This window comes from Salvelinus sp. IW2-2015, linkage group LG27 (assembly GCF_002910315.2).
Source record: "Salvelinus sp. IW2-2015 linkage group LG27, ASM291031v2, whole genome shotgun sequence".
Lineage (NCBI taxonomy): Eukaryota > Metazoa > Chordata > Actinopteri > Salmoniformes > Salmonidae > Salvelinus > Salvelinus sp. IW2-2015.
Genome location: NC_036867.1, coordinates 20,881,611 through 21,010,687, shown reverse-complemented (window position 1 = coordinate 21,010,687; position 129,077 = coordinate 20,881,611). Strand labels below are relative to the sequence as shown.

The 129,077-nt window shown below is 42.4% G+C and overlaps 1 protein-coding gene and 2 long non-coding RNA genes across 3 annotated transcripts; 2 read left to right on the top strand and 1 right to left on the bottom strand.

Moving 5' to 3' along the window:
- The first annotated feature begins 21,945 nt into the window (after positions 1–21,945).
- On the top strand, positions 21,946–115,820 carry LOC111953906 (cadherin-6-like). Its single transcript, XM_023973395.2, has 12 exons — positions 21,946–22,199; positions 71,457–71,901; positions 96,967–97,261; positions 99,088–99,207; positions 100,362–100,529; positions 102,629–102,816; positions 106,624–106,877; positions 108,300–108,436; positions 111,044–111,165; positions 111,346–111,463; positions 111,747–111,998; positions 112,435–115,820. The coding sequence occupies exons 2-12, from the start codon at positions 71,656–71,658 to the stop codon at positions 112,947–112,949; spliced, it is 2,415 nt and encodes an 804-aa protein (XP_023829163.2). The 5' UTR covers positions 21,946–22,199; positions 71,457–71,655; the 3' UTR covers positions 112,950–115,820.
- LOC139023103 (uncharacterized) lies at positions 84,323–86,037 on the top strand. Its single transcript, XR_011474251.1, has 5 exons — positions 84,323–84,587; positions 84,678–84,729; positions 84,842–84,948; positions 85,380–85,452; positions 85,664–86,037. It is a non-coding gene; the product is annotated as an uncharacterized lncRNA (long non-coding RNA).
- LOC139023144 (uncharacterized) lies at positions 86,404–87,505 on the bottom strand. Its single transcript, XR_011474294.1, has 2 exons — positions 87,158–87,505; positions 86,404–87,119 (listed from the first exon to the last, which is right to left on the bottom strand). It is a non-coding gene; the product is annotated as an uncharacterized lncRNA (long non-coding RNA).
- Positions 115,821–129,077: the final 13,257 nt, after the last annotated feature.

The window sequence follows — 129,077 nt, the reverse complement described above, 5'->3', positions numbered from 1 at the left end:
TAACTCAGATGTAAGCTCAGATGGTAGGCAATTATGGTCACAGTTCTGGAAACGTTAGGACACTAAAGAGGCCTTTCTACTGACTCTGGAAAACCACCAAAAGAAAATGCCAGCCTCATCTGCATTAACGTGCTGCAAGGAGGCATGAGGACTGCAGATGTGGCCAGGGCAATAACTTGCAATGTCCAGATTGCCAATGTCTGTACTGTGAGACCCTAAGACAGGAGACAGGATGACAGCTGATCGTTCTTTCAGTGGCAGACCACGTGTAACAACACCGTGCACCTGCACCTGCAGACCGTCATGGTCTTGGCGGTGTGTCATAGCATGCATCGGACTGAGCTTGTTGTCATTGGCAGGCAATCTCAATTGCTGTGCGTTACAGGGGAACGTCATCCTCCTCCCTGATGTGGTACCCTTCCTGCAGGCTCATCCTGACATGACCCTCCAAGCATAACAATGCCACCAGCCATGCGTTTGCTCTCTGTGCGTGATTTCCTGCACAAGGCAAGGATGTCAGTGTTCTGCCATGGCCAGCGAAGAGCCCGGATCTCAATTCCCATTGAGCATGTCTGGGACCTGTTGGATCGTAGGGTGAGGGCATAGGGCAAGACTGCTGCAAATACAGTGGGGCAAAAAAGTATTTAGGTCAGCCACCAATTGTGCAAAGTTCTCCCACTTAAAAAGATGAGAGGAGGCCTGTAATTTTTCTCATAGGTACACTTCAAAACTATGACAGACAAAATGGAGAAAAAAAAATCCAGAAAACTCACATTGTAGGATTTTTAATGAATTTATTTGCAAATTATGGTGGAAAATAAGTATTTGGTCACCTACAAACAAGCAAGATTTCTGGCTCTCACAGACCTGTAACTCTTTCTTATGAGAGCTCCTCTGTCCTCCACTCGTTACCTGTATAATGGCACCTGTTTTGAAACTTGTTATCAGTATAAAATGACACCTGTCCACAACCTCAAAACAGTCACACTCCAAACCCCACTATGGCAAAGACCAAAGAGCTGTCAAAGCACACCAGAAACAAAAATGTAGACCTGCACCAGGCTGGAAGACTGAATCTGCATAGGTAACAGCTTGTTTGAAGAAATCAACTGTGGGAGCAATTATTAGGAAATGGAAGACATACAAGACAACTGATAATCTCCCTCGATCTGGGGCTCCACGCAAGATCTCACCCCGTGGGGTCAAAATGATCACAAGAACGGTGAGCAAAAATCCCAGAACCACACGGGGGGACCTAGTGAATGACCTGCAGTGAGAGCTGGGACAAAGTAACAAAGCTTACCATCAGTACACCACTACGCCGCCAGGGACTCAAATCCTGCAGTGCCAGACGTGTCCCCCTGCTTAAGCCAGTACATGTCCAGGCCCGTCTGAAGTTTGTTAGAGAGCATTTGGATGATCCAGAAGAAGATTGGGAGAATGTTCATATGGTCAGATGAAACCAAAATAGAACGTTTTGGTAAAGACTCAACTCGTCGTGTTTTGGAGGACAAAAATGCTGAGTTGCATCCAAAGAACACCATACCTACTGTGAAGCATGGGGGTGGAAAATCATGCTTTGGGGCTGTTTCTTGCAAAGAGACCAGGAGGACTGATCCGTGTAAAGGAAAGAATGAATGGGGGACATGTATCGTGAGATTTTGAGTGAAACCTCCTTCCATCAGCAAGGGCATTGAAGATGAAACGTGGCTGGCTCTTTCAGCATGAACAATGATCCCAAACACACCGCCCGGGCAACGAAGGAGTGGCTTCGTAAGAAGTATTTCAAGTCCTGGAGTGGCCTAGCCAGTCTCCAGATCTCAACCCCATAGAAAATCTTTGGAGGGAGTTGAAAGTCCGTGTTGCCCAGCAACAGCCCCAAACATCACTGCTCTAGAGGAGATCTGCATGGAGGAATGGGCCAAATACCAGCAACAGTGTGTGAAAACCTTGTGAAGACTTACAGAAAACGTTTGACCTCTGTCATTGCCAACAAGGGTATATAACAAAGTATTGAGATAACCATTTGTTATTGGACCAAATACTATTTTCACCATAATTTGCAAATAAATTCATTAAAAATCCTACAATGTGATTTTCTGGATTTTTTTCTCTCATTTTGTCTGTCATAGTTGAAGTGTACCTATGATGGAAAATTACAGGCCTCTCTCATCTTTTTAAGTGGGAGAACTTGCACAATTGGTGGCTGACTAAATACTTTTTTTGCCACCGCTGTATATGCATACTTGATCTGTGCAAACATGAGTGAAGTGCGGTGGGGTCTCCTTGAAGAGAGAAGTTTATCCATCTCAGTAAAGCCTCAAACATAAATGGTCCGCATCGCTGAAATGGACTACTTTTACGTGAATTAATGAGGAGGCGGAACAGACCTCAATTCAAACTGTTGTTAGAAAATACAACCGGATAGAAAATAATTTGAAATTGAACAAGTTCAAACACAGCTTATAGATAATTAGCAGGCAGCGCGTGTTAACTGTCTGTTGCGTAATAATCACATTTTGGAACAGTGAGTGCATTCTGACATCACGTGCAATAAAACAACTCACGCTGGGGCGACCACTAGAGATATTTGGAACTCACATGTGAAAAGGTTACAGTCACCATTGGCCTCATTGTGAAATCCCTGGCTGGTTTCCTTCCTCTCGGCAACTGAGTTAGGAGGGATTCTGTGTCTTTGTAGTGACTGGGTATATTGATACACCATCCAAAGTGTCAATAATAACTTTCCAATGCTTAACGGGTTAAGCAAACATATACTCCTGAACCTATTTAGGCTTGCCATAACGAAGGGGTTGAATACTTATTGACTCAAGACATTTCAACTTAGAATTCTTCATTAGTTTGTAAAAAATTCAAAAAACATAATTCCACTTTGACATTATGGGGTAATTGTGTGTTGGCCATTGACCACAACGTGTCAATTTTAATCCATTTTAAACTCAGGCTGTAACACAAAACAAATTGGAAAAGGGTCTGTACATTTCATTTTTACGGCACTACTACTACTTTATCCTTCAAATTGTACAGGATTCTCACTAATGGGTGCAACAAAATATACTTACAAGGGACGCCTTAAATATGTTAATGAGGCAGTGATTATTTCTCCTCCCAAAATATTTCTCCACAATGCACCATCATTTACTGTATGCTGCAGTTAATACTGTATATGGCAAAACCGCGAATACAGTACATTATTGTTGAATTTTGTCACGTTCTGACCTTAGTTCCTTTTTATGTCTTTATTTTTAGTTTGGTCAGGGCGTGAGTTGGGGTGGGCATTCTATGTTGTTTTTCTATGTTTTGTTCTATACGTTATATTTCTATGTGTTTGGCCTAGTATGGTTCTCAATCAGAGGCAGGTATCGATCGTTGTCTCTGATTGAGAATCATACTTAGGTAGCCTGTTTTCCCACTATGGGTTGTGGTAGTTGTTTTCCGTTTTAGTGTTTTCACCATTCGGGACTTTTTCTGTTTTCATTTTGATTCTCTTGTTCTTTTTGTATTTTGTATTCATTCTCATTAAAAGTTATTATGGATACGTACCACGCTGCATTTTGGTCCTCCTTCTCCTTCGACCAACGAAAGCCGTTACAATGGTATTAAATAAAAACAGCAATTGCTATAGTGAATATTTAATTATATATAATTACAAACCTCACTCCCCCCTATCTGAATTATCAAACTGCAGCCTCATTCTCCACTATAACACCCGTGCCAATCACATTCTGTTTAAAGGTCACAAAGTACACACATCCCTGGGTCGCTCCTCTTTTCAGTTCGCTGCAGCTATCGACTTGAACGGAGCTGCAACAAACACTCAAACTGGACAGTTTTTATCTCAATCTCTTCATTCAAAGACTCAATCATGGACACTCTTACTGACAGTTGTGGCTGCTTTTGTATGATGAATTGTTGTCTCTACCTTCTTGACCTTTGTGCTGTTGACTTTGCCCAATAATGTTTGCACCATGTTTTTGTGCTGCTACCAGTTTGTGTTCCTACCATTGCTGTGTTGTCATGTTTTGCTGCCTTATGTTGTTTTCTTAGCTCTCTCTTTATGTGGTGTTGTGTCTCTCTTGTTGTGATGTGTGTTTTGTCCTATATTTATATTGTATGTATTTATTTATTTTTATTAACCCAGGCCCCTTCCCCGCAGGAGGCCTTTTGGTAGGCCGTCATTGTAAAATAAGAATTTGTTCTTAACTGACTTGCCTAGTTAAATAAAGGTTAAATAAAAATAAATAAAATATTTTATAGCATAACAGCTGATATTTGGTTGTTTTACATGACTTGCACTTTCGGCCTTAATGAAAGGCTTCTAAAGACTTCAAGGCAAAACAGGTCAAAAGGACATGGCAAAACACTCAACTATTAAAGTTTTGAGACTTGTCACTCTGATCTGTCCCCTATATTTAATTGTTAGGGGAAGCCCTACCACATAAGGGTGCAACAAATATTGCCTCCTACAAGACATACATCAAAATAGGTTGACAAAAGAGAAACAAACAATATCATTCACCCACTAGTGTTCAAAATATTTTTGGCACTCACAAAAATGTGGTGTGGTACTATTCTGAATTAGAGAAAATTACTGGCAAGGAAGGCCACTGCTCCAAAACCGCCACAAAATCAAAAACTACAGTTTTGCAACTGCACATGGGGACAAAGATCGTCGTCTTTTGGAGAAATGTCTTGCTCTGATGAAAAACAAAAATAAACTGTTTTACCATAATGAACCATCGTTATGTTTGGAGGAAAAAGGAGGATGCTTGCAAGCTGAAGAACACCATCCCCAACCTGGCTTTGCTTGCAGGAGGGGACTGGTGCACTTTCACAAAATAGATGGCTTCATGAGGGAGGGAAAAGTTATGTGGATATATTGAAGCAACATCTCAAGACATCAGTCAGGAAGTATAAAGCTTGGTCGTAAATGAGTCTTTCCAAATGGACAATGACTCCAAGCATACTTCCAAAGTTGTGGGAAAATGGGCTTAAGGACAACAAAGTCAAGGTATTGGATTGGCCATCACAAAAGCCCTGACCTCAATCCTATAGACAATTTGTGGCAGAACTGAAAAAACGTGTGCGAGCAAGGAGGCCTACAAAACCTGAACTTCAGTATACACCAGCTCTGTCAGGAGAAATGGGCCTTAACTTATTGTGGGAAAGCTTGTGTAAGGCTACCCGAAACGTTTGACCCCAAGTTAAACAATTTAAAGGCAATGCTACCAAATACTAATTGAGTGCATGTAAACTTCTGACCCGCTGGGATGTGATGAAAGAAATAAAAGCTGAAATAAATAATTATCTCTAGTATTATTCTGACATTTCACATTCCTAAAATAAAGTGGTGATCCTAACTAAGACAGGGATTTTTTTACTAGGATAAATTCAGGAATTGTGAAAACCATACTGGGTATGGTTATATCGTATTGGTCGCAGACTAAGTGTATGTATGTATGTATGTATGTATGTATGTATGTATGTATGTATGTATGTATGTATGTATGTATGTATGTATGTATGTATGTATGTATGTATGTATGTATGTTATGTATGGTATGTATGTATGTATGTATGTATGTATGTATGTATGTATGTATGTATGTATGGAGCATAATGTATTTTCAGTTTTATTCACATTTTCAATTACTGGTGACAAAGCTATTTGCCAGCTGTATGTGGCGCCATGTTTGTTGACATTAAACAATGCATTCTGGGTGTCATGTAATCTGCCAGACCAAAGGTGTTATAATGACTTGAAGGAATGGTTCACTCATCTTTCAAGTAATCTTCCAGAAGTGAATGAAGGGAAGTGGATGATCGTAGACGACACACCCCCTTCACCATGCATACTATAAACAGACCAAACTCATCTTGCCTCCTCTTATTATCTTCGGTTGATGCAAAAAAAACAAGCATGGCGGCAAGCACAAACTACCCATCGTCTGATTACTTTCGATTTATAGAAAGTGTTTTACTCAATTATTTCGATCAATGGTGAACTCACCCGTGATGTGATTAATTATAAATTGTAATTGCTATTAGCTATTCATATTGTAGTTTCTGTCAGCCGAGAGTTATAAAAATATGACCGATTATGTTACTTCAATCTTTCCTCAGTTGGCACTAGGACAAATGTAGCCTACATTTTCCGGTTTGGATGATTGTGTTATGCTGTAGCTACTTCTGTGAATGTCTGAACATTGCATCCAAAAATAAGCTGCTCACATTCTGGACATAACTTTATAAGGACTGTGTTTGTGTAAATAGTTTCTGAAAAAAGTGTGGCCAGCTCAAATGATGACTGTTTTGTCATTCGAAACTGGCCGTTCTAAATAAGCGTTCTAGTCACACCGGTTTGATCGTACACTACAGGGACCACTGTTGAATGATCACACCCATGTGTTGGTATGTGTGAAAAGGTTAAAACAGTTACTGAGGTACATGGCTGGTTGTGATAGCAGAAACCTGAGCATGGGTCAACAACATTGTAGTTAATCCACCATACTAACCTAATTGACAGAGTGAAAAGAAGGAAACCTGTACAGAATAAAAACATTCCAAAACATGCGTCCTGTTTGCAACTAAAGTAATACTGCAAAAAAACTGCAAATGAATTTACTTTTGTTCCTGAATACAACATGTATTGGGGCAAATCTAATGCAACCAGTGGCGGCTGCTGAGGGGAGGATGGCTCATAATAATGGCTGTAACGGATCAAATGGAATGGCATCAAACACATGGAAATCATGTGTATTATGTAATTGATACCATTCCACCTATTCCACTCCAGCCATTAACTTCTTCTTAATAGGGGGCGCTGTTTTCACTTTGGGAAAAAATCGTGCCCAAATTAAATGGCCTCGTACTCTGTTCTAGATCATACAATATGCATATTATTATTACTATTGGATAGAAAACACTCTGAAGTTTCTAGAACTGTTTGAATTATATCTGTGAGTAAAACAGAACTCATTTGGCAGCAAACTTCCAGACAGGAAGTGAAAATTCTGAAAATGGGGCTCTGTGTCAGGGCCTGCCTATTCAACTGGCTTATATTTATGGATCTGTATGCACTTCATACGCCTTCCACTAGATGTCAACGGGCAGTAGAAGGTTGAATGGGGTGTCTAGCTTGATGTGAGGCCGAATGAGAGCTTTTGGAGTGACAGGTCCGCTCTTTTGTCAGTTTTCAACTGCGCACAGGGGAACTCCACATTGTCTTCTGAAATGCGTTACGTATACACGACGAAATGCTCCGTCTCTGATTTTATTGGATACATATGTGAAAAACATCATAAAGTAGGATTTTCAACCGAGTTTGACCCCTTTATTCGACTTTTGGAATTTTTCGTTCCAGGCGCAACGATTTCTTGGACATGTGCCCTCCACATGGCTAGCCAAAGTTGCTAATTCGACAGAAGAAATGGACATTCTAAAACCAAACAACGATTTATTCTGGAACTAGGACTCCTTGCACAACATTCTGATGGAAGATCATCAAAAGTAAGAGAATATGTATGATGTTATTTCGTATTTTTGTGTTTTATGTTGGCTCCAACAAGGCGGAGAATTGTAGGGCGCTGTCTCACAATATTGCATGCTGTATGTTGTACTAAAGTTATTTTTAAAAATCTAACACAGCGGTTGCATTAAGAACCAGTGTATCTTTCATTTGCTGTACAACATGTATTTTTTAGTAAAGTTTATGATGAGTTCTTTGGTTAGATTAGGTGACTGTCCAAAATATCTCCGGACAATTTGGTGCATTGTGGCTACGTATTCACAATGTAAAACCAAGATTTGCAGCTCTAAATATGCACATTTTTGAACAAAACATAAATGTATTGTATAACATGATGTTATAAGACTGTCATCTGATGAAGTTGTCCAAAGGTTAGTGATGAATTTTATCTCTATTTCTGGGTTTTGTGAAAGCTATGTTGGCGGTGAATAAATGGCGTTGTGTGTTTGGCTATTGTGGTGAGCTAATATAAATATATATTGTGTTTTTGCTGTAAAACACTTTAAAAATCGTAAATGATGGCTGGATTCACAAGATGTTTATCTTTCATTTGCTGTACACCATGTATTTTTCATAAATGTTTTATGATGAGTATTTTAGTATTTCACGTTGCTCTCTGTAATTATTCTGGCTGTTTTGGTGCTATTTGTGATGGTGGCTGCAATGTAAAACTACGATTTATACCTCAAATATGCACATTTTCGAACAAAACATAAATGTATTGTATAACATGATGTTATAAGACTGTCATCTGATGAAGTTGTTCAAGGTTAGTGATTAATTTTATCTCTATTTGTGGGTTTTGTGAAAGCTACCTATGCGGTGGAAACATGGTGAAAACATGGCGTTGTGTGTTTGGCTATTGTGGTGAGCTAATATAAATACATATTGTGTTTTCGCTGTAAAACATTTTAAAAATCGTAAATGATGGCTGGATTCACAAGATGTTTATCTTTCATTTGCTGTATTGGACTTGTGATTTCATGAAATTATATTATATGATATCCCTGTCGCGTTAGGCTAGGCTATACTAGTCAGCTTTTTTGATGAGGAGGATCCCGGATCCGGGAGAGAGAAGCGGTAGAGGTTTTAACATGAGCCCGTCCTCCCCAATTAAGGTGCCACTAACCTCTTGTGAATGCGACACATTACTGAGTACCACGAGTACCACTCTCCATATTTTCAAGCATAGTGGTGGCTGAATCATGTTATGGGTATGCTTTTAATCGAAAAAGACTGGAGTTTTTCAGGATCAAAAAGAAACGGAATGAAGCTAAGCACAGGTAAACATCCTAGAGGAAATATTGGTTCAGTCTGCTTTCCACCTGACACTGGGAGATTAATTCACCTTTCAGCAGTACAAAAACCTAAAACACAAGGCCAAATCTACACTGGATTTTCTTACTAAAAATACAGCAAATATTCCTACTTAAAAATCTATGGCAAGACCTGAAAATGGTTGTCTAGAAATGATCAACAACAAATTTGAAAGATCTTGAAAAATGTTGAAAATATATAGGGCAAATGTTGTATAATCCAGGTGTGCAAAGCTCTTAGAGACTTACCCAGAAAGACTCACAGCTGTGATCGCTGCCAAAGGTACTTCTACAAAGTATTTACTCAGGGCTGTGAATACTTATGTAAAATCGATATTTCTGTATTTAATTTTCAATAAATTTGCAAACATTTCGAAAAATATGTCATTATGGGGTATTGCGTGTTGACGGGTGAGAAAATATATTTAACAATTTTGAAATCAGGCTGAAACTCAACAAAATGTGGAATAAGTCAAGCGGTATTAATACTTTCTGAAGGCAGAGTATATAGGGAATGGATCAGAGAGGTAGCGGGTCATAAACGTTTTAAATGTTGAATAGTTACCCATGTCCATTTGATCTGTTTTGCCCTGTAATCATGGCCAGTTTGTAAGCTTTTGTTTAGGCCTCTTGAAATGTAAGTAATATAAAAACACCTAGTATTCAATAGTATGCTGTAAAATGCAAAGCCAACCTGATTGATCCAACTCTTTGTAATTAAAGTAAAATACTGAAGAAAAAAATGTCTCAGTTCAATAATCCCTTTTACTGTATTGTACTGTGTTTCATTGCTGTGGCATCTAGTTACCGTGCTTATCTCTGTATTGGAACTATCCAGAGATGGTCTGAGGTATTGGAACTATCCAGATATGTTTTTTTTTATCAACCTTGGTTTAATGCACTGATTGTAAGTTGCTAAGCACAAGAGTGTCTGCTAAATTACGTAAATGTAAATATAAATGTAAAAATGGAAAACTTGCTAAGGACACTGGGTAATATGTAACTGTATGGGTAATTTCAGTTATCAGTGGTGTGTATTTATTGATGCCAATGGAAGCCAGGCTTCCCCAAAACATTTAGCAAGAATACAAATTTAAAAAATACAGTCATTTACCTTTCATCTCTCTGTGTTTCATAATTTTCCTTCAATTCGCAAGAGGCTGAATAAATCTCACCAGAGAAAGTATCCGAGCCAACGGAACAGCGCCCATATGTCTCTGTATGTCTATCTGATGATGTCTGGTCAAAAAGAGTATGACATTGTTTCCCCTCATAGCATTAAATGCAAGGGAAGTCAGCGAGCATTTGGCCTCCATTGATAATTTTTTAAATAAAATAATAGTCAACCAGCGTTGAGCTAAACTGAGTGAGCTCAACTGTGAATGGTCCTGGCGCACCAAAAAAATCTATTTGGGTCTGGCTTCATTCCAATCACATCGCATCGAGAGCATATGTCATTGACAGAATCTCGTTGTGCATCTCATTGCGTCATTGTCCTCTGGTGGCTAGCTAGCTAAAGTGGGCCCTTTCCTAAATTAGCCATTGATATAGATAGGGATTTGGACTTGTGGTTTTACTTACTTCTCCATACTGGCCAATGATTATAATGGTGATTATGATCCATCCATACATTCATACATTGTCAAGTCATTGTCACCTGTCATTGAGGGCAGGTGGGGCAGACCCACATTTGTAGGGGTCTTGCCTGTTTTGCTTGTTATTTTGGCGTTAATACGTGTTACATATCAGTTTGCAAACAATGTAAAAAATGTATAAACATTGAGTTAATAAAACCGCATACAAACATGGTCTCTTTTTTGCTTTCTTGAGTAAGCCAGCTGCAAAATGCAGGTGTTCCAGCCTCTGCTTTCTGTGGTGGTGGGGCTAGCCAGCATAAAATATAGAGCATTGCCCCTGATTGGCACAGTTTTCTGTCACTCATGGGACAGTACGTTACCCCAAATGTTAAGTTTAGAGTTTGAACATTTTTGCCCGTAGAGTTATATTAGAAGTGCCCATCCAAATAGGCTCAAGGTCATTGGCGACAGATAGAATGACATCAAATCACGTTATATCTACAGTAGCTTTGATTGGACTGATCATGTCAACATGTTACTTTCAAAGTCTTAGCTAGCAGTCATTCTCATAAATCAAGTTGACAATCTACTGGCAAATCCTTTTTAATCCTTGTCATTTGAAGAGAAATAATGAAGATAAACTATAGATGAAACATATTGGTGCTCATCATAAAGATTACACAACAAGTTGGAAATCGCAAATTCAACAATGAGTCATTTAGAAGGAATCAGTGGCTAACTGCAAGCAGTACAAAGACATCAGTAACAGTAGCCTGCTATTCAATCGAGTGGCTGTGTGTTTTTGTCCCCGAGGACTCACCATAAATCCAGAGAATGACAGACTTTGATGACAAAGTTTGATGACAAAACCGCCGCGCCATCTTTATGTTTAAGTGAAAACATCAGAAGCCAAGGTGAGTCCAAAAATGTATTGCATGCTGCTGCATAAATTATGTAATATGCAAGGGAGCTATGTATACTGTAGCTGAGAAAATAATACTAAGTGTATGTTGTGAGTAAGCTGTTAGTAGCCCATGTGCCTCACCCTAATAATTTGGTCTATATTCACCAACGCGGTATTGTAAACACATCATTCGTGGCCGGTGTGTGCTTGTTTGCCTATGAACTGTTTTAGAGAGATGTAATCATTGAATATTGTAAGAGCTTTCATTGTCTGCTTATATGTAAGAACAGCCCATGTTCTGAATTCTGTCACTGTACATCACATATAAGTGCTGAACAAATAGTTATATAAGACTACGTGGCGGCAGGTAGCACTTAACCCACTGTTCCCCGGGAGCCGAAGACGTGGATGTCGATTAAGGCAGCCCCCCCGCAGCTCTCTTATTCAGATTTCAGTTGAACGCATTCAGTTGTACAACCGACTAGGTATCCCCCTTCCCCTTCCCCTTTCCTTCTCGCTCATTAATGTCTTAATCGAAATTAAGGATTGCCTCTTACCCGCTTGTCGTCCTCTTATGCAATAGTTTGTACATCTCAATTGTCAGTAGAAAGCACATTTGTTTAAGCAAGTCAGCCATATCAGCTATGTTTTTTTTAAAGGCAGTAAATGAGGCTGAATGAACTGTAGTAGTGTTAAGGCGTTGTTGGGACAGCTTTATGTAGGCCCTAACAGTTTGTGGGCACCGTTTGTCACCGTTATAGTGCAATTAATGTATTGTTTAGTGTTGTGTAGTGGCTTTGCTGGCATGCATCCCACATTTTCTTTTTTCTTTGTTTGCCCCACCAAGATGTACATGCTAAAATCGCCACTGATTGTGCCCCTGGCCTGAGAGGATTGATGTTCAATATGTAGCTAGATATAGAAGGCTAATGTTAAGTAGCTAAGAGTTGCCCATGAAAGGAAGTTAGGCTTGCAAGCAAGCATTTTAGCCAGGTTGCCTAGGACAACAAAAAATGAAAGTGTGTACTGTATCCCAGAGTGATAGACCCTTTCATCAAATTCAAAGAGAGGAGGATGGCATTGGCATGTTTTTCTACTTGCATGAACGCACATGCATACACGCACACACACAAAGAAATCAGAACCATGGACGGCCACATCATACTGTATTTCGCTTAGGTTGATTGGACTAAATAGTTTTTGGTATTGTTTAGTTGTCACTGTATTAGACTAAGTATAGGTGATTTGATGATGTTGAAATATTGAAGATGAAATGGTGCAGGAATAGTCGAGGCAGCTCCTGTTTTCTTTTAAACTTGCAGTAACTCTCTGTGGTTCTAAATCAATAGTTGTTTAGTGGGCCGAATATGTCGGAAACGTTGACTTGTTTGACCGTGCTGTAGATCATGTAACTGTTTGTTACATGCAATATGCTTTGTGGACTTCACCGGATAGAGGTTGCTCTCCGGTTTTGTGATGAAACAAAGGTTTGGTTGAATGTATCCTGCCACTGTGTCTTCTTATTGTCTCGGCCGTGGGCCTGTATATCACGGTCACAAAGCATATGAACTAACAGGTTATAGAGCAAACAACGCAATTATCACAACACAGGTTGTAATATGGCTTTTTTTTCTGGCTTGGCTTCCCCAGTCATTTTACAGACGCACCACTACTGATTTAAGTGTACATTAGATTACAGTAAAACAAAATGTACCGTAAAATTGCTCACCATTGAATTGATCACAGTAGCTGTACTGTAAAAATAAATTAGAGTAATTTACTGGCCAATTGCTGCCAGTAAGTTCCCTGTACATTTTACAGGAAATGTTTTACAGTGTGTGTGTGTGTGTGTGCATAGGTGTGTGTGTGTGTGTGTGATGTGTGTGAATAGTATCCTATTTACATCTTAATAAATGCACAATTCTATTGTATACACAGTCTCTATCAATGCTCCCACTGTACTTTCTGCTAATCTGAACACCAATCTAAATGCATTTAGTATTTCTTTATCTGAACATTTAGGATTTTCACCTAATCAGGAGGTGTTTTGCTGGCCACAGCTATTTTAACACCGGGGCAAAGAGTGGTCCAGTCAGCTTGGTCAGCATTCCAGTGAAATGTGCATCAAAAGGCACCTTATTCCCTATAGTGCACTACTTTTGACCTGAGACTTATGGTTTCTGGTCAAAAGTAGTGCACTACATACGGAATAGGGATGCAACCCATATTTGGGACAAGGGGTCATGATATAGGCTGAAATGTGAAAACACTTTGCCATAAATCAACTGAGGTCACAAGATGGTCACGGGATAATTTGAAAAGCTTTATTACTGATCTTCGATTCCAAAGATGATTTAAGCACATTGCTTGTAACTCATTCTTAGCTCTAACAAATAGCTACATTTCAATATTCATTCAAACCAGATATAGGCATAATTCACTATTTTGTCCTTATATATATATTTGTTTTCTTTTTATCACGAAAAAGCATTTAAACGTCAGCTAAATGTATGCAGAAGATGCAACATTGCGACAGTGAGATGATTTATACCATAGTTTCCCCACCAGCCAAATCCAAAACATTTGCTGTTTTATTTCCCCATAGAATTGTAAAACTAGTTGATAAAAAGTTATCTTTGCTTCACAGAGCAACAGGGTATCTGATATTTTCTAAAAGGAACTATGATATCCCAGATATGGCTCTTTTTGGTGCCTGACTCCCCTGTGCTCTCTTATTCATGTTCATGTTGTGCCACTTGTCACGCCCTGACCTTAGAGAGCCTTTTTTATGTCTCTATTTGGTTTGGTCAGGGTGTGATTTGGGTGGGCATTCTATGTTCTTTATTTCTATGATTTGTGTTTCTATGTTTTGGCCGGGTATGGTTCTCAATCAGGGACAGCTGTCTATCGTTGTCTCTGATTGGGAATCATACTTAGGCAGCATGTTTTGCCACCTTAGGTTGTGGGATGTTGTTTTTGTTAGCTCTGTTAGCCTCAAGACGTTACGTTCGTTGTTCTTTTGTTGTTTTTGTTTGGTGTTAATTTTTTTAAATAAAGAAGCATGAACACGTACCACGCTGCACCTTGGTTTTCTTCCGACGAGCGTTACACCACTACCATTGATAGTGAACACTGGTGTGTTTGTGGACTATGGTGTTATGATGTATGTAAGGACACACTTATAGATGGTAGTTTTTTTTCTTCACGTTTGGTGAAGAGAGAGAGAGAGTGAGAGACAGATACCCTTTCATAAACATACAAAGATTCGACTAATTTACCATGCCTGCTTCTTTTTACCTGCGTTTAGGTATGTCTGAAAGGGGTAGGAGGTTAAAAACATGGCAATTAAAAGCCACTTAAAGACCTAGTCTTGATGCATGTATTTTCACAGACCCTGTAACCAAAATACAGGTCTGTGTGAATGGTTCTCTGCTGTTTTTCCTGTAAATTCATTAACACTACCATTGTTTAACACCTCCTTCATTTGAAATACAAACAGTCCCCATGGTTTAACAACACCTTCCACCCATCCCCATTTCCCAGTTAACCACTTATATGTATTAACCGTGTACATATTTACAGGTAATATATTACGTCTTCTGTCTGAAATGGCTAAGAGAGAAAAGGAAAAAGAGAAAGAAAGTGAGAGAGAGAGACAGAGAGACAAACAGGCCCAACCCCCACTATTACACCCGCCCAAGCCCCATAGTGCAACATAAGATGTATGTATCAGATGCTCAACATGCTCTGCTCACACCTACTGTGATGGTCCGGGCGTAAATCACACAAAAACAATACTAGACACTATGGAACACAAAGCTTTTACTATCTCATCCTGGAATATACAAAGTCTGAGGTAATCTGCTTTTGGACTAAAGAGCGGAAACCAAGACATCGTCAAAGAACTTGGAAATATAGACATTGTCATCCTACAAGAAACATGGTTTAAAGGATACATTGTTTGCCCTCTAGGTTACAGCGAGCTGGTAGTCCCATCCACCAAACTACCATGTGTGAAACAGGGAAGAGACTCAGGGGGTATGCTAATTTGATATAGAGCAGACCTAACCCTTTCTATTAAAAGTCGAAACAGGAACATTTTACATTTGGCCAGAAATTAATAAGGAAATTATCTAAATGTGTGCTACCTATATCCCCCCAATAGAATCCCCATACTTTAATGATGACAGCTTCTCCATCCTAGGGGGGGGGGGGGATCAACAATTTCCAAGCTCAGGGACAATTACTAATCTGTGGCGACCTAAATGCCAGACCTGGACCCAGAAAACCTGAGCCTACGCCTTCACTATAGTGACTCACTAAAACAATACAGAAATACTCCATGGAAAAAGAAGGAACAGCACGTCGTAAATAAGCTCAATGTAATTGAATAATCAATAGAATCTAACCACTTCTGGGAAAATTGGAAAACTCTAAACAAACGACAACATAAAGAGTTATCTATCCAAAAAGGAGATGTATGGATAAACCACTTCTCTAATCTTTATGGCTCTATAACAAAGAACAAACAGCAAAAACATATATCGTTGAAGTCTGAAGTATACATACTGTCACGCCCTGACCTTAGAGATCCTTTTTATGTCTCTATTTTGGTTTGGCTAGGGCGTGAGTTGGGGTGGGCATTCTATGTTTTGCATTCTATGTGTTGTATTTCTTTGTTGTTTGGCCGGGTGTGGTTCTCAATCAGAGGCAGCTGTCTATCGTTGTCTCTGATTGAGAACCATACTTAGGTAGCTCTTGCCCACATGGGTTTTGTGGGTAGTTGTTTTATGTTTTGTGTCTGCACCAGACAGAACTGTTTCGCTTTCGTTCTCCTGTTTGTTGTTTTTGTTCAGTTTGGTTTTTGGATTAAATTATGAATACTTTAAATGCTGCACCTTGGTCCACTCTTCCTTCAGCCCACAACGATCATTACAGAACTACCCACCACCAAAGGACCAAGCAGCGGGGTAAGGAGGACTGGACATGGGAGGACATCCTGGACGGCAAAGGATCCTACACGTGGGAGGAGATCCTGGCTGGAAAAGATCGCCTGCCATGGGAGCAGGTCGAAGCAGCAAGGAAGGCAGAGGCAGCTAGGAAAAGGGCCAGGGATTACATGGGAACAAGACTGGCACTAAAGACCGGGAGGCCACTCCCCCGCCAAATTTTTTGGGGGGGGGAGGCACACAGGGAGGCACACGGGGAGGCACACGGGGAGGCACACGGGGAGATTGGCTGAGCCAGGTTGGAGACTCCCCGTGCTTACCGTGGCGGGCGTCGTACTGGTCAGGCACTGTGTTATGCAGTGGAGCGCACGGTGTCTCCAGTACGTGTTCTTAGCCCAGTGCGCTATATCCCAGCTCCTCGCATTGGCCGGGCGAGAGTGGGCATCGAGCCAGGACGGAGTGTGCCAGCCCTGCTCTCCAGACCTCCAGGACGTCTCTACGGCCCAGGATATCCTGCGCCGGCTCTGCGCACTGTGTCTCCAGTGCGTCTGCACAGCCCAGTGCGTCCTGTGCCTGCACCCCGTACGTGCCGGGCCAAAGTCACCATCCAACCAGGACGGGTTGTGCAGGCTCTTAGCTCGAGACCTCCAGTGCGCCTCCACGGCCCAGTGTATCCGGTGCCTTGGCCAAGGAAGAGGCCTCCTGCATGTCTCCTTAGCCTGGTGAGTCCTGTGCCTGTGCTAAGCCCTAACCCTCCAGCATGTCTCCCCAGCCCGGTGAGTCCTGTGCCTTCTCCCAGAGCCAGGCCTCCTGTGTGTCTCCCCACTCCAGTGATGATCCATGGCACAAAGCCTCCAGTGATGATCCATGGCAAGAAGCCTCCACTGATGATCCATGGCACGAAGCTTCCAGTGATGATCCATGCCAAGAAGCCTCCAGTGATGATCCATGGCAAGAAGCCTCCAGTGGTGATCCATGGCACGAAGCCTCCAGTGGTGATCAATGGCACGAAGCCTCCAGTGATGATCCATGGCAAGAAGCCTCCAGTGGTGATCCATGGCACGAAGCCTCCAGGGGTGAGACATGGCACGGAGCCACCAGAGACACCCTCCTGTCCGGAGCCGCCAGAGATGCCCTTCTGTCCGGAGCCGCCAGAGACGCCCTCCTGTCCGGAGCCGCCAGAGACGCCCTCCTGTCCGGAGCCGCCAGAGACGCCCTCCTGTCCGGCGCCACCAGAGTCTCCCACCTGTCTGCCGCCGCCAGAGTCCCCCTCCTGCCGTACTTTTTGGAGAAATGTCCTCTCGACTGATGAAACAAAAATAGAACCGGCCATAATGACCATCGTTATGTTTGGAGGAAAAAGGGGGAGGCTTGCAAGCTGAAGAATACCAAAGTCAAGGTATTGGAGTGGCAATCACAAAGCCCTGACCTCAATCCTATAGCAAATTTGTGGGCAGAACTGAAAAAGCGTGTGCGAGCAAGGAGGCCTACAAACCTGACTCAGTTACACCAGCTCTGTCAGGAGAAATGGGCCAAAATTCACCCAACTTATTGTGGGAAGCTTGTGGAAGGCTACCTGAAACATTTGACCCAAGTTAAACATTTTAAAGGCAATGCTACTAAATACTAATTGAGTGTATGTAAACTTCTGACCCACTGGGAATGTGATGAAAGAAATAAAAGCTGAAATAAATTATTCTCTCTACTACTATTCTGATATTTCACATTCTTAAAATAAAGTGATGATCCTAACTGACCTAAGACAGGTAATTCTTACCAGGATTAAATGTCAGGAATTGTGAAACTGAGTTAAAATGTAGTTGGCTAAGGCGTATGTAATCTTCCGACTTCAACTGTACATGATCAAATACAAATATTAAAATCAACTATTAAAGACCAGAACCTACTGGATTCTCCAAATACATTGAATGAACTACAGGACAAAATACAAACCCTCCAACCCAAAAGGCCTGTGGGGTTGAAGGTATCATAAATGAAGTGATAAAATATACAGACCACAAATTCCATTTGGCTATATTTAAACTCTTTAACATCATCCTCAGCTCTGGCATCTTCCCCAATATTTGGAACCAAGGACTAATTTGACCACAATAACTAACAGGGGATATGCGTCAATAGCAATCTTGGGAAAATCCTCTGAATTATCATTAACTGCAGACTCTTACATTTCCTCAGTGAAAATAATTTACTGAGAAAAAGTCAAATTGGCTTTTTACCTAATTACCATATGACACCCATGCATATACCCTGCACACCCTAATTGACAAACAAACAAACAAAAACAAAGGCAAAGTTTTCTGGTGCTTTGTTGTTTTCAAAAAAGCATTAGACTCAATTTGGCATGCTATACAAATTGATGGAAAGTCGTGTTGGGGGAAAAACATACAACATTATAAAATCCATGTACACAAACAACAAGTGTGCGGTTAAAATTGGCAAAAAATACCTACAGAGAAATGAACCTGGAGAAGAACCCCCTAAGCAATCTGGTCGTGGGGCTCTGTTCACACACACAAACAGACCCCACAGAGCCCCAGGACAGCAACACAATTAGACACAACCAAATCATGAGATAACAAGAAGATAATTGCTTGACACATTAACAAAATTAACAAAAAAACATAGCAAACTAGAATGCTATTTGGCCCTAAACAGAGAGTACACAGTGACAGAATACCTGACCACTGTGACTGACCCAAACTTAAGGAAAGCTTTCACTATGTCCAGACTCAGTGAGCATAGCCTTGCTATTGAGAAAGGCCGCTGAAGGCAGACCTGGCTCTCAAGAGAAGACACTGCACACTGCACACACACTGCACACTGCCCTCAAAATGAGGTGCAAACTGAGCTGCACTTCCTAACCTCCTGCCAAATCTATGACAATATTAGAGACAGATATTTCCCTCAGATTACACAGACCAACAATTTTTTTTGAAAACAAATATAATATTTTGATAAACTCATATCTATTGGGTGAAATACCACATTGTGCAATCACAGCAGCAAGATGTGTGACCTGTTGCCACAAGAAAAGGGCAACCAGTGAAGCAAAAAACCCATTGTAAATACAACCTATAGGTATGTTTAATTATTTTCCCTTTAACTATTTGCACATCATTACAACACTGTACTGTATATAGACATACTATGACATTTGAATTGTCTAACTTTCTTGAGTGTAATGTTTACTGTTAATGTTTTACTGTTTTATTTCACTTTTGTTTAATATCTATTTCAATTGCTTTGGCAATGTAAAGATATGTTTCCCATGCCAAGAAAGCCCCTTAAATTGAAATTGAGAAAGAGAGAGACAAAGAGAAAGAGAGAGACAAAGAGAAAGAGAGACAAAGAGAAAGAGAGAGAGAAAGAGAGAGAGAGAGAGAGAGAGAGAGAGAGAGGGAGAAAGACAATGAGAAAGAGGAGAGAATAGGAGAGAGTAAGAGAGAGAGACCATGCAGCCGTGAAACAAGTCATTATTCAACGTTCCTCCATGCCTGTGGCGCTGATGTCTCTCCTACAGGAAAAGGGGGGCCAAACAGGCCCCCATTAACATCAACGGGGCTGTAGTGGAGCGGGTCGAGAGTTTCAAGTTCCTTGGTGTCCACATCACCAACGAACTATCATGGTCCAAACATACCAAAACAGTCGTGAAGAGTGCACGACAAAACCTTTTCCCCCTCAGGAGACTGAAAGGATTTGGCATGGTTCCCCAGATCCTCAAAAGGTTCTACAGCTACACCATCGAGAGCATCCTGACCGGTTGCATCACCGCCTGGTATGGCAACTGCTCGGCATCTGACCGTAAGGCGCTACAGAGGGTAGTACATCACTGGGGCCTAGCTTTCTGCTATCCAGGACCCACATAATAGGCGGTGTCAGAAGAAAACCCAGAATATTGTCAGAGACTCCAGTCACCCAAGTTATAGACTATTATCTCTGCTACCGCACGGCAAGCGGTACCGGAGCGTCAAGTCTAGGACCAAAAGTCTCCTCAACAGCTTCTATCCCCAAGCCATTAGACTGCTGAGCAATTCATAAAAATCACCACCGGACAATTTACATTGACCCCCCCCCTTTTACTTTGCTGCTACTCGCTGTTTGTTTGTTACCTATGCATAGTCACTTCGCCCCCACCTGTACATAGCCTCGTTATTATTATTCTTATCGTGTAACTTTTTATTAATACTTTTTATTTTAGCCTACTTGGTAAATATGTTCTTCTTCTTGAACTGCTCTGTTGGTTAAGGGCTTGTAAGTAAGCATTTCACAGTAAAGTCTACACTTGTTGTATTCGGGGCGTGTGGCAAATAAAGTTTGATTTGATTTGAAGATGGTGTTAAAACCGTCCCCTAGGGGCAACAGTGAGCGCTATTACCTTGAAGTAGGTTTCGGTATTGCTAGGGCGTTGTGGACTGGGACTTATGGTGCCAAAAGTTGAATGTGGAATCCAGCGATAGAAAGTTATTTAAGCCTATCTAAAATCTTAACCCTTACCTTAACCATTCGGAGTTAATGCCTAAACTTAACCTGAAACACACATTTGGTTTAGAAGAATTTCGAAATGGGACTTTTCTGAAACATGGATAAACTTCTAATTCTGACTTGAGACTGTAAGAGTTAGTTGAGACCAAGACCAAAACAGAATTCATAAATAGTCACAAAACCAATATTGAGGCTATCCAGGCCCATTCAGTAGGTATGATTTGGTCAAGAGCCACAGTTAGTCATTGTCAATCAGTGGCTGATCTTTTAATAGAACATGCCAGATGTAGAAATCCCTCTGGCTCAGTGAATAGCTACAGTTTGATGCTTGGTTGGGAGGACAGCTCCAAAGTGAAAGCTTGGGAGAGTTCCAGGAATCAAACTCATGCAACTAACACCCTGGGGAGGGAACAACTCTTGTAGGCCTGCTGTTTGTCACAATTTATAAAGAACTCCCCATAGTTCAGTAAATAAAAATTTGAAACCACAAACTAAATAATTTACATATTTTGCCCACTATAGATTTTGTTATGTGTATTTAGAGGAAAACAATATTATTGCCACACTATGTAATTCAAGTTTTCTATATTATCCACACTTCAAGGTTAACATTTGAATAGTTACAAAAAAGGCATGCAAACAGTAGCCTACCTTATTCTCACATGCTAAATAGGCCTATCCTACTGGTCACAGATGTCAGTTCATCTAGTTTAGACTTGTCAACTAACATGAACTCAACATGAAATGAAATAAAAAATGTCACCGTGTCACTGGATTTAGGTTCAGAGTTGGGTGACGAAAAGAGAAATGCCCTAACATTGATGACTTTTTGCAAATCCAATTACTTTCCCACGTTGATTCAACGTCATCACATATATTTTTGGAGGTTGAAGTTCCATGGAAACAACGTGGATTCACCAGGTTTTGTCCAGTGGGATACGTCAATATATTTGGACATTTCTTTATTAGGCCTATATTATTTGCTAGCACATAGATGTTAGTAGTCTTACTTTCAGGCTGAGGTTTTCAAATTGAGCTGACAATAATATATAATTTCTCTCCATCCCTCCGTTGAAGTAGCCTACATCAGTCCGTTCAAACGTGCCTCCACAGCGCGGCAAGCTGTTCATTATTTCTGTCGGACGATTTCTCCCCCTGCCCTGTATCAGGGACTTGTGAATGACAGCCAATCGGAGGCTGTGCCCTTTCCTTCAGCCTCCCTGACATACACACAGAGAAGTGATGCTGCCTACGCGAAAAAGCTCAACGCAGTTGAGGTACAGCCTTGAAGCTCTTTTGGAACCGCTGCAGTGAAGGAAAGGATACACTTCGCTCTCATCTCACCAACTACCCCTTCGCTGTCGTAGGATTTCTCCAACTGAATAAGAACTCCGGTGGCAGGTGAGTGAAACGATCAAATCAACTTTATATATATATATCGATGTGAACATATTTTCAGCTTTGTGCTTTGTGGCCAAATGAAAGGTTGTCCCGATATATAAGGCTACTGTTTGAAAACTGCCGAGTCAAGTGCTATTGCGACCTAGAGGTTAGGGTATTGGTGTAATTTATTGACCGTTGTGCATGAATTGATTTCCAGGTAGCATTATACGTTATGTGTTCAATAGTTGATTCATAAATAAGGGTAAGTCTAGGCGACTTAACTTTAGCCTACATCGCTGGAAGTTGCTTGGAATATCACTCGATGTGTAATGCATTATGCCGCATTCACGTAACCAGCCAGAACTATGAAACTCGGAAATATTCGACTTGCTAACTGGTTGAACGCGGCACGTGTAGCCTATAACTAGTTAGCAAGTCGGACATTTCCGAGTTTCCTAGTTTTTGACTACCACATAAACGCGGCATTAGACATAACGGACCACTGCGTCAACTTTAGGCTTTCGTTTATTATAGGGCCACGATGTTGAATAATGTATTTTGGAAAATATGATTTGACTCCTTCAGATCAGATGTACAGTAGGCTGCAGTAGCACTGTGATGGCACCACATGGCAACACATCGTGGAGAGTATCACACGGAGGGAGCTCCACCTTATATCTCCTTAATATAATGACTGAATAATAATGACTTAATATAATGACTGAATATTTTTTATGTAATATTCATTGTTTGTTGGTGCTATATGAAATGTTCTCATTCCTCTTAATTCTTCCCCACTGGCTATGCTACGGATATCGATGCAGGTAGCCTAAAGGCTACAGTAGAGTAGGCTACATGCGTTGATGAAAATATGAAATTGTTTCTCTCTGTACAGTTGGCTGGTGTAGCCTGAAGCGCACGGGCCAGACCATGATTTGAATAGGCTCCTGGAGATGCCTGGATTTTTCCAAGTATGCCTCCTCAAGTGCGCCCTCAGTCATATTACATTAAGTCTTAACGGTTGAGGCTTTTACAGTATTAATTTGGACTAGGTACCTTCGGGAAGGCCTGTAGGCTATGCAATTCCTCAAGATCTTTGCATTCTCATCAGCCTTTTGGGGGCCTTAAGCAAGATTTGGTTGGGGGGGCCCCCACTTCGCTGCAATTTGTTTTGCCATGGGCAGAGAGAAAATAATTGCAAGTTTTACAGCTAATTTCCTGCATTTCTACCCATTTTGTCACGGGGTGGAGTAAGATGTTTGCAGTATTAAAGCAAATTTCCTGCAATTCTGCACATTTCGTAATGACATCTGAGTGAGAATGACTAACAAAATCAATGGTGACCCCTGGAAGTCAGGGCACCTGTTCAAGTGCCCTATATGCCCGGTCGGTATTCGGACGTGATTACTACAAGTTTAGATAGCTGGCTAGACTAATTACCAATCCAACAATTGTTAGTTGGCATGACTAATTGAGTGACTGACATAACAAGATAAAACTTTGCTTTGTATATGTATGTATGCCAAAAAATGTATGGGGGATTGGAAGTGATGCAGGTAATTACATTGATGGAAGCTAGCTACAATCTATCTGCAATGTTAAAGCTGATCCACAACCTGAAAAAAAAAAATATATACGTTTGAGACCCAGACTGAGCCCCCCCCCCCCCTCCCCATACGGTCAGGGGCCCTAAATGTATGTCGCCTATGCCTGGAACCTTAATAACTTGAATTGCTTGCATGAGTTTGATTGAGCTGTATTCTTTGGGTTGGTTAGGCCTACCTTATGCACCTTGCTTGGACAATATGGCAGTTGATTCTTTCCTAGTGGTTTTCTTTTGTTTGGTGCCATTTAGCCTATATCACAAACTTGACTCTTAACAGGCCCTTTGCTCTGTACGCCTTAGCTTGTACAGCATACTTCATGTTTCATGCTTCAGTTATGAAAAATATTGCACTTAATAAAGGGATTAGATTAGAAACTACATTCTCAGGTTGTGGGAACGTCAGGTGAGCGCTATTGGGTGTTGTCTAGATGGATTACAGTTTATGTCAACATTGACTTTTCGTTGCTGGTTAGGAGAATTAACATAGCAGGTTAGGATAATTCGATTAAAGCTAGGAAAATTTTTAGGGTTAGCTAAAATTTGACATCAATTTGGCATAAACTGAATCCCTTCTAGACATGACCATGCTGTTGGTCATGCGCACTGCATTGTGGGAATCTGCCTATTCCTCAAAACTTTTGGAGAAAAAAAAGCCCCATTTAGGCATACCTCACTGTGACCACAAAATACACAAAGATTTAAAAAAAGAACCACTGTTAAATTAAAGTTGATATTTAAAAGTAATTAATTATTCAAACATCCATATTTTGTGTTTTAATGCTTGATAAAGTTATCCGGGCCTTCCTCTAGCCTCCAGATTGCTTCATGTTGGTTATATTGCTCTAGCTCTCTAAAGCCTGCAGTGATATGCCTGGAGGAGGCCAAGAAGTTGTTAGGGGGAGTTGACTAAGTCGACTACCAGGGGAATATGCTGCAAGAATATCACCCTCTCTCACACATTCAAATGAGCAGATCATGTACAACAGTACATGCTTAAAAAAAAAGATTGTATGCTGTTGACAGAGACTTGTGCAATGGGTAGCTCATGCATTGCATTAAGATGTTGGCTTTGGAAATAAAATAAGTTTTACATTGACACTTGCAAGGAGTTGTGTTATAGGCCTAATGCTGATATGTTTTTCATAATTCACCCATCTGCATTTGAAAATTACTTATCACCATTTTGTTTGCATAAGACAGACGACAGCAGTTTGGTACTGTCAAATAACTTACTAGTGTGACGAGACCAAGGATTTTGCAACAGAACAGATTTCATGGCTCAGTTTTTACATACATTTTGGTTTGAAGTTGGAAGATGAAAGAGAGAGAGTAGCATAAGATCTGTGTCTGATCAAAGACACACAGCAAACATGTCAGGGACTGAATATTTATAGCCTCTGAAAATAGACATTCCTCTGTGTGTGTGCCCATGTGCATGGATGTGTGTGTACTGTGTGTGTGGTGTATGTCCGTGTGTGAACATGTGTGTGATTATGTGTCCGAGTGCGCGCGCATGGGTGTGTGGTGTATGTGAGAGGGGGGGGGGGGGTAAAGGAATAGACATATCATGGGATTTGTTTTGACAGGTAAGGGAATAGAAATATCAAAACCATTATTCTTCAAGGCCTTGAAATGAATGCTTTGGAGTCAACATTTCATCAATCCATTTTTTAAAATCAACTATCTAGTATATCCACGGTAATTTGTGTCATCAGTTTAGGGCAAATCCAAAGGCTGGATGTTGTTATGAGGTGATGCTGATTACCTGTGTTCTCAATCTGCTCGTTCTCTGTCTCTGTCTCTGTCTCTGTCTCTGTCTCTGTCTCTGTCTCTGTCTCTGTCTCTGTCGGTCTCTCTCTTCTCTCTCTCTCTCTCTCTCTCCTCTCTCTCTCTCTCTCTCTCTCTCTCTCTCTCTTCTCTCCTCTTCTCTCTTCTTCTCTCTCTCTCTCTCTCTGTGTCGCTCTCTCTGGTCTTTTCTGTCTCTCTCTGTCTCTCTCTGTCTCTGCTTCTCTCTCTCTTTCTCTCTCTCTTTCTCTCTCCTGTCTTCACTATCTCTCATCTCTTGAGTGTTAGTGTGATGATGATGACATCACAGGATGTGGGTAAACCCGATGGCCGTGCTGTCTGTGATGACCAATGACCCACTGCTGATTACATTATGTCCGCTCCAGATGGACAGCGTCATTTTGATGTGTCCTGCTCCAGAATCATAATATTGAACCTTTCAAGTCCTCAGTCCTCCAAGCAGCAGCATCTGGTCTTAATGAAATCACATCCCCATGCCCAGTGACTATCTGTACCACTTCACAGTGACACACAAAACTAATTGCGTTCTTTCTGTGTTTGTGTGCGCGCGTGTGCTCATGCGTGTACGTGTCTCTGTGTGTGTGTGCACATGCGTATGTTTTGATGTATTAGTAGTCAGTCACAGAATACCTTGGGGCACCTTGATTTCTTCTGTGCGTTAGTGAAGGTCCTATATACTGTATGTTGTGATTATCATGGCTATGGGTGTATTGAAAGAAAGGGTATGGAGGTTGAAAATTGTTCATTTGGATATTCCTGGGTTTAACTCAAATGGGTGATGTACTCACTAGAATGTTTGAAGAATTGCCTTTCGTATTTTGCCCATACAAAAAAACATGCCCCCTTCTGGACAGAAGAGATATGGAAACTATATGACAGGTGTTTATGACAGGTGTTTATGACTGCTGATGTGTCATCACCAAAACGAAGCATTTTGAAGTTTCTTTGAGAACAATTCCAACTTGGTAACTATGTTCTAATGGTGTATCTTCATTCAGAAAGGTATGGTCAGAACATTTTGTAACTGAACACAAGCAAAATAACAGTTAAGATGTGGTGCTGACATCCCAAACATTTGAGACGTCTGTATTTTGGTTATCCTCAGTGTTTGTGGAGGTCAGTGTTCTTTACCCCTGGAAGGTCAGTAACTGTGGTCCTACGTCTCATTCACCGTAACTACAGAAGACTGTGAGGTAATGATGGTTTCGGGTAAAACCACAGAAAGACCATTTTTCTGACAGGGGGTTTTAGTAAAAGGGGATTTTTGTACAAATTTTGTCCACTGGCCAAAATAATAGCACCATTCTACAGTAGAATCTGCTCAAATCGGTTAAAAGGGGACATTTTCTGTGTTTTTTGTGTGTCATTAAATACACTGTAGGAGAAGGTCACCGACACCTGATTTCTTAGTTGTTAATTATCTCAGTAATAACTTTAGTAACAACATAGTAACAACATAGTAGTTACATAGGTATTACTATGTAATTACATGGTAATAGGGTTTAGCGATATCAGTTATTATACAATTAGAACAAGGACTGTAATTACAGATCCACTTGCTGATGGTTATTCCATTGCTAATGTTATTACACATTTTCTTGTTCCACGATGTAATTAATGTGTTGTAATAACACGTATAAAAGTCAACTGTGAGTTAACATGTTTATAACGGCCAATAAATTGTGACCTCGTTACATGTAACCACACAGTGCCGCTACCATCAAATCCCCCACTTAATCCCAGGGTTGATTCCATCTTGAGCTAATGATGGAAATAGGCTGGTAACAACAATTACATACACACCAGGGTTGGGGTCAATTCCATTTCAATTCCAGTCGATTCAGGAAGTACACTGAAATTCCTATTCCACTTAATTTCAATGCTTTTAAAATGAATTGGAATTTCGTTTACTTTCTGAATTGGGTGGAATTGAAACCCTGACACACACACACACACACACACACACACACACACACACACACACACACACACACACACACACACACACACACACACACACACACACACACACACACACACACACACCAGAGACAGCGCGAAGCAAAAGGTATAAGGTTCTCAACACGCTTCTCAGCACAATTTAACAAGATATATTAGTCACCCAGGAGGCAGCAAAAAGCCAGCCGTCCATAGTGCTCAGCAGACTGGGCTCTGACTGGGGAAGAGAGATAGTGATTTACCACAAAGCCCTGTAGACCATGGCACCATTTCAGAGGCTGGGAAGTCACATGGCTGAGGCATGGCCGTGAAAGGCCACACATACAGTAGCTAGTTACCTCTTTTTATTTTTTCTTAGGGATAAAGGCTTGGAAAGAGTTGGAATTAGAGAAAGGGGCATTTACGGTGGCTAAAATGCAGGTTTTAGCTAAATTGTTGTGTTTGGACTGTGCTGTGAGCTGTAAGGTACGAAAAGATAAACAACTCCACCTTATATAAACTTAGATTGGGTGCTGAATCCTCGTGCTGTGCATAGTCCAAACAACAAAAATAGGACAGCACTCCGGTGAATAAACTGAAATGAACGTATTTGTATTAACGCACAAACTTTTTAGAGTATGAGCCCTTCTTCAGCGTGCATAGGAGGCAATGGCAATCAATGTTATGACAAAGCAGGCCACAGACAGGTGGCCATTATTATAGATTCACAAAGTCAGTATTGATCCAATCAAGAGATGAAATGGAGACTTTTCTATGACGCATCATGTGTGTTCCCTCAGCAGTACTATAGTATGTGTCTAATCTGTGCTGTGAGCTATAAGGTGTGGACAGATACTGTTAGTGAAGACACTCACACAGCAGCACACATTCACACACACTCAGATCCTACCTCGCGTCCAGCCGCTTCACTCTGTCTGGTTATAAGGATTCCTGGCAGTAAACAACCCAGGGGCTTGACTCCAATACTACAGACAGGGCACGTCCCAAATTGAACCTTATTCCCAATATAGTGCACTACTTTTGACCAGGGCCCATAGGGATCTGGTCGACAGTAGTGCACTATGTAGGGAATAAGGTGCCGTTTGGGACGAAGGCACAGACTGCACTAAGTGGCTTGAGGATGTTAAACAGTGTCTGGGGGGCAGAACAGAACAAAACATGACAGTCAGTTAATAAGTGTTGAGAAGAAGACCAAGTGGAGGCCAGACCACAGACAACAATGTCTGTCTGACTCAACATACTGTACTGTACAGGAGGATCTGACTGGTGTTAGAGAGAAAAGGAAGGGATCCTATTGACTGTTGGATAAGAATGGGGCAATAAGAAGAGATCACAGATCCAAGCAGAAGACGAGGGGTATTAGTGGCTAGCTTTGATACATAGACAAGGAATGGGGCTTTGTGTGTTTGTGTCTGACTCGCTAGAGCAGGGACTGTGGGAGAGGAGAGGAGAGAGGGATCTAGCTAAATAGGGTGATAATGACACATGCTTACTCCTGCAGGGCCTGCCATTGTTCTGTCAGCCCAGCAGAGAACTGTCAACTACAGAGAACGCTAAGACCAAGGAAGATGTGTGTGTGATAGACTGTTTGTCTGTCAGTGTGTGTGTGAATGTGTGTGTGTGTGTGTGTGTATGTACTGTAGGTGTATATACTGTAAGTTGGCAGCAGAGGGGGAGTGATATGATTTCCACACCCTTAATAGTCTTCAGAAGTAATTATGCAGGTTATTGCATATGACTTGTAACACGTCGGCTCAGTGAATGTTCACAGTGTGACAGGCTGTCCTTGTGAATTAGCCTAGGGGCTGTGCTTCTGTCCTGCTGCTGGCCAAAACCCTCCTCTTACACCCAGCCCATTCAGGCAGGCAGGCAATCATTATTTTATTATTTTTCTCTCTCTCTACACTCACACACACACTTTTTAGTAGCACAGTCACACGAATCTGCATGATAAAATGTTTCACATGAAGTATGTAAACATTTCTCATTTATTTCCCAAGGCAAAACTGGTTAGCATCCTATCTCGACTGAACTATCAAATACTGGAGGGAAGAAATGGTTCTAAAACACCGGTCCAAGATTTGACCGATCAGATAGGGGAGGAGTCAAGGTTAGAATGACTGTCAGTTGTCAGAAAGTAGAATATTATTTCCAAGCAAAGCTCTCTCGCTCTCTCTCCCTCTCTCGTTCATAGCATTCTAGGGTCTCTGAAGAAGCATAAATTGTATGGTTCTTTAAAGAACCTCCAGGACCAGAATTGAATAGGGTTAGCGTTTCAAGCCTTATTTGCATATTTCCCAGGGTGCCTTTCAAGTAGTGATGGGAAACAGAGGCTTTCTGAACCCTTTGGGGCTTTCACCAAATTGTGCCAAAAAACGGTTAATTACTCAGAGCTTTTTAACCGACAGCACATTCGTGACTTTTATCACATTTCAGGAGAAGACCCAGACGTAGACAGTGTCGAAGTAACAAACGTTTATTACTAGAACAGGGGGCAGGCAAAACGACAGGTCAAGGGCAGGCAGAGGTCAGTAATCCAGATCAGAGTCCATAAGGTACAGAACGGCAGGCAGTCTCGGGGTCAGGGCAGGCAGAGGTCAATAATCCAGAGTGGTGTGTCAAGGTACAGAACAGCAAGCAGGCTCAGGGTCAGGGTGGGCAGAATGGTCAAAACCGGAAAAACTAGAAAACAGGAACTACAGTTAACAACATACAAACAGAGAACACAGGTATAATACACTGGGGAAAATGGGGAAGATGGGCGACACCTGGAGGGGTTGGGTCATAATCCTGTTGAAAAGCAAATGATTGGTTCCATTAAGCGCAAACCAGATGGGATGGTGTATCGCTGCAGAATACTGTGGTAGCCATGCTGGTTAAGTGTGCCTTAAATTTTAAATAAATCACTGACATTGTCACCAGCAAACCAACCCCACACCATCCACCTGTCTAATGTCCATTGCTCGTGTTTCTTGGCCCAAGCAAGACTCTTCATCTTATTGGTGTCCTTTAGTCGTGTTTTCTTTGCAGCAATTACACCATGAATGCCTGATTGACGCAGTCTCCTCTGAACTGTTGATGTTGAGATGTGTCTGTAACTTGAACTCTGTGAAACATTTATTTGGGCTGCAATTTCTGAGGTGCAGTTAACTCTAATGAACTTATCTTCTGCAGCAGAGGTGACTCTGGGTCTTCCTTTCCTGTGGCGGTCCTCATGAGAGCCAGTTTCATCATAGCGCTTGATGGTTTTTCCGCATTGATTGACCTTCAATTCTTAAAGCAATGATGGACTGTCGTTTCTCTTTGCTTCTTTGAGCTGTTCTTGCCATAATATGGACTTGGTCTCTTACCATATAGGGCTATCTTCTGTATAATCTTCTATATAAACTGTGCATCCAGAGTATTATTTAGGATGCTGGATAAATAAAACCAATTATTTGAACAACAATGGCAAGATAGTGTGGTTTTTCAAAAAAATATTTTTTTTTAACCATAGCCAGGGTGTGATCATGTGCCTATGTTGGTGTCTGATCTTAAAGTGCCATGCCTACCCTGCTGAGCTACCATTCAGGTGCTATACACTGAAAAAAATCTAAGTAAATTGGTAAATAAGGTGTCCCAAAGAGGTCGGATTTTGCAACTTTGCATCGAAGAAAGCATCTGCACCATGGCAAAATTAGTGGGAACTCACATTTTGCAACACACGTTTAGAAAAAGCACATGATCAAACGAAGCATTAGACGTTCTTCATCACGTGGTAATGGTACTTTGAAACTATCCGTCTATGCTTTGAAACGAGTAACCTAGTTTTTTAAAAACGATTTATTTTGCAAAAGACAGTAGCTCCATTGCATGATTTTAGATGTTAAATGAAAAAAACTGAACAGCCTATGCTTTTTGAAACTCATAATTTCAACGATTTACAAAACAAATGTCATCTTTTTGTGTATTTTATCCTGTGCCTCGACAAGATTAGAGTCACTGCTCTACAGGCTGAGCCAACTGTCAGGTGATAACTAGAGAAGAATATCTGGACTTAAGTCAAATCAAATTGTATTAGTCACATGCGCCGAATACAACAGGTGTAGACCTGCTTACTTACGAGCCCCTAACAAACAATGCAGTTTAAAAAAATATGGACAGGAATAAGAAATTAAAGTAACAAGTAATTAAAGAGCAGCAGTAAAATTACTATAGCGAAGCTATATACAGGGTAGTACAGGTACAGAGTCAATGTGCAGGGGCACCGGTTTGTTGAGGTAATATGTTCATGAAGGTAGAGTTATTAAAGGGACTATGCATAAATGATAACAACAGAGAGTAGCAACGGTGTAAAAGGGGGGGCAATGCAAATAGTCTGGATAGCCATTTGATTAGGTGTGCAGAAGTCTTATGGCTTGGGGGTAGAAGCTGTTTAGAAGCCTCTTGGACCTAGACTTGGCGCTCCGGTACTGCTTGCCGTGCGCTAGCAGAGAGAACAGTCTGTGACTAGGGTGGCTGAAGTCTTTGACAATTTTTAGGGCCTTCCTCTGACACCGCCTTGTATAGACGTCCTGGATGGCAGGAAGCTTGGCCCCAGTGATGTACTGGGCCATTCGCACTACCCTCTGTAGTGCTTTGCGGTCGGAGGCCGAGCAGTTGCCATACCAGGCAGTGATGCAACCAGTCAGGATGCTCTCGATGGTGCAGCTGTAGAACCTTTTGAGGATCTGAGGACCCATGCCGAATCTTTTCAGTCTCCTGAGGGGGAATAGGTTTTGTCGTGCCCTCTTTACGACTGTCTTGGTGTGCTTGGACCATGTTAGTTTTTTGGTGATGTGGACATCAAGGAACTTGAAGCTCTCAACCAGCTCCACTGCAGCCCCGTTGATGAGAATGGGTACGTGCTTGGTCCTCTTTTTCCTGTAGTCCACAATCATCTCCTTTGACTTGATCATGTTGAGGGAGAGGTTGTTGTCCTGGCACCACACTGCCAGTTCTCTGACCTCCTCCCTATAGGCTGTCTCATTGTTGTCGGTGATCAGGCCTACCGCTGTTGTGTCATCGGCAAAGTTAACGATGGTGTTGGAGTCGTGCCTGGCCGTGCAGTCATGAGTGAACAGGAAGTACAGGAGGGGACTGAGCACGCACCCCTGAGGATCCCCTGTGTTGAGGATCAGTATGGCGGATGTGTTGTTACCTACCCTTACCACCTGGGGGCGGTCCTTCAGGAAGTCCAGGATCCAGTTGCAGAGGGAGGTGTTTAGTCCCAGGGTCCTTTGCTTATTGATGAGCTTTGAGGGCACTATGGGTTTGAACGCTGAGCTGTAGTCAATGAATAGCATTCTCACATACAGTAGGTGTTCCTTTTATCCAGGTTTGAAAGGGCAGTGTAGAGAGCAATAGAGATTACATCATCTGTGGATCTGTTGGGGCGGTATGCGAATTGAACTGGGTCTAGGGTTTCTGGGATAATGGTGTTGATGTGAGCCATGACCAGCCTTTCAAAGCACTTCATTGCTACAGACGTGTGTGCTATGGGTCGGTAGTCATTTAGGCAGGTTACCTTAGTGTTCTTGGGCATAGGCACTATGGTGGTCTGCTTAAAATATGTTGGTATTACAGACTCGGACAGGGAGAGTTTGAACATTTCAGTGAAGACACTTGCCAGTCTGTAAGTAGAGTCCAGCAGAAGTCGACGTTTTGGAAGCCAAAGCTTTGTACGTCATTTATCATGTGATAACTACTTTTCAAGTTTGCTTTGGGTTTGAATTCAACTTTTTCAACTCACTTTTACATATTAGCAAAACACTTTGGATCCATATTTTAATAAATACCATTAACAACTACTACAGCTGTTTAATTTACAATCACTGTTTGAGAAAGAAAGATATCTAAATAGGCTCTTTCAATTCGATACTAGTGTGCTATGATAGATGTGTCTGCTGTGCAGCTCTACTCCCTGAGCTGTCTTTCCACCTGCTTAAAAGGTGAAATATCAAGATAAAACAAAAAGCTTACAACAGAGGTCGGCGCTCTCACTTCCGAGTTCCAACACCTGCTTCAAACGTCATCATCATGTGGTATCGACCTGCTTTCGAACGTCATCATCGTGCGGTATTGTTACTTTGATACAAGCATCGCTACGTTGTGTCGAATCAGTAGTGCTTGGGAAACTACATCAGATCATCGGAGCTCCGGTATCAATCGTCCCATCACTACTTTCAAGTGAATTACCAGTACCATCCATGACTGTGTTTGCTAGTGACAGAGACATGGTTTATACATTCATTCATTTTCAGTCCTGTGGCCTTCACCAAATGAGATCCTAAGAAAATATGTTGTCATTAAAATGTTATTATTTTAGACAATACAATACATATTTCTTTTGAGGGCTAGTACGCTCTCGTTGGTTGGCCCTCGCTTCATACTCGTCGCCAAACCCACTGGCTACAGGTTATCTACAAGTCTCTGCTAGGTAAAGCCCCGCCTTATCTCAGCTCGCTGGTCACCATAGCAGCACCCACTCGTAGCACGCGCTCCAGCAGGTATATCTCAATGGTCACCCCCAAAGCAAATTCCTCCTTTGGTCGTCTTTCCTTACAGTTCTCTGCTGCCAATGAATGGAACGAACTGCAAAAATCTCTGAAGCTGGAAACACTTATCTCCCTCACTAGCTTTAAGCACCAGCTGTCAGAGCAGCTCACAGATTACTGCACCTGTACATAGCCTATCTATAATCTAGCCCAAACAACTACCTCTTCCCATACTGTATTTATTTATTTATTTTGCTCCTTTGCACCCCATTATTTCTATTTCTACTTTGCACATTCTTCTACTGCAAATCTACCATTCCAGTGTTTTACTTGCTATATTGTATTTACCTCGCCACCATGGCCTTTTTTTGCCTTTACCTCCCTTATCTCACCTCATTTGCTCACATTGTATATAGACTTATTTTTCTACTGTATTATTAACTGTATGTTTTGTTTATTCCATGTGTTACTCTGTGTTGTTGTATGTGTCGAATTGCTATGCTTTATCTTGGCCAGGTCGCAGTTGYAAATGAGAACTTGTTCTCAACTAGCCTACTAGGTTAAATAAAGGTTAAATAAAAAAATTAAAAATAAAGAAATTATCCTAATACAGTGGCCTGAAATGCTAGCTTGCAATGCATAATGCTAGCTTGTAAAGTGATGAGTAAATCCAACATTTACATTTTTATTCACCCGCCACCTGCATTCAAAATGACTAAGACATGAGACTACCTTAATTAAAACCTCTTAAATGTAAAAGGCAAAATGTAGATTTCCGCCTAAATAGACATACCCAAAAGTAACTGCTATTCATGTGTAATTACATGATTCTGACATGCAACAACTTTGTATATTTGGAAAAAAGACATCTGGTAGATTATGAGGAAAATATCAGAAGATAGATAGGAGTTACATAGTTCAGAATACACAAGATCAAGCACACACAAAATAACCGTTTTTGTATTTATTTTTTATTTTGAAAAGCATCTTTCATTGACAAACTATAAGTGAATTATTGATGACTAGAGCTGGAAACAGAACATGTGAACAATATCAGAGAAAAAAATGGGATTGATAGACCTAAGAACTAGAAATGGGCAGATGTTTTAGTAAGTGGTGTCAGGTGTGGTCACGGGACGTTTCCAAATGTCCCTAAACCTCTCCAAAGTGGCATATGTCTGTAAATTAGATCATTTCAGTGCTATTACATATTTGCAATCCCTAAATGCTACTTGTTCAGTATAAAAACACTCAAACATAGTGGTGGTGTTATGGGGTATCCAGGGTACATTCAAGTGTCCTTTCAATCTCTCCAAAATGTCCAAATGTGGTAATTGCATAGTTTTTGAACACTGGATGTGCCTAAAAGTTATTGTTAACTATAAAAACTAAATTTCTACAACACCAACCTCTCTCAAACATTGTGGTGGTGTTGGGGGACATACAGGGGATATGGATGCCTGCAGCGTGTAAGCAGGCAACATCATATTTTTGATGCGCAAAGATATAGTCACTCGGTGGACATTCGATGTTGCTATTAAGTCATACACCATTAAGCCTACATGACAATAAGCTAGATTTGTTCCTACCAACCTAAAGATTAATTTGATACCCTCCATGTAGCTATAGCTCAAATACAGACCAAATTGAAGCTTACCTTGTAAGATGTTTGCTGTTTGGTGAAAATGTTGTGTGGTCTGGTCTAATGATCAATAACGGTAGCTTCACAACGCTAACTGGAATGTAGGTAGCAGCCATCTTGAAACACGGGTCATCGGCTCGGCCTGCCATTATAAATGTGCATGCCCATATATGGTAGTAAGTCATACCAAATATTTGAAGGCACCGGTCAATAGCCAAGATACTCAGCTTTTGCAGAAAGGGACTACAGTTCTCATACCAGACTGAATTGAATAAAAACAATCAAATATGTGGACTTTACATCTAAACAACCATTTCAGTAACGGGTACAATACGTCCAAGTAACAGATTGGAATAGTTCAGAAAAAAATGTATGTTATTTATATTGGAGTAGAATAAGATTAATTAATCAATGAATATTCATGCAAAAACATAGATATTGAAACAAACAATAAATAAAAAATCTACATGCAAAAGACCATGCTGGTAAATATGATAACTCTGGTTATGAACACCAACTCTGAGGTTAGTTTACACCACTGAGTGTCTATTTAACTATTTACAGTGTTTAAAAAAAATCAACACTAGAAGTGTTACACTGACAAATCAACACTAGTTAACACTGTCCAATTTGCTGTGTGCTATGAAAGGGACACATTTTCAGGCTCCCATGCATTTCAATAACCTTTCAGAAGTCTGAAGAGCTGTAGATGCCACGTCAAGAACCCCACACTTAACTCAAAGGTTCTTTATCAGGCAGGAGTACTCAAAGGAGTACCCATAAGAGCTGAGGAAGAACCATTTAAGAAACTATCCCCCAGCTAATGGGGATCCTAATAAAATACCCAAAATACCAAATCAAGTTAGAGTAGCTAGCTCAACATTTCTCAAATTCTGTTCTGGGGACCCTAAGGGTTACACATTTTTGTTTTTGCCCTAGCACTACACAGCTGATTCAAATAATCAAAGCTTGATGATTAGTTAATTATTTGAATCGGTTATGTAGTGCTAGGGCAAAAACCGAATCGTGCAATGATTGAGATCCCCAGGACCGAGTTTGGGAGACGCTGAGTGAGCTTGTCTAACTATCTGAGCTGGCATGCCTGCTGGAAAAGGTTGGTAGACTTTAGAAAAGCAAGCAATAACTACATTTCCTTTCAATCCTTTACTCAGATTTTAGCAGAGATGCAGAGAAATATATTTTGTTTCTTAAAAAAAAAGAACCACCAGACAGGAGGATACAGAGGTATGCTTAGATATGCAGAAAATAGACATATTTTTAAAACAAAATTAAGCATGATTATTGCTCTAGAAATAGCTGTTTCAGGTGTTTGAAAAATCTCAAATGTTCAGCCGAGTTGCATAGGATGTGGGGGGGCGGCAACCGGACCACCCCCCCATCCATGCTCACATACTTTGTGCCCCCCTCAGATTTCTGATGTGCATGACTCCTCTGACTGGGAATAATCTCTCATGATAATCTTAACCTTTTCTACAGTGGTCCCTGTAGCCTACGATCAAACCGGTGTGATTAGTACGTTTATTTAGAACGTCCAGTTTCGAATGATGCAACAATCAGCATTTGAGCTGGTCACACTGTTTTTTCAGGAATGTTTTGCACAAACACAGTCCTTACAAAGTTATGTCTAGAATGTGAGCAGTTTATTTTTGAATGCAATGTTCAGACATTCACAGAAGTAGCTACAGCATAACACAATCATCCAAACCGGAAAATGTAGGCCACATTTGTCCAAGTGCTAACTGAGGAAAGATTGACATAACAGAAGTGGTCATATTTTTATAACTCTCGGCTGACAGAAACTACAATATGAATTAGCTAATAGCAATTACAATTTATAATTAATCACATCACGGGTGAGCTCACCATTGATCGAAATACTTGAGTAAAACACTTTCTAGAAATCGAAAGTGATCCGACGTTGGGTAGTTTTTGCGCGCCGCCATGCTTGTTTTTTTCGCATCAACCAAAGATAATAAGAGGAGACAAGATGAGTTTGGTCTGTTTATAGTATGCATGGTGAAGGGGGTGTGTTGTCTACGATCATCCACTTCCCTTCATTCACTTCCGGAAGTTTACCCGAAATATGAGTGAACCGTTCCTTCATCTCATTATCTTTGGTCTGGCAGATTACGTGACACACATCATAGGTGTATGTTACACACATCATAGGTGTCCATTACAATATATGCAATAATTGGAATGCATTATTTGTCACCAGTAATTGAAAACATGTGAATAAAACTAAATACATTATGCTCCATACATACATACATACATACATACATACATACATACATACATACATACATACATACATACATACATACATACATACATACATACATACATACATACATACATACTATACTGTATGCGGCTACAGTAGAAACGACAACACGATATACAGAAAATAAGGAACTTCCTTTGATAGGAACGCACACATGTCCAAAGTTATTATGTGTAAGGAAAACAACAAGGAAGGCAAAGCGAAGCGAGCGCCAGCAAGAAACCGTTCAAATTCTTGCAAGTCTGCGCAAATATATGCATACTTGATCTGCGCAAACATGAGTGAGTTCTCCTGGAAGAGAGAAGTTTATCCGGCTAAGTAAAGCCTCGAACAGAAATTGTCCACAACGTTGAAATGGGCTACTTCTGTGTGAATTAATGAGGAGGCGGAACAGACCTCAATTCAAACTATTGTTAGAAAATACAACTTGATAGAAAATAATTCGAAATTTACAAGTTAAAAAACAGCCTATAGATAATTAGCAGGCAGCACGTATTAACTGTCCTGTTGTGTAATAATCACATTTTGGAACAGTGAGTGCATTCTGACAACTCACACTGGGGGCGACCGTTAGACATATTTGGAACTCGTGTGAAAAGGTTAATCGATCGCTGTCCACAGTCACTTTGACCACAAACAAAGCGAACCTTGCTCCTTTTTTCGGATCAGAGCACATTTGGCGTTTCATCGATTTGAAGTGTTTCTTCTAACTGTTAGATACTGAATTAACCTCATAATATGGACACTAACAATAGTTTGTGAGAATGAGAGACTGTAAACAGCGTACATGTAATCCCAGATGTGGCCCTACAAGCTTGTTGGAATGGTACAATACAAGCTGTCTAGAGAGTGACAGTCAGAAAATGAACATGTACTAATAATGTAACAATACCACAGTGTATACATAGGCCTATCGGTGGGGCCAGGGGCTGGGGTCCCTTCTGTATTTCACATGTCCTCAGTCAGCCCCGTTGTGAAAAGGTCACCCTTTGAGACCCAAAACAGCTGAACACAGTGCCGTGACACACTTAACTGACAGGTGGATTTGTATGGGCTGTTAAGGCCTCCAATTACTTTCTGACGTGTCTGCCCATCAAAGAGAAAGAGAGCAAGGACCTGTCAGAGAGGTTGGTGTGTGTGTGTGTGTGTGGTGTGTGTGTGTGTGTGTGTGTGTGGTGTGTGTGTGTTGTGTGTGTGTGTGTGTGTGTGTGTGTGTGTGTGTTGTGTGTGTGTGTGTGTGTGTGTGTGGTGTGTGTGTGTGTGTGTGTGTGTGGTGTGTGTGTGTGTGTGTTTAACTACATTTGTGGGAACCAGAAGTCCCCACAAGAATAGTAAACAAACAAGGTCAAATGTTATTTCTAGGGGGTTTAGGGTTCTGGTTAGAAGTAGTGTTAGGATTAGGTTTATGGTTAGTTTTAGGGTTAGCATTAAGGTTAGATTTCTGGGTTAAGGTTAGGGTTAAGGTACTCATTAGGGTTAGGTTTAGGGTGAGGTTAGGGAAAATAGGATTTTGAATGGGACTGAATTGTGTGTCCCCACAATGTTAGTTGTACAAGACTGTGTGTGCGTGTGCATGCTTAAAAGTCCACGAACCCCTGTCATTGTGGAGGGGCTGCAGGGTACTCGTCATTAATTGAGTTTGATCTAATGAAGGCGATGCCAAATGAGAGTTATTGTTAGCCCCGAGGACAAAACAAAGCTGAATTTGATGTAAGATGCTTGGGGAATTTCTTTGAAATGGAAAAATTGTATTAAACATTCCATTTGTATTAATCATATTGTGCTTGTTATTAGTAGCTATGGTGTGCTACTCCTACTAGCAGCAGAAACAGCAGTTTAAGGCTATTTCCCACATGATAACCTTTTCCCTATGTCAAAGGTAGTGTACTATATAGGGAATAGGGTGCCACTTGGGACATAGACAAGCAGTGGTAAGGGACAACTCAAGCAGGACTCTCCAACCCTGATCCTGGAGAGCTACCCTCCTGTAGGTTTTCGATCCAACCCCAGTTAAAACTGACCTGATTAAATTTATGAACCAGCAAATGTTTTTAATTATGTGCACTAGATTAGGGCTGGAGCAAAAACCTACAGGACAGTAGCTCTCCAGGAACAGGGTTGGATAGTCATGCTGAAAAGGCATTAGAATAACCAGAAGCTAATTGTATGTGGCTTAGGCCCTTAGTCAAAAGTAGTTCACTATATAGGGCAGTGTTTCTCAACCCTGGTCCTTGAGTACCCCCAACAGTACACATTTTTATTGTAAACCTGGACAAGCACACCTGATTCAAGTTGTCAACTAATAATCAAGCACTCAATGAGTTGAATGAAGTGTGTTTGTCCAGTGCTACAACAAAAATGTGTACTGTTGGGGGTACTCAAGGACCAGGGTTGGGAAACACTGATATAGGGAATAGGGTGCCATTTGGTACGCGGACTAAGTGAATCCAACAGTCGGGTATATTGTTAATTATAATGTTTAGACCTCTGTTCCCGTGGGATGTCGTCAGTCATTCATGCTCTTCACCAGCAGATTAAATGAATCATCCTCTTAATTCAATCAAATGGCCGACACTCACAGCTCAGCCTCTCTAAGTGGCTTTAAGAGAGCTGGAGGTTACATCCCAAATAGCACCCTATTCCCTTTGTAGTGCACTACTTTTGACCAGAGCTACTTTTTGGGCCATGGACAAAAGTAGTGCACTACTTTTGACCAGAGCTACTTTTGGGCCATGGACAAAAGTAGTGCACTACACAGGGACTAGGGTGCCATTTGGGATGGAGAGGAGACTATGTTTGAGGGTGTGTATGGCCCGTCACAACAGAGCTAAAGAGCTAGACTTTTTTCTGTCTGGAGAGAATGAGAACTACTCCAAGTGGTCAGGGATTGGATTCACAGAGTCAGGTGTAGTAGTTATTCACGACTCGCTTATCCGACACTACAAACACACAACTTCAAACCTGGCCTTATTCATGGGCTTGCCTCAGACTACACTACATACACACCAATTCAAAGTCAGAACTTGAATTCTATCAGATGCAGAGTTGCAGACCAGTTGTAGAAATGCAATGCAGTCCATCCATATCTCGTAGACCTCCGCTTCAGCTGCCCGGGGTGGCAGGTAGCCTAGTGGTTAGAGCGTTGGGTCAGTAGTCATAAGGTTGCTGGATTGAATCTCCGAGCAGACAAGGAAAAATAATCAGTCTTTCTACCCGTGAACAAGGCAGTTAACCCACTGTTCCCTGGTAGGCTGTCATTGTAAATCAGAATTAGTTCTTAACTGTCTTGCCTAGTTAAATAAAAAGTATATATATTGGAGGCAGGGGAAGCATCTGTCAACCTGTTGCATATGGGAGTCAAGCAGGATGTGCTGCTTGATTCAAACTCAGCATCCACTTCTGCCATCTCTATCTGATGAATTCATGATGTCCTAGGTCTCTAAATTGACCATCCTCCCCTCCACACACACAAACAAACAAACTGGCATCTGCCAGTTTCCGGGCAGTTTCCGTCAGTTTCCGGGCGGCAGAGTGTATGACTGTAGAATAAACTTAAGCCTCCGATGCCCTCTGTCTGTCAATTCACGGAGGGCACTCTTTCTCTTCTTGAACAGTGAAATGGACAACACTCCAAAGATAATCTTCAATATTTACCCACACATTTTTTAAGAACAATCTGTGAGTTAGTATGTAGTCTATGATCTCACATTCTCACTCTGCAGGCAGCTTAGCTCAATGAAACCAACGTACGTCTATGCTCACTGACATAGGGCTAAAAGTGGCAGTGAAATATGTCTCAGGACATTTTGAATCTCTGTTTTCATGGCTGCTGTCATTTCCACGCCTCTCCCTGCTCACCCCTGTCGAGGTGCTGAGTAGAATGAGTGGTGGCAGGGTGCTGTATCCCAAATGGCACCATATTCCCTATATAGTGCACCCCTGTTGACCAGGACCCAGGTCAAAAGTAGTGCACTATATAGGGAATAAGGTGCCATTTGGAACACACCCAGGGTGTACTGTACTGTATGGCTGTACTGATATAGCTGGTTTATGGACTATAGAGCACTGTCCCCCCAGCTTTGTCCTAATGGAGGATTCAGCTCATAAAACAGCATCATGATTTGCAATAAGCAGAGTTAGGGAGAGTAATGAGTGGAAATCAACTGAGCATTTTTTTTTTATCTGACGTTTGCGGCCCTCCCAGCCTGCCTGTCCCCCTCTACTCCTATGTCTTCCTCTCCTCCTCCCTGCCGGCTCACCCTCCTACCGGCCCGGCTCCCCTCTTCCCGGCCGGCTCACCCTCCTCCGGGCTGGCTCCCCTTCTCCCTCTGTAATGGAGATCCTGGTGCTCCCTAATAAAGCTAGGAGTGAGCTGCGGTGTTAGTAAACATAACCTGTAATCATTCAGCCAGGTCCCAGTTCCAGCAACGTACCTCTCCTCATGTGTGACTTCGACTAGCCATATCCAGGAAAACAAAAGCTGACTGGAAGTGGGCAGTTGGGGATTTTACTTGGGGATGAATACAAATAGTTTGATCCAAGTATGGGGGAGGGGGTATTTGTTGGGCCTACTGATGAATACAGCTTTGTTGTCAGCTATTCTCAGAAGTTCAGAAAAGTTGCTTCTGTCGTTGGCTGTGCATGGACTACAGCAGGGAATGTATTGGTTACGAACAGGCATTGTAAAGGGCAAGACAGGGCCTTAGAGCTAACAGCAGCAGGATCCGCCTCACGCTGCCATTTTATAGATAGAGTCATCATCGTCACAGTGTAGAAATGGAGTGGCCAATAATGTGGATTAGAAGCAATCATCAAAAAGAAAAGGGTCAGATACTTTTAGAGTGGAAATGCTTGGCCTGGGAGTCGTGTTAAAATATCCATTCCTCGCCTTGTGACATTGATCGAAAAGCAAAAAGGCTATAAAGTAGGGTATTCGTTTTTTAATGCAGTGGGGTCTTTCATTCTGAGACTAAGGCTAGGGTAAAAAAGAGAACACTTGTGTGAGTGAGTGACTGAGTGAGTGAGTGAGTGAATGAGTGAGTGTGTATCTGTTGACCTCATATACAAAGAAATGACGGCGAGGGATAATGAAAGAAAGTGGCCTACATTTTCGATATCGGTTTGCCCCTCAAGTTCATGAGGGAGATTGGTTGCCTGTAGTCCACCCATGACATTGGGCTGAATGATTTTCCTCATCTAGCTGTTTAAAACCAGGTTGCCTCCTATGCCTCTTTAATGTGGTATTGATTGTTTATCTGAAATAACACCGTGCTGGAGCTGTGTTGGTGGCAATAGGGGTTGGGTAGAGGATGGATAGGGCAGTGGGGGAGAAAGGCTGGGTGGTAAAGTTATGATGGATAATCAGACACGCTTTACAGACCGGTTGTGATCCTGTATTTTATTACAAGTTCCACCCTACCAGTACAGTACATTAATGGCCCAAGTCTTAAATAGATAGAACCTGAGTTTGAAATGTTAGAAATGTGGCTCATGTTCGATAAGGCATCCTCAAATTCATATTAAATCTTATGCCCTAGTCTAGTGGCTGCCTGTTGGCTTTGCCTGGTGCCAAGGGCTTGTGTCCACCATCCACCCCTCTCTGCACCCTCTCTTCTCTGCCCATGGCCCCTGTGTCTCCAGCCCATATGGTCAGATACAGTGTATCACAGTGACCTGTGGCTGGCGTTGTTGTTCAGCCAGACCCCTGAAGTGCCTGGTAATTAAACATGCACTGGAAGTCACCCCGCTCACTAGGAGAGGTGAGTATTATTAAATAGTGTGTGTGTGTGTTTAGGGTGGTAGGGGTCCTGTATACTGTTTAGGCATGCAATCTATTGGGGTGTGCGTGCGTGCAGGCGGGGGGTTCTTTCATTAGGGTGTATAAAAAACAACACATTCAAAGCACTTAATTTCAATGATTAGACAACCCAAGCCATAGGAATAACGTATTGCCGAAAGTCACCATGGGTCACTGTTAGGGTCAACAGAGGTTACGCCAGGCCACATCTCTAAGGAATTCACGGACAGAGTGGTTAGAAATGAAAGAGGCAAATTCCACCAAGCCATTCATTGGAGCCAGTGGTGTAAAGTAGTTAATTAAAAATACTTGAAAGTATTACTTAAGTAGTTTTTTTTAGGTATCTGTACTTTACTATTTATATTTTTTGCCAACTTTTACTTTTACTTCACTACATTCCTAAAGAAATTATGTACTTTTTACTCCATACATTTTCCCTGACCCCCAAAAGTACTTGTTACATTTTGACAGGAAAATGTCCAATTCACACACTTATCAAGAGAACATCCCTGATCATCACTACTGCCTGTGTTCTGGTGGACTCACTAAACACAAAATGCTTCGTTTGTAAAATATATCTGAGCGTTGGAGTGTGCCCCTGGCTATCTTTCCCCCCAAAATTACTCTGCTGTCTGGTTTGCTTCGTATTTGGAATTTGAAATGGTTTATACTTTTACTTTTACTTTTGATACTTAAGTATATTTAAAACCAAATACTTTTAGACTTTTACTCAAGTAGGATTTTACTGGGTGACTTTCACATTTACTTGACTCGTGTTCTATTAAGGTATCTTTAAGTGTGACAATTGAGTACCTTTTCCCACCACTGATTGAAGCACAATCAAAACTGCGATAAATTGATTGCTGCTGTAGGATAACCACTATTACTTTCTGAATGGAAGCATGGTAATCACATGTTTCTTTAGGACAAGGACATATACCCATATCTTTACAATGTTCAAATTTTATAAAGTAAACAAGACGCCTTTACAAAGTGCATGTATGACTCAACCCTCTGACTCAACTGCATGTGTGACTGAAACATCAATCATGTAAAAGCAGCAGTTTTCCTGGGAGCTTCCAAGAAAATACATAATTTTTCTCCGGACGGCGGAAGAGGAGGAAGAAGAAGCGCTTCTAATTTATATGTGTAATGTCTTCTGTTTTAGCTCCATGAATGATGTAGTGTTGTGTGACAATTAGGTCTGTAGAGTGGTTGCTCCACTAAAAGTTTTTTTGATTATGCTGCAGGACTTAGAGGTCATTTGTGGTTTAGTGCGGTACTCTTCGTCACTACTTCATTGCTCCAGACCAGCGCAAGGGGGAGTTAGAGCACTGATTATGCTTTTGGGTCCTACTGTGTCTCTAACTGACAATGAATGGACGATGGAAACTGTAGTACTGTAGCCCACTCCCGGCAGGTCACATTGTACAGCGGTGCAAGCTGTGTTGCTACCAGATGGTGGTTCAATACCCGTGCCGGCCTTAGCTGGAAGACCTATAACATGACTGTAGGTCTTTGGTTATTCTCACAGATATATTATTAACCGTGTTATTAGCAGGACACAATATATGTTGGTCAATTTGGTCATGGCTCCCGAGTGGCGCACAATGGGATTGCCTTCCAGTTCTCCAGCTGTATTCACTGAAACAGAGGTGGGCGCACCTCAGAGGGGGATAATGGCGCTGACCGGGGAAACATTCCCGCTGTTCTTAGTGCCAGTCTGCAAGTTCAACCTTAAACAATGTAACTAAAAATGTCCCTTAGATATGAATTCGGAGGGCAGATATTATTAAATATTAAAGCATTGGACCTCTCACCAAAGGTGTCACTCAAAAGTTATTCTTAAAATACGAACTGGATTTAACAAAAAATGACATGAAAAGCACACATTTGTAAATCCCAAACTCGAAAAGTAATTGGAAACATAGATACAAATGATTTGTGACATTGTGGTTACAATAAAGAATGTAAACAAGATGTAAACAAGCTGTGTTTTTATTTACAGTAATGATGGTCAGCTGGTGGCATTTTGAAAACAGGTTTTCATACAATTGCAGCCCGATTAGCAGGACTCTTTACAGTCCGGCTACTGTAGTTGTGAACATCCCCCTACCTGCAAAAAATGACATTGCGACCGAAAGAGAACAGACGAAATTGACATAATTTTCATCAAGCCAGCTTCTTTCTGTGGTGCTACCCATTCCAGGGTTAGGACCGTAACCACGAGAGGACATAGAAATGAGCCGGAGCTGAGAGGATTGCCAAAACTAAAGGTATTTTGGCTTCAGTGCATTTTCTTAAATAAAACAATTATATAGCCTAATAACATTGATAATTAAATAAAGGTTAAATAAAAATAAAAATGATTGTGTAATAAAAACGGGAATGTGTTTTTGCAAAGCATACGAACATGCCGACAACCATCCGTGGAGAACAGTGGACAAAGGGCTGGACAATGGGCCGCACCGAAAAAATGCATGGTTGCCAAGAAAGCGGTAAGTTTTGCAATATTCTTAAAATGTGTACGCAACATTTGTGTGTTGGAGTCACTTTTAATTCTTAATTGATCTACCGTTTTTATCATAGGCCACTGTAATCGATGGGGGCTCAGGGCGGTACCATTCTATTCATCTGATGAAGGTGCACATGGATCAGATTAAAACTTTGAAGACTGAGATTGAGTCATTGAAGGCAGACCCGCAGAAAGAGAAACATTAACGGATGGCAGAGATACGGGCGACAGCTAATGCATTGGTCCAGAGCCAGGTGGCATTGGCGGAGAGACAAGCAGAGGATGACATGTTGAAGAGTGCGAGGAACGAGATGGAGTCACAATCCATGCCAGGCACACCTGTGAGCTCTGGAACTCCACCTCCGACAGGCAGAGTCAACATACCTGGCGGTTCATCAGGGCGTCGGTTCACCCTGACATTTCCATTCATCTTCTGACAACAGAACTTGACCAACTGCTCACCAGGCACAGCAAGGGCCGTCTGGACCGTTATGCTGTTCTGTATTAACCTAATAAACAAATGCAGGTGGCATATATCTTCAAAATGCTTTAAATGCTTTATTATCCAAATGTAAAAGCATATACTGTACAGTACTGTATTTCTTCATCAGCATCTTTATGCTTTCGTTAATAAAATAATGATTAAAATACTCTTTCAAAATGCCGATGCTTATTTAGTTATGGATCCATTATGAATTACTATGGGAATAAATATCACCGAATTATAGAAATATTGGAGCAAAGTTGTCTAATGAAGGTTAACAAATTGTTGCTTTCTGGAAAAAACTCATTCAAACACACAAGGTCACATTGTACAGCGCTATTAGCAGGGCTACAGTTTAAGTCGGAAGTTGACATACACTTAGGTTGGAGTCATTAACTTGTTTTTCAACCACTTCCTAAATTTCTTATTAACAAACTATAGTTTTGGCAAGTCGGATAGGACATCTACTTTGTGCATGACACAAGTCATTTTCCAACAATTGTTTACAGACAGATTATTTCACTTATAATTCACTGTATCACAATTCCAGTGGGTCAGAAGTTTACATACACTAAGTTGACTGTGCCTTTAAACAGCTTGGAAAATTCCAGAAAATGATGTCATGGCTTTAGAAGCTTCTGATAGGCTAATTGACATAATTTGAGTCAATTGGAGGTGTACCTGTGGATGTATTTCAAGGCCTAACTTCAAACTCTGTGCCTCTTTGCTTGACATCATGGGAAAATCAAAAGAAATCAGCCAAGACCTCATGAAAAGAATTGTAGACCTCCACAAGTCTGGTTCATCCTCAGGAACAATTTCCAAACGCCTGAAGGTACCACGTTCATCTGTACAAACAATAGTATGCACGTATAAACACCATGGGACCACGCAGCTGTCATACCGCTCAGGAAGGAGATGCATTTTGTCTCCTAGAGATGAACGTACTTTGGTGCGAAAGTGCAAATGAATCCCTGAACAACAGCAAAGGACCTTGTGAAGATGCTGGAGGAAACAGGTACAAAAGTATCTATATCCACAGTAAAACGAGTCCTATATCGACATAACCTGAAAGGCCACTCAGCAAGGAAGAAGCCACTGCTCCAAAACCGTCATAAAAAAACGTTTGCAACTGCACATGGGGATACTTTTTGGAGAAATGTCCTCTGGTCTGATGAAACATAAATATAACTATTTGGCCATAATGACCATCGTTATGTTTGGAGGAAAAAGGGGGATACTTGCAAGCCGAAGAACACCATCCCAACGATGAAGCACGGAGGTGGCAGCATCATGTTGTTGGGGTGCTTTGCTGCAGGAGGGACTGGTGCACTTCACAAAATAGATGGCTTCATGAGGAAGGAAAATTGTGTGGTTATATTGAAGCAACATCTTAAGGCATCAGTCAGGAAGTTGAAGCTTGGTCGCAAATGGGTCTTCCAAATGGACATTGACTCCAAGCATACGTCCAAAGTTGTGGGAAAATTACTTAAGGACAACAAAGTCAAGGTATTAGAGTGGCCATCACAAAGCCCAGACCTCAATCCTATAGCAAATTTGTGGGTAGAACTGAAAAAGCGTGTGCGAGCAAGGAGGCCTACAAACCTGACTCAGTTACACCAGCTCTGTCAGGAGGAATGGGCCAAAATTCACCCAATTTATTGTGGGAAGATTGTGGAATGCTACCCAAAATGTTTGACCCAAGTTAAACAATTTAAAGGCAATGCTACCAAATACTTATTTAGTGTTTGTAAATTTCTGACCCACTGGGAATGTGATGAAATAAATAAAAGCTGAAATAAATAATTCACTCTTCAATTATTCTAACATTTGACATTCTTAAAATGAAATGGTTACCCTAACTGACCTAAAACAGGGAATGTTTACTAGGATAAATGTCAGGAGTTGTGAAAAACTGAGTTTAAATGTATTTGGCTACGGTGTATATAAACTTCTGACTTCAACTGTATATTTTGGGCTTTATGTGCGGCGCTACAATTGGCCCAGCGTTTCTCTCTCTTTAAAAACAGATATAAATGTTTTGGCCTTTGCAAATATTATTTTGGACTTCATTCAGATTACTCACTTTCGTTTTTTTGAAAACAAAATAAGCTCGAAAACATTGTTATTTGCACTGCATGTACAATTATTAGGCAAATTGTATTCCTCAGGATACATTTTATTGTTCGAACAAACACAATGCTCTCAGTCAATCCAAAATGTTATTGAACCTCAAACCTGAATGTTTAACAAAGGAAAAGTGAGTTTTGTCTTTCTCAGGGGGATATATCAGTGTGCACAATTATTAGTCAATAATTAGTGTGCAGAATTATTAGGCAACTAAATTACAAAATAATTTCTCCCAACTCACTTATTTATTCCACATTTTTAGAGTAAGTGTAACAAATAAGTAACACAAAATGACAATTAAATGACGTTTTTGGCCTTTCAAAAATATTTTGTGACCAATATAGCCACCCTTCTTTTCAATGACTGCCATGAGCCTTCCATCCATGGAGTCTGTCAGTTTCTTGATCTGTTCACGATCAACTTTTGCTGAAGCAGCAACCACAGCCTCCCAAATGCTGTTCAAAGAGTTGTATTATATTCCCTCACTGTAAATCTCACATTTGAGAATGGCCCACAAGTTCTCAATAGGATTTATGTCAGGTGAGGAAGGGGGCCAGGTCATTATTCAGGCATCTTTGAGGCCCTTGCTGGCTAGCCAAGCAGTGGAGTACTTGGATGCATGTGATGGAGCATTGTCCTGCATAAAGATCATGGCCTTCTTGAATGCTGAGGATTTCTTCCTATACCACTCCTTAAAGAAAGTATCGTGCAGAAACTGGCAGTAGGTTTGAGAGTTGAGTTTCAGTCCATCTTCAACACGAAAAGGTCCAACTACCTCATCCTTAATGATAGCAGCCCATACCAGTACCCCTCCTCCTCCTTGCTGGCGCCTGACTCGAAGTGGTGCCCAGTGTCCATTACTGATCCAGCCACGGGCCCATCCATCTGGACCATCAAGATTCACTCTCATTTCATCTGTCCATAAAACCTTTGAAAAATCTGTCTTCAGGTATTTCTTTGCCCAATCTTGACGCTTCAACTTGTGAATCTTATTCAGTGGTGGTCGTGTTTCAGCCTTCTTGACCTTGGCCATGTCTCTGAACACTTGACACCTTGTACTTCTGAACACTCCAGGTAGGTTGCAGTTCTGGAATATGATGGCACTGAAGGGTAATGGGTTCCTGGTAGATTGACGTTTAATTCTTCTCAAGTCTTTTGCAGTTAATTTGCGCCTTTTCTTCCCCATGCGTTCTTTTCGCCCCTGTTGATTATTCGCAACAAAATGTTTGATTGTCCGGTGGTCACGCCTCAATAGTTTAGCTATTTCAAGTGTTGCATCCGTCTGAAAGGAATTTTACAATTTTTGACTTTTCAGTGTCTGTTAAATCTATTTTTTGGCCCATTTTACCTGAAGTAATGAAGCTGCCTAATAATTATGCACACCTTGATAAAAGGTGTTATTCACTTTCGCCACACCCTCCCTCATTACACAAATACATATCACCTGAAAATGATTAAATCCAATAAGCATTCAAGTTTATATGGTTTGGAAAATGTGCATAGCAATAATGATAAGGTCAGAATACTCACTTGCCTAATAATTGTGCACGCAGTGTATTATCAAGTAGATGGCACAGTCATATACAGTGCCTTGCAAAAGTATTCATCCCCCTTGGTGTTTTTCCTATTTTGTTGCATTACAACCTGTAATTTAAATAGATTTTTATTTGGATTTCATGTAATGAACATACACAAAATAGTCCAAATTGGTGAAGTGATTATTTATATATATATATATATATATATATATATATATATATATATATATATATATATATATATATATATATAAAAATCTAATGTAAAAAAGTTTCCAAAAATTTAAATAAAAGAAAACTGAAAAGTGGTGCATGCATATGTATTCACCCCCTTTGCTATGGAGCCCCTAAATACAATCTGGTGCAACCAATTACCTTCAGAGGTCATATAAAAAGTCCACCTGTGTGCAATCTAAGTGTCACATGATCTGTCACATGATCTCAGTATATATACACCTGTTTTGAAAGCCCCCAGAGTCTGCAACACCACTAAGCAAGGGGCACCACCAAGCACAATGGAGACCAAGGAGCTTTCCAAACAGGTCAGTTGACAAAGTTGTGGAGAAGTACAGATCAGGGTTGGGTTATAAAGACAGACCAGGCAAGGAGAGCATTAATCAGAGAGGCAACAATGATACCAAAGATAATCCTGAAGGAGCTGCAAAGCGCCACAGCGGAGATTGGAGTATATGTCCATAGGACCACTTTAAGCCGTACACTCCACAGAGCTGGGCTTTACGGAAGAGTGGCCAGAAGAAAAAAAATTGCTTAAAGAAAAAAATAATCAAACACATTTGGTGTTCGCCAAAAGGCATGTGGGAGACTCCCCAAACATATCGAAGAAGGTACTCTGGTCAGATGAGACTAAAATGTAGCTTTTTGGCCATCAAGGAAAATGCTATTTCTGGTGCAAACCCAACACCTCTCATCACCCCGAGAATATCATCGGCAGGGACTGGGAAACTGGTCAGAATTGAAGGAATGATGGATGGCGCTAAATACAGGGAAATTCTTGAGGGAAACCTGTTTCAGTCTTCCAGAGATTTGAGACTGGGACGGAGGTTCACCTTCCAGCAGGACAATGACCCAAAGCATACTGCTAAAGCAACACTCAAGTGGTACAAGGGGAAACATTTAAATGTCTTGGAATGGCCTAGTCAAAGCCCAGATCTCAATCCAATTGATAATCTGTGGTATGATTTAAAGATTGCTGTACACCAGCGGAACCCATCCTACTTGAAATGGCTGGAGCAGTTTTGCCTTGAAGAATGGGCAAAAATCCCTTTTTTGTCTTATTTCTTGTTTGTTTCACAATAAAAAATATGTTGCATCTTCAAAGTGGTAAGCATGTTGTGTAAATCAAATGATACAACCCTCCCAAAAATCTATTTTAGTTCCAGATTGTAAGGAAACAAAATAGGAAAAATGACAATGGGGGTGAATACTTTCGCAAGCCACTGTAGCCCAGCACCTACATAAAGCTGAGTGACTCACTCATTCATGGCTTTGGATCAAAATAAATAAGTACCAATATTCTTTCTGATAGTCTTTAATAAAGAAATGTTTTGGTTATCCTGACCTGGACACCATGTACGGTATTATAATAGCCCATTATGGGCTATTAGCAGGGCAATATACCTTTACCAACACCTCTCGGTATTTTGAAACTTTGTGGATGGGGGCTCCCGAGTGGATGGGTTTGATACCCGTGCCGGCCGCCACTCAAGTGGCGGCTTTTGGTTTTAATTTAGAATCCTCCAATCCTCTATATGTAAATATTGGCGGAGAGAAACGTCATATCTTTCGATGTACTGTAGGCGACATGAGCCTCACTAGTGTTGAGTAATGTGCTGCTAAAAGTGGTGTAGGTCTTATTTATTTAAAGAGCATATAGAAGTTAGAAGCAATAGGATTTGAAGCAGTAGCCTACAACAATTTTTGCACCGTTTCGTGCTGCTCTGAGACAAGCATGGGGACTGGTCTTGATAAATAAATTTGATTTTTATTTTCAATGAATCTCCATTTGGGTATTGGTTAGACTACAATTATACAATTAGGGTGTAGAAATGTTATGCTCTTATTGTAACCTTTCTTTCACTTGGCAAATCAGTTAAGAACAAATTCTTATTTACAAGGACAGCCTACTCCTTCCTCCCTGTCGGGGGAATTGAACCCCGGTCTCCCGCGTGCCCGCACGACACTGGGATTCTTTAGCTAAATAGCTCAGTACTGTAGCCTACTCCCTACTGTCAATTTGTACAGCGCCACATGTTCTGTTCCGTCCTAACGGAAACCCAGAGGGTTTTTCCTTTTTCTTGGAATAGAAACACCATAATATTAAGCAAATTAATTAAGCAACATTTCTGTCCCATATACTATGTTCTTACAAAAAAAAAAAAAAAAATCTCTAGTACAGCCAGTAATGAAGGCTATCAAATGCTTCTCAAAGATGCCTTCTGGTGGTCAAACTAGCACTAACTAGCATTAATGGTAACAGTGGTTGGCACTTAAATAACGTGTCATAGAATTCTGCGGCACCATGCAAGCTGTGCCTCAGTACGCTGCAACTTTTAAAGGATGAACCACTGTAGCTGACCTGCTGTTTACAGCGTCAATAGACGCTTGAATGAAGATGCGTTTTTACAAAGGTCCCCCTGTTTGTAATTGTCACCACCAGGCTAGAAAGAGGAAGAGAGGGAAATGAAACTAACTAAACGTGGGAATGCAACGGCCGCTCTGATTTTCAATTCACAGCACGCTGTTTGACCTTTGTGTTGCTGAATCAACGCGTCCGCTTCTAAATTGCACCATTCATTTTAAAAAGTAAGGATTTGTTAGCAGTCGATCTAATCTCCAGGTACATTATTAAAGCAGAACAAACAAAACAATGAATAATGGATAATAACAACACCTTTTTTAATTACATTTGCTTTGAGTGTGTTTATTTCTGTATTGATATATTTGGGGTGTTTTTCCTGTGGACTGTGTATTGGGATAATTGTTGAGAGAATACACTTTCACACTTGACTACACATGGCAGGCACACACACTCGGCACACATACACACACTTGGCACACACAAACACACGCACGCACACGCACATACACACTTGGCACACACTCACAGGTCATTTGCATAGGAATAGAGACTCCCATACAGTACCCATCACTGAAGCACAATGGGCAGGCAGGAAATGAGTAATGAGTAAGGCAGGGGAACCAGTCGAACCCCCCGCTGAGTTCTCTCCTCCTTCTCTGTTGTAAACAACCAAAATGCATCCTAAACGGCAAGCTATTCCCAACATAGTGCACTACCTTCGACCAATCCCTATGGGCACTGGTCAAAGTAGTGCACTATGTAGGGAATAGGAAAATATTTTGAATGCAGCCTGAATGCCAAACCTCAGAGGTCGATGTCCGAGCCCGTGCGGAAATCGGTGATGCCATCACGTTTTATTACATAAAATACTGTGCGTATACACTATTGACTTCCTGTTTCTTGCATGTGCTACGTCGCAATTCATTGAATCTGCCGATGTGCAGCCATTCACCCATGCAGTAGAGCGGCACTTCCCAGTTTCTCCACCGAAAAGTTACTTATCACAAAAATGTCTGCCAAGTCCGAACGGTTTGAGCAAGAATCTATTTGGACCCCACTATCGAGAGTTTAGACTCACGAACACGGACATTTCGGCTTCAAGGGACTCGTCTGAAGGTAACACATTACCGGGATGTAAAAATGATTGGAAGTGAATTGGGCATTTCCACATCAAAGGTATACGGTATAAATACATACATTTTGAGCTTTCTTATATCTCTCAGATATAGTACAGACACTTCAAAACATACCCCCTTTTGATTTCCTTTTTGACTATCTGTGCTAGCTAAGGAGAAAAGAACAAACAAACTAGGATAAAATGATTCACAGAGACAACAGAGAATGATGGGGGGGTGGGGGAGACAGAGAGAGAGGACCCTCTTCCCTAACCACTATGTCACTCCACTATAGTAAACAGGAACACCACTAGCTAACACAGGGGCATGTTCACAGGGCCATCCACTATATAAACAGAGAGAGAGAGTAATGAAAAGAAAGAAAGATAAAAAATACTTCAGATCAAAGAACAGAATGTTGAGAAAGCCGGTATAGTAGTAACCCCATTTGAACAAACACAACCTGAGCTAAAGAGGCTAGGGCAACAGAAAGATTGGTGGAAAGAAAGGGTTACACCAGTAGCCTATGTCTGCGGTATCTAAACTGGGCCATACATGCGGTGATGACAAGTGTTGTGAATGTGAGCAGTGGTGGCGGTGGTGGCTTAAGAGCACCTGCTTGGGTTGAGTGATGGGGTCGTCTCTGAATGATAGCGGGGCTGGATATAACGAGAAACGGAATGTGTCCCAAATGGCACACTATTCCCTATATAGTGCGCTACTTTTGACCAGGGCCCTTAGGGTCTAGTGAAAAGTAGTGCACTATATAGGGAATAGGGTGTCATTAGGGATGCACACAGGGAAATGGACCAGTCACATTGACTTGGCCCAGATCTTATGATTTATCAGTTTTTTTGGTAAGCATTTGGGCAGCCAGGCAAGGTAATGGTGTTTGCATTGAGCTCTGGAGTGATACACGTGGATGTATTGTTGAGGGAACATCCCCTGAATATTGGCATGGATGGTTCGGACTAACACACCCCCGCCCTCTGACAAGGATGGTACAGGTTAATTTGTTTGTTTTGTGTTATTATGCGAATAGTGCATTGGTTGAAATTGACATGCAGTTATTCAGGGCATGATCGAAGAATGCATCGTCCTTATTGGTTATAAATGTCATCATTTATAGGCTTTCTTTGGTTAATGCCCTGGGTATTACCTCTGCTATCCTGAGAGCGGGTGGATGCAGATGGAGAAATGTTAGCAAGGAGTAATGTTGTCTCTGTCAAGTTATACAATCAACCATCATATTCGAAATGCACTTCTGCATACCTGCTCCCTTCCATTAACCTGGTTCAGTTAGAGCCGAAACTGAACGAGTGTGCTCGCATACTCCATTAAAAGGCCTAGAAAAAAGCGGCAATAGTACTGTTTGTCCATTTTGAGATACCGTTGCCAGTTTAAGCTTCCTCAAAGTCCAGATTAATCTAAAATAACTAAAGAAATCTGTCATTCATTTTTACATTTTTGCCGAGGACATCTTAGTTGCACAATTTTACATATAACTAATATGCTTGGTACAGTATTTCTCAATTAAAAAATGTGCATGAAAACGAGGCGTCTCTCATTGAATGACAACAGACATTATTGAAGAATCCCTACTGTTGACCAATCACAGACGAAGGGGCGAAGACTTCAGCTCCGAACTTCGGCTTGCCTCCATAAAACATTTTGTGTGCCCGAACAGCTGAAAAAACCATCACCGAAGTCCAAAACTAACTAAAACGTCACAAAACGTCATCATAATATATGCACAAACTCTTCTGAACTGTTTCGGCTGGGAAGCATGTTGACGCCTTTAGGAGATGTGACTAAGGTGTGATTATGGTTCAGCCTTAAGGGGACCATAAGAGAATAAACAGGTTCTACTAATTAACCTTAACAACCTAAGCAAAGCCAAAAAAAAGAGTACAAACAAGGGAAGGACCCTCAGGCTTTCTGTGGAGAGAAAGTGTGTACATGTACACACTTTGTAAAGGAGAATTACTGCTCTGTAAAAGGGGGACTACTGTGTATGCTACATGCCGCCACATACTTCTCAACATCCTCCAGTTTCTTTGCTGAATTCTCTTTAATTAAAGTAAGGCGGCAATAAATATATTTTCAAGACAAAGACTAGACAGACACTCCCAGTTGAGCCAAAGATCAGGTTTTCTGAATGAGAATCTAGAAAGTCCTATGTTTCTTCTGTTAGTAGGAGGAGGCGAGGAGATTGCTGAAACAAGAACAGCCAGCCAAACAGTCTTTACCCAACGGTTTGGCTCATTACTAAAAACCTTGTGACAGAGTAGTGTCCCGTCCAGGTGGTGTACATGTACATCACACTGCAGAAACAAGTGATAGGCTCTTGCCCTATGGGCCGTTCTGGCTCGTACTACGCTACTTACTTTACATCCTTGTGACTTGAGGACAAGGAAATCTAAACCCTACCCAGTAGCCCATCCGTTGGGTTTCCATGCTCCCACAGATATATGAACAGAAACTGAAAGAAAGACACACAAAAAAGTAAAGAGCTATATTTGGGTCGGCTGCTCTATTCCCAATGCACCAAGTGGGATTTAGTGATACATTTAGCCAAGAAGAGGGGCTAGAGAATAATAGCATGGAGAGCGATACTGTGAGGGAGTGACTCTCTCGGTCTGTGTCCGTGTTTGCGTCCCAAATGTCACCATATTCCCTATGTAGTGCACTACTTTTGACCAGTGCCCTGGTCAAAAGTAGTGCACTACATATGAAATAGGGTGCCATTTGGGATGTAGCACATGTCCTCTTAATAAAATAAGTTCAGAGCGTGACAACATTGTGTCAAGGGAAAGGGAAAGAAGGGAAACTGTGAAACAACCTGTCGCTGACAGTGACACACATTAGCAGCCTTTAAGGGCCTCTTCTTTGGTTTGTACCAGGGCAATGTACCTACCCCCCCCCCCCCACACTTGCCCGTGGCTGACATTCTCCTATCTCACTTTTAATTGCCCCCCCCTGAGGGCATCTTCTGGGTTGCCGTGGAAGCCTGGGTTGCCGTGGCTCAATGGGTGCGATAGGGTACTGCCTCTCTGGGTCGCTCATCTTCTCTCGTTAGGAGGCTAAAGAAACAAAGAGAGAGAGAGAGAGAAAGATAGAGGAGAGAGAGACACAGAGAGAGGAGAGAAGGGGAGAGAGAGAGCGGGAGGGAGAGAAGGAGGGAGAGAGATCGACACAGAGGGAGATATAGAGACAGAGAGAGAGAAAGAGGGTACGAGGAAGAAGAGAGAAAACAAGAGGAGGATGAGTAGTACTGCTGTTCATAGGTCCGTTTTGCCTGCATGGCTCCAGACTATACACGAAATGCCCCTGAAGCCATTTAGTGTAGTTACATATAAAACACGAGAAAAGCTATAAGTCTGCTACATCCAATATGAAGGATACGTTTGTGTGTCTCACTGTGTCCCTGTCTTTATCTATGAGTCCCTGTGTTCGGTACGAGCAATAGATACATTTAATAGCTAATTGTTATGAGTTGAAATGTTATTTCATGCAACTCTATGAGCCTAGATTCCTTGGGCCCACTCTCCAAATTGCCGTCAGACACATTCATCTTGCTAACCCTGCACGGAACACAATGCAGAAGTATTATAGCCACATGTAGTGACTCCAGATAATTGGTGACAGGCAATTTAAAGCATTTTTTTATGGTTGCAATTAAATGGCACAAAAAATGGATGCAAGGAGAAAGAGGGAGTAGAGGCAGAAAATCAAGCAGTGTCAGGGTTGTTGTAAACACTTTCTCTTAACTGTGAGGATATAATTGCGTTGTCATGTTCTATTACACAGGTTCATTATGACGCTGACACTTACTGGGGCTGGGTACCAAAGAAACAGAAAGAGGAGAGCTTCTCAACACACACACACACACACACACACACACACACACACACACACACACACACACACACACACACACACACACACACACACACACACACACCAACACCCACACAACACACACACACACACACACACACACCACACACACACCACACGCGCGCACACAACCACACACACACACACACACAGAGTCACGTACACACCGATACACACAGATGTAGAGAAAACTAAGCTCTGGATTTAACTGACTTACTGCTACTGGTCCACTGTTGATGGAGAATTAAGGGGTCAGAGAGCTGTGGCAGTGTCACCATATTCCTTACATAGTGCACTACTATTGTATCCTCCCAATTTAATGTAGTGCACTGCATACACTCTTAAAAATAAAGGTGCAAGTAGGAACCGCGTTAGGTTCTTGAGAGCGATGCCTTAGGGGAACCATTTTAGGGTCTCTGAAGAAACATAAATGTGATGGTTCTTTGAAGAACCATACAGAAATCCAAATCCAGAAGTAGTTCTGCCCTCCAGGACCGAAGTTGAACAGCCCTGATGTAAGGTTTTAAGCCTTATTTGCATCTTTTTTTGAGTTACCAGTACCACCCATAAGGCCTTCTTTAGAGGGCTGAGTATTACCCTAATACAGTGGCCTGAAAATCAAGGTTTACAGGCCATATCAAGCCTGCAAGTCACATTATGCTGGTTTGCAAAGTGATGTGTAAGTCATATTCTAATCCAGCCAGAGAGGGCATATCCAACATTTTAATTCACCCACAACCTGCTTTCAGAATGACGGCCAGGGTTGGGAACACTAAGATATGAGACTAACTTCAACATCCAAACTGGAACAACCATTTCAGTAACAAGTGCAATATGTCCAAGTAACAGATTTGAATAGTTTGTAAAAATTTTATTTATATTTTATTAGCATGAGATACCTTAATCATTCAATGTAAATACAACAATTTTGATATTGAAACATTTTACACTAGTTAACACTGGCCATAGCTGTGTGCTATGAAAGAGATACATCTGAAGGCTTCTACATTCCAAGAACCTTTTAGAATTCTGAAGAACCGTAGATGCCACATGAAGAACCCCAAACTTAACTCAAAGGTTCTTTATTGGGCAAGAGTTCTCCCATGGAACCTTAAGAGCTGAGGAAAAACAATTTAAGAACCTTTATTTTTTTGTAGGGAATAGGGTGCCATTTGGGACAACATAGATTCCAGGGCATGACAAAATGTGATCAGCGGTGCGAGCGCTCCTCAGGGACAGCAGGCAGGGCCTTTTCATACAGTCAGTCAAGCATTAGCTTCCAGCCTTCCACAGTGCCATTATAAAGAAATATATTGAAAGGACTGACTGTCTGCCTACCACCAGAGCAGAGCAGTATGTGCGCTTGCTTGCGTGCATGCGCGTGTGTGTGCGTGTGTTGAGAAGCTGAAGACTGGAGGTATTAGAAGGCTCTGAGAAGCAACCCCGGAGACCGCATGGTATTTCCAACCACACTGCTGAGTCCTATAGCAAATCAATAGCTCCCAGTCCCCCACGCTCCCTCACCATGGTCAATTAAGGAAATTCATAAAGTCAAGCGTGTGAGGACTTGGGAAATAGAAGAGAGGAAGTAAAAGAGCAAAAAATACTTTTAGCTCAAAATGTATTTGAACCAGAGCTATCCACGTGAGAGTTACTAAGAGAGAGAATGTGAGTGGGCTGTGGGTTCGGGTACTCTATGGATCCGTCCCAAATGGCACGCTATTTCCTACATAGTGCACTACTTTTGAAAAGAGCCCTATTGGTTGACTATGGGAGCTCGTCAAAGGGAACGCACTCTATTTGAGACAGGCCGTCACTCTCACCTGCTTCGTCGGCCCAGAGAGAGCCTGTTGTGACCTATGGGTTCTTATTCGCCCTGCTGAGGCATGCAAAGGACACATTCAAAGTGACTAGCATCGCAAGCGGTCTGGAAATCCCCCCACGATAATGCATATCAGCTGAAGCGCATGCAGCAGGCATAGAGGAGAGGAGCTTTGGCATGGGGTATAATAAACTGCAAGGCATGGGGGAAAAGAGAAAGGAGGACCTAACCTCTCAGCTTTTCCCATTTGCGTTTTTGCCTCATAAGGGGAAAGCAGGGTTGAAAGCAGGTAGGGAGGGAGGGCAGGGAGAGAGGCCTTGGCTTGGATGGCTAAAAGGATAGAGAGAAGACAGGTTGGGTAATGGATGGGCTAGACACACACAAACTCACCCACACACACAGCTCCTCTCTTCACTGTCCTGCTGACGCTGCTCTGACAGGATGTTTCTACCTCTCCTTCACTCCCTCCATCTCTCTCTTTCTCTCCATCCTCTCGAGCTCTCCCTACCAGTCCCTGACCCACCCTCTCCCCCTTTCAACAATTGCCTCTACCTCTTTCTCCCTCTCTCTCTTTCTCCATCTCTCTCTCTGCCCAACCTACCCTGGCCCTCCCTCTCTCTCCACCTGAGCCTCTCCCGCCATCTCTCCCCCTCTCAATGTGTCTCGACCGGTCTGTCTCTCCCTCTATTTCTCTAGCTCAATCTCTCCCCACTTTCTGCATGCAGTTCAAAGCTCATAATTCAGCAGAATGGCCAGAGATGTTGTCCTTTATGTCCTGTGCGAAAAGTAGAGCTGCCATACAGCGTTCTGCATCCCTCTATCTGAGCTGAGCATGTGTGTGTGTGTCCCTAATGCACCCTATTCCCTATATAGTGCACTACTTTTAACCAGTAAAAGTATGGGTCCTGGTCAAAAGTTGTGCACTAGGATGTCATTTGGGACGTAGTCTGTGTGTGATAGTGACGGTGGTGCTGCTAGTCCCCAATGCGCCCACTGATAACCCAACGCCCAGACCCCAGCAGTGCCACATCATTGGCCTGGATAGCACCCAGACAGGAATAATGAGCATAGAATAAGAAGTCATGCCCTTCTTCATCTCTCCATCTTGTTCCATTTTCTCCCCCATGTTTGTCTAACCATGCCTTCATATATATATATATATATATATATATATATATATATATATATATATACAGTGGGGAGAACAAGTATTTGATACACTGACGATATTTTGCAGGTTTTCCACTTACACAAGCATGTAGAGGTCTGTAATTTGTATCATAGGTACACTTTCAACTGTGAGAGACAGAATCTAAAACAAAAAATCCAGAAAATCACATTGTATGATTTGTAAGTAATTAATTTGCATTTTATTGCATGACATAAGTATTTGATACATCAGAAAAGCAGAACTTAATATTTGGTACAGAAACCTTTGTTTGCAATTACAGAGATCATACCGTTTCCTGTAGTTCTTGACCGGGTTTGCCACACACTGCAGCAGGGATTTTGGCCCACTCCTCCATACAGACCTTCTCCAGATCCTTCAGGTTTCGGGGCTGTCGCTGGGCAATACGGACTTTCAGCTCCCTCCAAAGATTTTCTATTGGGTTCAGGTCTGAGACTGGCTTAGGCCACTCCAGGACCTTGAGATGCTTCTTACGGAGCCACTCCTTAGTTGCCCTGGCTGTGTCTTTCAGGTCGTTGTCATGCTGGAAGACCCAGCCACGACCCATCTTCAATGCTCTTACTGAGGGAAGGAGGTTGTTGGCCAAGATCTCGTGATACATGGCCCCATCCTCCTCCCTCAATACGGTGCAGTCATCCTGTCCCCTTTGCAGAAAAGCATCCCCAAAAATGATGTTTCCCCACTCCATGCTTCACGGTTGGGATGGTGTTCTTTGGGGTTGTACTCATCCTTCTTCTTCCTCCAAACATGGCGAGTGGAGTTTAGACCAAAAAGCTCTATTTTTGTCTCATCAGACCACATGACCTTCTCCCATTCCTCCTCTGGATCATCCAGATGGTCATTGGCAAACTTCAGACGGGCCTGGACATGCGCTGGCTTGAGCCAGGGGGACCTTGCGTGCGCTGCAGGATTTTAATCCATGACGGCGTAGTGTGTTACTAATGGTTTTCTTTGAGACTGTGGTCCCAGCTCTCTTTCAGGTCATGACCAGGTACTGCCGTGTAGTTTTGAGCTGATCCCTCACCTTCCTCATGATCATTGATGCCCCACGAGTGAGATCTTGCATGGAGCCCCAGGCCGAGGGTGATTGAACCGTCATCTTGAACTTCTTCCATTTTCTAATAATTGCGCCAACAAGTTGTTGCCTTCTCACCAAGCTGCTTGCCTATTGTCCTGTAGCCCATCCCAGCCTTGTGCAGGTCTACAATTTTATCCCTGATGTCCTTACACAGCTCTCTGGTCTTGGCCATTGTGGAGAGGTTGGAGTCTGTTTGATTGAGTGTGGTGACAGGTGTCTTTATACAGGTAACGAGTTCAAACAGGTGCAGTTAATACAGGTAATGAGTGGAGAACAGGAGGGCTTCTTAAAGAAACCTAACAGGTCTGTGAGAGCCGGAATTCTTCTGGTTGGTAGGTGTCAAATACTTATGTCATGCAATAAAATGGCAAATTAATTACTTAAAAATCATACAATGTAATTTTCTGGATTTTTTTTGTAATTTCTGGATCCGTTTCTCACAGTTGAAGTGTACCTATGATAAAATTACAGACCTCTACATTTTGTAAGTAGGAAAACCTGCAAATCGGCAGTGTATCAAATACTTTTCTCCCCACCTGTATAGAGAGAGAGAGTGAGAGAGGAGAGAGAGAGAGAGAGAGAGAGAGAGAGAGAGAGAGAGAGAGAGGAGAGGAGAGAGAGAAGAGAGAGAGAGAGAGAGAGAGAGAGAGAGAGAGAGAGAGAGAGAGAGAGAGAGAGAGAGACACTATGTGGCACTATGCTCTGTGCTTTCATTGTGTGGTTTGCAAACAACCATTTTGCTTAGTATCTTTACAATGATCTGAAGGTAATAAACTCAGATTGACATTGCTCATGGTCTCCATTGACAGCCTGCTTGCTCTGATAACATAGTGTGACCAAACAGATTGTTTCAAGAGATACAAGCTGAACATGTAGACCTATTAGTCTATTAAAAGTTTATTCAGTTTAATATACATACAGTACCAGTCAAACGTTTAAACACACCTACTCATTCAAGGGTTTTCTTTATTCTTACTATTTTCTACAATGTATAATAATAGTGAAGAAAACCCGATGTACATGTAGCCCTTTGTAGCCGTGTCAATGTGTGGATGGAGAAGTAGACTCATTATGTCGAGTCATATTCCTTTAAAGGGGCAATCTGCAATCTAATTTCTGAGAGAGAAAGAGAGAGAGAGAGAGAGAGGGGTAACAGCATTCACTCCCCAATATGACCCCCTAGACAAAACTACAACAAAACAACAATAAATGTGTCACAACTCCTGCAGCTCTGTTGCATGCTGGGTCTGTGCATAGTCAATGGTAGGCTTCTAGTGGACTCCTATGGTAGGTACACCTACAGCTCATCCCTTAGCAGTAGTACTGTAGATTCCTTTATCACTGACCTCAACCCAGAGTCTCTCAGAGCGTTCACGTTCACAGTCAGCTCATTGACACCCCTATCAGATCACAGCAAAATTACAGTCTACTTGAACAGAGCAATACTCAGTCATAAGTCATCAAAGCCAATGGAACTGCATCATTTTAAGAAATGCTATAGATGGAAGGAAAGTAATGTAGAAAACAATTGGGGAACAACAAATTCAATCCCTTTTAGACAACTTCCTGGATAAAACTTTCACTGAAATAGTGAAGGTGTAAACTTGGCAGTAAAAACAGTATATTTGAGTTTTCAGCTTCCCTATCAAATCTAAAAAATGTAAAGCAGACAAGCTAAGAAAATTAACAACAATGACAAATGGTTTGATGAAGAATGCCAAAAAAAATAAAAAATTATTGAGAAACCTAAAAAACATTGAGATTCAGAAAACCTGAGCCTATGCCTTCACTATGGTGAATCACTAAAACAATACAGAAATACACAAAGGAAAAATAAGGAACAGCATGTCAGAAATAAGCTCAATGTAACTGAAGCATCCATAGTCTAACCACTTCTGGGAAAATTGGAACACTAAACAAACAACAACAGACTTATCTATCCAAAATGGATAAACCACTTCTCCAGTCTTTTTGACTCTATAACAAAGAACAAACAGCAAAACATATACATGATCAATTACAAATCTTAGAATCAGCTATTAAAAACTACCAGAACCCACTGGATTCTCTAATTACACTGAATGAACTACAGGACAAAATACAAACCTGATAAATGATAACATCTTGTGTGTTACAAGATGGTGCCGACAGAGAAGGTTGCCTCACTTCTAGTCCTAAGGAAACTTTGCAGTATTTAGTTTTTTATGTATTATTTCTTACATTGTTAGCCCAGAAAATCTTAAGTGTTATTACATACAGCTGGGAAGAACTATTGGATACCAGAGCGAGGTCAACTTACCAGCACTACTACCAGGAATACGACTTTCCCGAATCAGATCCTTTGTCCGAACCACCCAGGGCATTTCAACTGATTCCAGAGGCTGACCCAAACAACACCACCGGAGAAGAGGTAGACGGAGTTGTCTTCTGGTCAGACTTCGGAGGCGCGAACACCACCCACCGCTTCCGAGTATATTACTCGCTAATGTCCAGTCTCTAGATAACAAGGTAGACAAAATTAGGGCAAGCTTTGCTTTCCAGATGGACATCAGTGATTGTAACATACTCTGTTTCACGGAAACATGGCTCTYTCGGGATATGCTGTCGGAGTCGGTACAGCCACCTGGATTCTTTGTGCGTCGTGCCGACAGGAATAAACATCTCTCCGGGAAGAAGAAGGTGCCGGGACTGTGTTTCATGATTAACGACTCATGGTGTAATTGTAACAACATACAGGAACTCAAGTAATTTTTGTTCACCTGACCTAGAATTCCTCACAATCAAATGCTGACCGTATTATCTCCCAAGGGAATTCTCCTCGGTTATTGTCACAGCCGTGTATATCCCCCCTCAAGCTGATACCACGACAGCCCTCAAAGAACTTCACTGGACTTTATGCAAACTGGAAACCATATAACCCGAGGCTGCATTTATTGTAGCTGGTGATTTTAACAAATTTGAGAACAAGGCTACCTAAATTCAATCAGCATATTGACTGTAGCACTCGCGCTGGTTAAACACTGGATCACTGCTACTGTAACTTCCGCGATGCCCTCCAAGCGGAAAATCTGACCACGACTCCATTTTGTTCCTCCCTTCCTATAGGCAGAAACTCAAACAGAATGTACCCGTGCTAAGGACTATTCAACGCTGGTCTGACCAATCAGAATCCACGCTTCAAGATTGTTTTGATCACGCGGACTGGGACAAGTTCCAGGTAGCCTCAGAGAATAATTTTGACATATATGTTGATTTGGTGAGTGAGTTTATAAGGAAGTGTATAGGATATGTTGTACCTACTGTGACTATTAAAACCTACCCTAACAGAAACCGTGGATAGATGCCGGCATTCGCGCAAAACTGAAAGTGCGAACCACCATATTTAATCATGGAAAGGTGACTGGGATTATGGCCAAATACAAAGAGTGTAGTTATTCCCTCTGCAAGGCAATCAAACAAGCAAAATGTCAGCACAGAGACAAAGTGGAGTCGCAATTCAACGGCTCAGACATGAGACATGAGACCAGGGTCTACAGACAATCATGGACTACAAAAGGAAAAACAGCCACGTCACGGACACCGACGTCTTGCTTCCAGGCAAACTAAACACCTTCTTTGCCCGCTTTGAGGATAATACAGTGCCACCGATGCGGACCACTACCAAGGACTGTGGGCTCTCCTTCTCCGTGGTCGCCATGAGTAAGACATTTAAGCGTGTTAACCCTCGCAAGGCTCCCGGCCCAGACGGCATCTCTATCCTTGTCCTCAGAGCATGGGCAGACCAGCTGGCTGGTGTGTTTACGGACATATTCAATCTCTCCCTATCCCAGTCTGCTGTCCCAACATGCTTCAAGATGGCCACCATTGTTCCTGTACCCAAGAAGGCAAAGGTAACTGAACTAAATGACTATCGCCCTGTAGCACCCACTTCTGTCATCATGAAGTGGTTTGAGACTCTAGTCAAGGATCATAATCACCTCCACCTTACCTGTCACCCTAGACCCACTTCAATTTGCTTACCGCCACAATAGGTCTACAGACGATGCAATCGCCATCACACTGCACACTGCACACTGCACTATCCCATCCGGACAAGAGGAATACCTATGTAAGAAGGCTGTTCATTGACTATAGCTCAGCATTCAACACCATAGTACCCTACAAGCTCATCATGAAGCTTGAGGCCCTGGGTCTCAACCCCGCCCTGTGCAATTGGGTCCTGGACTTCCTGACGGGCAGCCCCTAGGCGGTGAAGGTAGAAAACAACATCTCTACTTCGCTGATCCTCAACACTGGGGCCGCACAAGGGTGCATGCTAAGCCCCCTCCTGTACTCCCTGTGCACCCATGACTGCGTGGCCATGCACGCCTCCAACTCAATCATCAAGTTTGCAGACGACACAACAGTAGTAGTCTTGATTACCAACAACAACGAGACAGCCTACAGGGAGGAGGCTTTAAATGACGTGGAGCTTATAAAGCCTTCATAAACACTACATAAATGTGTTGCAAATCATCTATAACCATATGTCATACTCTGTAAATGGTTCATAAATGTAGCATAACTGTGTGACATAACCACCAATGTCAAACGTGACATAACCCCACTAGGTCAAATATGACAAAACCTGTGCTTTATAAAGGGTGGCGTGCCCGGATTGTCAGGCCCTGACCATAGAGAGCCCTTGTTTCTCTATGGTGTAGTAGGTCAGGGCGTGACGAGGGGGTGTTCTAGTTTTTAATTTCTATGTTGGTGTTTTGGTTTGGTTCCCAATTAGAGGTAGCTGGTAATCGTTGCCTCTATTTGGGGTTCATATTTAGGTAGCATTTTCCCCACCTGTGTTTGTGGGATTTTGATTGTTTGTTAGTGTGTTTGGGCACTACGTCCTCACGGTCTTTGTAAGTTTTGTTATTTTGTTTTGTTAGTTTCACTTAAATAAATATGTGGAACTATACTCACGCTGTGCCTTGGTCCGCTCATTTCCAAGATCGTGACAGAATATCCCACCAACAAAGGACCAAGCAGCGTGAAAATGAGGTAAGGAAGTTTTGGACTTGGGAGGACATGAGAGGACACGAGACCCTTCCTTGGCGGGAGTTGCCAAGGAGCATGGAAGGACAGCGACGACGCCGGGGATCACGGCCACAGAAACCTCAATATTTTTGGGGGGGGGAGGGGGCACATGGAGCTGGCGGTCGAGCAGCAGAGAGTGCCAGAGCCTGTTTGGGAGTCGGAGTCGGAATTGGATGAAAGATTCCGGAGAGAGGTGGTAGCGATGAGAATGCTGCCGTACAGGAGTGCTGAAGAGCGTGACACCAGTCACCGGTTTCATGCATCTGGCCTCCAGTGCGCCTTCCCAGTCCGGTACGTTCTGTGTCAGCTTCCCGCACTCGCCCTGAAGTGCGTGTCACCAGTCAGGTGCCACCTGTGCCGGATCCACGCATCAGGCCTCCAGTGCGTCTCCCCAGTCCGGTACATCCTGTGGCCGCTACCCGCACTCTCCCTGAAGTGCGTGTCACCAGTCCGGTACCACCTGTGCCAGCTCCATGCACTAGGCCTCCAGTGCGTCTCCCCAGTCCGGTACGCCCTGTGCCTGCTCCTCGCACTCGCCCTAAAGTGCGTGTCACCAGTCCGGTGCCACCTGTGCCGGCTCCACGCATCAGGCCTCTAGTGCACCTCCCCAGTCCGGTACGTCCTGTGCCTGCTCCTCGCACTTGCCCTGAAGTGCGTGTAACCAGTCCGGTGCCACCTGTACCGGCTCCACGCACTAGGCCTCCAGTGCGCATTCACAGTCCAGAGCTTCCGGCGACGGTTCACAGTCCAGAGCTTCCGGCGACGGTTCAGTCCAGAGCTTCCGGCGACGGTTCACAGTCCAGAGCTTCTGGCGACGGTTCACAGTCCAAAGCTTCTGGCGACGGTCCACAGTCTGGATCATCCCGCGACGGTCCACAGTCCGGAACATCCCGCGACGGTCCACGGTCCCGAACATCCAGCAACGGCCAACGGTTCGGAACCTCCAGCGACAATCAACGGTCCGGAACCTCCAGCGACGGTCAACGGTCCGGAACCCCCAGCGACGGTCAACGGTCCAGAGCTTCCAGGCAAGGCGTCCAGTCCTGTCCAGGGCGGGAGTCTTCCTCTGTGCCGATGTCCGGTCCAGGCACGGTGTCCAGTACCGCTCCATGGCCGGAGCCTTCCTCTGCGCCGGTGCCCAGTCCAGGCACGGCGTCCAGTCCCGCTCCATGGCAGGAGCCCTCCTCTGTGCCGGTGTCCAGTCCAGGCACGGCGTCCAGTCCCGCTCCAAGACCGGAGCCTTCCTCTGCGCTGGTGCCCAGTCCAGGCATGGCGTCCAGTCCCGCTCTATGGCAGGAGCCCTCCTCTGCGCCGCTGTCCAGTCCAGAAGCGGCATCCAGTCCCGCTCCTAGGCCGGAGCCTTCCTCAGCACCGGTGCCCAGTCCAGGCACGATGACCAGCCCAGCTCCAAGACTGCAGCCTTCCTCTGTGCCGGTTCCCATTCCGGGCGCGGCGTTCAACCCAGCTCCATGGACGGAGCCTTTCTCTGCGCCGATGCCCAGTCTAGGCACGGCGTCCAACCCAGCTCCAGGGCCGGAACCCTTCTCTGCGCCGATGCCCAGTCCAGTCACGTCGTTCAGTCCGGCGCCATGATCGGATCCGGGGTCTGGGGGGGGGGGGCTACGACCCGCACCGGAGCCGCCACCAACACTAGTCACCCCCCCTAACCCTCCCATTTGGTTTCAGGTTTTGTGGCCGGAGTCCGCACCTTTGGGGAAGGGGGGGGGTACCGTCACGCCCTGACCATAGAGAGCCCTTGTTTCTCTATGGTGTAGTAGGTCAGGGCGTGACGAGGGGGTGTTGTAGTTTAACATTTCTATGTTGGTGTTTTGTTTTGGTTCCCAATTAGAGGCAGCTGGTAATCGTTGCCTCTAATTGGGGATCATATTTAGGTAGCAATTTTTCCCACCTGTGTTTGTGGGATATTGATTGTTTGTTAGTGTGTTTGGGCACTACGTCCTCACGGTCTTTGTAAGTTTTGTTATTTTGTTTTGTTAGTTTCACTTAAATAAATATGTGGNTTGTTTGTTAGTGTGTTTGGGCACTACGTCCTCACGGTCTTTGTAAGTTTTGTTATTTTGTTTTGTTAGTTTCACTTAAATAAATATGTGGAACTGTACTCACGCTGCGCCTTGGTCCGCTAATTTCCAAGATCGTGACAGGGACCACCCATTCGTTAAAGAAAACATGCACTCATGACTGTAAGTCGCTTTGTATTAAAGCGTCTGCTAAATTGTATATATTACTCAAAAATATTTATAGGATGGCCCAACCTCTTTCCCTTTTGGGTGCTTTGCCAATATTGGACCTGACCTCAACTTTCCCCCGCTCTGAAGTACAGTCATTTACAGCAAAAAACACTGGTTGGACATTTTTGAAATCTGTTTTATTTTTGACCTAATTCTGTTTTATTTCTCCAAAATTCAAGTTTTCTCTGTTTTGTTTTTCCGGGTTTCCGATCCCCCCCGAATTTAGGTTTCCCCCCAGTTTTTTCACACTTTTTTAATAGAAAAACAGCAACATTTGATTTTCTGTGTCCACAAAAATGTTTAAACAACATCAGGGAATGACTTTTCAGTTCTGGGGAAAATCTTAGAAACTTATTGTAGTTGTCCTTTAATTCAGTGTACATGTCCTGCAAAGTTTTTGGGATAGTGGTGTTTCTGTATCACAGTAAGCGCACATGTGCACATGAGTTCGCAAATCAAATGCCCGCTTGTGGTGCCACTGGACAGCAAAAAAACAAGCAAGTTAACCTTTTTTTATTGTAATTTAACTTAATTTGTAGTAGTGTAGTGTTGACTTAGATAACATAGCTACTTCAATCGTTATTTCAAATAATTTCACAACAATTGCTAGCTAGCTAATAACATTTTGCTAGCTAGCAGGGTCAGCTAAATAAAACATTCCCCTACGTCTCATAGTCACGTCATGAGATTTGTAAATGAAAGAGGAATATAATAATATGAATCAAATGGAGTTTCCCATTTCCCTATTTAGATTATTTCTGGCGCAGCACAGAAATGACCTTATCCAGATGGTTGGACAAAGGCATTTATTAACAGACCTGCTAACTTTTTTTTTTTTTTTAAGGTTAGAACCAACATGCAGTACCTCCAGCAGGCAGAGAGGCAAAAACCATTAGTACGCCAGCTCAGGGACAAGCTACACTATTCACAGCCCTGTGTAATGTTCATTGTAATTGCATTGCTGGACTTTCTGAAACTTAATGTTTTCACAATACAAATACATTAACACAAACAGACCCCACAGAGCCCCAGGACAGCAACACAATTAGACCCAACCAAATCATTAGAAAACAAAAAGATAATTACTTGACACATCGGAAAGAGTTAACAAAAAAACATGCTATTTGGCCCTAAACAGAGAGTAAACAGTGGCAGAATACCTGAACACTGTGACTGACCCAAAATTAACGCAGTGAGCATGGCCTTGCTATTGAGAAAGGCCGCCGTAGGCAGACCTGGCTCTCAAAAGAAGACAGGCTATATGCACACTTCCCACAAAACGAGGTGGAAACTGAGCTGCACTTCCTAACCTCCTGCCGAATGTATGACCATATTAGAGACACAAATTTCCCTCGGATTACACAGACCCACAAAGAATTCACATTTCTATTGGGAAATACCACAGTGTGCAATCACAGCAGCAAGATTTGTGACCCGTTGCCACAAAAAAGGGCAACCAGTGAAGAAATAACACAATTGTAAATACAACCCATTTGTATTTATTTAAGTATTTGCACATAGTTACAACACTGTATATAGACATAATATGACATTTGAAATGTCTTTATTAATTTTGTAATGTTTACTTTTATTGTTTATTTAGTTTTTGATTTGGTAAAGATATGTTTCCCATGCCTTGAATTGAGAGAGAGAGAGAGAGAGAGAGAGAGAGAGAGAGAGAGAGAGAGAGAGAGAGAGAGAGAGAGAGAGAGAGAGAGAGAGAGAGAGAGAGAGAGAGTGAGAGACAGTGAGAGAGAAATAAAGGATCTGAGAGAGGGGGGGGTGAAAGGAGGAAAGCATATGTTGCTGAGAAGAAGGAAGACAGGACAGGAGGAGAAGAAAGTTATGGCTTAGTTCCTACAGACAGGGTTGTTGCACCAAATATCATAGTAGTTAACTGTTCCAAGTATTCCCAGTACTAACATCCTGACTGTGTGTTCTATGTTCCAGATACTGGCTGGACCTGGGATCCAATGGCAGACTGACAGCCCATGCTGCTACTGCAGACCTACACCCAGACCTGGAGGAGTGACCCAATGACTAAACGTCTGACTAAAGTCCACTGACCACTTCACAATAACACCCAGAGGGAGTAGAACATCTAGCTGAGGCAAGCTGTATTTGGAGCTTTGTAGATACTGGTCTGGCCATGTTGAGAGGAAGAACTGTACTTCTCCTGCTGGTCCTCTGGGCATACCTGTGTTCCCATGGGGACGGACTGCGAGCCCTGAGGAGGACTACAGGGGGGAGGCGGGGAGGCACAGGGGTGGGGTTGACGCTGACGGGACAGGACGCTAATGGAGTGCCTCTGAGACGCTCCAAACGAGGATGGATGTGGAACCAGTTCTTCCTACTGGAGGAGTACACAGGGTTGGATCACCAGTATGTTGGCAAGGTACGGCGTGATGTTAATTGCCTCCTTTGTTTTTTATTCTGTTCGATAGGATGAAAGGTGGGGACTTATATTATTATTCTGATGTTGGTTGATTGAATAAGACATTTCAGTCATAGCCAGCATTCCAGCCATAACACTTATTTTGAAATAGGATACACACCACATATTATCATTCTCAGATGGCCTAAAATGTACTTTGATTGAGATACAATACTTTGACTGGTAAAGAAGACTCCTCCATGTACTTCTCCCTAGATCTGTACCTAGAGGAAACTTCACCCCTGAGCACTGCCTCCTAGGCTGACTCGGATGTTGTGTTGTCTGATGTGTTTAGTGCTGACTGTCAGCTATGTGGTAGCTCGGCCGATGTCCATTCCACTCATATCAAAGCATCCTAAGGAGGTAGTGGACTAGTCCCCTACTGCCAAACACACAGGCTTCTTACGGCCATTATTTGTCCAACAAAATCAAAACACAATGTCGACCTAGATAACATAACTGAGAGTAGGCCTACAGCAAAGAATATCCAAATATGAAATGCTTTACATAGCTAGATGAGAGAGTTGAGGAAGTCGATATCGCTCTGTTTGTTTGCAACGTCGTACAACGTACTGTAATTGAGAGATTGTGAATGTCAAGCATCCCAGCCAAGGTCAGGACAAGTGACGAGGAGTAAAGAGTTCCTTTGAGGACTGGGATGTGTCCCAAATGGCAGCCTATTCTCTATATATTACATTACTGGTCAAAAGTAGTGCACTTTATAAAGAATAGGGTGCCATTTGGGATGAAACACTGAATGAATAGGGTCTGGTTGCTTTGCATTCCTGTGGTGCAGTCGGTCTCTCCGTCCATCCAGAGGATAGAGCCATCCAACCCGAATAAGATTCCACAACATAACATCGTCCCCAAGCGAGGCTTGACTTTCAGCTTTGCTTCTAAAACGATTACAGAGCTTGTGAAGGAACGATGCGGAGGAGGAGGAGAAGAACAAATATGAGAACAAAAAAAGACAGATAAGAGAGAAGAAGAAAAAAAAGTTAAGAAAATACAAGACGGTTGAGATCAAAACTGGAGCATAATCAAACCACTTTATCTCCTTTGAGCATTGATTGATGTTTCGGGCTCGTCCTTTAGCGTGTAAAGGGCTAATAGACTGTGAGGGTATATGGATTATCAGAACACACACACACACACACACACATTAAATACGCACACACTAGAGATACACAGACTCACGGCAACAACCCTTGAGCTACGGTGGGGCCGCGGCCTGAAGAGCCTTTCTACTGAAGATAGACACCATTAAGGTATCAAGCCATTGAGGAGTGTTTCACTTAATCAAGCCTCTCTGAGCGATGGGTGTTATTTCACAAGGAGACAAAGATGCCGGGACATTCTCCTTTATACTCTTAGAAATAAGGGTACAGTTAGGGTACAAAATGTACCCTGGAGTACAACAAATATTAAATACACATAATGTACCTTCAGAGGTACACATAATGATCTCACATGGTGCTGTTTGGTTCCTTTTTAGGGTATATGTGCAGACAATTTAGTATAATGGTACATTTTTTTACCCAATATTTTTAATATAAAATGTACACTACATGACCAAAGGTATGTGGACACCTGCTCGTCAAACATCTCATTCCAAAATCATGGGCATTAATATGGAGTTGTTCGCCCCTTTGCTGCTATAGTAGCCTCCACTCCTCTGGGAAGGCTTTCCACTAGATGTTGGAACATTGCTGCGGGGACTTGCTTCCATTCAGCCACAACAGAATAGTGAGGTCGGGCACTGATGTTAGGCGAGTAGGCATTGCGCATGGTGATCTTAGGCTTATGTGCACCTTCTCGGCCATGGAAACCCATTTCATGAAGAGTTATTTTGCTGACATTGCTTCCAGAGGCAGTTTGGAACTCGGTAGTGAGTGTTGCAACCGAGGACAGACGATTTTTACGTGCTTCAGCACTCAGCGGTCCAATTCTGTGAGCTTGTGTGGCCTACCACTTCGCGGCTGAGCCATTGTTTCTCCGAGCCGTTTCCACTTCACAATAACTGCACTTACAGTTGACCGGAATAGCTCTAGCAGGGCTGAAAGTTGACGAACTGACTTGTTAGAAAGGTGGTATCCTATGACGGTGCCACGTTGAAAGTCACTGTGCTCTTCAGTAAGGCCATTCTACAGCCAATGTTTGTCTATGGAGATTGCATGGCTGTGTGCTCGATTTTATATACATGTCAGCAACGGGTGTGGCTGAAATAGACGAATCCACATGTATATATAGTGTAAAATCATCACACTCTACGGTGAAGTCACATTTCTGTTTCCCAGCGTACAAATGCATTTTGTGTACCCTCAATACCCACCATAAGGTACAATGATTAATTTGTGCCACTTATAAGGAACTAACGGCTTTGTCAAAGTAACCACATTTCCATCCACAGTTTTATGCGAATCAAGTCATTCCGTATACAACATTTATCACGGCAGCTGTGATGGAAACAAAAAGTGTTGGTACAATTTGATAAATGCTGCAATTTGTTTGTTCTACATGGTGGGATCTTTTGTGTCTGTCAAATGTATTATACAGGAAATGGCAGTGGAAACGCCTTTATGTGCAAATATTGATATAATAACATAATTTCAAAGTAAACGTGGAGTCACGCGATGATATGGTCTGATGTCCTGCCACTACAACTCTGTCAACTAGTTGTTGTTCCCCACACTCGCAATAGCACCTGCTGACCATGTGTATGTGACCAATACAATTTGATTTGATTTGATTTGAAACAATACAGTTTATTAGGCTACAGATGAAATACGTTATGATGAACTTCACAGGGTGGTGAAAGTGCACGGTGAGGAGTTTGGTGCTTCTTATCTCAGCCAAGGGAGCGGGCTCACTCACAATTTTCCATAAGAACACATCCGTGAATAAAGAATGGTACCAAAACATCCACCGAGAGCAACTTCTCCCAACCACCCAGGAACGGTTTGGTGACGAACAATGCCTTTTCCAGCATGATGGAGCACCTTGCCAAAGGGCAAAAGTGATAACTAAGTGGCTCGGGGAACAAAACATCGATATTTTGGGTCCGTTGCCAGGAAACTCCCCAGACCTTAATCCCATTGAGAACTTGTGGTCAATCCTCAAGAGGCAGGTGGACAAACAAAAACCCACAAATTCTGACAAACTCCGAGCATTGATTATGCAAGAATGGGCTGTCATCAGTCAGGATGTGGCCCAAGTTAATTGACAGCATGCCAGGGTGGATTGCAGAGGTCTTGAAAAAGAAGGGTCAACACGGCAAATATTGACTCTTTGCATCAACTTCATGTAATTGTCAATAAAAGCCTATGACACTTATGCAATGCTTGTAATTATACTTCAGTATTCCATAGTAATTTGACAAAAATATCTAAAGACATTGAGGCAGCACACTTTGTGGAAATTAATATTTGTGTCATTCTCAAAACTTTTGGCCACGACTGTACATGAAAACTTAAGTGAAAAAGTACATTTTGTGTGCACTACATCATCAGCACAAGTATGTTTGGTGGAAACGACTAGTGGGAAAATGGCAAGAGCTGTCATCAAGGCAAAGGGTGGCTACACTGAAGGATCTCTAATGTAAAATATATTTTGATTTGTTTAACACTTTTTTGGTTACTACATGATTCCATATGTGCTATTTCATAGTTCTCATGTCATCACTATTATTCTACATTGTAGAAATTAGTAAAAAATAAAGAAAAATCCTTGAAAGAGTAAGTGTGTCCAAACTGCATATATATACAGCGCTCCACCTCAACCTTCCTATGATCCATCTGTAGCTTTTCGGTGACAATAATTCTCACTTTCTCCTCAGACTCCTTACAGGTCGCATGTGGAGACTCTGTTATGCTATCCACAGCATTGTCCTTCTCGATAGTCTGTTTTCCCAGTCATCTGTAATAATGATTCACAGACAGTACTGACGTCAACAAGCTTTGTTTGTTGTCATCTCACTGCAAGTCTCTTTCAGGACATCCACCTATCCCTGGGAGAACGGCAAACTGTTATTACGGTCTTGGACCTCTGGTCAGATCGTCCATTCTTTTGTTGAGTCTTAAGAGATTTCTACAAATACTGTTGAAGTTTTTTTCCTTTTGCTTTTACAATTGCTTGTAGACATATTTTTGTTAATTTTAAAGATCATGCACCTGTGATAACTTTGGGCGGCATGATGGTAGCAATGTAGGCTAATGCTGGTACTCCACACAATTCCAGCCACCACAGCTTGCAGGAATAAAGGAAACAGCAACAAACAGCCACAAGCTCAGGACTATCTGCAGTCTCAGCCACGAGGGCTAACCGCATTACCGGCTGTGTTCAAACTGTCAAGGAAGTCTGGGTAGCATCGCCAAGCCTCAGCTCTTCAGACTTTAGCGGTTGGCAGTATGCCGGGACAGATAGTAGAGGTCCCAGCAACTGAGGCTAACAGCGTTGCGGGATCCAATTTAAACAGGTAGACTGGTAAACAAACACTTTCTCAGAAACTTTCAAAACAACAAACCAGAGCTCTCTCTCGTTCCTCATTGAGCATGCGTTGCACTCTGATGACATATTAGTCTGTGAGGAGGCTTGTGCCAATTGAATGTCAGCATGCGTAGTACATCAAGGCCACTACATCTCCAGTTGAGTGATGTTATGATAGGGTAGGAACCAACGTGTTGGTCAGTGTTTCCCAGGGGACCCTAATCACATTTTAATAGATGTTGCATTTAGACAAATATTTTAGAATAGGCTATCTGATTCAGAACATGCTGTTGCACAAACAACGTGATGATCTACAACACCTCTGGTAGCAACCTGTATTAGAGTTATCGTTTGCTTTTCTGTAGCTAGTGAATTTAGCTAAATGACATTTAGCTAGCCAGCTAGCTAGTTAGCGATTAGCATTAGCATTATTTTAGGCACATGTCAGCCTACTTTGATTAACTAACTCACATTTTGCAGAGAGCAAGATACACAAACTAATAGTATAATAGAGAAATATGTGGATTCATTTTTAGACGCAACGTGGAAAGCAGCATTGTTCCTGTCTTGGAAGAGTATGTTTAGTGCATGAATTGACAGCATTCTGAGAGAATAAACAGCGTGGAGGAACTGTTTGCTGCCTGCTTTATTGACGGGGCAGGATTTAGTGTGTGTGGCCCGGGAACTGTAAGCAAGTAGCCGCGGGAGGCAGTCTGTTTTGTTTGAGCAGTGTAGAGAAGGGTGTTGAGGTGAAATATTGTTCCGCATTGAATCTTTTATTGGATTCTCTTTTAGTCACACTGGTGCTCCCAAAATAAAACTCCAGGTCACACAGCAAAATATTTTGTTGCAGATGTGACCAAATTGGTCACACTTTAGACCCCTGAGTGCACTACTTTTTACCAGAGCCCTAATGGTCTTTGTGAAAAGTACTGCACTAAATAGGGAATAGGGCGCCATTTGGGATGCGACCGTTGGCTGTTATCTTGGTGTGTGTATGTGCTGGTTGGTTGTTTTTCCTGGAGGAAGAGAAGAGAATCACCGTACACGGAGTCTCATTAGCAGTCGAGCAACATATCGGCCTAAAGAGAGCCTGGGCTGTCACTGGGGAAGAGTTTGTTTGCTTATTTGATTATTTTCCTGCTTTACCAAAGGGCACATTCATAGTGAAAATGGTTAATGGCCTGTGGTTGAGGAGTATTTGTACTGTACCATCATATCTCATAAAGTATTTACAGACCCTGATAGGCCCCAATGGTTTGTTAGGCCTTGTGGGTATGGTCTCTCCGCTCCTCCCAAGCGGGCAGTTATATTCTATCTATTTTCTCCCGCGCTCCCCTTTGCTACACTCCTTTCACTGCCTGGCCCTGTTTACCCCACAGTAATGGGCTGGAAATCGGGAAACATTGAAGGAAAAAAGCAAGTGAACAGAGACATAATGCATCAGGCTAGGCTGGTTCCTACTCGGCGTTCCCAAGTCAGTCTAGCTGTGTGTCAGTCAGCGCCTTCCTGAAATGTGTTCCAAATGGCACATTATTCCCTACATAATGCACAGCACTACTTTTCATCAGCGCCCTATGCACCCTGGTCAAAAGTAGCGCAACTCAAAGGTACTAGGGTGCCATTTGAGTCACACATAGGCTATGTGGGGATCTGTGGGGAGCAGCCCAGTCTCGGAGACTCCCAGGGTGGTGGTGGTAGGGAAAGTGGGGCCTAGCTCTGCTCTCAGCATCTTTTCATGCTCCCCCATCCCCCGCTGGGCGTTGGAGTTTGTAATATGGCACAGACAGAAACACTTTTTGTACCTGCGCCATGGCAAAGCCTTGGTCTCTGGCGGAGCACAAATCAAATCAAAGTTTATTGGTCGCATTCACAGATTTGATGATGTTATTGCAGGAGCAGCTAAATTCTTGTGTGTTTAATAATACACAACAATATGCACATACTCCAAAAAGTTAAAATAAAGAAATTAAGACGTATCAGAACGAACAATATAAGAGTCCGGAATATAAATATATATACACTGCTCAAAAAAATAAAGGGAACACTTAAACAACACAATGTAACTCCAAGTCAATCACACTTCTGTGAAATCAAACTGTCCACTTAGGAAGCAACACTGATTGACAATACATTTCACATGCTGTTGTGCAAATGGAATAGACAAAAGGTGGAAATTATAGGCAATTAGCAAGACACCCCCAATAAAGGAGTGGTTCTGCAGGTGGTGACCACAGACCACTTCTCAGTTCCTATGCTTCCTGGCTGATGTTTTGGTCACTTTTGAATGCTGGCGGTGCTTTCACTCTAGTGGTAGCATGAGACGGAGTCTACAACCCACACAAGTGGCTCAGGTAGTGCAGCTCATCCAGGATGGCACATCAATGCGAGCTGTGGCAAGAAGGTTTGCTGTGTCTGTCAGCGTAGTGTCCAGAGCATGGAGGCGCTACCAGGAGACAGGCCAGTACATCAGGAGACGTGGAGGAGGCCGTAGGAGGGCAACAACCCAGCAGCAGGACCGCTACCTCCGCCTTTGTGCAAGGAGGAGCACTGCCAGAGCCCTGCAAAATGACCTCCAGCAGGCCACAAATGTGCATGTGTCAGCATATGGTCTCACAAGGGGTCTGAGGATCTCATCTCGGTACCTAATGGCAGTCGCCACTGGCGCCCTGTGCTCTTCACAGATGAAAGCAGGTTCACACTGAGCACATGTGACAGACGTGACAGAGTCTGGAGACGCCGTGGAGAACGTTCTGCTGCCTGCAACATCCTCCAGCATGACCGGTTTGGCGATGGTGTGGGGTGGCATTTCTTTGTGGGGCCGCACAGCCCTCTATGTGCTCGTCAGAGGTAGCCTGACTGCCATTAGGTACCGAGATGAGATCCTCAGACCCCTTGTGAGACCATATGGTACCGTACGGTACCTAATGGCAGTCAGGCTACCTCTGACGAGCACATGGAGGGCTGTCAAAGAAATGCCACCCCACACCATCGCCAAACCGGTCATGCTGGAGGATGTTGCAATTTTGACCGTCTTTGTGAGACACAGAGTAGGTGAAAGGATGATCTCCACATGTGTGGTTCCCAACATGAAGCATGGAGGAGGAGGTGTGATTGTGTGGGAGTGGGTGCTTTGCTGGTGACACTGTCGGTGATATATTTAGAATTCAAATGCTAACACAGCATTCTGCAGTGATACGCCATCCCATCTGGTTTGCGCTTAGTGGGACTATCTTCTGTTTTTCAACAAGACAATGACATAGTTTTGATGACTTCACTAATATTCTACAATGTAGAAAATAGTACAAAAAATCATGAAAAACCATTGAATGAGTAGGTGTGTCCAATCTTTTGACTGGTACTGTATATATATATATTTTTTACAGTTTTTGTCATTTTTGTTCTGAACCCACTGCCTGCAAGTCGTTGTGACGTCATCAAGTTCAACACCCCCATCCCGACCCAGTCCGTTGTTTGGTTGCACCTGTTTATCTGCTGTTTACAGAGCTCGTAAGGTCTCCCAGTCTGCCATGTACGGAGATTAAGTGACCAGTATCCAAACATGAGATGCGTTGACTTGTCGGGTGAGTGTAGCAATCTACCTGTTTTAAATATCAACAGTAAAAAAAAAATGCTGGGTTAAAAACACCCCAGAACTGGGTAAATAGAGGAGAGAACACACGTTGGGTTATTTTTGACCCAGCCAGTTGGCGTTGCTTTCAGATAGTTATTTTTAGACACCAATAAGAGTAAATGTCATTCTGTTTTTTTACATTTATTATAAAAAAACACCTTTATTTAACCAGGTAGGCCAGTTGAGAACAAGTTCTCATTTACAACTGCGACCTGGCCAAGATAAAGCAAAGCAGTGCGACACAAACAACACAGAGTTACACATGGTATAAACAAACGTACAGTCAATAACACAATAGAACAATCTATATACAGTGTGTGCAAATGTAGTACGATTAGAAAGGTAAGGCAATAAATGGGCCATAGTGGCAAAATAATTACAATTTAGCAATTAAACACTGGAGTGATAGATGGGCAGAAGATGAATGTGCAAGTAGAGATACTGGAGTGTAAACGACCAAAATAAAAATATGGGGATGAGGTAGTTGGGTGGGCTGTTTACAGATGGGCTGTGTACAGGTGCAATGATCGGTAAGCTGCTCTGACAGCTGATGCTTAAAGTTAGTGGGGGAGATATAAGTCTCCAACTTCAATGATTTTTGCAATTCATTCCAGTCATTGGCAGCAGAGAACTGGAAGGAAAGGTGGCCAAAGGAGGAGTTGGCTTTGGGGATGACCAGTGAAATATATCTGCTGGAGCACATGCTACGGGTGGGTCCTGCTATGATGACCAGTGAGCTGAGATAAGGCAGGGCTTTACTGATCACCAGAGGAATAGAGGAGGAGTAGGATAAGGGTACGGCTAAAGGCTATAAGAACTGGTCGTCTAGTGCATTGGGGACAAAGAATAAGAGGAGCAGATTTCTGTCCGTGGTAAAATAGATTCAGGGCATAATTTACTGACAATGGTATAGTAGGTTGTGAGTTTAGTGGAGGTAACCCTAGGCGTTGAGTGACGATGAGAGGTTTCATTCTCTGGAAGCACCAGTTAAGCCTGGTGAGGTCTCCGCATGTGTGTGGGGTGGGACAAAAGAGCTATCTAAGCCATTTTGAGCGGTACTGAGGGCTCTACAGTGAAATAAAAGAATAAGAACTAGCCAGACAGCAGTAGACACGGCATATTGACATTAGAGAGAGGCATAAAGAAATCACAGGTGTTGATCAGGAGAGTTAAGACAACAACGGGTAAATGGCGATGAATGGGCAGAAAGGGTCAATTAGGTATATACAGGACCTTAGTTCGAGGCTGGGGCGGACAGGTAAACAAAATGAGGTACCGTGTTATTGAATCACGGGGCATCAGCTGTGTAGCCGAGTGATCATAGGGTCAAAAGAGCAGCAATAGGTGAGTCAGGGTGCCATTCGGTAGTCACTACTACACTAGGCGAGCAGAGGACACAGCGTTCAGAAAAGATAGCGGGCCGAGTCTAAGTAGATGGTTCTTCGGCGACATCGTAACATAATAGCCTGTTAAGACCACATTGGGCGATCACGTCGGCAGTCCAGTCGTGAAGGATCGGCGGGGCTCCCTGTCGACAATAAAGGGTCCAGGCAAATTGGCAAAGTAGGTATTGTAGCCCTAGAATTAGCTGGTATATGGGCCTAGCTCAAAGCTAGCTGGTGCTTGCTTCAGGACAGAGGTGTTAGCTAACAGTAGCCAGTCGTTTGCAGCTAGCTAGCTGCGATGATCCGGTGTAATGATCCAGAGCGGCAGAAATCCAGTGATGTGGTAGAGAGAAGCAGTCCGATATGCTCTGGCTTGATATCGCGCTGTTCAGACTGGCAGGTGTTGTCTGAGCTAAGGCTGGCTGGTGACCGAGAAAAAAGTGAAGACTGCTAGCCGTGGCTAACAAAGACTAGTAGCTAGTTAGCTGGCTAGAGCCTGATGGAAGTTCCAGTTATAAGGAATAGAAATAGCAGATCTGTACCACATAGGGTGAGGCGGGTTGCAGGAAAGTATATTTAGTTTGTAGATAGAAAGTGAGATTAAGATATATATGAAAAAGATTGGCTATTTACACGGGATAAGACAAAGACAAACACACACGTCCTACTGCTACGCCATCTTGGAGAGCAAAAATGTTCTGTTGTATTGTAAACACATGTTAAGGTTGATCACTGACACTTTTGTACTTAAAGAGATTCTCCATTAGTTTGTATAGTTCTGTAGCGCTCATGAGCCAAAAATGGTACACTAAAATTGCGTACTACGTCATATACAGTGGTTCCTCCTATAAAATCTGCGCCATACTGAGGCACACCCTGCATGCTGTTGCAGCATTCTGTGGCATGTCATTTAATTCTCAGCCATTTATTCTGTTACTACAAGTTATTGCTAGTTTGACCACCAGAGGGCATCTTTGAGAAGCATTTGATCGTATTCCGTATTGACATTACCAGAGAATTTAAAACCATTTTTGTAATAACATAGTATATGGTATATGATTATAATGAAATTAATTAATTAATTAATTTGATTAATACTATGGTGTTTCCATTCAGAGAAAAATTGTCAGTTTGTAAATTCAGACCGTTTCGCTCTCGGAGCGCACACTGGACGTTCGGGCCGAGGAGTAGGGTTGATTTGAGCGCTCTGGCCTTACAACGGCAGTCAAGCACCCAAGCTAACGTTGGCTAGCTACTTCCAGACACAAAAGAGACCACTCTGACCATTTTACTTGCCCTAGCAGAGCTGGTAAGTCAGTTTTCATGTTAACCAGAGCGTTGGTGACTGTAAATGTGCTGCTGGAAACAATTTAATTATGCTTTTTATCCGACGTTTACTGACACCGGCCATATTCAACGGGTGTTGAGCGCTCGTAAAGTAATTATTCTTCGCTCTGGTACACTCAGACGAGAGTGCTCTGAAACCCATGTAGATAGTAGGCTGAACACATTACATTTTTAACAACGTTCTTTTCTGATAAAAACTAGTTCATTGCATCTGCCGTGGAGCCCAGTTTCATAATATGACCATATTTCCCAGCTGCTTGCCGTCAATTTAAAGTAATCGCGAAAAAACAGGCCTTATTTTAGTGCATTTTTCACCCTGCCAGCTCCTATTAGTTCTATTGAGCACCGTGGCACCAACTTGCCTTCCGAACGTTCTATTCCCAGCTCATTGTTCAACGTCACAATGCCTGCTTCGCTATTGTTTTTCAATGAGACCTGCTCACATTGTTTTATAGTTAAAATGTAAACAACAAAAATAATATTCGAACTCTGCGGTCTTCCCATTGTTTCCTATGGGGGAAATATAGGCATGTCTGTCTATTTTGCCAAATATCTCACAATGTGTATATTTAGATTTTTTTTCAAATCAGGTGTAACCGATAGCTAGTTAGCGGGGTGCGCGCTAATAGCGTTTCAATCGGTGTTGTCACTCGCTCTGAGACCTTGAAGTAGTTGTTCCCCTAGCAAGGGCTGCTGCTTTTGTGGAGTTATGTGTAACAATGCTTTGAGGGTGGCTGTTATCTATGTGTGCAGAGGGTCCCTGGTTCAAGCCTAGGTAGGGGCGAGGAGAGGGACGGAGGCAAAACTGTTACACGGGCACCATTTTAATCAGAAGAATCTCCTCTTTGTAATTGTGTAAGTCTGGGCAGCGAGCTCATTTGTCATTGATCGGTAGACCAGTTATAGTCAGAAGTTTTTATTTTTACCCAACTTTTTCATTACGTAGTCATAAGCACAGTTGACACCATCGAGGTGCAGATATTTACTTTCTACACAAGTAGTTTTTTCCAGTTTTGTCCAACAAACAGATTGTAGTGGTGAAATAAAAGAGATACATTTTTTGTGGAATTCTAAGCATCACTCCAGTCAAAACAGGCTCTGCGAACGTTCGATTCCATTAATGGGCTCGCGCTAGTGTTCCAGTTTTTCAGCCTTGGGTGAATTTTGACTAGTTCTATTGTCCAGCCTATAGACAGCCAGAGCGAATTTACGAAAGCACCCAAATGTCCATTGAGAAAGTACAACGACAATACCATTTAGTTAAGCTAAGAATGACGAGAATAATCAAGTCAATAAACGTTGGGTAGTTAGATAGCCTATAGTTAATATACTGGCAAGTTTGATGTTTAACTACTAACGTTAGGTAGCTAGCTAACATACCGGTACATACTGCTGTAATGATATGCTATGTGGTCCGTAAGGACAGTGTAGCGAACAAATTGTCAGCCAACATAACGTGTAAGGTAACTTATTTTAAAAGTCATTACTTTATTACATTGAGTAGTAAGCTACCCCTTGGTCGTCAGGGANTCACACTTAGCTCGGCTATTAGTGTATTAAGTAAAGGTTGAATAGTCTATTGTTCAGCTATTAGCCCTCCACCCCAAATTGCAACAAATTGCTGTTCCCATCTCATTCCTTTCCCTCTTCCACGCATCATCATTCTGCTCCTGAGTGGCTCGCTTGTGGGCGTGCTGGCAGGATATGGCAGCATCTTCGGTTGTGCGTCAAGAATTCTGCATACAGTAGCGCGTTTGTATGAAGGTGTGGTTATTCACAGGAACATTCTTATGGAGGTACATTTGTGTCTTTTTGTCGAGAGCAAAACCTTTTTTTATATTCCATCAAAAATAATTGTTCTGAAAGCAACTTTTTTCCAAACAAAGGAAGTCAAAGCGGACACCTACGAAGAAGGTCTGTTTGATGATGGCATCTCAGGTAAGCAGCACTGGGCTGTATATCCTAAAAATCTGCTGCTTTAGATTGAACGGTCATATCTAAGTTATTGTTTTCATATCTATAAAAAATAAGCTGTTTTCTTTACTTTCAGAGAGCGAGCTGATCAAGGGGTCGAAAATGTAGATATTGCCAGATGTTCACTGTCCGAGGAACAGGCCGTGGAAGCTTTATTGCTGGCAAAAGTGTCCATAACCAGAGGTAATTAAACTGTTCTGTGTTCCTTTTCTCCGTCTCTGCCTGTCTTGTGGTACATGGAACCTGTCTCACATATATTAATTAAAAAACGCTTGAGATGTCAGCTGCTAATTTTCAGATTTACACCGCATAAACACAGCCATTTTCACTGGACTATAATTTTCCCTGGGGGTTAGCCTTGCAATAACCAAGTGGTGAGACACATAGCCCTCTATATTTAAATGTTTCCGGCACACTCCGATTTGTGTCTGCATCCCATAAAGTATCTTCTATTGACATTATCTTCTATTGTTTGTCCTCATGTGTCTGTTTTTTAGCATAAAGTACTCTGTAGCCAATTAGTGTGGACACCAGGTGAGACCACACACACACACACAATAACAGTCTCTCTTATTCACTTCATCCCCTCTCCCCCTTCTCCCTAAATCCTCTAGGTTATATCAGCTGTTTTGGTGAACCCCTCCCGCATCTGAACTGGCTGACACAGAGGGCACAGCATGATCATAGGTGAGATGTCACTTGGTCAGGTCAACAGGAAGTATTATTATAGAGATGCTTTACATTGAACTACAGACATCGATGTAGTAGTCCCGGAGTTAATGATCCAAGGTCAGTTTTGCATTTCACCTCCTGATTTAAGATGACTGACCGTGTTAGAATAAAAAAAAAACAAGGCTTAATCATGCTCTCTCTCTATCCATTTGTCACTCGTCTGCAGGTATGTATTGATGTGAGAGGAAGCCAGTCCTGTCATCGCCACCTCACCCGCTCTTAAGATAACCTTCGGGCCAACTGGGGGCCCAAGGCTGGTTAGGAGACACCGCAATTGTGATGAACTGAGAGAATATTAGGGTAGCACAGTAATTCATGAATCATATGCTGTCTACCGCTGTTTTTACCTCTTTCCCTTTCTGTCTTCTACACCTCTCTCCCCACCTCGTCTTTCTTCCTCGTTTTATAATGCACACCATATGTGCATTGAAGTACAGATTGCACTTGTATTTATAATATTACAATTATCATAATTATAATGCATTTATGTATTTATAACACCTGGATAATGAACTTCTTTCAATAAAGCGTTTCACATTCTCCACTGGTTGAAATTAAGTATCTCATTGAAATACTATCCTGTGTCCTCAGATTAATGCAGATGAAGGGAGTTAGATATGCATAGATTTTTTTGTATATATATATATTACAAATCAATCATGTTTCTAGTCTATTGCATAGTTACAATGTGTAATCATTGATGTTCCAGGAGCAGGAGTGGTAAACATTGTTGAAGTGTATAGTTGTAATACATACATGCAGACACAGCATCATTCAAATAATGGAGTTTGATATGACTGAAAAAGAATGTCTCAGAGATTCATACCTGAACCGCACCTTTATTTGCCAGGGAAGTGTTAAGGCTGCGTAAGTTCGACTGAGATAGGAACAATATGACACCTGAACTTGGTTAAAATAATTGTTTAATTCAAAAGTTAATAAATGGCAGATGCAATTTCCGTATATACGGGTTCAATGTTTCATCACGCAGGATAAGACAGAGAACTGATTTGTTCCTGACAAAGATAGTATATTATACTCATGACAGAGATAGTTCCCACTTCCGAGCCGGCCTGTCAGAGTAGAGACTGGGCGTGGTTTAGACTTACCCAGCCTATCGTTGATGTTGGCGCCTTAAGCCAGTCCTGGCCCCTTAGCGCATGTGATGTCCCGACGCTGTTGCTGTGTAGATTACGCTCCTTCACCCCAAAGACTGAGGTCAGACAGCTCTGTAATATTGTCTGAGCTATTCRCACCTGTATACAATGGCCACTGTTCTCGCTCAAGGCTAACCACAGCTTCCCAGCACTCTTATCTGGCTAACTGTTACTTCCAGCACACACACACAGACACCCAGGCTCCCAGGCCAACAGTTTGTCAATATCCAATCACATTTAATACAGTTGCTAATTACGTTTGTTATAGTATTCAATCACATGTAATACAGTTGCTAATTACGTTTGTTATAGTATTCAATCACATGTAATACAGTTGCTAATTACGTTTGTTATAGTATTGGGTTATAGTGCATAACTCAGAACCTCACAGATGTTCTTCGTGTGTATAGTTTATCTGTTATTGTCTATTGTACACCACAGTCAGCAGTCCCCTGATTCACCCCCCTCCTGTGTCTCTCTAAGATTAGCACAGTCTCGGTCACACAGTACAGCGCCCACAGCGCCCTTTCTAACACACACACATTTCAGACTGCTTGTTCATATCTTATGCTCAGATACATTTGTTGCAATTTCAGGCTGTGGCCTCATGGTTAGACAGAGCACTGGTAAGAGTAGAGACTAATGGAAAATGTAGGTTCACATGAGTCAGTAATTCAAACTTTAATGCATAAGAAGCCCTACTAGCTTATAGTTAGTTAAGCATGTCAAAAAACCTTATAAAACCCCACAGAAGAGTACATGATCAGTGGATATGTTCAATGTAACGTAAACTCACTCACTTTTGTACATCACCTTGGTCCGTACAATTGACCTTATTTTAGCGCCCCAAAAACTTAATAATTCCAGATCAACTGTAATGTCAATACCATTGTAAAGCACAATTTCTCCCCTTTCCAACAGAATCAATTACATGACCCCCACGCTGCCCGTTTCTGCATAATTCAACAAGACAATGAGCTCCGTAGGGTCTTTAAAAAAAATGGCGGGTGGGGAAGCGAAACTAATGCGTGATAGTGAGAAGGAGAGATGTTTTGTGGGAAAATAGCATTTCTTCACTCGATCTGTCCAACTTATCACCTTATCGCCTCTAAAATGGAAATAAAACACTATAAAGAGTTTATATAATGTGTCATTACATATCTATTTGAAGGTTTGTGTCGAATTTGAATCAGGTTTTTAGGGCGGTGCTAAAGTGATCTTAGAAGTAAACAGCGGCTTTGAGAATGATGATCGCATGCAATGATGACGCAAAAAATGACTAGGTATCACCCCTTACCCCCGTCACTGTCCATTTCTTGTTTTTAAACGATGAGAGAAGTGCTACACCTGGTGGAGAGAGATTGTAAGACAGAAATAGTTGCTTTATGCGTGCTGTACGTTACGACATGACACGCCACGATGTAACGGAGGGTCCGTTTTTTCAACTTTTCTCCAATACTATAGAGCCATTACCATGTCAATCAACGCTTGAATAGAAACGTAGTTCACACCCCTGATTTTGAAGTCAACACAGTCGGTACAAACCCATTAGTTTTCTTTGTAGCCTCGTAGGAATGTTGCGGTTGCGCACATTTGAACGGAATGGGGTGAGTTTACGTTACAGGCTACAATGTGGGAATCTCATGCATGGTAATAACTACAGTACATGTATATAGGACTTGCATCCTTGGCGCAATAAAGTTATTGTATTCTATTCTATCCATAGGCTTCATTAATGCCATTCAGACTTGAAGTTGATACAACAACTATGATAGCTGTGGTTCATAGATTGGTATGAATATTAGTTTAGAACCTAACGTTTTAGGGTCCATGCACAGATCGGCTACATACTGTAGCTAGCTACACATCCATATGCATACAGTTCTTTTTATCCTCCACTACACAATAAGCAAGTAAATAGTTAGCTAGCTATGTTTCTTCAGCTGCATTGCAAAGCAAGCTTACACATTTACTGCTAATTGTACATTCAATTAGCAGTAAATGCTTTAGCTAGCTAGATTTTTACATCCACTGTTTCACAAGACGACAGCCTGGTTTGCTGGTTTTCTCAGGAGTCCCTAAAACATTAAACAACACGAATTACAAATGCATTGTCCTAACACTAGCTAGCTGGCTAATGTTAGCTAGTCAGATAACTTGCTAAATAGTGATTTTCATAAATTAACTTTATGATAAAAAAATATGCACAAATGTTTGTCTTTACATTAACTAACATATTCCTCTCAATTGTAAATGTTTTGCTTGACTCGTTATGACGTTATAACAACTTACATCTGGTTCCAACATAATGTTTTGTCAGCCATCTTTGTTGAAGAACGCCACAAGGGCAAGGGTGGCTCGCGTCAAAATGGAACCACTCGATATGATTGGTCATAAAAAAACCTTGAGACCCAAATGCATAATGAGTGCTCTATCTCCCCCTTGTGGTGGTCTGGAGCAATGAAGCCATGACACTGGGTACCTCTAAATCCCGCGGTGCAAGCTCGCAACTTTTAAAGGAGGAACCACTGTACGCGCAGATATGTGCACCACGTCATTGCTCTCTCGCTTTCTCTCATGCTCTGCTGTGGGTGCATGATGTCGCTTTCAAACTAGGGATTTCGTGGATAACTGAGGTACTACAGTAATTATACTCATAGATTATGCATGTAGGAACTACACATTGACACATCCAGCCCAAATTGGAATGTTTAAAAAAATACTTAGTAGTTGTCAGTATTCTGGAACATGTTTTAAATGAGGCTTACAAAAGTTGAGTTCCTCAAGTGCCTATGTGTATCCCAATGATGAAATAGTTACCACTTTGTTATGTTATTTAAATAATAATGTTATTAAGTGTATAAGTCCATATGTATAGGGGATAGTGTGCCATTTGGGACACACCCAGACTATTTGGCGGTAGACTGAAGGGCTAAAAGGGTAACTGGCTGGTTGACCTAAGGGCCTTGTCTAAAACCATACATATTGTATACCCTATAGCTCTGTGATACTCAAATGGCAGCTAAATATGTCTGGACCACCATGCCATTTTCTGTGCTGATGATATACATTAATTTAAAAGAAAAACGTCTACAATATTCCTGCTCCTAATATGCAGAATTAAGGTAAAAACGTATGTGATATCATTATTTTTAGGAATGTATTGATTATTATTATTATTACACTTAAAATGTTAGGATTTATGGATCTTGTGGAGTTGGTTAATGTTGCCTTTCAAAAACTACTGTCTTGTGACCTCTTTATTGTGTGTAATAAAATAGAATAGTTCTTAATCTAATAGAGCATGGGTGACCTACAGAACAGAAACTCGCTCCACAAAAGGCCAAAGCTCTCCTGTAGCACTAGTACTGGAGCATCTTCCTTGGGTGCTTCCCAAATGACACACTAAAGAAGTTCACTAAATAGGGAATAGAGTGCCATTTGGGACATATTCCTCCTTTGCTTTATTTCATTATGATTTGATATCATGGAGGACGGAGGAGAAAGGGCCCTGCATCGACGTGTGGAGGTATCCTGGTGGCCATGATCAATGCTTTCTTCCCCCTGGTGAGTCTTTTATTGAATTTTCAAGAGAAATTTATCAGGAGCCATTGTGGATCCACGTCTGGCTGACAGATTGATTTTCGGGAGAGGTTTTTCTCCTAATTTGAGTAGCAGGGACCCGGGTGGGCGGCTGTAAATTCACTTCCACCATAGAAAGGGGTAGGGTGGGTGACTAGAAGAGGAGGGAGACGGAGGGATCACAAACCTTAGTGCAGTAAGCAGGAGAGGAGAGCAGGGGTTCGATACACTGAGCTGGCTGTGTAATATCCTTCAGGGGAATGAGGGAATGATGCTAAACCCCTCAAAACCAAACGAGCAGACCCCGAGCGCTCACTCTGTGTCCATACAAACAAGATTGGACGGAATATGTCACACTCTCTGTCTATCGGTGGCAGATAGCCTAGCGGTTAAGAGCATTGTGCCAGTAATCAAAAGGTTGCTGGTTTGAATCCCCAAGCGGACTAGGTGAAAAATCTGTTGATGTGACCTTGAGCAAGGTACTTAACCCTAGTTGCTCTGGATATGACTGTCTGCTAAATTACTAAAATGTAAATGTCTCTCATTGGGAGAGGGAGCAGGTGATGGGAGAGGAACAAGAAGATAACCAGTCAGTTGCACAACTGAATGCATTTAACTGAAATGTGCCTTCTACCTTTAATCCAACTCCTCTGAATCAGAGAGGTGTGGGGGCTGCCTTAATCAACGTACACAAAGCAGTTGTTGTTGTTGCGGGTTAACTGCCTTGATCAAGGACAGAAATACAGACTTTTCCACCTTGCCAGCTCAGGGATTTGAACAACCAACCTTCTGGTTACTGGTCCAACACTCTTAACCACTCGGCTACCTGCCACACCAGAGGAGAGGTACATGGTCAGCACAACATAACCACAAATATAGACAGTCAGTAGCTAGCTTCTCCCAACTTGGTTAGATAGGTGGAAAACACGATGATCATATCTTTCAGTGTTTACAACAAACACAGACATGTTAAAGATACTAAACTTAAAAGGCAGCCATTTTGCTTCCACAGCTTTGTTATCACACAGAACACAATGAATTAGTTATATAAAGCCTTCCAGCACCTGAAATAAAAAGCCATTCATATTGTAGAGAGAGAGAGAGAGAGTTAGGAGTAGGGTGCATACTGTCTTCGTCCCAAATGGTGCCCTATTTCTCATGTAGTGCATTACTTTTGACCAGGGCCCACACACCCATAGGGCTCTGGTCAAAAGTAGTGCACTGCATAGGGAATAGGGTGCAATTTGGGACACATTCATACTGTTGCAGTGCTCATCCACCTGATTGAATTTACTGACTGAACAATCTAACATACTCCATCTGTCCAGCACCAGAAGCTAGCAAGTCACACACCACATTATGTGACCGGATTCAGGATCGTAGGCTTTTGATGCTATATCCTACTTCAAAGCAGGGCTTTTGAAAAAAAATATTATGTCTTCTTTAACATATGAACATTCATATGCCTTAATTACAAGCTGGTCCGGGGTCCGTAAATATGAATACATGAGCTATGAAGGAAGAAAGGAAGGGTCCATGATTGGCCGAGATAATTGAGGGGCATAATAGAGACTACACTCTAAAAAATAAGAGGTTCCTGGAGTATCCTTTAGGGGTTCTTCAAATTGAAACTGTAGAAGAACCCCTATAAGTTCTTCAAAGAACCCATTAAAAGGGTTTTTCAAAGAACCCCTTTTAATGGATCCTCGAAGAACCTTTGAAGAACGTTTTGGGGTTAATTTTTTAACTACCCCCCTCCCCTATTATTTTTTGTATTATTAATAATAAGCATAACAATAACACAATATTAAACTCCCAGCAGAGCCTCAAGTCCAACTGGTATATCCTCTGGTATGTTGATGTTAATGTGTTGATGTTCTCCATATCCATAGCCAGAATGATTTTGCAGTGCATGGGGATCGAACAGGTTTCCTGTTATAGGGAGGGAGTGTCTGTGAATCCCAAAAATAGTAATTCTACAGATTACAGTTTAACAAAATATGCACACAACAGTATTCATACCTTGTTTTTTTGTTATAAATGTGCATGAATTTTTTTAATTTGATATAATGGTGTTCATACACATACCTTGTCCATAATGCAGAGGCCTATGGGATTTTCATTGAAGAGGTACATGTGATCTGCATAACAAACCAATACCAATTGGCATACCTTTGTATGCCTCCTCGTCTGTATACCTGTAGAGACAGACACAAAAATGAGCAGTTCAGTCATCTGCACCCAATACAGCTAGCCTTCAACATATTCTTATAGCCTACATATTCTTACTTCTTTGTTGATTGATATCCCCTGAATTGTGTCCATTTTCTGCTTTAGAAATATTTGCACAAATATGAAAAGATCGATGGTATCATTATGAAACAATACCAATTTAGATCATACAAGGGACAAACTTGAACTTAAATTGAGGAGCCCTTTGCATTTTTCATTTAAATGCCTGCACCTGCTGTCCTTTCAAATTCAAATCAAAATGCTTCAGTTCGGCAGTTAGCTTCTTGCAAGAACCCTCACCAACTAAGGAGGTTCCTCGATGAACCCAACCTCCTATGGGGTTCTTGGAAGAATCTATTGGGGGCAATTTTCAGTGCCAAGTACTTTGAGGATCTTAGAAGAAGTTGAACCCCTAATTTTTGGAGTGTACTTTCTGGAGGACAATGACATGCTTACTCATGCTTTTAAATATTGAAAGAGATGGGTGGGGCTAAGGCTTAAGAGGGTGTGAACTATACTTAATGGGCGTAAAGAATGAGGGGTCTCTCGAAAGAGAGAAAATCATTCAAGGCATTTTTCTTCTACCTGTCTCTAAAGTGGGATAACAAGTTTATCAAATGTCAATGAAGCATAACGTTCCCAGGATTCCCCCATCTGCAGTGTATGATATACTATTTGGAAGAGTCTATAAAAAAAAAGAGTACATCTTGAAAAATGTACAAAAACTCACGTTCCTGAATTCAGTAACAATACAGCCTTATTCTAAAATGGATGAAATGAAAACAATTCCTCATGAATCTACACACAATACCCATAATGACAAAGCGAAAACTGTTTTTTGAAAATGTTGCTAATTTATTACAAATAAAAAAGATGCATACCTTATTTACATATATTCAGTATTCATCCGTATTCAGACCCTTTGCAATGCTTCTACAACTTGATAGGAATCCACCTGTGCTAAATTAAATTGATTGGACATGATTTGTAAAGGCACGCACCTGTCTATATAAGGTCCGACAGTTGACAGTGCATGTCAGAACAAAAACCAAGCCATGAGTTTGAAGGAATTGTCCGTAGAGCTCAGAGACAGGATTGTGTCGAGGCACAGATCTGGGGAAGGGTACGCAAAAGTGTCTGCAGCATTGAAGGTTCCCAAGAACACAATGGCCTCCATCATTCTTAAATGGAAGAAGTTTAGTCAAGTCAAGGCTCTACCTAGAGCTGGCCACACTGAGCAATTGGGGGAGAAGAGCCTTGTTCAGGGAGGAGACCAACAACCCGATGGTCATTCTGAGAGAGCTCCAGAGTTCCTCTGTGTAGATGTTAGAATCTTCCAGAAGGACAACCATCTCTGAAGCACTCTGCAAATCAGCACTTTATGGTAGAGTGGGCCACTCCTCAGTAAAAGGCACATGACCAGAAACTGTGGATAGATGGTGGCATTCGCGCAAAACTGAAAGCTGTCCCCACATGCTTCAAGATGGCCACCATTGTTCCTGTACCCCAGAAGGCAAAGGTAACTGAACTAAATGACTATCGCCCTGTGGCACTCACTTTTGACACCATGAAGTGCTTTGAGAGGCTAGTCAAGGATCATATCACCTACACATTACCTGTCACCTTAGACCCACTTCAATTTGCTTACCGCCCTAATAGGTCCACAGACGATGCAATCGCCACAACACTGCACACTGCACCATCTGGACAAGAGGAATACCTATGTAAGAATGCTGTTAATTGACTACAGCTCAGCATTCAACACCATAGTACCCTCCAAGCTCATCATTAAGCTAGAGAACCTGGGTCTCAACCCCGCCCCTGTGCAATTTGGTCCTGGACTTCCTCCACAACATCTTCACTTCGCTGATCCTCAACACTGGGGCCCCACAAGGGTGCGTGCTCAGCCCCCTCCTGTACTCCCTGTTCACCCATGACTGCGTGGCCATGCACACCTCCAACTCAATCATCAAGTTTGCAGATGACACAACAGTCGTAGGCTTGATTACCAACAACGACGAGACGGCCTACAGGGAGGAGGTGAGGGCACTCGGAGTGTGGTGTCAGCAAAACAAACTCTCACTCAACGTCAACAAAACAAAGGAGATGATCATGGACTTTTGGAAACAGCAGAGGGAGCACCCTCCTATCCACACGACGGGACAGCAGTGGAGAAGGTGGAACATTTTAAGTTCCTCGGCATACACATCACGGACAAACTGAAATGGTCCACCCACACAGACAGTGTGGTGAAGAAGGCGCAACAGCACCTCTTCAACCTCAGGAGGCTGAAGAAATTTGGTTTGTCACCCAAAACCCTCACAAACTTTTACAGATGCACAATTGAGAGCATCCTGTCGCGCTGCATCACCGCCTGGTACGGCAACTGCACCGCCTGGTACGGCAACTGCACCGCCCACATCCGCAAGGCTCTCAAGAGGGTGGTGCGGTCTGCACAATGCATCACCAGTGGCAAACTACCTGCCCTCTAGGACACCTACAGCACCCGTGGTCACAGGAAGGCCAAAAAGATCATCAAGGACAACAACCACCTGAGCCACTGCCTGTTCACGCTGCTACCATCCAGAATGCGAGGTCAGTACAGGTGCATCAAAGCTGGGACCGAAATACTGAAAAACAGCTTCTCTCTTAAGGCTGTCATGACTGTTAAACAGCCATCACTAAGACAGAGAGGCTGCTGCCTTCATACAGACTTGAAATCATTGGCCACTTTAATAAATGGATCACTAGACACTTTAATAAGGCCACTTTAATAATGTTTACATATCTTGCATTACTCATCTAATGTATATGCTGTATTTTATACCATCTATTGAATCTAGCCTATGCTGCTCTGTCTTTCCTCATCCATATATGTATATGTATATATTCTTATTCCATTCCTTTACTTAGATTTGTGTGTATTAGGTAGTAGCTGTTGTGGAACTGTTTGATTACATGTTAGATATTGCTACACTGTCGGAACTAGAAGCACAAGCATTTCGCTACACTCGCATTAACAGGACTCTCAGACCTTGAGAAAATAGATTCTCTGATGTAATAAAACCAATATTTAACTCTTTGGCCTGAATGCCAAGCATCATGTCAGGAGGAAACCTGGCAACTTTCCTACGGTGAAGAATGGTGGTGGCAGCATCATCCTGTAGGAATGTTTTTCAGCATCAGGGACTGGGAGACTAGTCAGGATCAAGGGAAAGATGAACGGAGCAAAGTACTGAGAGATGCTTGATGATAACCTGCTCCAGAGCACTCAGGACCTCAGACTGGGGCAAAGGTTCACCTTCCAACAGGACATCGACCCTAAGCACACAGCCAAGACATCACAGGAGTGACTTCGGGACAAGTCTCTGGAATGTCCTTGAGTGGCCCAGCCAGACTTAAACCCGATTGAACATCTCTGGAGAGACCAGAAAATAGCTGTACAGCAACAACCCCATCTAACCTGACAGAGCTTGAGAGGATCTGCAAAGAAGAATGAAATAAACTCCCCAAATATGCCAAGCTTGTAGCGTCATACCCAAGAAGACTCGAGGCTGTAATCGCTGCCAAAGGTGCTTCAACAAAGTACTGAGTAAAGGCTCTGAATGCTTATGTAAATGTGATATTTCAGTAGATTCAGTAGAAGAATGGAATACATTTTAGAATAAGGCTGTAAAGTAACAAAATTTGGAAAAAGTCAAAGGGTCTGAATACTTTCTGAATGCTCTAAAATATAAATAAAAAAGGAGGGGGAACAGCAGGAGGAAAGAGAGGAAGGACAAGTGTGTCCCAAATAGTACCCTTTTGGCTATACAGTATAGGGCACTACTTTTGACCAGATATCTATGGGCCCTGGAAGTGCACTATATATGGAATACGGTGCAATTCAGGACGCAGACAAGATTTTGATGAGTTCCCAGACATGAATATGTTGAGGAGATTTGGTGGCTGAATTAAAATGTCAGAGCAAGCTAAGCTGTTGTTCATGCAGACAGAAACAGGCCACATCAGGAGAAATAGTGGAGTAGAGTGGAGATTGATAGGAGAGGAGATGATTGAAGAAAAGAAGAACTGAAAATATCATGTCATGATTCTACAGCATGTTAGAGAGCTCTGATCTCCTCGGAGTTAGTCAGAACAGACATAGGACACACAGGTCACACTCAGCCTGATTACATTTCTATGAAATTATCATTATTTCTGTAAATGGCATAGGAAATTGGGGACAACACAAATATCTTAAATCAAACATCTATAGAGTAATTTGTGAAAAATATGTAAATGGTCAGGATGTTGTTGTGTCACAATTAGATTATTTGTCTTCAGATCATTTGCAATCAGTCACTAGCACAGAGTGGCATGAACTTTTGAAGTTTCTTTGTTTGTCCCAAGAGGAGTCCAATAATTGAAATGTACATATTCATTGCAAATCCTTTGTATTGTGATTGAGTGCTATTGTGAACTGACTTCGTCCCCTTTGTTTCTCATTACTCTACAGCTTCACTCAGACGGGGACCGGGGTGACGGTAGCATACGATATGTCCTGACCGGTGATGGAGCCGGTAGTCTGTTCATCATCGATGAGAACTCTGGGGATATCCATGCCACTAAGAGATTGGACCGGGAGGAGAAGGCCTACTACACGCTCCGGGCCAAGGCCGTCAACAGAATCACTAACACCTCTCTAGAGGGAGAGTCAGAGTTTATCATCAAGATCCATGACATTAACGACAACGAGCCTAAGTTTACCAAGGACCCCTACTTCACAGAGGTACCTGAGATGTCCCCACTGGGTACGTATGAACACCTACACCCTAAGCCTTAATCCACACACATACCTGAGATGTCCCCACTGAATATGTATGATCACCTACACCCTTACCCCTACTTCACTCACGTACCAGAGATGTAACCTCTTGGTACGTATGACAGAAGTAGGCTACAGAGAACAGCCCTACATCCATCTCACTCACTTCTTACCACAGACACCTAGCAGGGCAGAAGTGGTTGAAATGTTTCTGGTTGTCAAGTCATAACCATGTCATCCAGTTTTGCCCTGTGTGTAACTGTAACTCATAGCCTGACCGACCATTGTTCATCAGTTCCACAGTTAAACTGATAGCCTGGACATCATTATAAAAGAGGGGGATCTCATGCAGTCAGTGGTGATAATATATGCTATACTTGTATCTGCAATGGATAGCAGGATTGGAAGGCTTATGTGTGAGACAAGCTAAAGTTGTTACAAACAAATGCCCATCCTGTTGGATCAATGAGGGCTTTATCAATCATAATAATGAGAGGAACTATTGTCTACGTCCCAAATAGCACCCTATTCCCTATGTAGTGCACTACATTTGAGCAGGGCTCATAGAGAATCGGTTGCCATTTGGGGTGAATAAAGTGAGTCGTTAAATGCGAATGATTACAGTCCATTAGCTGTTTTATTACAGCCAAACAAACTAAGTGAAGCGGCCCAATGATGCTGATTTATATTATATACTTGAGCTAATCTTTTGAATACTCTGTTCAGTTATCAATTACAACACATTAAAAACTCTGTTTTTGCCTGGTGTATGTCAATAATGTAGTTGTAATTCAAGACGAGTAATCATGCAGTTCAGATATTAGGTATTCTTGGGTATGTGAAGTATACACGTAACACTAAATAGTGACATTGTTCACATAACACCGACAGGTGACAAACTGTCAGCCCGTTTACACGCTCTGAGTAAGAAAAGCAGTTGCCCATAGCCACAAGTGAGGTGTGTCTTGAAAGAGGGCCTGTTCTGGACCGGCCTTTATAGTGCAATCGACTGGACACTTTGTCCTGTGAAATACTAAGCATTCCCTCTTCAGAAGCAAAGTGATATCATCAAAGACATTAGCTTGCACTTTATTTATTCAATAAGAGGTTAAAGAGAAAAGTGACTTCAGATGTTTGTGCAGCAATGTAAAGCCCCCACTAGTTTCACCCGTGCAGACCTCACATTGACACTGAATTAGACGTTTCAGTTGGTCACGATTCCAATGCCAATTGCACAATTCTATATTTATGTTCATTGCCATTAAATAGTTCTACTCAATTAATTCTTCTTATGCATTTAATGAGTCGACACTGGGCCCCTCTAGGCATCGCTGGGAGGTACTATTTGACGAACACTTCTCCCCTTTGTTCCGTTGGAATATCATTCTCCGCCTCTTTGATAAGGAAAATGGATCACAGCCGTTGCATTGGATCAGATATATGGCTGTCAGACACTCGAGATACACTAATAGGTTTTTAGGGGCTTGCAAACAGCGGAGCTGCTATACTGGCTGCTGGAACTGCTGCGTACGGTGCCTGAGAGATTTGTATAGAGAATAGGAAATGATATGTATAGAGGGCATAGAATAGTATGCATTTCTTTTGGGGGGGGGGGGGGGATAGGGTGTCATTTGTGACGCCACCAAAGACTTCAGTTCAGTCCAGTTCACTTTATTGGCCTGATTCAGGAAGTTGTCTTGAATCTTGTGTTATTGAGTGCTCCCCAACGCCCTCTGACTCCATTCCATGTGTATAACTTTGCTCACCAAGTTACCCTCTTTTTTTTCTTCTCCTCTTTCTTTCCTTCCCCAGGCACGGTGGTGATGCAGGTGACCGCTACAGACGCTGATGACCCTACATATGGTAACAGTGCCAGGGTGGTCTACAGCATCCTGCAAGGACAGCCATACTTCTCTGTGGAGCCCAACACAGGTCAGTGTTTACAGACCCTGTCTTTTTTATTTTCTGTAGACAGAAAGGAGAGGTAGGGTCAGTTACAATGCAAATACAGAGTTCTATAATATTTACCCTCTACAGTCTATCTGTACTCAAGGGAGCAATGTTCCCACAAAGTGAACAGGGAAGAATACACAAGGTGCCATTAACCTGCCTCAATTAACCTGCCTCAAATTCAACTAACACCTGAATGAAACCCAAATTCATACTGCGAGTGAACCAGGATATGAACAGTGCACTACCCCGTCACTACCACGTCTGGAGACTGTGTGTGTGTGTGTGCGTGTGCGTTCACCGCGGCTATTAACTCCCGTGTCAGACTGAAGAGACATGACAGAAAAGAAGGACAGAATCTCTGCCAACCGCCGCTTTTCTATCCCACTGCTCCGTCACCACTGCTATATTTAATCATTTGTAATGTGTGCTTTGGAATGGATCCCAAATGTGTTCTTTGCTTAAACAAAAGGGAAATGGCGACCCCCAAAAAGATATTTGCCGTTTTAATCTCAGGATTAACAGTAATATGGTTTATGCCAGATGTGCCATGTAAACAACAACGAGAGAGGGAGTGGGAAAGATAAAAAGATAGAAAGAAGAGAGAGAGAGAGATAATAGACAGAGAGTGAGAGTAAGAAAGAATAGAGGGAGAACGAGAGAGAGAGAGAAGAAAGATAAAGAGAGAGAAAGATAGTGTAGAGAGATATATTCAGAGTGTATTGGTGTATACATACAGTACACACACACACATACTGTATATCTATGTATTGTTCCCCCTCAGAACTACTTGAATGGACTAGCGTGTTTTTCAGTTGCTAGCTGTCCTTCAGCGAGTGAGATACACACACACACACTCCTCTGTGTCTCCCTCCCCCCCTGCTGCCACATCCTAAGTGATGAAAGAGCAGGATGAGAGTGTTATACCCCTGCGTTCACCGTGCGTTTCACCAACGCTGCTCAGAACTAGGTTTGAATGATGTGCACCATCAACCCTCACATCCCCTATTGTTTGATATTCAATTAATTTCCTCTTTGGAAAAAGTGTTAGTGCTATAAATATCTATATCGAACAGAAGTATCTAATCTTGCATCACTTTCACCGTCTGTCCTGACTGTCTGTCCTTCACATTCAGGTGTGATCAAGACAGCCCTGCCTAACATGGACAGGGAGACCAAGGAGAACTATGTGGTTGTGATCCAGGCTAAAGACATGGCTGGCCAGATGGGTGGTTTATCAGGGACCACCACAGTCAGCATTACCCTCTCTGATGTCAATGACAACCCACCACGCTTCCCAAAGAGTGAGTATAGTGCACACAAACAGACAGATGTGTGTACGCACATGCACACACACACACACACACACACACACACACACACACACACACACACACACACACACACACACAAACACACACGTGCGCACGCACACACACACACACACACACACACACACACACACACACACACACACACACACACACACACACACACACACACACACACACACACACACACACGTGCACCCAATCTCACATACACACAGTGAATATAAAACTAATTTCACTATACAGGCTTGTGCCAACCAGGCAGCCTCCATCTGGTGGCAATTTCAAAATGAATGTGGATTATTGCAGAAAGTATTACTGTGCTGCTGTGGCGTGTGTCTGTGTGTGTATGTGTGCGTGTGTGTGGCAGCGCCGCTCTCTTGAAGGCTTGGCATAATTACATGTAGAGCCATATGAGAGAGTGAAGGGTCCTGCACAGTGCATCAGATCAGCCTGCTAATCCCTATTAAATGAAAAGAGTACACTGTGGGTTTTATCTTCTTCGCTCTCTGTTTATCTCTAACTCTATCACTTTCATTCTCTTTCTCTCTGTCATCCTCTGTCTCTTGCTCTTGCTCTCTCTAACGCTCTCAATGTCACTGTGTGTGGCTCCGCTACTGCCCTTTGTTTCTCGTTTTTTTCTCCTTCCTCATCCTCGCTTTCACTGTTTCTTTTGCCAATCATCTTTTTCTCATACACTCCTCTCCCACTTTCCTTCAATCTCCTCTCACACACTGTCTCCTGTCCCTCTCTTTCCCTTGCTTTCTCCCTTTCTGGTGCATCTGGTGAATTGCAAAGGCAGCTGCATCAGATTGACAGATTACTGGTGTCATTTTGTTTCCCCTCAATAACAGCAGTGTGTGTGTGTGCTTCTGTGTCTCTGTGTTTACCTCTGTGTGTGTGCGTGTGTGTGTGTGGGCGTGTTACACTTGGTTAGAATCAACGCATACAAGCCAAACAGCACTTCACGTGACAAAACTCACACAAACGTAGAAACACTGACTCCATTTATCACCCTCTACAACAGGGAGACAAACACTGTCACTGCACCTCACCTCAATGGACAGAACAAGAAGGGAGGGATGGAAGGGGTAGAGATGGCTAGAAAGGAAGAGAAGGTGAGATGGGGAGGAATACATGGAGGGAGGGATGAAGAGAGGGGGCAGGTAGAAAGAGAAGAACAGAGTGAGGGAAAGTGGATATTGTAATGGGACACCCAGTGTCAGGCAGCGATATAATTGTTGTATATTATACCTCTCGACCCAATACTGAATACTTGTTAGCCTGGGAAACGTCTCCATAGTGGGAGGTGTGTGTGTGTGTGTGTGTGTGTGTGCTTGTGTGTGTGTGTGTGTGTGTGTGTGTGTGTGTGTGTGTGTGTGTGTGTGTGTGTGTGTGTGTGTGTGTGTGTGTGTGTGTGTGTGTGTGTGTGTGTGTGTGTGTGTGTGTGTGTGTGTGTGTGTGTGTGTGTGTGTGTGGTTTTACTATCCTTGTGGAGACCATACATCCTCACAAGATAGTATGGTTAGGGTTAAGGAAAATAGGATTTTGAATGGGAATTAATTGTTTGTTCCCTACAACGATAGTAAAACAAACATGTCTGAATCTGTGTGTGTGCCCATACCTTTGTGTGTGTGCGTGTGTGTGTACACTTGCGTGCGTGCATGCAAGATGTGTGTGTGTGGGACCTGCCGACTCAGGCGTTGCCAGAATGATGTCAGCATGTTTTATGAGGGTGTCAGTGGTGTTTGTATATGCAGCCCGTGTGTATGTCAGGTCCATCCCTCTGCAGACCAGACCAGCTATTTATTTAAGCATATGAGATACAGTGGGGTGCTCAGGCTGACAGACAGGGACGCATCAATTTATCTGGCTCAAACCAGGAAATCATCTGGTGAAAATAACTAGCTATGTATGGGCCATTGTATTCAGAGTTGAATAAATGATGCAAGATTGATTGATCTTGGCTTTTAAGATGTACAGTATTTAAAAGTATGAGTTTAGGGGTTGATCCAGGTGCTACAGATGGAGAAAAAACAACAACAACGAATGTGTGTATGTCTTTCCTCCAGGTCTGTATGAGTTCAAAGCTCCCGAGTCGACAGAACCGGGCTCGACGGTGGCCGTGCTGCGAGCTACGGACGCTGACATCGGCAGGAACGCTGAGATGACCTACCGAATCACCAGCAGCGACGGCCCCGCCATGTTCGACATCTCAACCAATAGGAGCACACAGGATGGCGTCATCACCCTCAGGAAGGTCAGTGAATGGCTGGATTCCAAATCTACCACTACCCTTTGTCCCTAGTCCCTATTCCTTCGCCCCTAATCCCTAGGTCATTCCTTCAGTATGGCTGGATTCCAAATCACTCCTAGTCCCTCGTTCATGGGGCATTCGACCCTACTCCCTAGGTGTTATCACACTCAGAAAGTTCAGTATGGCTGGATTCGAAATTGAACCGTAACCCCTATAAACACTAGATCAAGGTTTCCCAAGCTCGGTCCTCGGGACCCCAAGGGGTGCACGTTTTGGTTTTTGCCCTAGCACTACACAGCTGATTCAAATAATCAACTAATCCTCAAGCTTTGATAACTTGATTCAGGTGTGTAGTGTTCGGGCAAAAACCAAAACGTGCACCCCTTGGAGCAAGTTTGGGAAACACTGCGCTAGACTGTCCTACTGTCCACACTTGTTCAAAATGTTTGGATTCCAAATCAACCCCTAACCAGTACTCCCTAGGGCCCTAGAAGTATCTGGAAGATTTAAGTGATATGGTAACTGCTTCACCTTGCCTTTTGAAAGGGTGGATTTTGCCACATTGCTATCCAGTCATGTCAGATTGTACATTCACATGCTCAGATAGGATGTATTCTTAGTCACGGTTTCTGAGTGCAGATCAGATTGATGCTGGGTATTTATTTCACCAGAACCAGTCAGTAGTCCTCTGGGTGCGCTGAGCTATAGTATGTGTTGATGTATTAAACAGAATCAGATTGTTGCTTTATCAAGCGCCCCCTTATCCTCTAGTGTGGCTTTAAATCGATCACGCCACTTCCACCAGGTCATCATTGAGTGGAGGGAGATGTAATTGCCTTCTGCTGATGCTACCGTTGTAATGATATTGGAGGGATCTAGGCTCGCTCTCTCTCGCTCTGTGTGTATGTGCGGGCGTGTGCATGTGCGTGTGTACAGGGTCTGGTCTACAACCGAGCCTACTTTAATTAAATGGCTCATCTAGGTAAAAGGGCATGCCATTTCTCCTGTACCACTAGTACTGTCACCAAACAACACATGCTCATGTTGACATCATTAAACCCCTGTCTTGAGGAAAATCCAAGCAGGACAAAAATAAATCAATGATTTATTGAGTATGAAGGGTCATATCAAATGTCTGTATTTGTTTGATATCAAGATCGGTACAGGCAGACAGTGGCCAGTTGAAAGCTCATTGGCATTGAAAAACCTGCGCTGATGCAAGTGCGCACACAACAACACACACACACACACACACACACACACAACACACACACACACACACACACACACACACACACACACCACACACACACACACACAACACACAACACAACACAGGCAACACACACACACACACACACACACCTACCTCTCTGGTTAAATGACTGCATTTGATTTGGCAGTTGCTCCCTCACAGCTAAAGGCACACGTCAGATGTGTTCTTTCCAGAGAGCGTTGGTGTGATGACACTCTTAAAGATGAAGCACAGAGCCAGAGGTTTCATCCCATGGCTAGAGTTTCCATAGCATATACCAGTTATTCCCATGAAGGGAATAATAATAATAATACTACATGGTATTTATATAATGGACCCAAAGTCGCTTAGAAGCAAACAAGTGCACACTTCAGGAGAAAGGAGAGATTAATGGGATTCACACAAATAGAAAGAAGAGGAGAAAGCCCAACTCTCCCGATACACCCTCGGAGAGTGAGGTCACTGCCAGGGGCTGCCATTATCAAATCAAATCAAATTCTATTAGTCACATGCGCCGAATACAACAGGTGTAGACCTTACAGTGAAATGCTTACTTACGAGCCCCTAACCAACAATGCAGTAAAAAAAAAATATATATGAGTAAGAATAACGAATAAAAGTAATACAAGTAATTAAAGAGCAGCAGTAAAATAACAATAGTGAGACGATACACAGGGGGGTACTGGTACAGAGTCAATGTGCGGGGGCACCGGTTAGTTGAAGTAATATGTACATGTAGGTAGAGTTATTACAGTGACTATGCATAGATGATAACAACAGAGAGTAGCAGCGGTGTAAAAGAGGGAGAGGGGGGGTGTTCAGGGTTAGATGTTCAGGAGTCTTATGGCTTGGGGGTTGAAGCCGTTTAGAAGCCTCTTGGACCTAGACTTGGTGCAATTAGGGTTAAGTGCCTTGCTCAAGGGCACATCAATAGATCTTTCACCTTGTCGGCTTGGGGATTTGAACTAGTGTAATGTAATATAGAAATCGCCAATAGCTGGATGAGTCACCATTTAGTTTGGTGGAAATGATCCAACGATTATGTAGGTTGGTGGAAATCCCCATCGACTGAGGATGAGGGGTCTCCATTACGTATGTTGAATAATAATAAACTACATTTATCAATCTGACTCCATTATTATGTGAATGCTATAGGCCCATACCCGTATCCAGTGGGTATAGCCAAGGTTGCGAGCCTTGCGTCACCACTCAGAATACTATAAGATACACATGTCTAGGTTTACTGTTGTGCAATTATAAAGAGGCTGAGGAACAAGGAGCTAATATCTGGCAATTACTGTCCTAGCATTAAATTATTGAGTTAACCTCAGCTCAGAGATGCATAGTTAGAGACCAAGCGTACTGCATATGCTATGTGTATAGTGTAATTAACAACTATCAATAGCCCTATTAAATTATAGGCATATAGTCAATCAAATAATTACTCTGTAAAACGAGGAATGCATTTACTCAATTCAACTAATAGAATGTATTCCGAAATAATTGACACTCAAACAATTACAGTGCACATGAAATACATACATTACAAAGTAACAAAGGGTAATTACTATCCCCAATAGGCTAAGACTTAACGTGGTTACACGTGTCTTCTGCTCAGAATCATCTCTAAGAGAAAAACTGTGTGTTTGATACACACAGGAGCTTGAATTTAAATGACTTAACACTTTGCAAGTGAAAACGAAAACAGGAAAACACACCCAGATTCTAATCTAACCAACTCTAACCAATTTCAATCCAGTCACTTTAAAAATACATCAATCAGAAAAAATATAATGCAATAAGACATATCGAAATGTGCAGCTCTTTATAAGCTCTTGAAACAAACCAACCACAACAATTTAATTCGCACAGTAACATTCATTTAGTCGATTCAAGTTTCATCAGTCTTCACACCTCTCCTGGTGACAGTGACCCTAGGATTTCCATGAGAACTTCTCATCCTGGAGATTGTGACAGCAAAGGTGTGACTCGCTCCTGTGAGATGCAAATATACAGCCATCACTCCGGACAATGCCATATTGAATCAACTCACCAGGCTGGTTTCAGCAAGTCACCAGTCGCGAGTATATTACCTTCTCATGTTCTTCTACTAGACTAGCAACATTTCGGTTACTGGCCCAACGCTCTAGACACCAGAAAACAGCCAGACAGAAAAAGAGGGAGTCGTTGAGCTACACTGAATTAATTCAATTGTTGATATTGTGTGTTTCTTCGACGAGGATTGTGTTGCAAATCACAGGATTTGTCTGTGTTAGAGGGGAAGTGAATTAAAAATGTGTCAACTGACGAGGGACAGAGCGGTTGAGTCACACTGAATCAATTCAATTGTTGATAGAGTGCGCGTTGCTTGGTGTGTCTGTGTGTGTCTGTGCGTGCGTGTGTGTGTGTGTTGCTTAGACGAGGAGGGTGTTGCATGTCACAGGATTTGTCTGTGTGAAAAAGGAAAGTAAGTGGAATAGAAATGTGTCATCTGGCGATTTGAGTGTGTGTGAGTTGTTAACCCTCTCTTCTCCGCTCTCCCTCTGTCTCCTCAGTCTCTGGACTTTGAGAGGAAGCGGTCCTACACTCTAAGGATCCAGGTGGAGAACTCCAACCCTGACCCTCGGTTCCTGCGCTATGCGGCGACCACGGACGGGGCGACGGTCAAACTGATCGTGGAGGATGTGGACGAGCCGCCCGTGTTCGACCGGGTCGGCTATGTCATGGAGGTCAAAGAAGACGTGGCAGTAGGCACGATCATCGGATCGGTCAGCGCCACAGATCCAGACAGTAGCCGCAGTCCCGTCAGGTACTACGCACGCACACAAACACACACATTGGGGAGGGGAGAGGACAGACACACGCACACACACACATACACACTTATCTGTTGTTATTAATCAACGGAGGAGCCCAGCCGACTGAATTATTGAGAATATTAGATTGGCAATTAGCACCCCAACAGAAACAGATTTAACAAGCTTAGACTTACTGTCAGAAACGAGAGGGGCAAATAGTGTGTCTGTATGTGTGTGTTTGTCTGTGAGTGTGTAGGGCGCATTTAGATAGATAGATGCTAACACGGTTGGTTGTTCAGAAAAAAGGAGTAAAAATAGTGGTTGTGAAAGGGGAGAGCGGAAGAGGGTGGATATGGAAGAGAGGGAAGATTGGGGTAGGGGGTGCGATGGTACACGATACCTGAGCGACTGATCGCCCCGGTTCATGCTCTCCCCCGGAGGTATGCTTCCCTCCTTCGCTCCCCTTCCCTCTTCTCCCTGTCAACATCTGCAACTAAATGGCACTCTATGGGCCCTGATCAAAAGTAGTGCACTATATAGGAAATAGGGTGAATTTGGGACACAGCCGACGTCTCATCCTCCATTAATCAAACTGATGTATAACAGTCATTCTTAGGAAGTGGAGAAACACAACACGACTGGATTATATACCTCTCGACCCAATACTGAATACTTGTTAGCCTGGGAAACGTCTCCATAGTGGGAGGTGTGTGTGTGTGTGTGTGTGTGTGTGTGTGTGTGTGTGTGTGTGTGTGTGTGTGTGNCCCCCCCCCCTCCCCCGGGAGTCTGCTTCCCCCCTCCACTCCCTTGCTCTCTTCCAAGTCTATGTTTGTGTCCCAAATGGCACCCTATTCCCTATATCGCACTATGAGCCCTGGACAAAAGTGGTGCACTATATAGCGAATAGGGTACATTTGGGACAACCCACATCCACTACTCTATTAATCAAACTGATGTATCACACTAGTCCCCAGGAAGTGAAGAAAAACAACACTACTAGATAACCTGTTTGTGTGTGTGTTTATGCATTTGTGTGCGTACGCGTTTGTGTGCGCATGCATTCGCGTGTGTGTTTTGCGAGTGTATCTCCAAACAGCCATTAGGACCACTACACCATGATAGCACAGATAAACATTTTTGAAGTCATTCTATTTTTAGCCGAACGACCAATCCACAACTGTCAGATATTTGTAGCAGTAGGATGTATTGTTGTAATAATGCGGCACTGGATTCCTCTATAAAGAATGCAAGGACATGTATACTTGTTTGTTTTGTGCAGATACAGGTACTCGATAGAACAGCGCACAGACAAAGACAGGGTGCATAATATTCCTGCGAACGTGAAGAAGCTTATACACTGCAGCACAGCCTACAGTGCATTGGGTTTATGTGAAAACAAAGTGAGGAAGCTTATACTTGTTTGCTATGTGCAGGTACTCTATTGACCGGCGTACAGACATGGACAGGGTGCTCAACGTGCACCCAGGTAACGGCTCAGTGTTCATGCTGAGGACTCTGGACAGAGAGGACATCGCCTGGCACAATGTCTCTGTTATTGCCACTGAGTTCAGTAAGTACCATGTTTTTTTATTTCACCTTTATTTAACCAGGTAGGCCAGTTGAGAAGTTCTCATTTACAACTGCGACCGGGCCAAGATAAAGCAAAGCAGTGCAACAAAAACAACAACACAGAGTTACACATAAACCAGTGTACAGTCAATAACACAAAATAAAATAAAAATAGAAAAATCTAGGTACAGTGTTTGCAAATGTAGAAGAGTAGGGAGGTAGGCAATAAATAGGCCATAGAGGGGAAAATAATTACAATTTAGCATTAAWACTGGAGTGATAGATGTGCAGATGATGATGTGCAAGTAGAGATACTGAGGTGCAAAAGAGCAAGAGGGTAAGTAATAATATGGGGATGAAGTAGTCGGTGTGCTATTTACAGATTGGCTGTGTACAGGTACAGTGATCCGGAAGCTGCTCTGACAGCTGATGAATAAAGTTAGAGAGGGGGATATAAGACTCCAGCTTCAGAGATTTTTGCAATTCGTTCCAGTCATTGGCAGCAGAGAACTGGAAGGGAAGGCGGCCAAAGGAGGTGTTGGCTTTGGGGGTGACCATTGCAATATACCTGCTGGAGCGCATGCTACGGGTGGGTGTTGCTATGGTGACCAGTGAGCTGAGATAAGGCGGGGCTTTCCCTAGCAAAGACTTATAGATGACCTGGAGCCAGTGGGTTTGGCGACGGATATTTAGTGAGGGCCAGCCAACTTCGGCCCGCACCGGAGCCGCCACCGACGCTAGATGCCCACCCCTATAGACCCTCCCCTATAGAGTCAGGTTTTGCGGCCCGGAGTCCGCACCTTTGGGGGGGGATACTGTCACGCCCTGACCATAGAGAGACGTTTTATTCTCTATTTTGGTTAGGTCGGGGTGTGACTAGGGTGGGTAATCTAGGTTGTTTTATTTCTATGTTGGCATGGTATGGTTCTCAATCAGAGGCATCTGTTTAGCGTTGTCTCTGCTTGGGGATCATATTTAGGCAGCCATTTCCCCACTGTTTTTTGTGGGATCTTGTTTATGTGTAGTTGCCTGTGAGCACTCCATAGCTTCACGTATCGTTTGCTTTTTTTATTGTTTTTGTGCGTTTCACGTCAATAAATTATGTGGAACACATATCACGCTGCGCTTTGGTCCGAATGTTCTTACGACGATCGTGATACATACAGGTCGCAGTGGTGGGTAGTATATGGGGCATTGGTGATAAAAATGGATGGCACTGTGATAGACTACATCCAGTTTGCTGAGTCGAGTGTTGGGGGCTATTTTGTAAATGACATCGCCGAAGTCAAGAATCGGTAGGATAGTCAGTTTTACGAGGGTATGTTTGGCAGAGGAGGCTTTGTTGTGAAATAGGAAGCCGATTCTAGACTTAATTTTGGAATGGAGATGCTTAATATGAGTCTGGAAGGAGAGTCTAACCAGACACCTAGGTATTTGTAGTTGTCCACATATTCTAGGTCCGAACCGTCCAGAGTAGTGATGCTAGTCGGGCGGGCGGGTGCGGGCAGCAAACGGTTGAAGAGCATGCACTTAGGTTTACTAGCATTTAAAAGCAGTTGGAGGCCACGGAAGGAGTGTTGTATGGCGTTGAAGCTTGTTTGGAGGTTTGTTAGCACAGTGTCCAAAGAAGGGCCAGATGTATACAGAATGATGTCGTCTGTGTAGAGGCGGATCAGAGAATCACCAGCTGCAAGAGTGACATCATTGATATACACAGAGAAAAGAGTCGGCCCGAGAATTGAACCCTGTGGCACCCCCATAGAGACTGCCAGAGTTCCAGACAAAAGGCCCTCCGATTTGACACACTGAACTCTATCTGAGAAGTAGTTGGTGAACAAGGCGAGGAAGTCATTTGAGAAGCCAAAGCTATTGAGTCTGCCGATAAGAATGCAGTGATTGACAGAGTCGAAAGCCTTGGCCTTGTTGATCATTGATGTACGTGTGTGCTTGTGTGTGTGTTTGCGTGCATGTGTGTGTGTGTGGTGAATTACTACAGTACTTTCTAGTTACATGTACAGTAGTATGAGCAGTTGAGTTAGCATCATTGTATCAACAAGACAAAGCAGATCTACTTCCATAGCCCCCAAATCCAATATGGACCTTGAATCCAGTTCCACATAATACTTTTTTTTCTTCATTCTTCCTCTCTAATCATGGACTGATTCAGACCTGGGACACCAGATCAGGTACAACAACATACCAGCATTACTCCGGACCTCATAGGGCAGTGCTTGCTTTGCGTTTGTTCATCTCCCCCTACTGGGTGCGAGCCACTGTCGTAGTGTAAGATTTGAATAGCCCTGTTCACAGTATTTTCCACTGTGAGCAGGGGTATTCAGATCTTACACTACGCGATCCTGACTGCTGGTTTTCTATTCTACCGGATAATTTATTGCACCCACTTGCCGTCGCCGGTCTAAATCAGTCCCTGATTAGAGGGTAAGAATGAAAAAAAGCAGTGGAACTGACTTCAAAGTCTAGATTTGAATTTGAGGGACGTACACCAAAGTGCTTGCTGAGACAAAGAACAGTATCATAATTGTATCAAAGGCAGTTATTGTCTTTTACTTGGTGTTGTTATTAAATGTCATGTCCCTTTGTTACACAGACAACCCACGGCTGATGAGTCGTGTACCAGTCTATGTTAGAGTACTGGACGTTAATGACAACGCTCCTACGTTCGCCACATACTACGAGACATTTGTCTGTGAAAACGCCAAGGCTAACCAGGTAATGGAAAACAATGTACTATTATTTTAAACCCCTACAGCAGGTCTTCTTTGCCACCTAAGGTCCCCAACTGATCTAACCTTTATCAGTTTATAACCCTCGTCAGTTAACACATTCGTCTTGTTCCTCGAGATAAAGTAGGTTATCTGTGCTTGATCATATCTGTCATGCCTTTTTCAGAGGATTCAGACAGTAAGTGCTGCAGACGCTGACGAGCCTATTGGTGGACACAGGTTCTTCTTTAGTCTAGCGCACGAGGCTTCTGTGAAAGCCAACTTCACCGTCAGAGACAATAAAGGTATGTGCCCTTCCTCCTGTAGAACAACAGTTGACACACATTTAATTGTCAGTGTCTTTTATTTGGTGTATTCATAACATGCTGTATGTATTCCACAGCTGCAATGATCACAATTTGTAAATCACACCCAGTCGTATATACTTAAGCACACTCAAATATAATATTTAAGGCCGTACATTTGAGACAAGATAAATTGAAAGAAAACAAGCCTCTTAAAAAACTGTGAAACGTTCCTCATCCTAACTTGTATAGTAGCTAACTCTAACGCGTTTCTCTCCAACAGACAACACGGCAGGTATCCTGACCAGACGGAACAGCTACAGCCGGCTACAGAGGAGTACCTATCTGGTTCCCGTGGTGATCTCAGACAGCGACTTCCCCATGCAGAGTAGCACCAACACCCTGACGGTGCACGTTTGTACCTGCGACCGCGAGGGGAACATGCAGCTGTGTAACCAGGAAGCTCTGGTCCTCACCGCAGGCCTCAGCACTGGAGCCCTCATGGCCATCATCTTCTGTGTCCTCATACTGCTCAGTGAGTACTGTGCAATTCAGTAAAAAAAACATGTTATTTGGCATGTGGCTTACATTGAGCATATTTAAGGCATCAATCACATCAACACACATAAATTCTAAGTTTCACATCCACATCACACGTCCTATGTGGCAGCGCAAGCCTTTCTCAGCCCACCAAAGTACATTAGTGAGCGTATCATATATCCACACCATCAATGGTTCCCAACAGACAAAAGCTATCCTTCAGAAAATAGGAGGAATCCAGGAAGGAAAAATATAAAAAGTTGCTCAGCCTTTTTTTGTCTTGTTTCTGAAGTGATCATGATCAATGCATCCCTCAGTATCGAAGCACACTCCTCTCCTTTCCTTTGCTCACCTCTCCCTTCCTCGCCTCTCCTCTCCCATCTCATACTCAAGTTCTTCTCTCTCTTTCCCTCTCTTTTTGTTGTCTATAGTGATCGTGGTGCTGTTCGCTGCCCTGAGGAGGCAGCAGAGGAAGAAGGAGCCTCTGATCATCTCCAAAGAGGATGTGAGAGACAACGTCGTCAGCTACAACGATGAAGGGGGCGGAGAGGAGGACACCCAGGCCTTTGATATTGGCACGCTGCGCAACCCAGAGGCCACAGAGGAGAGCAAACAGCGCAGGGACATGAAGCCCGAGACCCTGCACCCTCCCGTCCGTCGGACTGTGATCCTTCCCCTGGCCCACAGGGACAACGCGGACGTCAGGAACTTCATAGACCAAAGGCTTCAGGAAAACGACCAGGACCCCACCGCACCGCCCTACGACTCCCTGGCCACCTACGCCTACGAAGGGAGCGGCTCGGTTGCTGAGTCCCTTAGCTCCCTGGGCTCCATGACCACAGAGGGAGACCAGGACTATAACTACCTGAGTGAGTGGGGACCCAGGTTTAAGAAACTAGCTGACTTGTACGGGGGAGAGGACAGTGACAGCTGCAGGGATTCCTAATGAGAGAGAAGGAGCTCGTAAGAGGGGAGCTAAAGGAAAACGTACAACAAACAAACACTCGCACACTAGCTAAAGTGAACTTAACTCCTGGTACTTTGTGAATGTGGCAAACAATAGAACAAAACAAAGACGACACAAACGGACACGAGGCAGTATTTTACCGTCGTTGATCACCGTTGATGTTTGACCTCTCTGGAGGACTAGGAGGAAGAAGCTAAGCTATCCTGTCAGTATTAGTGGTCTTTCTCTTTCTCTGCTAGGCATCATGGGACTCCTGAGGAAAATACTTGTTGTACTTTACTCTGTACACCAGGCCCACATACACAGTATCTCTATATACAAACAAACTTCTACTCTTTTCTTTTTCAAAAGCTTCCTGCAAAGGAGGGAGTAACAGCAAGCGCTTTTGTGGTGGACTTGATAGACAGACAACGCCTATTAATTTTTCAGTGTTTCTGGGACAAAAAAAGCTGCATTTTGTGAGTTCTATCGTAGCTTGTGTGTGCGTATCTGTAAATCGATACAATACAGTGTACAGTTATGTTTTGTTTTCAGGCTTCTAGCGTCCCATCCACCCCCTTATAGCAATGACTCTGTATGTCACAATGCTCTTTTGAGGTCACACAAGCCTTGCTGAGAGGCTGAATGCCTTATCTCTATGGGTACACTCAAACTGTCCGCCAGTCACCCACTATGGCATCATTGACTTGAATGGGGACAACCGCTCTACTCATTCTATTTCTATGGGTTGGACATCACAAAACACATCTTTCTGACTGTCAATACCTGATCCACATCTCCTTATAGTTTTGCATATATTCTGCCTCACAAATGGCACACTATTCCATGGTGCGTTACATTTGTACTAAGGTACATAAGTCTTTGGTCAACAGTAGTGCACTATCTAGGGAATAGGGTGCCATTTTTGACAAACACATACAGTCATGACCGAAATTATTGGCACCCTTGATGAAGATGAGAAAAACGACTGAGCTGTATTTTATGCTAATTTTTTTGATTATACTAATACAATTGCTCAGAGAAAGAAATTTTGTTTAACAAGTAATACATTGTTTTCTCCCAAAAATAGTGGTCAAAATTATTGCTTAGTACTCAGGTACCCTCCACTTGTGAGGATAACAGCACTTAGCCTTTTGCTAAAATGTTTTATGAGATTGGAGTACACATTGGGAGGGATCTTAGACCATTCCTCCGTACCGAATCTTTACATACAGATTTGTTTTTAATTATTGTTATAAAAAATATTTCTATGAGCAATTGTATTAGTTTAAAATAAAATAATATAATTGTCAAATGAATTTATCGTACAATATAGCTCAGTATTTTTTGCTCATTTTTATCAAATAAAGGTTAAATTTTTAAAAATCAAGGATGCCAATAAACAACAATCAAGGATGCCAATCATTTTGATCATGACTATATTCTCTGTGGGGGTAGCTGAAACACCTGGACCAAAAAGCTCCTCTGAGCGCTGTATGTATCTGAAGAACTAATGTCAATAATGCTTCACGTTTAAGGTACCCTCTTTAAAAAGTGTTACTGTAATACCTGTCAAAACATCCTTGTTGACCGGCTGAAGAAGTGGGTGAGAAACTCTGGCGTTGACCTCGACTGGTCCAGGTCATATTTATGTGGCAGACGTTTATCCGTGAGCATGGGTGGTTCAGTAATGTCCCCAGCAGCTATTCACTATTGTGTCCCTCAGGGGTCAAATCTGGGCCACATCCTTTTTTTACCTGTCCCCTTAGTGACATCATCCACAATCATAACATTCCGTTTCACTGCTAGGCGGATGACATACAGCTTTATTTACCAATCAGACCCAGTGACCAAGCTAGCATAGCTACCCTTCACAAGGGTCTTGCTGACATCAAATGTTGGATGTCTGAACATTTTCTCCAGCTCAATGATACAAAATCAGAGGATGTTTTATTTGGCCCCCATCCAGATTGTAAATAACCTTGGTCATTTGTCCACCAATGTAAAGCCTACGGCCAGTAACCTTGTCTTCTTTGTCCTTGACCTCGAGCTGCATGTAAAAACGGTAGTCCAGTCCTGCTTTTATCATCTAAGACAAATAGCTATAGTCAAGTCTTATTTCAGTCACTGATCTGGAGAAAGTTATACATGCTTTTTATTCATGCCTAGATTACTGTTACTCTTTGTATGCACGGCTCAGTCAGAAATCACTCCATTGTCTACAGTTAGTTCAAAATGCTGCAGCTCTTCTTTTAACAGGCACCAGAAAATGTTACCATATCACACCTATTTTAGCTTCTCTACACAGGCTACCAGTCACTTTTAGAATATATTTTAAAATAAAATAAAATCACATGTAAGGCTAGGCTTGGTTTAGCCCCATCCATATGGCAGATATTTTATCTCCCTATGAGCCAGGATGCAGCCTGAGATCCTCTGGCAGGGCACTGCTGACAATTCCAAAGTCTAGGTTGAAAACGAAAGAAGAGCAGATATTTGCCATTAGGGCCCCTGGACTTTGGAATGGTCTGCCAGAGGATATCAGGCTTGCCGATTCAGTGCCTCTTTTTAAATCCCTGCTGAAGACACACTTTTATAAAGATACATTGAAATCATACATTAAAGGTATGATTTTAATTTGCTATCATTTGTCATTTTCCTTTCGGTCTTTGTTAGTACTTTTTATTTTATTATTTTATGAAGTGAAGCACTTTTTACTTGTGTTAAAATGCGCTATACAAATAAAGTAGTTATTATTATGTATTCTTATTGGAAGATTGTCTATAGACATGAAAGCATAGAGGGTTACAGTAGCAGTGTGTTGCTTAGTATAAACGAAACATGCAGTTCCCATTAAACATTAATTACTTACTTAGCGTTTTACTCTGTATGCTTCTCTGTATTTTAAAACAGTTTCCTTTTCATTCAAATGTAAGTAATTGATTGATGGTTGACTATATATTTGTGACGTGCACACTGACAAAAAGGGCATTCTCAGGCTTGACATATTGGGACTATGTGGGGGAAAACGCTGCCTACTAAGGCAAATATGATATTTCAGTTGTGAGGAAGAGGGTCGACATTCCCTTGGGATTGTCCTTGACATAAGAGGTAAAGGTCAATACAATATTAGGATCATGAAGTGGTTTGACACTTACGTATGAAATGGTCATGAAATGGTTTGCCATCATAAAATGGTTTGGCATATATGTAGTAAGAAAATATAGCAATTCATATGAAGCAAAGCAACCCCAAATTGTCCAAGGCCACAAAAGACAAATTAAACAGTAGTAGCATTGCGATATTGCCTCCAAGCATTATTTTTCTATGATTTATGAACAAACAGCTTTGATATCGTTTAGCTGATAAGAGGAATTTATGAGGGAGCACTCGGAGGGCAGCGGCACATCAAGAGAAAAAAAGTACAGAGATGCATCCTAAAAGGCCCTTTATTCTCGATAGTCCACTAATTTCGCCCAGGGCCCTGTTCAAAAGTAGTGTACTATATAGGGAGAAGGCTGCCATTTGGGATTCAGCCTAGCTAAAAACAAGCAGTGGCCGCTCTCTACTAAAGGCCAACCTGAGGACGGATTACATTTATCAGACATTTCAAACTAATAACACAACTGACGTAATTGCCATGATGATGATATTTTTCTCTCTGTCTGCAGCATTTACTCTGTCTGCAGCATCTCTCTGTCTGCAGCATTTACTCTGTCTGCAGCATCTCTCTGTCTGCAGCATTTCACACAAATCGGACTTGATAATTTATTTTTCCCCCAAAAAATCCAAGTGCCCATGGATGTAAAAAATCTTATAATTTGATGAAAATGGTGTGGTAGCTTAGACAGTCCTCTAAGACAAGAACACACTTGTTAAAAATGTATACTACTATAATATGTTCAATATTATAATAAGAAACTGTGTAAAAAAAAAAATGTTTTAAAAGACCATTGAGCACCCACTGTGTAAGTGACTGTTTGAGATTGTGGGAAATGTGGCATTTATTTGGGTTTCTAAACTCTTCACACTGAAAAACAACTGTTATTCTTCTACTGCCCTGAGGGTTTTGACATCTAGTTTATGTCAGAAGGAGAAATGACAGTAGAAGACTGCAATATTGTTTTCCTTCTTTAAAGGGGCAATCTGGGATTGGTGCATCCATTGTCTCTCTTTAACACAGGGTGTCAGCAGGATAATTTCACTATAAATACATGTTTGTGCATTAACACCATGCACAGCTAAGGACACAAATTAAACAAAGAGTACATCAAGCATCGTGTAACAACACAAGCCAATGCTATTGGGGGTTTCTAGAGAAGAGTTAGCTGCCAGATATGGCTAGCCTGCAGTAAATTCTGGACCAGGGTGTTAGTGCGACCTGCTAACGCTGATGCTTCCATTCACACCCTGGACCAGAGCTAGCCTACAGTATACAGTACTGATGTCCTCTTTCTAAAGATATGTTAATGTAGACAGTTGGCTAGCCTTAAGGTTGCCTCTATATTATGTTGCTGACTATGTTATTGAGCAGTCTATTGCTATGTCCCAATTCTCCACCCTTCTCCTAAATGGTGCACTTGCACACTACCAATCATGGATTGGAGACCGCAGGAGTGGTAGAGATACTCTTAATGATCGGCTATGAAAAGCCAACTGACATTTACTCCTAAAGGTGCTGACTTGCTGCACCCTCGACAACTACTATGATTATTATTATTTGACCATGCTGGTCATTTATGAACATTTGAACATCTTGGCCATGTTCTGTTATAATCTCCACCCGGCACAGCCAGAAGAGGACTGGCCACCCCTCATAGCCTGGTTCCTCTCTAGGTTTCTTCCTAGGTTTTGGCCTTTCTAGGGAGTTTTTCCTAGCCACCGTGCTTCTACACCTGCATTGCTTGCTATTTGGGGTTTTAGGCTGGGTTTCTGTACAGCACTTTGAGCTATCAGCTGATGTTAGAAGGGCTATATAAATGCATTTGATTTGATTTGATTTGATTGACAAGAATAGGAATGTTAAATCCATGCGAGAAGGTAGCATCCTGTCCAGGGGCTGTACTTGTACATCAAGCTGCCTCACACTACAGAAACAGGGGCTAGGCTCCTGCCCCATGCGCCGTTCTGGCTCGGACAAGGCTTACTTACTATGCGAGAATGTATGCAAGTGCACACTTCAGGGGAAGGATGGAGAATAGGGATGCAGACATTGTTTTCTATGTGGATTAATACTATGAGAGGTTATAGTATGTGACGTTGTTAAAAGGGGCCCTGTCATGACCCGATGCCCATTAATTCATCTATCTGCTTTGTACAACATGATTTTCTACTGGATATTTACATGATCCAACAATTAAATTTCTTCAAAATCATGCATTCATCCTTACTGTTTCTATGCATAGACATCAGTGTTTCAGAATCAGATAAGCTTTGCTGTCCCAACAGAGGGCAAGTTAACAGACATAGGAAGTGAGAAAGTTGGGGACTACTTGACAGCCAGACTGGCAAAAAACTAAAACTTACCATAACCAAACCCTAAACACTGGCCAAATTTCTACCAATTTGGAAATAAAAAATCAGTCTGCACATTAGCCATATTCCCTTAGTTTTTGCCTAGGATGACATCAGACTAGCTCGAAGGTACTGTAGCTTAAGTTCTTATGATGTATGTTGAAATTCAAGACAAAGTGTTTAATAGCATGGATCCTGTGGCTACTGAACTGAAGCAATCATTAATTCCACACAATCTATAATTAAGATCTTTAAAATCTGGCTATCGGATTTGGAGAGAGGGGGGAAAACAATTTTTTCATTGTTAGAGGAAGAGGCAGCAGATGCGCGACAGATGGTGGCATTTTACATATTTAATGTAATTAAATCATATTAACGCTTTCCCCTCCTCATAACGTGCATGTGATATGCCACTACTAGTTTTCCCATTAAGCAATTTGTCGTTGGACACTGATTATGAAGAGTATGGCTATCAAGAGGACAGATGTCATTATAATGAAAAATCTATATTTCAAATACCCTTATTTATATCAATTATTATCAATGTCACTTGCAGTAAAAATTGACATTTAAAACAAAGCATTTCTGTTGATGCCGTTCATTATCATGATCGACGACCAACAGTGCTGTAGATTTAGTTTAAAAACTGACTGTACATAATCAACATGAAATTGTTTAAGACCTACACATGAAAGCAGCTCAAAACAACCACAAACACAACCAAACACAATAAAAATGGGACGAGACCGTACAGGGAGGACTGTAGACTAGTGGTCTTTCTCAATTGTCTAGAAATATGTCCTCTCCTCGCATCCTCTCCTTCATTGCACTGATCTGAAAGAACTGACCAGGTGAAAGCAAGTCTAATGATAAGCTGCCAACATATTGTTTACACCTGACAAATCTTCTCCAATCAGATGCAGATGAAGGGAGTAGTCAGAGGAAAATGCACTTTTCTGTTTGCAATTCAGAGTGTTTGTAAATTGTTCATCCCTCCACTTCCTGCTCCTTCCATACGCTATTCAATATCATCCATCTCAATTGGTCAAAGAAGTGCTCTGTCCATCTCGATGGGTCAGAGAAGGGCTCTGTTACTTCCTACTTTCCTCTGGTTCGTCTGCCACCTTCTTCTGGCGCTCCCTCTCTCGTTTCATCTCTTTCAGCTCCCGTCTGTACTTCCGCTCGATGAATCACTTCTGATGAGCCATAATAAAAGAGAGATGGACCAAGGAAAATATAAAAGACAGAGAGGAATTAAGAGAGAGAGACAAGGTCAGTATATGACCGATAGAGGACAGTGATTAGCATAGTGTTTAGCATGTGTTGACATTGTAATGTACACGTACTCCTACATGTTGTCATTTTAGTTATAATTCGTGAAACACTGCAAACATTACTAGCACTGAATGGCCCTAGTACCTCATTATTTCCCTTCCTAATATTAGCAAAATAACATGGAATTCGACAGGCTTCATTTGATGTCATTGTGACGAGAATGGGATCTGATAAGCTAATTAGAACATAACATCTCCAAATGAGATCTGTAATAAAGAGAACAGAAAATGATCACTGCGTCATTGGTATTAACGTCTCAATTTAAAACTGTACCCATGGAGGGATGCCAGGTCTTCTGTGTCGAAGCATTTATGTCACAAATTTAGATTGTGTCGATTAGGATATCATGAAAGAACAACAGACAGTTTAGTCGTGTAGACCATGTTTGTTCTGTACTGTAGGTTATTCCATTCACAGATCTCACACTGGCTCTAAGATTTACAGTAGCCTTTTGACTAACTGTCTATGTGTCAAGCTCAATCAATAAAAACCCTGATGAAGGCCACGGGCCGAAATGCGTTGGTTTCAAAAATATCAATAGCATTTTTATCAACTCCCACTGTCCTCCAGGAGTTGCTTAATTTCCTCTTCACTTAAAGCTCAATCAAACACACTCTATTTAAAAGACAACTAATACTATTTGACCCCAGGTCGAATCTTTGGTCACTCCACCATGCCATGTAGTCTACAGACAATAATAACATTCTGGATCAGACCGTCTGCTAAATGACTAAAATGTAAAATGTATAGCCAAATGCCCCAACATCTCTCTACAGCAATGAGAGTCCAACATCTAGTATAAGCAAACATATTCACTTCAACAAACAGTGAGGGATACACTATAGTGCGATTGGCCTTAGATGACTAAGCAACACTTGATGAGCCTCAGAGAGAAAAGAAAACTACCTATTGCAGTTCAAATATGGACATCAGTGTCAGCATTCCAGTCTGGAGATGATTTAAGAGATGAGAATAACAGAGAGAGAGAGACAAAGAGCAAGAAATGCTTCTTTGGTCATTTGCATTGTTTAACATGCCGTTACATAAACAGTGTAAAGGGTCAAGAGATTGAGAGTCTTAAAACTTCTTCGGGATCGGTGTCCCTTCCATGGGACGGTTGAGCTAACGTAGGCTGATGCAATTAGCATGAGGTTGTAAGTAACAAGAACATTTCAAAGACATAGACATATCTGATGTTGGCAGAAAGCTTAACTGCACTGTCCAATTTACAGTAGCTATTACAGAGAAAGAATACCATGCTATTGTTTGAGGAGAGTGCACTATTTTGACCATGAAGAGTTATTAATAAACAAATTAGGCACATTTGGGCAGTCTTGATACAACATTTTGAACATAAATTCAATGGTTCATTGGATCAGTCTAAAACTTTGCACATACCCTGCTGCCATCTAGTGGCCAACATATAAATTGCACATGAACTGGAATAATACATTATGGCCTTTTTCTTGCATTTCAAAGATGGTACAAAAAAAATACAAAATAATGATTGTTTTTTTCTTTGTATTATCTTTTACCAGATCTTTTGTGTTATACACTCCTACAAATACAAAAAGGCACTCGCACATCTGAGCAATCTTATTTGCAGGTGCATGGCATCAATTGAACAAGATGAAGGAAAAGGAAACCGCACACTGCTCTTGATAGTATCACCGATATTTAATAAGCTTACGTATCGGCCACACGGCCTTCGTCAGAGCTTTTGGGATTTTTTGAAAGTTGCACCCTTATGTAGACCTGGCTCCACCCACATCCGTTCTACACATCGAAGGGGGTTGGAGGCAAAGGAAAATAGATAAGTGCTACCAAATATAACAATGTGCATTTCATAAATATTACAAAAGTGTGTAAATAAGGCGTATTGAACACTTCTGTATAATCTCAATGAGGACATAGCAAGTTCATTAGTCATTGGGTACATCATATGAAAAACGTCAGAATAATCTACAAGAGACACACATTTCATGTTCCAATTCACAGCATAACATACAAAGGCATTTCATCATTAAGTCCTTTTGGAAACAATGTCTGGAGGGTGAAAATCCAAAAACATTCTCTTTTACTCAGAGTATTATTCATTTCACCTCCCCTGTCTGATATCTTAACTTTCTCTATGCCACAAAATCTAAAGGTGGAAATGTCATGCTTCATGTCATTGAAATGTACAGCGACTGGATAATCCCTGTCGTTTCTCCTGATTGAACTTTTATGTTCACTAATTCTCTGTTTGAGAGAGCGGGTGGTTTTACCGACATAACAGAGCCCACATGGACATTTAATAATGTAAATAACATGGGTGGTGGAACACGTAATAATGTCATTTATTTGGAACCTTTTTCCTGTGTGTGGGTGACAGAAATATTGACACTTCATCATATTGTTGCACTGTGCGCATCCTCTGCATTTATAGCTACCATTTGGTAGAGGGCGTAAAAGTGCTTGGCCAATTTTCTTAAGTGGCTGGCAGTTGGCATGAACCAATTTATCGCGTAAATTGCGACCTCTCCTATACACAATACGTGGTGGATATTTAAATTCAGCCGGCAAAACTGGGTCCGRTGATAAAATATGCCAGTGTTTCTTGACCACCTCTCCCACTTTTCGCGAATTCAAAGTATATGTAGTTGTGAACATTACGGAGTGTTCTGTAGCTTTAGCGGGTCTTTTTTGTAGCAGTTCATCTCGTGTTTTTTCCAATGCCAAGTTATGAGCTTCATCCACACATTGTGACGAATAGCCTCTTTTTAGAAACCTCATGCGCATCTCCGCTGCTTTTTCTAGATAATCATCTGTGGAGTGGCATATACGGCGCAGTCTAAAAAATTGGCTTCTTGGAAGTCCTCTTTTTAATGGCTCAGGGTGGAAGCTGTCACCCTGTAATAGAGTATTTCTGTCCGTTTCTTTTCTATATAGACTTGTAAACAAGGTTCCATTTGATTTCTCAATCCACATATCGAGATAATGAACACGTTTGTGTTATACACTCCTACATTCCTTTCACATTTCCACAAACTTCAAAGTGTTTCCTTTCAAATGGTACCAAGAATATGCATATCCTTGCTCCCAGTCTGGCAGGAGAAGACAGAAAAGACAGCAGGGTCTCTGTGTTGTGTTGAGGTATTGCATGAAGAGACATATTGTGTAGAAAATCACCTTTGGGGAGATGTGCTTTTGCATACTGATCACCTTAGTGTTAGGCGTTAGCCCACTTAGCTTGACTTGAGTCTTTTGTTTATCGACAATCTGGTAATTCCTTTCAAGGACAGGGTTGCGACTTGCGGTCTTGAGATTCGAAATTACGTGTTTTTGGAGAGAGAGAGGAGCATGGTTTTAAGTTTGGGACCCTATCAACAATGAGACCTGTTGTGCCCCACAACGATGACACTTTTGAATGTAGCTAGCAACACTCGACTCCCTCAAGGGGTGCTGCGGAATACATACACAAACACAACACACACAGACTAAAGAACTGCATGCCTAATGAATATGGGAATCTAACACATTTAAAGCCCTACTAACGAACCAACACATTTACAGTAACCTATATCTCTCCAGCAATAAGCTTAGACTTTATTACGACTGCTCCACAATAGAGCAGACTGTGTAAACACACATCTATCACCTATAGCCCACACACACCACATCTAACCAACACTAACATTGCATCTACCCATGTACCTTTGTTGATGAGATAAGATTTCCCTATAGCCTACCTCCCTGTCTCACCAAGGTGCAAATACATAAACACACACAGAACCAGTATATCAAGATCATCCATCCCTCCAGCCATCCTCCATATTGTTCTGTACTGTACTTGTTGTGTATTCACACAGAGATTAAGGGTTAAGTGACAGCTGAGGAGAGAGGTTGTAGTCCCCTCCCTGCTCGCTGACAGCCAAATAGATAGAGAGGCTGCATCCCCGATTCCAATGGGGAACAGGTCAAAAGTAGTGCACTATGTAGAGAATAGGGTGTCATTTGTGAAACATTCAGAGACTATTTCTTGTCGTATCCAGGAGAAGAAGAAACTGTATTGTTTAGGAAACATGCAGCTGCAGGAGAGACAGAGGATCGAACGATGTGGTGGTGATAAAGAAAAGAGGGAGCAAAAGAGAGAGCAGAAGAAAGTGTGTATTAACAGATTGAGAGCATAGAGAGAGAGAAAGAGATGAAGAGGAAACAAAACTGGTTGCTCTAAAAAGGATGAGTGATGCGTTGATAAATGGTCAACTCGTCTCCCCATGTATATTTCATCTTCTCTGACCTTTCAGGGTCAAGGTATATGGGGCTGCTGGGACGCTTCTCTCCCTCCCATCTTGCCCGTCTACATGGCAGGCTCAGCTCTATCCATTTGCTCCTCCCCTCCACCTCCAGCTCTAGTTCAGGCCTTGGTTAACATTTAATTCTGCTTCAACAGATATTTTTACATTTGACATTTTAGTCATTTAGCAGACGCTCTTATGCTGAGCGATTTACAGGAGCAATTAGGGTTAAGTGCCTTGCTCACGGGCACATCGGCAGTTTCTTTCACCTAGTTGGCTCAGGATTTGAATGAACTTTCAGTTACTGGCCCAATGTTCTTAACCGTGAGGCTACCTGCCGCCCAGAACCACCAGAGAATCTATAAAGCGAAGCATAATACTAACCTTTTAGGCCACTTTCTCTTTAATGAGCCGTCTATGTGAGGACTTAGCATGGCTCTTTTTCTCACTTCTCTACTCCTCTACTGCTGGCAGTTAACCCTCAACAACAACTGCTCCTCGGGCGTCGATGATGTAGATGTCGATTAATGCAGCCCCCCGCACCGCTCTGATTCAGAGTGGTGGGTTAAATGCGGAATACACATTTTGGTTAAATGCATTCAGTTGCGCAACTGGCTAGGTACCCCCTTTCCCTTTTTCCCTTTGCAGCTATGTTGCCTGTCAGGTAGGGAGGGGGGGAAGGAAAGAGGGAGGTGGGCGTGGCGTGGCGGTGGTGCCTTCGAACAAAAAGTTCAATTTCACTGAGTGGCTCGATACCCAAGAAGGCCTTAAATAAAACATGGAAATGAATCCAGACAGAAAGAAGGTAGCTAGAGTAGGACACTAAGTGTAAGAGGAGAAAATGCGTGTGTGCCCCGAGGTTGGTCGAGTGGCTAAGGCCACGCACCCTCAGCACATTATGCATTCGCCTAGCTGCGTGGTTTCCAATCCCAGCCTCAGTGTGTTCCCTTTAATTATCTGGCTCCTAGCTCATTTCTGTCTATTCATCTCAATAAAACAATTAAAATACAAAAATATATATGGAAAAGAGTGCCATTGATATTTTAAGTATAAATTGTGTACCGATATTGCATTTTAAAAGCTTGTTATATTAAATGAAGTGCTCTTAATATAGATCATGTGAATTCAATAAATCTGACTTGGTAAAGTGCAAAAATTCAGCATTTTGACATGTCCCTCCAAGTACAATCTGTGGCTTCTAGGAAAATTTTAACCCACTTAACTCCAACATTTATCCAAGTTTTCACCATAATTGTAAAGCCCTAGTTATTTTGTGGCTCTGACAAAGTTCTTTCTGAAGATTATTATTATTATTATTATTTAATGTGATTAGTGATTCATTTTCGTCTGCTCTCATTTTAAGGTCAACCCTGTTATGTGAGCTGAACTCTATTTAATATAGTGAATTTATTCCTTTAAAAAAAATCGACTATTTTTAGCCATTGTCTGCCTGGAAACTGAGTGGGTCGAGCATAACACGTCAATCCTGTGAAGCTTGCATTCAATTGACACTCCCTGCTGCACACAAACAGCTTCCATTCCCCCTGTTACAAGGTGATTTATGGCTGATTTCAAATGAAATTGTCAAGCCTGTTATGGTCAACCCTGTTACTTTATTTGGCACTTAAATAGACACTTTTTTATTTAACCTCTTGAGATGGGAACACATGTTTTTTATGAAGTTCAACATGTTCTCTTTATGACACAATGTTAAAGGTGAAATCAATTTATTTTTTTTATTTTTTTTACACTTCTCAAACGACAACAAATTGGTGGAACGACCTATAGTTAAATGCATTCAATGCTCAATACAATAAAACTACCGATGATGAATCAAATGATGCACACAGTAGAGCCAGTTAGTGTTGGTATAGAAATAAAGGAATAAAGGCCCCCGGCAAACACATGCGAGACAATATGATCACACTATTGAAATCTCATCTAAGATACATTTCAATGGCATTTCAGATACATTTGACTTACAAATGGCAAATATATTAAACTTGAACGCTCAAATGAAAGTTGGATCCTCAATACAGAAGAGTTAAGATTTATGACTACACTCCTTTTCTACCCTCATTATCTGTGGAATAATATGTCCTGTGATCCCTGGGTGTTACCGGGGTGTAAACAGACAGAACACAAGACAGTCCACTCCCAACTACAGATCCCCCTTTAAATGCAGATACACTGGCTTCGTCCCAAATAGCACCTGATATAGTGCACTAATTTTGACCAGAGCCATATGCGGGCCATGGTCAAAGGTAGTGCAATTTGTCAGGAATAGGGTCCCATTTGGGATGCAGGAGTGTCCACTCCCCATCTACAGGTGAGTGCCAAAAAAAAGGAAACACCAACATAAAGTGTCTTAATAGGGCATTGGGCTACCACGAACCGGCAGAACAGTTTCAATGCACCTTGGCCTAGATTCTGTCTGAAACTCTATTGGAGGGATGCGACACCATTCTTCCACCAGAAATGTCATCATTTTGTGTTTTGTTGATGGAACACACACACACACACACACACACACACACACACACACACACACACACACACACACACACACACACACACACACACACACACACACACACACACACACACACACACACACACACACACACACACACACCTTTGAGACTCCTCTTTCAAAGTCACTGAATTATTTTCTTCTAGCCATGGTAGCCAAAATAATGAACAACTGGGCCTTTTATACATGACCCTAAGCATGGATGGGATGTTAATTGCTTAATTAACTCCACTGTGTGGAAGCAGCTGCTTTCAATATACTTTGTATCCCTCATTTACTCAAGTGTTTCCTTTACTTTGGTAGCTACCTGTACATTTCCCCATTTATTAAAGGGACACTGTTTGATCATTGTACATCCATAATTGGGCCCCTAACACATAGATATGATCCATGCTAATAGGGAGTAAGCGCTTTGGGAGACTTCAGTCATAACCTGGACAAACGTTGGCTATGTTCAAAAGTCTTGAGAAGTTTTTAAATGTCCCACCTGTACTGTAGGGAGACGTCTCTCTCACAGGAGGTAGCTAGCCTTATTAATAGAGGAAACAACTGTTCAACACAGTTTGTTCTGAAGGAAGAGGAGGCTTGCAGGGGTTTAGTGCCATGCTGAAGGGCACATCAGCAGGCGATGGTATCAAGGAGGATGCTAGCAATCCTACAGTTGGAGGCTCATTCCAGTTGTCGGCTCATCCGTCGGAGCTGCGTTTCAAACCGGCAACCCTCTGGTTGACCAGAGTTTAAAAAGACAAGTAGCCAAGAGTAACAATGTCCACGGATCAGTCCTGAATGAATCGTGAGAAAGTTAGACGCACAAATATCATACCCCACCAAAAATGCTAACCTCCCCTGTTATTATAATGGTGTTAGCATGTCTTGGGGGTATGATATTTGTGCGTCTAACTTTCTCACTCATCTCTATTCATGATTAATTCAGGACTATCCGTAATCATGGTAGCATCCACATTAATGTAGAGGTGTTTAGGAACATTATATTCTTGTTTACAATAAAAGTGAATCCAAAATGACACAATACATTATTTACCATTCATTTCTATTGGGCAGAAAATAATATTAAACACAACCAAAACAAACAGCAAATGCATCCAACAAGTTTGTAGAGTTACAAGCTTGAAGTAATCCTTGCATGCTAGGAATATGTGACCAAATACTAAACTTTTGACTAATTTAATGTGAATTTGTCCAAATACTTTTGGACCCCTAAAATGTGGGGACTATGTACAACAAGTGTTGTAGTTTTTAAACGGTTCACACGATCTGGATGAAAATACCATCTAATTAAAGATGAGTCTGCACTTTAACCTCAGTCATTGTATCATCACAAATCCAAAGTGCTGGAGTACAGAGCAGAACAACAACAAAATTGTTGCTGTTCAAATACTTTTGGAGCTCAATGTACAGTATCTATAATTGGGCACCCAACACAGAGAAATGACTGACCCTGGTAATGAGCAAATATTTAGGTCATAACCTGAACAAACTAACTATGGCTGTGTTCAAAAGTCTTGAGGAGTCCGAGAAGTTTTTAAATGTCTCAGCCGTACGGTAGGGAGATGTCGGTGGGGCTCACTCTCTCCCAGGAGGTAGCTATCTTTATTAAGGATAGGAAACAACAGTCCAACAAAGCCCTGGACCGCATCCCCTATATAAAGGTAGTGCACTATATAATAGTGCATAGGGTGCCATTTGGGATGCTGTCCTGGACAGTTTCTACTGTCTGAAGGAGTGAGAGGAAGAGGCTTCGCAGGGGAGAGATGATTTTAAATGAACTGACCTTTTCAGGATGCATTGCTAATCTAGCCACTTGAAATTGCAATTGATGAGGGAAATGTTAATTTACTAGCAATGAGCATCTATCAATCATTATGACAGGGGGATTACACAGGGGAGAGAGAATGGAGATAATTAAGGATGGGAGGAAGACTCAAAAAAAGGAGAGAGAGGGGAAGAGAGATAGGGAGGGGGGAGGAAGAGGTAAAGGGAGAGAGATTTTCTTCTCTACGCCTCAAATGACAAGAGGGGGAGCGAGGTAGGGGGGGTTGTAAAAAACAACACCGTAAGACACTAATGTTCCATAAAAGCGAGGGTTTGAAGGCCCAAACCGTATCAAACACAGGCCGCTAAGGGCCTCATTTACAGGACAAACCAAATAACTTCCTACAGGCCTGCTTCCTCCTTCCTCCAGCAAGGCTAACTCCACCCATCTACCCGGTAATTAGTTCCAGTGAAGACAGACAAATTGTACTGTTTGATTAATGTGTTGCTGGTCGGCGCGGACAACACTGGTTCAGTCCTAAACCACACTAACTCACCACACACACTACCCACCTCTCAATGTATACACACTATTGCATTAGCCATGCACATACATACACAGGTGCTCCGGAGGAGGAGGATAGGTGATGATGATGATGATGATGATGGGGATAACTTTCAGATCAGGAACTG

What these genes read in the sequence shown, in the direction of transcription:
- LOC111953906 (XM_023973395.2), top strand. Translation starts at nt 71,656, where the DNA reads ATGTTGAGAGGAAGAACTGTACTTCTCCTGCTGGTCCTCTGGGCATAC. An exon ending in ACCTGAGATGTCCCCACTGG is followed by an intron (nt 97,262 to 99,087) that starts GTACGTATGAAC and finishes TTCCTTCCCCAG; the next exon opens with GCACGGTGGTGATGCAGGTG. An exon ending in CTGTGTCCTCATACTGCTCA is followed by an intron (nt 111,999 to 112,434) that starts GTGAGTACTGTG and finishes TGTTGTCTATAG; the next exon opens with TGATCGTGGTGCTGTTCGCT.